We start from the raw sequence: 144,179 nt of genomic DNA, 5'->3' as shown, positions 1-144,179 counted from the left end.
ACTTTTAATAACCCTAATAAATTTGGATTTCATCAAAACCACGTTTCTTGTCATCCTGGATGGCCAGCAGGATGGGAACCAGGAGGGGCAAGCACCTGTGGGAAATGATGCAGCTGACATTCTTCCCAGGTACATCAATTATCATTAAAGAGCGATAAGGATGCCAGAATGGACTGTGTTAGCACCTGATGCGGAGGCCCTCGCGATTAAGATTGGATCCATTAATTGTAACGACTGTACTTTTGTGATCCCGCAGGTAGCGCACAAACTAATTCATAGCTTTGGCAATCATGGGGGCCTTTGTTCATTAAGGAGTCTGATTTATTTCATATAAAAGAAGATGCCCAAAGTCCAACTAAGAAAGGGTCATTCAATCATCTTCTTCCAGACAGTCAGAGGCATGGGTGAAGCATGTATGTCTCTGGACTCTGGATCACCTTGTGGGGGCAGATGAAGCTTGGCCACAGGGCTGTGTGCATCTAGTGTGCAGCCTCTGGGTCTGAGGAAGAGTGCCTGCATGGAGAGAGTCATTTTAAAATAAAGTGGTTTTTTTTCTAAAAGTTTATTTTTATTTTATATGTAATGGATATTTTGTCTGCATGTATGTCTGTGTGCCATATCCATGCAGTGTCCTAGGAGGCCAGAAAAGGGTATCAAGTCTTCTAGAACTGGAATTACAAATGACTGTGAGTCACTATACTATGGGAGCTGGGAACTGAACCCAGGTCCTCTGGAAGAGCAGCAAATGTCCTTAACTTGAGCCGTCACTCTGGAACTAAAATAGAGTTATTTAATGGTATTTTGTTTTCCCCTGACTATTTTGGATAGCAGTCATTCAGATTCATTGCCTTTGACACAGGGCCCTGGGCACCGGTGGGAGATACAGGAATTAGCCTCCCATTGGGCTACCAGACTCCTAATATAGCTCACCACCCTTGGGTGCTGACCCTGTTGTAGGTCAGGAGGACGTGTTGAGTAGGAACAGGGTCCTCTGTGAAGATAAGAGGACAACTTACCTTTGTTTTGCTTTTCTTAAGATGATTTTTATATAGCTTTGGCACTCGCTGTAGACCAGGCTGGCCTCAAACTCACAGAGATCCACCTGCCTTCACCCCTCAGGTGCTAGGATTAAAGGTGTGTGCCACCACCACCCAGGACAGCTTTTATAGGGAATCACATCTCTCCTTCCACCGCCATGTGGTCCTGGGGATCAGACTCATGGCATTAGACTTGGCAGCAAGTGTTTTTACTCATTGAGCTATCTCATTTTTTATTCTCTCTGGGACCCCAGCCCATGGAATGGTGATGTTCATGTGTGTGTGTGGGGGGGGGGGTCTTTCTCCCTCAGTAAAGTCTCTCTAGAAACACCTGGTAGACATGCCTAGAGGCGTGTTTCCTAGATGGGTCTAAATCTAGTCAGGTTATCAGTGAAGATTTATCATTCCGCCCTCATAAGGGTGTTACAAGAGTTTTGTTGTTGTTGTTGTTTAAATAGGGACCGGTGGCATATACCTTTAATCCCAGCACTCAGAAGTCAGAGGCAGGTGGATCTCTGTGAGTTGGAGGCCAGCTTGGTCTACAGAGCGAGTTCCAGGACAGCCAGAGCTACATAGAGAAACCTGGTCTTGAAAAGCCAAAAGAAAAGAAAAAGAAAAAAGAAAAAAGAAAAACAAAAGAATTGTTCAGTGCTGGTGAGATGGTTCAGCAGGTAAAGGCACTTGCCTCAAAAGCCTGGAGACCTGAATTCAATCCCTGGAATCCACATACAAGCAGAGGGAAAGGTTGGCTCCACAACGTTCTCCTCTGGCCTCCACACACGCCCCTCTCACCACACACACAGCAATAACAAATAAATAGATTTGTTGTAAGAATTTACATTAAGGGACTGGAAAGATGGCTGGGCAATTAAGAACACTGGCTGCTCTTGCAGAGGATCCAGGTTTGGTTCCCAGGACAAACTTGGTGGCTCACAATAATCTGCAATTCCCCAGTTCCAAGGGATCTGATGTCCTCTTCTGGCCTCCTTGGGCACCAGACACACATGTGGTACATCCACTCAGGCAAACACTCATGCACATAATTGGACAAATCTAAAACAATTAAAAGCTATTATTATCGATTAGGTCACAGTGTGTGTTGGTCTGTAACACCCCTTTAGGCTGAGTAGTGAGTGTGTCTTAGTTCCGTGGTGTCAGCCCGTTCCCAGGCGTGTCATTCTTCTGTGTCACACTGTACTCTATGATGCGTGTGTGGCGATTTGAATAAGAATGGCCCCCACAGGCTCATACATTTGTGTTTTGGGTGGGCTGTTTAGGATCAGGAGACGTGGCCTTGGAGGAGGTGAGTATGTGTGGGGTGGACCTTGAAGACCCCAGCGACACCCTCCTCCACCAAGGCCACACCTTGTGGGTGGTGCTATCCCTTTACAGGTGGTTCTGAATTATAAAGGAGGCTGGAGCATACATAACCTGCCTGTGGGCAGCAAGCACATCCTCCGTGGATCCTGTTGTTTTTCTTTAGCTATGAGATGAGTTCCTTGGTTTAAGTGGGATTTTTTTTCCCTGGGTCAAAGGTAGCCTGTCTTTAGGTTCCTGCCTTGATTTTCTTCAATGACAGACTGTGACCCAGAGCTGTAAGCTAAAATAAGCCCATTTCTCCTTGTGCTGGTCAGGTTTGGTCAACTTGATGCAAACAAACTTATCTGAGAAGGGGAGCCTTGCTCAAGAAATTGACTCCAGCAGATTGCCTGAAAGCAAGTTTGTGTGGCATTTTTTTAAAGATTTATTTATTTATTTATTTATTTATTTATTTATTTATTTATTTATTATGTATACAACATTCTGCCTCCATGTATGCCCGCACGCCAGAAGAGGGTGCCAGATCTCATTATAGGTGGTTGTGAGCCACCATGTGGTTGCTGGGAATTGAACTCAGGACCTCTGGAAGAGCAGCCAGTGCTCTTAATCACTGAGCCATCTCTCCAGCCCCTGTGTGGCACTTTTTTTTTTATGATTGATGTGGAACAGCTTAATCCACTGCGGGTGGTGCCATCCCTGTGCAGGTGGTACTGGGAGGTGTAAGAAAAAAAAACCAGAGCAAATCAAGAGGAGAAAGCTTGTAAGCAGCACTTCTCCATGACTTTTGCTTTAGCTCCCGACTCGAGTACCACTGAACCTTTGCTTTATTGGGACGATGGAGACTGGTGAGCGAGAGCTGAGAAATTAGTGATGGAAGAAGAGACCAGCATCACTGAGGTCTGCTGGGAGTATTTCCCAGAACCACAGGCTGACAGCTGAACCTGGTAATGTGAAAGAGATTCCCAAGTGGTACTGGTTTTGAAAGCATGGAGGGGGTCATGGGGAACAGCTGAATCTTGGCACCATGTGGCAGGGTCAGGCTCCCTGAAGATAGCCCAGAATAGACTACTGGTGAAGGGGCAGCCCAGGAGCAATGGAAACCCTGGCATAAGGGAGACACTGGCACCGTGGGATGAGCAGCAAGGAGTGTGACTTGGAACTAGCCTCAGCCCAAGAAACGGGCTGTGTATGTGCTATGGAGGGCAGAGTCAGAAGCGGAGCTGCCCAAGCCATTTGGAGCCCAGGAGACTAAGAGTCCATGACATCAGAGGATGAGCTATTTACACTTCTGGACTTGGGCTTTGCTTTTATTTTGTTATGATTATGCCCTGTTCTTCACTCTTAGAGAAAGAAGTAACTTGGTTTTTTTTTTTTATATTACAGGAACCCACAATTAAAAGACTTTGAATATTTTAAAGAGACTTTGAAATTTTAAGTACTGAGGGTTTTTTTTTAGAGATTGTGGAACTTTTATTCATATTTTACATAGTGATATTAATATTGACACAGGATCTTCATGATAAACAAGAAAAGGAAAGCTATGGCTTAACCGTACTGTGTTGGTGTGTCAAGTTGACAAGTAAGTGACCAATTTTCCTGGTTGGGTTTTTGTCAACTCAACACAAGATAGTCATTTGAAAAAAGAAAATGCCTCCATCAGATTGGCTTATAGGCAAGTCTTCGGGGCATTGTCTTGATTAATACGGGTGACTCTGGATGACATAAGAACTCTGTCTGGGTAAACCATGGGGAGCAAACCAGTAAGTCAGACTTCTTCATGAGCTCTGCCTCAGTCCTTCCTCCAGTTTCCTGCCCTGACCTCCCTTCATGATTAACTACAGCTGTAAACTGAAATCAACCCTTTCCTCCCCACGCTGATTTTGGTTGTGGTGTTGATCACGGCAGGAGAACCTAACTAAGACACTCACTTGAGTTGCTTTTAAACAGATTGTTTTTATCACAGCAACAGAAACAAACTAAAGCACTGCCTCTGAAATGTTTTAAATGAAGCACACATTTGTAGTGCACACCCATGTGGCAGAGGAAGGAGTTATCTGATGTCTGGTGGCTTCTAAAAGCTAGAATAGACAAGCAAACATTCTCCTTGAGCCTACAGAGGAAAAGCTGAGACACCTTAGTCTTAGCTCCTGAGCGCTATGACCCCCACCACCACATTGTTTTCTTATTTATTTTTAAAGTTTAGTTTGTGTGTTTACATGGTATGTGTATACATATATGTGGTGGTCAAAGGACAGCTTGCAAGAGTTGGGCCTCTCTTTCCACTGTATTCATCTCAGGGATCAAACGCAGATTATTAGGGCTCCTGACAGGCACCTTTACCTGCTGAGCCATCTCACCAGCCCCGTTTTTCTTCCTTTCTTAAGATTTATTTTTCAATTTCCCAGAAAATTAGGAAACAAGACCCAGCAATACCACTTTTGGGTATATACCCAAAGGATGCTCAATCATACCACAAGGACATGTGCTCAGCTATGTTCATAGCAGCATTGTTTGTCACAGCCAGAACCTGGAAACAACCTAGATGCCCCTTGACAGAAGAATGGATAAGGAAAATTTGGTACAATGGAGTATTACACAGCAGAAAAAAAATTGATGACATCTTGAAATTTGTGGGCAAATGGATGGATCTAGAAAACATATTGAGTGAAGTAACCCAGACCCAGAAAGGCAAACATCATATGTACTCACTCATAGGTGGCTTTTAGATATAAAGCAAAAAAAAAAAAAAAACAGCCTACAATTCACAATCCCAGAGAACATAGACAAAGAGGACCGTAAGAGAGACATACATGGATCTAATCTACATGGGAAATAGAATAAGACAAGATCTGCTGAGCAAATTGGGAGCATGGGGACCATAGGGAGGGTAAAAGGTGAGGGGAGAGGAAGGAAGGGGAGTGGAGAAAAATATATGGCTCAATAAAAAGAATTTTTAAAAAAGAAAAAAAATGCCTCAGAATCTATTTAAGATGTTATTAACTTTTGTATATGAATTTTATAAGTGACACATTTATGTTATTGTCAACAGTAAAACAGTGTTTGTATATAAAAGAGATTTATTTTTATTTTATGTGTATGCATTTTTCACCTTTATGTATGTATGTATGTATGTATGTATGTATGTATGTATACCACACGCATGCCTGGTGACTGTGGAGGCCAGAAGAGGGCATCATATCCCTCAAATTGGAGTTACAGATGGTTGTGAACCATAATGTGAGCATTGTAAACTGAACCTGTGTCCTCTGCAAGAACAGCAAGTACTCTTAACCACTGAGCCATTTCTCCAGACCCATCATCCATCAGCCCTGTTTTCTTGATAACAGCCATTTTGAGAAGGGTTTAGAGGTGGGGATATACTCTCAAAGCAGCTTTAATTTGAATTTCTTTGGTGGATAAGGATATTGAACATTTTTTCAAATCTTTATTAGCTATTTGTATTTCTTTTTTATTGTAAAGGGGGGGGGTACTTGTTTGTCCCGGCCACCCAGCTAGCTTACATCTGAAATAACCACACAGCCACTGTATTAATTAAAACACTGCTTGGCCATTAGCTCTAACTTCTTATTGGCTAACTCTTACATATTAGTTTAACCCATCTTCATTAATTTGTGTATTGCCATGTGGCTGTGGCTTATTGGAGATTCTAACCAGCGTCCATCTCAGGCAGAGAATCCATGGCTTCTCTGACTCTGCCCTTCTTCCTTCCAGCATTCAGTTCTGTTTTCTCCACCTACCTAAGTTCCACCCTATCAACTAAGCCAAGGCAGTTTCTTTATTCATTAACCAATGAAAACAACACACAAACAGAAGAAACTCCTACACAACTTCTTACTTGTTTTTTGTTTGTTTGTTTGTTTGTTTGGGGTTTTTCGTTTTTTGAGTTCTCAGAACAGCAGCCTGATATGTCTGATGGGTCCCACATGGAGCTAGAGACCTGGCACTTTCTGCGTGACACCAACCTCCAAAATGACAACTGAGACAATTATCAAAATTAGAATCAGCCTGGCACAGTAGCACATGCCTGTAGCTGCAGCTCTTGGGAGGCAGAATCAAGAGGATCAGGAGTGGAATGTCATCTTCAGCTCATAGTGAGCTGAGGCCACCCTGAACTTCATGAGACTCCATGTCATGTTGCTGCTAGCGTAGGCCTAGAATTTGGTGACAGGTAGGGACCATCCAGGCCTGTTGGGAGCAGTGAGACCCCAGATCCTGAATTTCTTGTAATCCCCTGATCTGAGTGCCTACAGCTGCTCTGAGCACAAGACCTTCAGGAGTTCCTGATGGCAGAAGAGTGGTTTCTGGTGGGTTTGGCTGGGGTATAGCTATCTCTATATAATCTGCCTCCTGAACACAATAAAGGGGGCATTCTTGGGGAATTCAAGGATGACCCGTGTCGTTGTCTCTCTGTCTGTATGTGTTTGTGTTTTTTAACCTCCTGCCCCTTGCCCGAAGCTTGGTAACTGGGTAATAGCGCACAGAGTGCAGACACGGGGCGCGGTGCGGCACAGGCCCTTCCCCTCCAGCCTGCATAGACAGGCTGCAATATTTTCTAAGAAGAAAGGGGTTTTGATGTGGGATTCCCCTCTGTATACTGTGAATACCATTGGCTAAATAAAGAAGCTGCTTTGGGCCTATTGCAGTGCAGAGCTAGCCAAGAATACACCAGAGTCACTGGCCGACCAGTGTTACAATTAATATAGTTCGGTGATTATTTCGGGTCTGGGCAGCTGGGAAACGAATGAGCAGTCTCCAACAACAGGGTTTGCTCCTCAGTCCCAGACACTCTGAACAGATCTTCCCAGCATGCAGCACTCTGCTGTGCAAAGCAGGAGGTCAGACTCTCAGGAGCTAAGGCTGAGGGGTCCCAGCTTCCCCTCTGCAGACTCAAAGAGAATGTTTGTCCATTCTAGCTTGAGACAGGGTTTCTCTGTGTAGTCTTGGAGGTCCTGTAACTCACTCTGTAGACCAGGTTGGCCTCAAGCTCACAGGGATAAGCCTATCTCTGCTTCCTGAGTGCTGAGATTAAGGGCATGTCTCACTACTACCTAGATAGATTTCTTTTTCTTTTTTAAAAAGATTATTTATTTATTATGTATGTAGTATTCTACCTGTATGCCAGAATAGGGCACCAGAACTCATTATAGATAGTTGTGAGCCACCATGTGGTCGCTGGGAATTGAACTCAGGACCTCTGGAAGAGCATCTCTTAACCTCTGAGCATCTTTCCAGCACCCCAGCTGGATTTCTTCTTTTAAGAACCATCTATTCAGTGAATTTATTAGTTGGATGACTTCATGTTTGAATTTTGCAGTTCTTTATACAGTCTGCATGTTAATCCCCTCTCTGATGTGGAGTTTGCAAAGGTTTTCTCCCACTCTGTAGACTGTCTTTTTACTATGGTGGTCGTCTCCTTTGCTGTGCAGAATGGTTTTGATTTTATGGAATCTCACTTCTCAATTCTAGAGACTGTGGCCTCTGCTGCTGCTGTATTTTTCATAAGGTTCTTACCTACACCTGTATCTTGAAGTGTCTCTCCTCAGTTTTCCTCTAGCAATTTGAATGTTTCAGATCTTCTATTAAGATCCTTAATGTATTTTGAATTGATTTTTGTGCAGACTGGGAGATTTGGATCTAGTGTCATTTTTCTACATGTAGATACTCCATTTCCCCAACACCATTTGTTGTACAGACTGCCTTTTTTTCTAATGTATGGATTTTTTTGGGGGGGGGGTGTTCTGCTTTTGTCTGAGACAGGGTCTCTCTAGTACTAAGTCCTGCCTCTCCTGAATTCACTAAGCAGATCAGGCTGTCCCTGAACTCACAGAGATCTACCTGCCTCTGTGTGCCACCATCCCAATTCCAGTGCATGCGTTTGGCAGCTTTGTCAACTTTAAGTGGCTCTAGCTGTGTGGCTTGTTTCTAGTATCCTATTTTGTCCCATCAGCCACCATGCGGTATCTGGGTCAGTACCATGTTGTTTTTGTTACTTTGGCTCTAATATGATTTGAGAGGAGGTACTCTGATACCTCCAGCATTGCTCTTACTGCTTATGATGGATGCTTTGGGTATTTGGGTCTTTTGTGTTCCCATATGAATTTTAGGACTTTCCCATAGTTCTGTGAGGAATATCACTGGGATTGTAATAGGGATTGTATTGAAAATATAGATCACTTTTGGTTTGCTATGAGCAGGGGAGGGCTTTCCATCTTCTGGTGTCTCCATCCATTTCCTTTCTCAGTATGTTGAAGTTCTCGGTATTGAAGTTCTATTTCCCTGGCAAGGTTAATTCCTGGATATTTTATTTCTTTTCAAAGATATCATGAGTGGGAGTTCCCTGATTTCTTTCCTGGCAAGAGCACTATTAATATCCAAAAGACTGATGATTCTGTGTGCCGATTTTGTAGTCTACTTTATTAAGTGCACACTGAAGCTGAGCGTTTCTTTTTTATTTTCTTTTATTTTTTAGAGACAGAGTTACTCTGTATAACAGCATTGGTTGTCCTGGAGCTCACTCTGTAGACCAGGCTGGCCTCAAACTCACAGAGATCCATGTGCCTTTGCCTCCCAAGTTCTGGGATTAAAGACATGTACCACCACTGTTCAGATAAGGGTTTCTTAAATAACTTTTATATCTGAGACCATATCGTTGGGAGCTGGAGAGATGGGTCAGGAGTTAAGAGCACTGGCTGCTTTTCCAGAGGATCCAGGTTCAATTCCTAAAATCCACATGGTGACTCATAATCATTAGGGCCCCATCAGGTATATCAGGCTGCTCTTCCAGGAACTGTAACATGGGACTTGGATTGTGTGAAATAATGGTCAGCACTCGGTCATGCTAGCTTGATCAGAACATAAAAGAATGCCAAGGGAAGCCGCTCCTGTGAGTACATGAGTTGGTGGATTCTGGCTCTGAGCACACGGCCTGCAGTGTCTGTCAGGGAGGGGAGACCTGCTCCAACAGAAGGTGTGCTACACTGGAAGTCCACCTATCCGGTGGGTAGAGAGGGTGACAGCCAGGTGGGCATCTACTTTGCACATCTCTTCTCTGGGTGTGAAGACAATGCTGCAGCCTGTCTCAGGGCTGAGCTGCAGGCTGAACCTGTCTTGATTTCATCTCATCTACAGGGCTGAGTGTTTTATTGGTCTTCGTGAAAGGCATGATTTATGCTTTAAGACTGCTGGAAAGGCTCAAGCTTTTAAAAATAATTTCTGAAAATGAATTTCTTTTTTAGGGTCAGTGACATGATTGCGGCGCTCAGGAGGACTCGTGGTCCTGCTGATGACCAGGTGTCTTCGTCTGCCTTCAAGATTCATGTCTTCTTTCGCATCTTGAAAATGTACACGCCTCTTCTGATTTTATGCATTGGTGCCCTAGTCCCCACTTCCCTCCGAGCTGCTCATCTCTAGCAGGTTGGCAATAGATATTTGCTGATGCAATTACAAGGACCTAGAAATATCTCACCAAGATGAACATGGGGGTTCACACCTGTAATCACAGCCCCTCAGGAAGCCAAGCAGGATGTATTTGAGGTGGGAGGGGGCTCATAATCTTGACTGTGTCTTAATGACCAACCTCTTGCTGTGTTACCTGCCATACCAGTGCTGGGTGCATGGTTCCTCACAGTGACTGGTGTTGGAGAGGAGAGTCTTCCTTGCTGTTTCTCTCATCTGTCCCATCCCTCATCCCCAAACACTCTCTTCATAGCTGGGAAGCATTGAGGATGCTCAGGAGGCAGGTTGGTATTTCAAAGCAGGTGTGTGGAGCCAGCCATGAACTAACAAGCAGAGATCCTAAATTGTCTTGTATGAATTAGACCCTACATTAAGGGATGTACTTTTCCACAGAACTGCTTCATCAATAAACAAAGAAAGGATTGATTAAAATCATGAACCAGAGTCTCTCCTTATCTCCATGGTAAGAGCCAACAGGATCTTGGGATGATCAGTGAACCAGGCAGATGACACCACCTTGGTAGCATTCAAAATGGAGCCTGAACCTTACCCCTCTGACTTCTCACACCTGTCACCAGTACAACATGTGTTCGACAAAGGAGCTGCTCTCTTCAAAAACAACTCATTAGAAAGAGTTGCTGTACAGTACGTTGCTGTAGTTAATAATGATACGTCAAAATTGTTTAGCAATGGGGCTAGAGAGACAGCTCACCACTTAAGAGCATGTACTGCTCTTACAGAGGGCCTGAATTTGGCTCCCAGCACCAATGTCTACAATATGTGGGATTTAGAGTTAAGTGTGTATGGAAAGGGGTGGTGGAAAGGGGGACATGAGGTGTAAGAAAAACTACAAAAGGACAAGCGAGAAAAATAGGATAATAGAATTCACGTAAAGTGGAACCAGAATTTGAGAAAGGGAACCAGCAAGCATAGGGCAGAAGGGTGGGGCAGCCATGTGGGAGAGGGGGATAAGAACAAAGGAGACTACTGTATAGGTAAAAGTCATAACAAAATAAATAAGTTTGCCTGCTAGCCTAAAAATTTAATCAAAGAGAAAAGTTATTATTTAGGAAAAAATATTAAGTGATGTGACTGTTTCTACTCACTTCCAGATTGACAACTAAGAGGAGAATCTGGGATACTGGACCTAGGCCAGATGCCCTCCACAAAGAGGACCACTACCAGACCTAAAAGCAGAGTGGACCCAGAACTCTAGCCAGCAGCAGGGGGCTTGTAACATAAGAAAGAAACCAGAGACTGCAGTGGGTAGAGGAGTAGCCAGGGCTCCCAGCCCTGAAGAGTCGGGGGTGGGGAGTAGGGGGTTGGAGGGAAGATGATTCTATGAGCACAAGAGAGACATCAGGATATTGCTGTGTGGGAGAAGGGTGGGAACCTCCACTGCCTGTGTGATTGTTTCTGCTTCTTTTTGCCCATATGTTCTCATCTATAAATTGAGGGCCTGGGTAGGACCCCCGGTCATCAATCTTTGTTCTGTTCAGCACCGATATGTGTGTCTGTCTTTGTAGCTCAGTAGCAGATCAAAGCAATCACATTTCATCAGGAAAACTGCGATCACAAACTTGCTGAGGGAGATGAACCCCAGATGGGTGAGGAGACTTGTGTCTGGTGACAGGTGGCAGCAAGTTTATTATTGCACTGCTTTCTGTGTAGAGGAGACCGTAAACCTAGATTCCAGGGTGTGATTAGGTTGCCATTTAAAACTATTAACTGTCAATATTACATAAAGATGTACTTATACAGTATTGTATTTTCAAGTCAGAGCTCATGTTCTTTTTAAAAAAGTTTTATTTTTATGGGGCTGGAGAGATGACTCTAGAGTTAAAAGCACTGGCTTCTCTTCCAGAGGACCCGGATTCAGTTCCCAGAATCCACAGTTGACTCACAGCCATCTGTAACTCCAGTTCCTGAGGCTCCAACACGTTCTTCTGGCCTCCACGGCACCAGGCATGGTACACAGACATACATGCAGACAGAATACTCATGCACATAAAATAAACCTAAAAGCTATTTAAAGATTCATATTTACTCATATTTACCATTCTCTCTCTCTCTCTCTCTCTCTCTCTCTCTCTCTCTCTCTCTTTCTCTCTCTCTCTCTCTGTGTGTATGCAATGTGTTCACAGTTGCTTGAGAAGTTCAGAAGGTGTTGGATCCCTTGAAGCTGGAGTTACAGGTGGTTGTGAACTACCCAAAATGGGTCCTCTACAAGAGCCCCAACTGTTCTTCACCTCCAAACCGTTTCTCTAGCCCCCAGGACTCATGCAAAGGCACAATCTACAAGTTCAAGAGGAAAGAGCCAGAGAAACTGCTGTAGTTCAGCTTTGGGAAGCTCCAGGAATTAAGGCCTAGTCCCTAGGGCCCCACTTTTGGAAGGCAAGGTGGGCCTGGTGGAAGGAAATGAGGTCATTTGAGTATGCCTTCAATTAGACCAGGGAAACCCAGACGCTGCTGTCTGGCTTGTGATGTGAGCGCTCGCCCGTTGGGGGTGGTCTTACCCCTGGGCAGATGGTCCTGATGGATACGAGGAAGCAAGCAGGGCAAACCACAAGGACAAGCTAGTGACAGTGTTCCCCCATGCTCTCTGCTTCAGTTCCTGCCTTCAGATTCCTGCATGACTTCCCCTGATGACGAATGGACTGTAATCTGTAAACCAAACAATCCATTCCTTCCCAGGTTGCTTTTGCAGCAGGGAAGTAGAGTCGGACACTGCAGGTACTGGCAATCCATCTCAGGCCCTCCCACTTGACCTGGAAACATTTTTCCAGCTGAGCTATCTGCCCGCTCACATCTTGGTGTTTGGGAGGAGGGGACAAGGGCTGGAGGTTAGTTTGAGACAGGGTTTCATGAAGAAGCATGGGCTGACCTTGAACACATTGTGTAGTTAAGGATGATTTTGAACTTCTAATCCCCTTATCTCCTCCTGCCAAGAAGTGGAATTACAATTATTATTGCCCCTCCACTCTTGGCATTTTTAATTTTTATTATTTTTGTTATTACTTGGTTATGGTTATTCATTAAAACATTGTCATGGGCCAGGTGGCTGTGGCACATAACTGTGATCCCAGCACTCGGGAGGCAGAGGCAGGTGGATCTCTGCCAGTTCAAGGCCAGCCTGCTCTATAGAACTAGCTCCAGAAACAGCCAGGGCTACACAGAGAAACCTTTCCTCGAAAAACCAAAAAAGAAAAAAAGGGAATTTTGCCGGAACATTTTAATTGTATTTGACTTGTAAGAACTGAGAGGTGGGACTCCAGCGATGCTCTTCTGCTGACATCTGCAGCAGCATCACTCACGGTATTGGAAACCTGGCAGGAGGTAACTCGTGTGTATCAGCAGATGACCGGACAGGCAGAGTGGCATGCCCGCACATAGCGAAATGATTCAGGGTGAAGAGGAAAGGGGACTCTGAAACACACAGCCACACAGGTGAGTTCTGGAAACACGATGAGGGAAATAAGGCAGCCATTTATTAAATAAAGCAGAAATAAGGGTCAAATTCTGCGTGATTACACATTCATAGGATACCCAGGGTGGTCAAGTTTAAAGACTGGAAGTTTCTGTCACTGGTGAGAGGGAGACTGGGGAGTTCGTGTTTGGCAGGGAGCTACAGTTTGGGAAGAGAAAACTGTCCTGGAGACGTATGATGGGGACGGGCGTACGGCAATGTAACTATACCCAATGCTGCTTCTGAGCTGCGCAGGAAAAATGGCGAAAATGCAGCCAGGTGTGGTGGTGGTGGTGTGCTTGTTGCCCCAGCTGCCTGGGAGGCTGGCACAAGATCACTTCGAGGCCAGCAAGAGTGGTGTTTGTACTGGAACCTCACTGGGGCAGTACTCCACTGGTCTGGATCTCATTTTCCTTTTCTTGCTGGGCTTACAGCTTCTCCAGGATGTGTTCAGTTCTCTGGGCTGTTCGAGGACAACTCCATGGAGGAACTGGCACCTTAGCCTCTCTAGGTCTCCCAAGAAAGATTGCACTTATCCATTTGAAAATTAAGGGAAGCCAGAAGGCAAAAGCCGTAATCAAGGCACCGAACCAGGAGTGGTTGCTCGTTGGGGGGGGGGGGGGCGGCTGCTCTTGCTGTGTGGGCATCAACCTTACTTTTAGCCAAATCAGCATATCACGGCACATCAATATTGCTAATTTTAATTGTAATGATTTGGTAGCTTGCTTTATCTTCAATTTGCAAATTATTTGACTTTTAGGTTTGCAAGGGGCCTTTAAACGCCAGTTTATACGGAACTTCATATTTATGAAAATGTGTCCCTTACCACTGGGTGGTGGAGGCACAGACCTTTAATCCCAACACTCAGGAGGCAGAGGCAGGTGGATCTCTATGATTTTAAGGCCAGCCTGATCTAGAGTAAAAGTTCCAGGACAGACTCCAAAACTACAGAGAGACTGTGTTTCAAAGAGAGAGAGAGAGACAGAGAGAGACAGAGAGAGAGATAGAGAGACAGAGAGAGAGAGGGAGGGAGAGAGAGAGAGAGAGAGAAGAGAGAATAGAGGGCTGGAGAGATGGTTCAGCAGTTAAGAGCACTGACTGTTCTGATCTTCCAGAGGATCTGGATTCAATTCCAGAACCCACATGGCAGCTCACAACTGTCTGTAACTTCAGTTCCAGGGAATCCAACACCCATGGCAAATACCAATGCATTTAAAATAAAAAATAATCTTAAAAAAGAAGAAAAGTAAAAAACAAAAGGGATATTTAAAAAAAAAAAAGTGTCCTTACAATAGCAAATCAACAGGGAGCAAAGAGGAATTCTCCCTTTCCGTGTGATCTAGTGGGCAATGCGGCTGTGTCCCCAGGTTCTCCAGGCTGTGTCCTCACTGTGAAGAGCTAGGGAGGAATCAATCCATAATCTGTGGCAAGGGTCCCCTAGTTTCTTAGGATTCATTAAGCCCCAGGCAGCAGTATGTGGCCTTTCCCAGGCCCTTGGGACGGGTTTGCAATGCGCTCATGATCCTGTGGGAAGAGGCAATGCAAGGAGACATCTGGACCTTCTTGCCGATCTGAACGTCCTCACTTTCTCCCTTCCTGAGACCACAGCTGCCGTGTTACAGACGTGAGGAGCAGGTGAGGACAGGAGGGAACACGGAGTGCAGCCTTTGTGGAGTGGGTCTTTCTGCTGTACGGGCCAAACCCACAAGTCAGTGGCATAAAGAAACAAGAATTTGAGAAAACTGATAGGGCTGGCTGGTCACTGCTCCATCAGCTTCAGCTGGGGGCTCTCAGACCCTGTGCTGGGCTCCTCAGAAAGCCCATCTACCTCCTGCTGGGTGATCCCTGTGGGGGGCTAGGATTTAATCCCAGCACTGGGGAGGCAGAGACCAGTGGATCCCTGGAAATTCGAGGCCAGCCTGGTCTACAGAGGGAGTTCCAGGACAGCTAGGGCTGCTACACAGAGAATCCCTGTCTTGAAAAAAATTAATAATAATAATAATAATAATAATAATAATAATAATAATAAAATAAAAAATTTCTCTGGCACAGATTTTACTCTGAGCTCCTACCTAGGATAGTGGTCTCAGCCACCCTAATGCTGGAGTGGTGACTCACAGTCATAGAATCATCTGATACTCAGGATATCTGATATGTGACGTCAAAGGGGTCTCGACTGGCAGGTTGAGCATGGAAGCCCCGTTGCTCACTGCCACCTGACCTAATCTTGGCATCCCCTTGGAAGTGATTATCCCTTATCTCCTCTCAGAGTACTGCCCACAGAAGCAGGTCCAAGTGTCTTATTGGAGAATCTCAACCACTTCTCAGTGGAGACAAAGTTCTGCAAGAAAGTATCAGACTGTAAAACTTCCCATGCCTACTTTGAGGAGGAAATGGTGTATTGGGTAGCTCACAAAATCTTTGTTAGGGAGAGAAAGAATACTACTGTTTGTACTGATAAAGGATTTTCCTTTCTTTTTAAAATACACCTCTTTTTTATTGTTGTTTTTTGAGACAGGGTTTCTTTGTATAGCCCTGGTCCTGGAATTCACTTTATAGACCAGGCTGGCCTTGAACTTACAAAGATCCACTTGCCTCTGCTTCCTGATTGCTATGATTAAGGGCATGCACCACTACTGCCTGGCTTATTTTTAATGACTTATTTTTGTGTGCATTTGGTGTTTTGCCCTCATGTATATCTGTCTAAGGGTGTCAGATCCCCTAGAACTGGAGTTACAGAGAGTTGTGAGCTGCCATGCGGGTGCTGGAAAACCATGTCATTTGGAAAAGCTGTCAGTGTTATTAACTGCTGAGACATCTCTCCAGCCCAAGGATTTTCTTCCTGTCCTTCCCTCCCTATTGTCTGTCTCAGACAAGGTTTCATGTAGCCCAGGCTAGCCTCAGACTCATTCTATATCATAGGTGAACTTAAACTTCTGATCCTTCTGCACCTACTTCCTGAGAGTTGGGATTACAGGCCTGCATCACTACACTTAGTCTGTATGATTTGGGGGTTAGAGTACAAAGCTTTGTGCTGGGTAAACACTGTACCAACTGAGCCCGAGCCTCAGCCCTGGTAAATGATTTTTTTCACTTCACCATATGAGCCAAAAATGCAATTAATAAATAATGTAGTTGATCCTTAGTTAGGGAGTGGAAAGAAAATGTGTGATGACAGCCAGGCCTGGGATGTGGGGTGTAATATGTCTCAGTGTGAGGACAGTCAGGGTTGGATGTGGGATGTACTATGTATCAGTGTGAGAACAGTCGGGGCTGGGATGTGGGGTGTAATATGTCTCAGTGTGAGGACAGCCGGGGCTGGGATGTGGGGTTTAATATGTCTCACTGTCTCTCTCTAACCCTTCATAGATTGTTAAAGCAATTGAATGAGACAATAAGAGGGAAAGTATTGAGTATTTTTTAAGATGTGAAGTTCTATCCAAATGATGACGATTGTCCAACTCAGTATTTTAAAAGTCAAAACCAAACTGGGAATGCCAATTATACAAGTCCAGATGATGTCTCCGGGCTGGTCCTCATGCTGAGGGTGATAGGCAGAGTGGCCTTGATGCTTCTGCAGGAAAGGGTAAGATGCAGCCAGAGATGTTGGTGCTTTGTTTTCATGTTGGGGATATGGCACATCAGAACTTTCTATTTTATCGTTTTAATCATTGTGTATCTAAAGTATTTCATTATAAATTGAAAAAAGAAAATCAATCCTCTCCCTAGCTTTCCAGATAGTTTATTAATGGCATTTAGCAGTGAGAATTCCATTAGGATTCCTTCCTACTGACTGAGAAGTTTCTAGGGTGTTGGTGCTGTTAGTTAGGGCTTATCTTCCCTGCCTAAGCAGTCAGTCTGCGGTTCAACATTCACAGTGGGTTCATATAGGCCTGCGTGGGTCTCTGACACTCACAGTGGGTTCATATAGGCCTGTGTGGGTCTCTGACACTCACAGTGGGTTCATATAGGCCTGCGTGGGTCTCTGACACTCACAGTGGGTTCATATAGGCCTGCGTGGGTCTCTGACACTCACAGTGGGTTCATATAGGCCTGCGTGGGTCTCTGACACTCACAGTGGGTTCATATAGGCCTGCGTGGGTCTCTGACACTCACAGTGGGTTCATATAGGCCTGCGTGGGTCTCTGACACTCACAGTGGGTTCATATAGGCCTGCGTGGGTCTCTGACACTCACAGTGGGTTCATATAGGCCTGCGTGGGTCTCTGACTCTCACAGTGGGTTCATATAGGCCTGCGTGGGTCTCTGACACTCACAGTGGGTTCATATAGGCCTGCGTGGGTCTCTGACACTCACAGTGGGTTCATATAGGCCTGCATGGGTCTCTGACACTCACAGTGGGTTCATATAGGCCTGCGTGGGTCTCTGACACTCACAGTGGGTTCATATAGGCCTGCGTGGGTCTCTGACACTCACAGTGGGTTCATATAGGCCTGTGTGGGTCTCTGACACTCACAGTGGTTTCATATAGGCCTGTGTGGGTCTCTGACACTCACAGTGGGTTCATATAGGCCTGTGTGGGTCTCTAGGTGTGGGATGATTGTTTTCTCCTTCCAGACCTCAAAGGCTTTATTTCCTTATCTTCCCATGGTTGTGTGTTTATAGTGACTATGAGACAAATTTTGGCAAAAGTCCAAAAGCAAAAACTTGGCAAACTGCTTCTAGTCAAAGCATCCCAGTAGCTCTCAGACCACAGTGTTCTTTTTTTTTTTTTTTGGTTTTTCGAAACAGGGTTTCTCTGTGGCTTTGGAGCCTGTCCTGGAACTAGCTCTTGTAGTCCAGGCTGGTCTCGAACTCACAGAGATCCTCCTGCCTCTGCCTCCCGAGTGCTGGGATTAAAGGCATGCGCCACCATTGCCCGGCCAGACCACAGTGTTCTTGTCCCTATGTGGAGAGTGGGTGCCTGTGAAGGTGGTAGAGTCCCCAGATCCAGGCAGCTGGAGTTCCTGTGCCCATGCAACGGTCAACTGGCATAGTCATCCAGCCTCATAGCAGGCTCCGTGTGAAGTCCAGAAAAGCTGTCATGATTCTGAGTAGCCTTAGTTTGTACCTAGACTTGACTTAGTGGGTCCTAACAGTTTCCTGTCGCACAACCCCCAGAATCACCTCCTGGCTCTCAGGTTCTCACGCACTGCATATTCTCCAGGGCAAGGAACCCAGCGAGGAAGCACACAGATCTGGCAATCTGCATGATATTGATTGAACACTACTTCTGCTCCTTAGATACAGGTTCTTAAACTGAATCCCCACTTTAGGAAAGCACTAAGCCTCATCCTTGGGGGTGTTAGAAAGTCTGTGGGCATGTTTTTTGTTTGTTTGTTTGTTTGTTTTTTTTTTTTTTGGTTTTTCGAGACAGGGTTTCTCTGTAGCTTTGGAGCCTGTCCTGGAACTAGCTCTTGTAGACCAGGCTGGCCTCGAACTCACAGAGATCCGCCTGCCTCTGCCTCCCGAGTGCTGGGATTAAAGGCGTGTGCCACCGCCGCCCGGCGTGGGCATGTTTTAAATATCTACCAGATCTACATACTTAAGATTTAACTGTTAGGAATATTCTTAAGATGAGCCTCTCCGCCAATGAAAATAATTCCAATCAGACCAAATTAGACCGAATCAATGCCCATGTTTACTTCAGTGCCCGCCCCCCCCCCCCGTGGCCAGGAAAGCATGGCAGGGCAGGGGGGGGCACACAAAACCAAAAACCACATGTTCTTTTTCTTGGCGGCAGCCTAAATAGCCTGTGGGAGTGGTCCTGACCCTCCCTGGGGAGGGGTCAGCGTTTGGGGGGCTTTTTCTGAGGTGGAGTCCAGACCAAGGCAACTCCCAGGAGGAGGGGCTTGAGATGGAGCTTTCTGTTCCATTGGTGCCCCAAGGATGAATGCCAGGGGTTGGGGTGACTCTTCCAATCATCCCTGACTCCTTGGATATAGGGGTGTCAGAGGGCTGGGGTCTCACTTTCAGTCAAACTTTAACTATACACACAAACTGTCAACATTAAACTGGCCTCCTTATCAAACTAGAAACAGGTTATCATCTTGGGTAACACTCAAAGGGCAGGACCCAGGGGCACCTGGTGCATTCACAGTGGTGCCTGAGGCTTGAATCTCAATTGGGAAAATGCCTCCAGAAGATCAGACTGTAGTCAGACATGCCTGTAGGTCATTCTTCTAATTAGTGATTGATGGAGAAAGGCCCAGCCCATTGTGGTTGGTGCCATTGCTAGGCTGGTGGTCCTGGATTCTATTAGAAAGCAGGCTGAGCACTGGGTGGTGGTGGCACATGCCTTTAAACCCAGCACTTAGGAGGCAGAAGCAGGCGGATCTCTGTGAGTATGAGGCCAGTCTGGTCTACAGAGCTAGTTCCAGGACAGGTAGAGCTGTCTTGAAAACCCTGTCTTGAAAAGAAAAAAAAAGAAAAAGAAAGAAAGAAAGAAAAGAAACAAAGAAAGAAAGAAAGAAAAAGAAAAAAGAAACAAAGAAAAAAAAAAGGAAAAGAAAGCAGGTTGAGCAAGCCATAACGGGGAAGCCAGTAAGCTGCACCTCTCCATGGCCTCTGTGTCTTGAGTTCCTGCCCTGACTTCCTGCAGTGATGGAAATAGAAACCAAATCAACCCTTTCCTCCTCAGCTTGCTTTTCGTCATGGTGTTTCATCACAGCAGTAGTACCCGACTAAGGTTGCTGACTAAGACAACTCCAAGTCTTTCATGCTGTAGTATCCTCAGTCTTTCTTTTCTGGCTTTAGTGCTCTAACCAGTGGGCTATCATGACCCTGATGGGTCCCCTCTTCTCTCAGACTCAGTTCCTAGACTATTATTAACACCACCCCTGGGCCAGACTCCCCCATAGGGGTCTCACTTTCTGAGCAGCATGTCACATTCCTTCCTAAGAAACCCCAATGAGAAGCAGTTTGGCCCCTCCCTCTGCTTCCTTCAACCCAGCCCATTGCCGCATTGCCCTGTGCGGTTATGGTCTCTGGAAACAGTAAACAACACCCTCTTGTCACTCACTGTCTGAGTCACTAATCTACTTGCCCTTGAGTCAAATCTCAAAGAGCGTGGTGCCTGGCTCTGTTCACCTCATGGTGCCTAACCAGGGCCTCAGGAGGCCTGGACCGATGAGACCTTGCCCAGTCACCATTGGCCCACCACATTACCTGGATGCCCACCGCATGCATGACCTGGACACACACAAAACACTTTCCCCAAAGTCTTGGATATTTCTAGATTTCTTCAGCTCGTGGCTCTTTTAGCTCCCACTGCTGCCTCTTCCTTGGCTCTTACATGAACTCCTTGTATCAGAAGAGATTTACTGCCCTAACTCTTCTGTATCTCAATTTAATGAAAATGTTAAGGATACTTTGATGGTCTTATGCCAGTGTAATTTTAAATAAAATGTCCTCACTCTTTGGCAGACTCTGCCACCCAATGTTTAACTATCAGAAAGTACTTAAGTGAAGTGCTATTTTCAATATTGTCTAAAGACAATCAGTATGTTTTATCGCATCCCCTTCCCGAGTAAACAAAAAAAATTTCATGGGCATCTTTGAGGCAAAGCCTCATCTTCACCACCAGAAATTGAACCCAGGTTTCTGGTGGGTTCACAGGGCTGCACACTGAGGGAAATGCTGGACTCTGGAGCTCCAGAGGAATTGGCCCCAGTCCTGAGTGCTGCGCTTCCAAGCTAGGAAACCTCTTGCTTGACTTTCTTTCCAAGCTTTGGTTCTTTGTAAAAGGTGGTGGTCCTCTTTACCACCTAGGATGGCCATCAGGGAGAAGCAAGTGAGAGTCTGTAACATTAGTGGAGCCTCGCAGGACTCCAGAGCTCCTGCGGTGGCTTCGCTGCCTTGCAGTTGTTTATATACTCCAGTACCTAATTACTTCTGGGTGACTTGAGTGGACGCCGGTGCACAGCTTCTCAGAGTGCTATGTGCTCTAAGTTTAATGCAGTGCCTTGCTCCTTGTTGGTCCTGTACTCAAAGATGGTGAGACAGTATCGGGCACTGGTGCTCGGGTTATCTATTCCCACGTATGGAATGGCTGCCAAACACACTCGTAATTGGCTAGTCTCTTTAAATGATTAAAATGATGTTGAAGACAATGCAGAAAAATAGTATCAGTAGATGTGGTAGTTTGAATGAGATGTCCCCATATTCTAAAGCGTTTGAATACTTGGTCACCAGTTGGTGGTGCTGTTTGGTTAAGCTTAGGAGGTGTGGCCTTGCTGGAAGAAGTCTGTCACTGGGGGGTTGACATTGAAGTTTCAAAAGCCATGCAACATTCTTAGTTTGACTTGTCTTTCTGTTTCCTGCTTTCAATTTAAGATGTGAGCTCTCAGTTCACCATGCTTGCCTGCTGCCACTCTTCTCTACCACGATAGCCATGACTCCTAATCCTTTCCAAACACAGCTCTCCACTGCAGACCGGGCATTTAAATATATGAACCTATGGAGGGCAATCTTGTTCAAACCACTGCATTCCACTCCATAGTCTTATGGCCGTATCTGTAATTATTCAGCCACAGATAAGGCTGCACTTCCGGGTTCTAAAGACAAGCCCGTGCAGATGGACCCTCAGGCATGGAGATGCCTGAATGTTAAAGGGCCCCGTGTGACCCATGCACACGCATGCATGGTTCTATCCACGTATGACTCAGCTAAACCTTTGCAGGGCAAACTCCAAGTCCTATAGTTCCATCTTTGTCCAATGTCAAAGAGCTTAGATGGCGCTTCCCTTCCAGCTTTGCTGACTGTGACACACTTCTCTCCCTTGGGCTGGTCCCACTCTTTGCAGTTCTCCTTGGCAGATATCCCATGACTCTGAACGGCATCCTGGAATCTCCAGTAAAATCTATTCTTTACGTTTAGCAATTTGCACGCGGGCCTCTCAGGTCTTCTCACTCTCTGGGGGCCTTTGTGCCAGGGACTGCCCTGCCACACATTGCCTGGCCTCAGAAGCTCTCCTGAACCACTGAGCAAGATTCCACAACCCCTTTATTTGTGTACCATTCATGACTTTGAAGCCAGAACCTCATGAATGACACTGCCAAGTTCAACCACCAGTTTGGGGGAACCCTGCCACCCTTGAATCACGTTTGTATCGGCTTTGATTTGTCGCCTGATGTTGCTTTTTAGGAGCGGAACATTCCCTAGCCCTTTTCATTTTACAAGCTGGAAGCTTAGCTGGGTGGGGTCTTGTCCAGAGGGCACCCTTCTCTTTATTCCAAAGTAGACCAGGCCTCACCTTAATCTCCAGATCTCTTTCAGCAAAGGCTTGGGCTCCAACATTAAATTTCCTGTTCTTGGTACATTTTGTATTTTTTTATTTCTTTTTTTTGTAAATATTTTCCTTTATTATTTTGTTTTATGGGTATTTTGCTTCTTATGTCTGTGTACCACATTCAACCAGTGCCCACAGAGGCCAGAAGAGGGCACTGGATGGATCCACTGGAACTGGAGTTACAGATGGTTGTGAGTCAACATGTGGGTCCTGGAAATCGAACCCTGGTTCTCTGGAAGAGCAGCCAGTGCTCTTAACTACTTACTGTACCATCTATCCAGCCCCTTGTGTTTGAAACCTTCTCCACTAAAGAAATTAATCCATTATTAGCCTCTGCAATTTTTTCTCTTTTCTTTTTTTCTTTTTCTTTTTGCTTTGGAGCCTGTCCTGGAACTCACTCTTGTAGACCAGGCTGGCCTTGAACTCACAGAGATCTGCTTGCCTATGCCTCCTGAGTGAGGGGATTAAAGGTCTGCGGCCACCACCACCCAACTTCCTCCAGCAAATTTCTTAAGCCAGGGAAAGAATGGAGCCAGACTCTGTCAAAATCTCACAGGAATGGTCTCTAGCCCTGTTGCTGCTGTTAAATCCTTTCCTGTCTCTGGAGTCTTTTGAGCTGGGCCTCGTCAGCCCTCTTAGCTAACAGTGCTTCCATCTTCCAAGTTCCTACTGAGATGGCCCATTAAGCTCAATTGCTTTCCTAGTCCAAAGTCTCAAAATCTTCCCTAGTCACCCCCCTGTCTTGCCCCTCCCCCCTAAATACACAGGTCTGGCATGGCAATGTCCCACTTGGGGCACTAACTTGTATTAGGTACTTTCTATTGCTGTGATAAAACACTATGACCAAGGAAACATAAAAATTAGACTTAAGGTTCCAGAAGGTAAGAGTCTAATAGGGTTGAGTGAAGGCATGGGAGCAGGTGGCTGGAGCAATGGTTGGGAGCTCACCTGCCACAGGGAATGGCATGGATCTTTCAAAATCTCAAAGCCAGCCAACAGCGACACAGCTCTTAGGACCAAACTTCCTAATCCTTCCCAACAGTTCCACAAACTTGGGACCAAGCCTTTAAATACACAAACCTATGGAGGTCATTCTCATTCAAACCACTTAATGGCTGCTTGTGGGATTTTGATGCCTCCAGGGGACAGGTGATTGGGCACAACTTGACTGGCTGTGCTATAGTAATTTCCTCAGAGTTGAAACGTTGCACCAGGGAAAGAGGTTCTTAAGGCTCAGAAATTTCTAAATCCAGGAGTTGGCTGGGCGACACACTCTCATGCTATTTCCCATGGTTTTCCAAACCAGTTTCAATGAAGACGTCTCTCCATTGTTCTTTTCTTTTCTTTTTTTTTTTTCGAGACAGGGTTTCCCTGTAGTTTCTAGAGCCTGTCCTGGAACTAGCTCTTGTAGACCAGGCTGGTCTCGAACTCACAGAGATCCGCCTGCCTCTGCCTCCCGAGTGCTGGGATTAAAGGCGTGCGCCACCACCGCCCGGCCATTGTTTTTTTCTTGTGGGCTTTCAGCAGTGTGGGCTGAGCTGGGACTATGAGGGATGAAGCAGCAGAAAGCTGTGGTGACAAAGACCACGATGACAGCTAATAAAATGTGGTGAACTCCACAACAGCATGGCAGCTGATGACCCCACAGCTGTCCTCAACGCATAAGCTTGATCCCACTTGGAACCAAATGTGGGTCCAATACTATCCATTGCTGCCTGGGAGCCTGAACTCAGCTGATGGTGGTTCTGCCATGGCTGCCCACGCTTGAGTGATCCTGACAACCCCTACCTTGTTCCTGAGCAACAGTGGGAGTCTCAGCTGGCACCCAGCCTCCCAAGTGCAGAGGAGCATATGTTCAACCGTACCGACAGAGGCCGCCTGGTTGTAGAAGATGTCGGTTAAGGGAGCAGCTGAACTGTTGGACAGGAGCCCGAGCAGCGAGCCCATTAAAGAAAGCAGAAAGGCTGGAAGAAAAACCTGTAGGCTCAGTCACTGAAAAGATCCAAGAAAACTGTCGAGTTTTTAGACCAAGGGTCTCAGTCTCCCACCTCTAGCCAAGGGTCCCATCCCGGAGGCCGCTGCAGGAACACTAGAGGGCTCCACTTGCTGCTGCCACTGTGTGACTTACTGCCACAGTTCACTGCTGTCTGCAACAGGAGGAAATGAAAGCTTCTAGAAACTAGCTCTTGAAGAGCTTCTCCTTGGCTCTCTAGGACTTCCATCGAGAGGAGCGAAAGGAACCTAACCAGCTGATTCATGGCAGTGAATGCACGCAGTACTTCTCTCTGTGTCTGACTTACTTCACTTCGTGTGGTGCCCTCCATGTTGCTGCAAATAGAAGGATTTTTTAAAGGTTGAATGGTGCAGGTGATGGTGATACACACTTCTAATCCTAGCACTCAGGAGACAGAGGCAGAGGCAGGCATATCTTTGAGTTCCAGGCCAGCCTGATCTACAGAGCTAGGGTTACACAGAGAAACCCTGTCTCAAAAAAAAAAAAAAAAAAAAAAAAAAAAAGAAGAAAAGAAAAACAAAATAGTTTAATTTTATCTTATTTCTCTCATCTACTGATGAACATTAATTTTTTTCCCCGTAGTTTGTAAAGCACTGCAATGAACACAGGAGTGTTCCTTTTTAAAAAGATTTGAGCAAGAAGATTGTGCAGAAGTAAGGTGATGCTATATATACTTTCAAAGCCCACCTCTAGGGAGATGCTTCCTCCACCAAGGCCCCCACCTCCTAAAACTCTGCAGACAATGCAACCAACTGGGTGCACAACTGGTGCTAGCCGGTTTGACACAGTTTGACACAGACACACGAGCAGGCAAAACACTCAGGTGAACACTAGCTGGCCTCTGAGAGACATTTCTCATTCAAAGTACCCAGTCTCACAGACTTCCAAACATCATAAAAAAGTTGGGGCTTTTGCTCTGTGACAGGTTCCGTTTTTAATTTTATTTTGTTTTGAGACAAGGTCTCTCTGTAACCCTGGGTTGTCTTGGAATTCACTTTGTAGATCAGACTGGCCTCGAACTCATAGAGACCGTCTGAGTGTTAGGATTAAAGTTGTGCACTCCTACACCTGGTTTGTGATAGGTCCCTTATCTAGCATGAATCAGGCCCTAAATTCAATCCTCAAAAAGCCCACAGTAGTTTAAATTGTGTTATTTAAATTGGGGTGAGAAATGCAATAGTCTGTATTGATAGAATTTAGGACCCTAAACCAGTCGTGGGAAAGAAGGTATTGCTGTAGAAACTGACCTACAGGAGAGTCAGGGTTGATACTGAAGGTACAACCAGCTGCAGAGACGAAGGGCAAAAGCAGATCCAGAGAATGAACAGTGGTTTCAAGTTCAGACGAGGAAGCAGGTGGACCAGCAGACAGCAGTTGAGGAGGCTGCACCTACAATGGAGGGCTGAGCCAAACTGAACTCCAGGGATAACTGGGCGTCTCTGCCTGTTGGTCTTTGACCCGCACCAGGAGTCAGACTCGCAGACCTGCGCCATCACAGGGCTAGGTGTCCACTTTGTGGGGTCCAGGTGAGGGAGTTATACATTTTCTGCAGTCTGGCATGGGGGGTAAGTTTTTAGGCCTGGTTTCTCTGTATGAGCTTAAAGCCCCTACAGTCTTAGTTCACCCCCATAAGTTTATAAGATGATATTTTTTCTACTCCCAGGAATAACTCATTTATCAGTCCGTGCTACACGAGAGGTGGCCAGGCAGATGGCGGGGCTTGTGCCTTCACCCAGGCTACAGTCATCCTCCACCCTCAATCTGGAGTCAAAAACTGCTTGTAAAAAGGCACAACTGAGAAACAAAGCCAAACCCACTTTTACACAATATGGAGTAATCAGAGGAGGGTACAACCTGATATCAGGAAAGCGATTATGATTTGGATACTGGGAAAGGTCATCCCTGGCATCTGTAATCCAGAGAGCCCCAAGGAACAGGTGGTGTGATTCAGCCTGGGCTGGGGGCTAGGGGCTGATACAGCCCTCTTCCTCCCACCCCACCCCCACCCCTACCCATGAATCAGGAGCTCCAAGATGTGGATGACAGGATGGTGACAGGAGATGGTTTCCTGGCTTGAGAGCTAAGCGGACCTACCCTCCTTCACCCTATTGTCAGACCCGTAGGAACTGGAGAATGCTGGCCCACAGAAGTGAGCAGATCTTTCATCAGTCCTGTTCAAATGCTAATCTCTCCTGGAAACGCCCTCACAGACACAACCAAAAATAATGTTTTACTAGCCATCTGGACATCCCTTAGTTCTGGACACATAAAATAAACCATCCCCATAGTCTACACACACCACATCTGCCTTGCAGGATAGTGGCTATTATTTTAGGCTGCATTTAAAATTTGTTATTTTGAGTCCCTTATACACATCCACAGACAGTTGCAGGAATATTGCTTGCTACAGAATCGGAGGACCTGAGTGGAAAAAGTTTTTGTTTGTTTGGTTTTAGTTTTTCAAGACAGGGTTTCTCTGTGTATCTCCAGATGTCCTGGAACTCACTCTGTAGACCAGGCTGGCCTTAAACCCACGGAGATCCTCCTTCCTTTGCTTCCCTGATTGCTGGGATTAAAGGTTTGTGCCACCATCGCCTGACTGAGTGGAATGAGTTTTAGTCTCAGTTCTGGGGAGGACGAGTAAGGAGGCAATCAGACTAGTTCCAGGCTGTGAGAAATCCTGTCTCAAAGGACAAGGTCTAAGTGCCTGACAAACAACAGCCATGCTTGTCCTAGGCACACACACACACACACACACACACACACCATTCATGCCTGTGCACATGCACAGACACAAAAACGTTACACATGTGTTTCGGAAATCAGGTTTGGAAATCTAGTTTCTGACTGTGATTACATTTTAAATTAGCATGGCCCAATATCCAAATCAGAGTGACATCGTGTTTATATAGTTATTGATTGCTTTCTGTACAATTGATGTATAATCTCCTCAGGCTGTGGTTCCTGAATTCATAAGGCTGAGTCCTCAGTTCCCCACTGGAAGTCTGAATGCATGGATAGTATTGAACCGTAAACATATTGTGTTTTCCCCATATATACATGATAGGCTTGCACCTTTTCCTTGGAAGACAGCGCTTGACAACTTCACACGCCCAAAGATACTATGAAAACTGATACAGTAACAAAGATGATGACTGTCTAATGGGAGGGTAGCAAATACAATGTGTATATTAGATGGGGGCGTCATTCAGATTCTAGGAGACAGCACAATTTCATCCCATCATTTAGGTAGGTGCACAATTCAAAACTTGTGAGTTGTTTATATCTGGAATTTTTCATTTAATATTTTAAAATCATAACTGAGTGTAGGTAACTGAAAAGATGGACAAGGGAGAGATGTGTGTTTAATGTATCCCACTTATTATTTTGAACATAAACCCTATGATATTACCACCACAAACAAGATAACAACACATGCAATGCCTTCCCCAAATAGGTGTGGATCACCATGTCACATACGTATTTTTGTGCAACCACCATCACATCTAAAGATTTTCCTGACACCAGAGACCATTGAGTTCTCTTCTGCCCTGTCCCCAACTCTCTCACCATGGCTCTGTTCTAAATGGAATCTCAGTACCAGAGTGACCTTTGGGGATTGGTGTTTTTGGTCAGTGTGACATCCTGTCCTCAAAGGCCATCCAAGGTATTGTGCAATAGTTACTTTCTTTCTGATGTTTTGGTTGTTCCCAGATTTGGGCAATTACAAAGCGGCTGAATGTGCCATATTCAGATGTGGTTTATGTCATAGCCCTCCTTAGGCTTGGACAAATACATAAGGGAGTAGTTGCTGGCTCATGTGGTAAGACTGTGTTTACATCTTTGAGAAATCACCGAAGCATTTTTGCAGGCAGTTCTGTGTTCATTCTGTGTTCTCAACAGAAGGAGAGATCTGTTTCCATGGTTTCCTTACGGTATGTGGTGGTGTGAGTCTTCATCTGGTTAATAGGAGTGTGTATCTATAGGATTCTGACCTATTTCTTCCCATGGCCTTTTAGTCATTATGTATTTATTCAAACACTATTTGGGGCCCTGTTACTTAGTGCTGTTGCCAGTATAGCATTAAGCTTGCAAGATGGTTTAGACAGAAAAGTGCTTGCCATTAAGCTTGATGACTAAACTCAACCAACTTCTTGAACCCTTGTAGCAGTAGAGAACAGACTCTTGCAAGCTGTCCCTTGACTTTCATGTATGTGTACACACGGACGGGGTGGGAAGGAAGTTAGAGCTGGTGAGATGGTGCAGCAGGTGAAAGGTAAAGGCACTTGCCACCAAGAGTGACTGAGTTTCATTCCTGGCGCCCATACGGTGGATGTAGAGAATCAGCATTGTCAACCCGTGCCCCGACCTCCACATGAACACCACGGGTGTCTGCCTCTCCCCTCCATGGACACTAAATACATGAAGATGTAATACTTTATTTTTTAATTTAAAAAGGGCTTGCCTATCGTGGTGTGCACACCTTTAATCCCAGCACATGGAAGGCAGTGGAAGGAGGATTTCTGTGAGTTCCAGGCCAGCCAGGGCTGTACAGTGAGACCTTATTTCAAAAACAAACCATAAATAAATAAACTAGACATGGCTCATCAAATATGAGCACTTGCTGCAGAGGACCTGAGTTCAGTTACCAGCACCCACATGGGAACTCCTGTTCCATGAGAGCCAATGCCCTCTTCTGGCACCAGGCACACATGTGGTACACAGACACTCTTGCAGGCAAAATACTCATACATATAACATAAATCTTTTGAAGAAAAAAATCCAAAAAGATAACATTCTCAATCATGTGTGCATGGTATATGTATTATATGAGATATATTTATATTGTGTATATTCTATATATTTATGTCATGCATACACAATACACATAGCTTACATTTGTATGCACACAGAACATATACTATATAATATACATACTATCATACAGTACAAATGTGGATATGATATATATTTCATATATGCCATGGCATGTATTTATGTATTTGTATATGTTTATCAAACCCCATGTATGTGCATATTGTTTTATGCATATGTACATGTACATGATATATATTTATGGAGCTTTGTGACATGTATGTATATATTTATGTTGTATATGATGTAGATTCATCTATATTGTTCTGTGTAGTTACGTTTGTGCATATGTAAGTCTATGTTTTTATACATGTGAATGCATATATTAGATATACGTTCATGTATATAAATGTATGAATGTTAGGGTATTTTGTGTGTTGTGTATGTATCTATATGATGACTTATACATGCATTTACGTATACTAGGTATTCATATTGTGTGATATATATAGTATGTTGGTGTGTAATTTTTTCCTCGTTATGTTGGTGTATATTTGTGTATCTGTATGAGACTATATCTTAAGCATACTTACGTGTATACTAACTATATATTCATGTATTATGTAGTGTGGTATAATTTGTGTTGGTGTGCATTTTACTTTTGTTCTTTTACTTTTTTTGGGGTTTTTTTTGTTTTTTTTTTTTTTTCGCGACAGGGTTTCTCTGTGTAGCTTTGGAGTCTGTCCTGGAACTCTCTCTGTAGACCAGGCTGGTTTTGAACTCACAAAGATCCTCCTGCCTCTGCCTCCCGAGTGCTGGGATTAAAGGCGTGCGTCACCACCACCCGCTCTTTTGTTATGTCATATATTATTCGTCTCTGAGTTATGGTGCAGATTTTCAGCGTTAGTAACTTATTCCCGCACACCTAGATGGAAGGCGCGTGTGGCCTCCTTCTCCCGGCTTTCAGTCTCCGGAACGTGCGCGACCCCGTTGTTGTCGCTTGGGGGCTCGGCTGACGGCGGGACGCACGCACGGAAGGGTGGTGCACCCCGCGGAGCCGCGCACGCAGGCGAGCCCGGGGGCTGCCGGGAGGAGCGCCGTACTATTGATGGCTAGCGCCGGCGCTCACGCTCGCAGGGGCTGCCGGGAGGAGCGCCGCGCTATCGATGACTGGGCCGCGCACGTTCCCGGGGCCGCGCGCGCAGTGCAGGCGGTCACCATCTTGTTTCCGACGGCAACGCGGTGCAGGCGCGAGTCGGGGCGCCCCTCGCTCGGCGGTGGCGCGCCGTGGAGGAAGCAGCGCGGACAGGCCGGCCTCTAGCGTCGCCGCGCTCGCGCCCGCGGGCAGGGCGGAGAGCGCAGAGCCGCAGGCGGGGCGGCGCGGGACAGCGAGGCCGCGACCCTGCCGGGCCCCGCCCAGCCCGCCGGGCCCGCCCCCGGCCGCTCCGCCGCCTGCCGTGCCGCGCAGATGGGATAGGCGGCGAAGATGTTCAGCTTCGAAGGCGACTTCAAGACGAGGCCCAAGGTGTCTCTCGGGGGCGCGAGCAGGAAGGTGAGGCGGTGCGATCTCAGGTGTTAACCGAACCCGGGCTGGAGGCGAACGCCGGCCTGTCAGCACCCGGGCGATGGTGCTCGGCCGGCCGCCGCGGAGCGAGCTCGGGCTGGGCGCTGCTGGGGCGCTGTCCTGACAGGTCCCGAGGAGCGCTGCCGAGCCGTGGAGAGAGCGACCGGGTGGGTCATTCATCGCGACCTCTCCGCGCCGGGTCAGGGGCCGCAGGTTTGACCTGGAAATACACGTGCACCGGCAGTCTCTGGCCTGGGCGTTACACGGTTAGCTGTCCAGCTGTGCGACACAAGGTCGTTGTCCCCCACTCCTTCCTTTAAAAAAGAACTCTTACGAACTGTAAACGTGACATACCCGCTCATCACAAGCTTAGAGTGTGCCGTTCTCTGGAACAGCCAGGGAAGGCTCCCTCGTGCCTCTGAAGTGTATGTGTGTGTGTGTGTGATGGTGGTGGTGGGGGGGCGGCAAGTAGGACAAGGTCTTCGGAGCAGGCATCTTGATTTAGCCTGTCCCACTCAGGGCTTTCCAGAGTTGTATCTGTTTGAGACCTGGGGCCGGGTCGCATCTGGATGTCTGGTGAAGGCGGAATGACACTGCCTAGCATTCTGGTCGGTCTGAAGGAGGAGAGCAGCCGACCGTAGGCTGAATCTGGAACCCAGACAGAATTCCCTAGAGTTCAGTTAAGAGAATTTTTTTTAATTTTAAGCAAGTTTTTAAAGTTTTATTAAAAAAAGAAATATGTGTATGTTTGCTGTCATATATGTATGTGCACCACAGGCTTGCTTAGTTCCAGCAGAGGTCAGAAGAGGGCTTCGGATCCCCCGGAACTAGAGTTAAGGACAATTGTGAGCCGCCATGTAGGTACTAGGAACCAAATCCAGGTCCTCTACGAGTGCAGCAAGTGATCGTAACTGCCCAGCCATCTCCCTAGCTCCTTAATGTAAATTCCTTCCAAAATTTATTATTATTATTGTGTATGAGCAGTGTGCTGGACCATTGCTCCAGCCCCAGCTCAAAGGATTTTTATGTGGACACACCCATACATAAAGGATCACCCCTTATTTCTGATAAAGACTATTCCTGGCATTTCTATCCGTAGTCGTTCTTATCGAAGGTGACTGCTTTTCTGTCTTGTGTTAACCACCCACAGGCCATCCCCCCACCCCCCCAAGTGTTTCTCTCTGTAATAGTTCTAGTTGTCCTAGAATTAACTCTTATAGACCATGCTAGCCCTAAACTCACAGAGATCCACCTGCCTCTGTGCCACCCCTCCTCCTGGGATTAAAGGCGTGTGCCACCACTGCCCAGCTACCACAGGTCAGTTTTAACTGTTGTTGAACTTGGTGCAAATGAGGTCAGATGAAATGGGTGCAGCTTGACCAGCCTTGCCTCTTCAGCTAGGCATTGTTGTGTTTTGTTTGTTTGGTTTTTTTGAGACAGGGTTTCACTGTTTTAACTCTGGCTGCCCTGGAACTCACTTTGTAGACCAGGTTGGCCTCAAACTCAGAGATCAACCTGCCTCGGCCTCCTTGAATGCTGGGATTAAAGGCAGTAACCACCACTGGCTAGGAATGTTTTTGATAGATTCTCCCATCCCATTGTGTCCCCTTTGGTCCAGGAAAACACAGTTAACTCATTCTGGTTTTCATGTGTGCTTTTTGTATGTGCCTTGGTGAATAGTGCTGGTGAGCTGAGTCATACCTTATGCATGTTTTCTGCTGGTGTGCATTGCCTGTTTGTTTCCTTAGCTATGTGCCCACTATCCTGCCCCCAACAGAGTCTGAGGGCACCAGTGGCTCATATCCTTACCAACATGTGGTATTGAGAGTCTTTGGAATTTTGGCATTCTGTTAGGTTTACTTTCTTCATGTTAAAATTTTATTTGCAGTCTTCCCCTACTTGTGCTTAGTGGAAAATTGGATTTTTTTTTTTAATTGAATAGGTCTTTTCCTTTTTAAAAAGTTAAATGAATATTTTTATGTTTATTATCTGTGAAGGGTTTATGCTGGAAAAGTCCAAGACTTGATGAGTCTTGTTGGGGGGGTAAGACTTATACCTTGAAAAGTTAAAGAGTGGTGTACTAATGACTGGTTTTTATTTCCCTCAGGCTGATAAGAGAAATGCAGAATTGGTTGGCTTGGTCTAGAAAGGTGGGAAGAAATAAGAGGAATTTGAAGGGATAATTGAAAAGGTTTGAAGTAGTTATTTGCTAGGTTCCACTGCTTCAATTCTACCATCTACATATATTTTGTTATATTTGTAACCCTGAGTGGCCTGAGACTCACTGGATAGCCCAGGTAGGCTTCAAGCTTAAGTACAATCCTCCTGCCTCTGCCTTCCAAGTGCTGGAATTCTCAATAGTAATGTAGCAATACACCCAGCTATGAGTCAGTGTTCTGAAATCAGGATACATCCTGATGGCACAGTTTATTTGGCAGCTCTGTGTGTGTTTGTGTGTGTGTTTGTCTGTGTGTGTGTGTGTGTGTGTGTGTGTGTAGACTATCTTAGTAGTCATTTGATTGCTAGTATACTGAAACTAGTGCAAAAAAGCGAGCAAACTATGAGAGGCATGATGATATTTCATAGAATGTATAAGCCAAAAACTGACCTAACTTTCCATGTTACCAGTACCAAGATAGTTTAGCTCAGCCATCCTTGAGATGCATTCTTGATCTGTATATAGGTTCTGTCCATTTGTTTCATTCTAGCCAGCCAGTGGTCATGTATGACTTCCTGGTTGACTGCCTTGATCTCCATTCCTGCTGGAGAGGAAATCTGCTTGACTGGGTCATGAGTTCCATTTGTAAGCTGAGTTCCAACTTCTGAGGAACAAGGAGAGGGAATCTTTCAGCACAGATTATTCTGGGTGTGTGGCCAAGCTAGAAGATTTACAGAATAGGGCTTGAGAAACAAATGCTGAAGTTAAGGTGGGGTTCAGGCATGTGTGGAACCAGAGGAATTCTGGATAGACATATAGGTATGGGGGATGTCAGTGAACTGATGGCTTAGTTGCTGACTCAACTTTGGACAGGAAGGATTACAGATACACCTGTACACCTTGAAGATCTAAGGAGACTGATATCTGAGGAGTGGGTCAGAGGTGCTGAATGGTGCCTCCAGATAACACCATAGTCTAGATTTGGAACTGGAAAACTGGTGACTGGAGAGTGTGCCCCTTATGGTAGCAGGAGCTGAAGTCAAGACTTGCAATTTGATGAGAAATGGAGGGAGTGGTGCAGTGCCTCTCTGTAAAAGACCAGAAGATTGGATGACAGGAAAAAAGTATTTGAAGCCTAAGGAAGATTTGGGTGATAGGGCATTTTGGCCAAGTTTTACAGAATGGGACAAAGCAAGGAGAGCGGAGACAGGGTGTAAAAATACAGGGGAAAGCCTGGAAAAACCAAATGTATAGAGTTTGGAACTACTTCCGGATTGAAGGTGAGGATAGACGTAGATTTAAAAGAGTTGTAATTAAGAGGAATGACTTTAACATTACCTTTGCAAGTTTAACATCACCTTTGTGGTTTTCCATAGCTACTTAATCTAATAGTGGCAATAAAATTATAATCACTTCAGTGTTTGTTCATTGCTTTATCCTTTAGAGCAGCTTGAGATTACAGACAGTGGAGCAGGTGGTAGAGTTCCTATATCTTGATGAGTTTTTTCCTGTATAGTACTGTTAACTAAAGTCCACAGTACTCTTGACAAATGACTAGAATAATGATCTAACCCTAACCAAGCATCGTACAGACTAGTTCCCATTGCCTTTGAACCCCATTGTTCTTTGCCTAGCCACTGCCCTCACTCTCCTTACCTCTAAAAACGTCTGATCTTTTTCTGTCTACATAGTAATGTTGCGTTTTCCAGAATGTCAGTGTTGGAATTATATAAAACACAGTCTTTCAGAATGACTTCTTTCACTTTTATATGTTTTAAGGTTCCCCCATATCTTTTCATGCCCTGCTAGCCTTATTTATTTGATTGTTTATCTATCTATCTATTTATTTATGGGTTTTCAAGATAGGGTTTCTCAGTGAAACAGTCCTGTCCATCCTGGAGCTCACTCTGAATATCAGGCTGGCCTCAAACTCACAGAAATCCACTTACCTCTGCCTCCCAAGTGCATTAAAGTCATGCACCACCACCTGACTTTTAATTTTTAAATTATATTTATTTTATGTGTATATGCATTTGTTGGTATGAGTGCCATAGCACTCCTGTGGAGGTTAGAGAATATCTTAGGCAAGTCAGATCTTTTCTTCCACTGTGTAGGTCCCACGGATCAAACTCAGGGTGTTAAGTTTGGCTATAGTATCTTTACCCCCTGAGTCATCCCACCAGCCTGCATTTTATTTTGTGTTAATTAATGGTTTTATATATATATATATATATATATATATATATATATATATATATGTTTTAAAGAGTGGTTTGAGGTTTATAGAAAAATGGGTGAAAACATAAAGTTTTTAAATATTCCTTCTCACTTCTTACTATTTACTGTAGTTTTGTTTCTGTTATTTTATTATTGTTATTAAATATTTTCTGTGGTTTGAGTTTTGCATGTTGTCTTGTTTTGTTTGTTTTTTGGGTTTTTTTTTTTTTTTTTTTTGGTTTTTCGAGACAGGGTTTCTCTGCAGCTTTAGAGCCTGTCCTGGAGCTAGCTCTTGTAGACCAGGCTGGTCTCGAACTCACAGAGATCCACCTGCCTCTGCCTCCTGAGTGCTGGGATTAAAGGCGTGCGCCACCACCGCCCGGCTTGGTTTTTTTTTTTTTTTTTTTTTTTAAGACAAACTCTTCCTATGCAGCCTAGGCTCACCTAAAACTTGCAGCAATTCTTTAAGCTGCTCATGTGAACCACCCCACCGGTTCTTGCACTTAGCAATCTGCTTGTCTTTTGTGGCTTGATAACTCTTCTATTTAATATTATTTCATGGTATGTACCAGTTTGTCTTACTCAGCTGTGTTATATAATGACTCATGACTGCTTTCAAATTTTGGGCAGTTATCAATAAAGTCACTGTAAACATTTGTGTGTATATAAGTTTTGAATTGGGGTAAATACCAATAAGTACCTTTTTTATTCTTACTGTTTTTTACAACATTGGGGACCAAACCCAGAGCTTTGAGCATGGTAGACTGTTCGACTGAGCCTTATCTCCAGTCCCTGGTTTTTTGAAACAGGTTCTGATATATAGCCCAAGTGGACCTTAAACTCCTGATTCTTCTATGCTGAAATTATAAGCAAGTGCTAGGATTGTTTACGTGTGCATCACTACACCTGGCTGCCATCTGTATGTTTTTGTTGTTGTTGTCAGGAGGCAGAGGCAGGTCAAATCTCTGTGAGTTCAAGGCCATCCTGGTCAACAGAGCGAGTTCCAGGATAGCCAGGGCTGTTACATAAAGAAACCCAGTGTTGAAAAACCAATATATTTGTTTTTGTTTTTGTTTTCTTGAGTGTATATATTCTGAACATTAACTCTTCGTCAGATATTTCTTTCTGTCTGTACGCTGTTGCCTTTTTTGTTGATGGTTTTTTTTGCTGTACAGAATTGTCTTATTTTATAATTTTATTTATTTATTTTGGGTGTATGTGTAGGGTTGTGTAGCAATGTCCTAAATAAAATATTACTGTACTAGAGGGAGAGTCAGTGAGACAAGGAAAATAAACAACTCACAACTCTGAAACCTGTTAAGAGTCACTGGGTTCCTTCCTGTTTAAGGAGATTGTTCAATTTGTTGTGTGGTCTCCATGTCCTGCAGAAAGCTCCAGGGATGCCAGTTTTGTGAGGGTCCACGATGGGATGAGGTTTTTAGTGATGCAGTTGTCTTTGAACTGTCCATACTCTGTAAGTAATCCAGTAAACTAATTGGTTCATCAAGTTAGACTTTGGTGAAATTGTTTCTTTGGTCTGTTGTTGGTGCCCAGTCTGCAGTGAATAGACATTTATTCAGTCTCTCCAAGAAAAGTTCCACAATGGAGTGTATATTTACGGGATAGTTGTGTATACCACAGTGGATGTGTTGAAGTTAAAAGGTATCTATCTACCTTAGTTTGAGGCAGGGTCTCTATTGTTTTTGCTGCCAGGCTGTGTATTCTAGCCCCCTTGTTATGTACAGCCTGTCCACTATTTTTTTAAAGACTTGAAATTTTTTTAAAGGATTTATTTATTATGTATACACTGTTCTGCCTGTATATGTTCCTTAGGTCAGAAGAGGGCACCAGATCTCATTAATGGTGCTTGTGAGCCACCATGTGGGTGCTGGGAATTGAATTCAGGACCTTTGGAAGAGCAGTCAGTGCTTTTAATCTCTGAGCCAACTCTCCAGCCCTTTAAAATAATTTTTATGTGTATAAGTGTTTTCCTAGATGTATATTGTATGTGCATTATGTATGTGCTTCATGACTGGAGGTTAGAAGATTTTAGGTACTATGGCACTGGAGTTCTGGATGGTAATGAAGAAGGTACTGAGAACAAGAACCAAACTTGGGCTCTGGTGTGGGACAATGGTTTATATTCTGTCAATTATATTTAAATAAACACTGATTGGCCAGTAGCCAGGCGGGAAGTATAGGCAGGACAACCAGGCAGGAAGTAGAAGCGGGGCAACAAGATTAGGAGAATTCTGGGAAGAGGACACAGTTCTTTTCCTGCCACAGAAAAAGCAAGATGTGACCACCCCACTGAATAAGGTACCAAGCCACGTGGCTAACACAGATAAGAATAATGGGCTACTATAAGTTATAGGAGTTAATAAGAAGCCTGAGCTAATGGGTCAATCAGTTTATGACTAATGTAGACCTCTGTGTGATTTTCTCTGGGACTAAATGGCTAGGGGACCTGGTGGAACAGAAAACTCAGTCAACAGAGCCCTCTTTGAGAACAAGTGCTTTTATTTTATTTATTTAAAAAATTTTTGAGACAAGCTTTCTCTGTAGTCCTGCCTATCCTGGAACACACTCTGTAGACCCTGCTGGCCTGGAACTTACAGAGATCCGCCTGCCAAGAAAGGTGCTCTTAATCACTGAGTATCTTTCCAGTCCCAGTATTTTTTTCTTGTAAGGACTATTGTTTCTTTTTGTATTTTTAATTTTTATTTATTTCCTTATATGTATGTTTTGCTTGAAATGTATGTTTGTGCATCATGTGCGTGCTTAGTGCCTGCAGAGCCAGAAGAGGGCATTGGATCTCCTAGTAGTAGGGGAGCCTCAGGGTATTTTCTTTGGAGGATGCTTGCTTCTGTTTCCTTGTATATTACACTAGACAATTGTTGCCCTCAGTTGTCCTTTCTGCAGGATTCTCTTTCATTGACTCTTCTGTGAAGCAGAGCTGTTAGTGTCTAGAGGAAGCAATTAAATAGAACCCATCATAAACCAGATTGCTTGAGCCCTGGTCTGTTCACAGTCCAGTATGGCACAGAAGTATGCAGCCTCCTTGCTGTGAACTCTGCTGTCTGGACCTGTGGTTGGATGCTCAGAACATGAGAAAGGGGCATTAGGCTCTAAATTTGTCTGGTTTTCTTTCTTTCTTTTTTGGTTTATCGAGACAGGGTTTCTCTGTAGCTTCGGGGCCTGTCCTGAAACTAGCTCTTGTAGACCAGGCTGGCCTCGAACTCACAGAGATCCGCCTGCCTCTGCCTCCCGAGTGCTGGGATTAAAGGTGTGCGCCACCACCGCCCGGCCTAAATATGTTTTTTTTATGATTTAGCTTCAACACTAATTAATTCTTTTAGTCATGCTAGTAAGCTCTAGTGACTGGCAAATAGTTTGGTGCCTGTGTCATCTTTGTATTGTGAAACCGTTTACTACAAAGGATGAAACTGTCAAAAGTACCCTGGAAACTGGTCTAGTTTAGCTGTGTGCTTTTTAATTTTTTTTAAATTTTTTTAATTAATTAATTAATTAATTTTTTGAAGCAGTCTCACTGTGTAACCTTGGCTGATCTGGAATTCATTACTTACCAGGCTTTCCTCTGTCTCCCATGTGCTGGATCTAAAGACATGCATTGCCATGCCTGGCATGTTGATACAATTTTTACATTTTATTTTATGTGACAGAATGTTTTGCTTGTGTATATTTGTTTACCACATGTGTGCCTGGTACCCAGAAGAGAATGTCAGATCCTCTGAAGTTGGAGTTATGGATTATTGTGAGTAGTTGTGTGGGTGCTAAGAATTGAACCAGGGTCTTCTGGAAGAGTAGCCAGAACTCTTAATCACTGAGACTTTTCTCTAGTCCCTGAAACTATAATTCTTGATAATGAGGAAACCATACTATTGTGAGCTTTCCTTGTTTTAAACATTTATAGGGCTAAGGAGATGGCTCAGGGAGTGGTATGTAAAATACCTGCTGCACAAGTGTGAAAACCTGAGTTTGGATCCCCAGAAACAGTGTAAAAATTGGGGGTGATGGTACATGTGTGGAGAACATGGGCCTATAGCTGTAAGGTGCTCAGCAATTGGGATGTCCATACAAGATTTGTCTTTTGAATAAGTTCAGTTTATTTGCACAAATATTCCTTATGCTGTTATGCTAATATAAAAGTTAAACAGACATCTCATCAAGTAGGGACAATTGTTTGGGCAGAAATACTATAGGGTCCCACTGGGGAATCTTTTCTGGCGAGGGTTCTTCAGACACTTGCAGGCTTGACCCATTTCCTCTGTAGAGTTCTTCAGCTGTAGCAAGCCGGGAGGGTGGCACTGGTAGATGTTCTTTGTGGGTCTAGCCACAGCACCAGAAGTTCAATGGTCACTGAGGCCAGCACCACTGAGAGTCTCAAGTTCTCTTGCTGATGGGTATCAGTACAGAGGCTAGAGAAACTGTGTCTCAGGAGTAAGTCTAGAGACCATTAACCAAGTCACAGGAAATGGCCTTTAAGTTGTGTTCTTATAGCATGCCTGTAACTAGCCCTAATAATGGGGGGAGAAGGGACAGATGAATCCACAGGACTTGTTGGCTAGCCAGTCTATCAAAGCAGGGAGCTCTGTGTTCAGTGAGAAGACCTGTCACAGAAAGAAAGAAAGGGGGAGAGAGAGGGAGGGAGGGAGGGAGGGGAAAAGAAAAGATAGAGGTAGAGGAAGATACCCAAAGTTGATCTGGTCGAATAGGTGCATGCACAGGAGAGTGTATTTGCATGCATGTTCACAAACATATAACCTATACATATTTCCAATTTCTAATTAAAAGTGTGTGAGTGTTTACAAGTTATGGTATTTGTGTGAGTTTCAGAGGACATCTTTTGGGAAGTGGTTCTGTTGGGAATGAAGATAAAACAAATTCAAGAGAGTAGTGAAGGCTGGGTAAGGTGGTGCTTGACAGCACTTGGGAGGTAGAGGCAAGAGTATTTCTGTGAGTAAAAATAATAAATAGCAGGCAGATCTGTGAACTTGGGGTCATCTTGGTGTACAGAGGACAGTCAGAGTTACACACAGAAACCTTGTTTTGAAAAAAACCTAATAAATAAATGAGTTCATTAAAAATTTTAAAAGCAAGAAAATAACTAGCTTACATGGGTAATAATTCAAACAGTGGGAAATAAAATTGTCTACTTATCTTTTCACTCTCCTCCTCTTCCCTCCCAGCTATTTCTTTATTTTAGACTTTGTTAGCAGAGGTTGCTTGTTCATTTGTTCGTTCCCGACCACTCAGTCTCAAAACAATCACATAAACTATCTTAATTGTAATACTGTTTTGCCAATAGCTTAAGCATATTTCTAGCTAGCTCTTACATCTTAAATTAACCCATTTCCATCATTTAATATTTTGCAACGAGGCTCGTGATTTACTAGTAAGGTTCCCCAGGCATCTGTCTCCTTTGGCAGCTACATGGCATCTCTCTAACTCTGCCTTCTTTCCTCCTGTATCTGCTTGGAATTCCCATCTTATTTAATTCTGCCCTGCCAGTAGGCCAAATTAGCTTTATCCATTAACCAGTAGTTCACAACATACAGAGGAGAATCCCACATCAAGATTTGACTTGTAGACTTTCCACAGCCTTCCAGTGCTGTCCTCTGCGTTTAATCATGTAGGTTTCCACATTCCTCTACTTGTTTACTGCAGTCTGAAGCTCCTTGAGCCCCTCTGTCTGTCTCTTCTCCCTAATTCAACTGGGAGAATGGCAAGGTCCACTTCATTCTTCTGAGTGGCTCTGGGATTGACTGCAGTGAATATTCCCACTGCTGATGTTTTAAATGCTCATTAAAGTTGCTTTCAACATTGATTAGTTTAGGTCCTGCGTGTGTGTGTGTGTGTGTGTTTTAATTATTGACTAGTCTGAAACTTGCTGTATATAGACCCAGATTGTCTGAAATTTGTAGCCACCCTCCTGTCACAGCTTTTTAAATGCTGACATTATAGGTATGTACTACAGACCTTGCAGAATTTTCCCCTTCTCTCTAATTCAAATAATACTTAAGGAATATCCTTGTGACTGTCATTACTGTATGTAGACTAAATTCCTGGAAGTGAAACTTCTAAGTATGTAGTTTTGAATTTAATAGGTATTTCTAAGTTATGAAACTGAGGAAGTTATGTCAGAGCCTCTTCTTTCTATCTGCCCTGTACATTGCATTAGTTAACTTTCTATATCCTAAACACATGTTAGAAATAAGTTCAGTATCGTAAAGAAAGAGACCAACAGACTGGAGAGCTGGCTTGGGAGTTAGGAGGTCATGCCTTCAATTCCCGGCAACCACATGGTGACTCACAACCATCTATAATGAAATCTGGTGCCCTCTTCTGGTGTGTAGGTGAACACACAGAAGACTGTATACTTGATAAATCAATCTTAGAAGAAAGAGACCACCATTCCAACTGAAGTATCTGGATGAAACAGACTTAACTCCTGATCAAGGTGTGCTCTGGGAAAGCAGACATACACCGAGGCAGGAAGTGCATTTGATATCTATACTAAGGAAGGTGGTGATTGTCTTTTCCTAGATGGCTGAAGTTGGACCTCACTATTTTATTCAGTTGGCTAGTCTGAAAAGAATTGGTGCATAGGAAATGGAAGAAGGGGGAAGGAGTCATTGCTCCTAAGAGAAAAGAATTATTGCTTCGGGCCATCAAATTTCTAGAATGGAACAGTGGTGGGAGTAATCAGGTTTTATTGGGTGGGAGGATTAAAATATTTGCAAGTCTTATAAGGCAGTGGAGACAAAAAGATCTTAATTCCTTGTCCTACCTACAAGTTTTATAGTATTAGAAAAGACTCTTTTTTTCTTTATAAGTTTTCATTCTTCCATAAAATAAAGTTGAAGTACTTGTGCTTGAAAGATTTATTTTCACTGGGCAGTGTAGTTTACACCTTTATCTCAGCACACGGCAGGCAGAGGCAGGCAGATCTCTATGAGTTTGAGGCCAGCCTGGTCTACAGAGTGAGTTCTAGAACAGGGTTGTTACACAGAGAAACCCTGTCTCAAATCTGGGTCTATATTTGGTGCATGTACTTTTGCTGATTTTTCCCTTTGGCTTTTGCTTTTCATATTATTTCTTTTTTAGATTTATTTATTTATTATGTATACAGTGTTCTGCAGGCCAGAAGGCGGCACCAGATGTGGTTATAGATGGTTATGAGCCACCATGTGGTTGCTGGGAATTGATCTCAGGGCCTCTGGAAGAGCAGCCAGTGCTCCTAACTGCTGAGCCATCTCTAGCCCCTTCTTATTATTTCCAAGTGCTATAACAAGTCATGTTTGTGCTTTTACAATTATTTGTTTCCACTTTGTCTCTTGTCTTGAATCTTGGTTATGGCTTGCTTTCTAAAAAACTGAATTCTGTGATCAAATTTATCATTCAAAGCTAAGCTTTGCAGATGTTTTAGAGAATGTCATCCTCCACATTGAGATTTTTAACACCTAGTAGTGGTGGTTTGGCGATGCAGCCACAGGATGGAACTGCATATTACTTTGTGGATTCTGATCGCAATTTTTGTCTGCTGTGTTACAGACTGGTTCATTTTCAGCAGCATAGTGAAATTGCACTTTTACTAGAATGAGTCACTTTGGAAATTAGGGTCATGCCTGTGCTTTTTATTTCTGTTGACTGCTGAACCTGATACCAGTTAGTTATTAAAGGAAAATAGAACTTTTTAAAGTCTGAAGGTGAAGATGGTTGTGTATCTCTCACATTTCTGACTCTTTGGAGGCATCTTTTTAGTCTGTGTTGTAAACTTGTTATCTTCAAAGGAAAAACATAAGTCAACAAGTAGATTAAGCTTTTTGAGCAATTTTTTGTTTTTATTTTTTTAATGTAGTGACTGAGAAAATGAACTTGTCCTGTTATGTACCCCAATTCCAGTGGAAGCCACCCTCATAGGTTTTATCTTGCAGCCATTTCAGGACTTCAGTTGGATTCCATTGAGCTGTAAAGGTTATGGATGCAGAATTGCTAAGGGTAGCTGCTCCCTGAGTTAGGGTTGGAAGTGATAACTAGTGACAAAGCAAATAAGACAGCCAACAAGAGTCTTCCTCTCTGATGACACATTGTAGTCTACTCTAGACAGGACCAGATTGCATAGACCCTGTTCTCTAAGGCAGACAGTTGATCTGGTCTCTGAGAGGAAGCAGCCTGTGATAGGTTGGATCAATGGCTTCTTTACTGAATAACCAAGGCTTCGAAGACTTTTCTAATCCCTAAAGTAGAGGAATCTATTGTTGACGCATGACCAAAGCATGCTGTGTGTTGGCTAAACAAGATGGCATGCTCTGGCATGCTCTAGTATTGGAAAGTATCCAAAATCAAATCTGCTTCCTTCTGTAGGCAGCATTCCTGATCTTGATGTGCAGGAGGAACATTTTATCAGTGTCAGCACATGGAGTGTCCACCCTGGTTAGATGCAGCTCCAGACTTGTGAAGGCAGGCACCTGCTTTTCTTTCACACTGGAAGATGTCAGAGCCCTTCTTTGTCCAGGATTTCTAAAGCGTAGGGTTTGTCTGATATGTATTGTTTTTGTTTGTTTTAGTTTTATTCTTAATCCTTCTATCTCCCAAGTGCTGGTATATTACAGTCTTTATTTTTTAAAAATTATTTAGGAACTGGAGTGGGGCTTAACAGCTTAGTTGGTAAAGTGCTTCTCATGTAAGAATGAGAGCCTGAATTTAATCCTTAGTAATGGTGGCAATGAAAGAACTTAATCCTAGTGCTGGGGAAGTAGATACTGGAGGATCCCTGGGACCCGCTGGCCAGACAGTTTAGTCAAATCAAGGAGCTCCAGGTCCTAATGGGAGACCTTTAATCTACAGAGGCAGATAGATTGTTGTGAATTCAAGGCAACCCTGGTCTACACAGTGAGACCCTATCTCAAAACAAAACAAGAAAACAAGCAAACAAACAGAAACCCCAATGTGGACAGCTTCTTCCGAATGATATTTCATATCCCAGCACTCAGTAATCAGAGGCAGGTGGACCTCTGTGAGTTCGAAGCCAGGTTGGTCTACAGAGCGAGTTCTAGGACAGCTAGAGATATATAGAGAAGCCTTGTTTTGAACTCCCCCAAATAATAATAATAATTTTTAAATTATTTTTGCAAAACGTAGCGATGTGTGCCTTTGATCCCAGCACTCAGGAGGCAGAAGCAAGCGTATCTCTGAGATTGAGGTCAGCCAGAGCTACATAGAGAGAAACCCTTCCTCAAAAAGCAAGCAAGCAAACAACAAACAAATAAATAAATAAAGGTTGCTTTTGATTGTAATGGAGTTTGAACTGGAGACTTCATACAAGTTAGAAAGGCTAAGATATCTCCAGCTGTCCCCACCAAACTTTTAACTTTTTTTTTTGATGATCTCATTAACTAACCCAGACTGCCCTTGAGATTACCCTCCTAAATAGCTGGGATTATGGGCCTTTGTCTGGTTTAAAATGTAATCCTAAAGGTAATTTATTTTGTTCATATATTTATCACAAGTGTTACACATTTTCCACCATAGAGATGTAAAGGTCTTTTCTTCAAATAAATGCATGTACTTGGTCTTTGGTAAGATTATCAGAATAGTCACATTGTGTCCTCTGTGTTGTTCTGAGCTGGAGTTGATGGCTCCTGAGGTTTTATTTCTGTAATGTTTCTCTGATTCCTGGGTTGGTGTTTACAAGGTTTCTTCATTGTGATTTGTCATCGTTCCCTTGGTAATTATGATATGAGATTGAGGCCAGGGAAATGCTTATTCTTAAACTTTGGGCTACTGGTATTAGCCTGTTTCAGTGGGTTTTATCTGCAGTAGTTACTGCCTGATGCATAAGACTGTTCTGTCTATTGATTAGTTGTAGTGAGGATGAGTTTTTTTTGTTTGTGTGTTTTTTTTTTTTTTTGAGACAGGGTTTCTCTGTGTCACCCTGGCTATCCTAGAACTCGCTCTGTAGACCAGCCTGGCTTCAAACTCACAGAGACCCACCTGTCTCTGCTGGAATTAAAGGCATGTGCCACCACCACCTGGCAAAGACGAGATTTTTCCCCGCTGTATTTATTCAGTTATTTTTGTAAGTATGGTGTCGTGGAGATAGACCTGGTCCAATGGATTAAACATAGTATCTATTGTTATTGCATAGTGTTTCTTGAATCATGAGAGAATGTTGGAAACCAAAGCTGGTAGACAGGATCAAGACAAAAAATCAAGACAACCTGTTAAGGATGAGTGTTGGTGGAGGGCAATAAATGCTTGTGTGGGATACTGAGTGGGCTTTGGAAACAGGTGAACTCCACTAATAGGAAGCTTGTGTAGTTAATGTTGTACCTGTGTTAGTTTCTTGTTGATATTCTGGTTGCGTAGGGAAGTCAAGAAGGGGTATACAGACAAGGGAAAGTCAATTTGAAAAAGGACAATTTTAAATTAGAGATATTATTTTTGTAGCTTTTTTTTGTCTAAAGAGTTTAAAAGGCCAGTTTCAAGAACAACTTTCAGTGACAATGGGGAATCCTTTAATAAGTTTAAAGCTAATTGTGTGACCTTTGGATATGTGTTAGATAAAGGCACCCACTCAACTATTTATTTATTATGTATACAGTGTTCTGCCTGCATGTGTGACTACAGGCCAGAAGAGGGCACCAGATCTAATTGTAGATGATTGTGAGCCATTATGTGTTTTCTGGGGTTGGTTGTGGGCTACCATGTGGTTGCTGGGAATTGAACTCAGGACCTCTGGAAGAACAGCCAGTGCTCATAACCTCTGAACTATCTCTCCAGTCCCTAGATAAAGGCTTTTATTGGAAGATTTCCATGACAAAGCTATAGGTTTTCTTCAGCTTTGCATATTGTTGGAGAAGTTTGATTCTATATATTATGTGCTTTGTGTCAGTGTATATGCTGTATTTCACCAATTTTCGTTTGTACATGTGATTCTTCATATGTCAGAAAAAGCTGGGAGTATTAAGTAGATCTTTGGGAATCCCTTTGGGCTAAAACATTCTGTAATCTTTGTATGATAATGTTTTTAGGTTTGGAATTATAATCCTTATCTTGTCTCTTTTTGGATTTAGGAAGAAAAGGCTTCTCTTTTACATCGCACTCAGGAAGAAAGACGGAAGAGAGAGGTAATGGTTTTGACTAGTCTGTAGATTACTCATTACAAACCCTTTTCTGCAGCATTTTTTTAAAAAAACTTTGTTCGATAAATGCATGCATGTATGTTATGTGAGTTTTAACTTTTGCAGTGGTTTTGGATTGTGTTAAATTTTACAGTAAGCTTTTCATTGTGGAACCACTGTAGGAAAAGATAAAATGGGCTTAAAGGTTGAGTTCTGGCTGGAGAAGACTATGGGGTTTTGGTTGCCTTTTTTGTTTATAAGAAGGTTTCCAGGGCCGGGCGGTGGTGGCGCACGCCTTTAATCCCAGCACTCGGGAGGCAGAGGCATGTGGATCTCTGAGTTCGAGGCCAGCCTGGTCTACAAGAGCTAGTTCCAGGACAGGCTCTAGAAACTACGGGGAAACCCTGTCTCGAAAAAAAAAAAAAAAAAAAAAAAAAAAGAAGGTTTCCAGAAGATCTAGAAAGACTTAATGTACAATGTTCATATTTTTCCATATAAGGAGAAAACTCAACTTTAAGGTAGTTGTTAACACAAGTTTATAAAAAAAGATAAAAGGAGCTAATGCCATTCTGGTTTTTTGTTTTTTGTTTTCATTTTTTAATGCCTGTTTCCAGCCAGCCTAGCTATGCCAAGCTGGTTTCAAACTCTATTTTCCTGCCTCGTGGATTATTGGAATTGCAGTTGTATGTTATTGTATCTTATTTTGATGTTACATCTTTTGGGGATAATTAACTTCAAACAACTTTAATGGTTAATTATAACATACTATAAGACCTTGCTTTTCTAGATATATGTTTTGGGTCTTGTTATTTTACTTGTTTGTTTATTATTTGTATCTTTGAAACAGAGTCTCTTTATATAATCCTGGCATGGGTCTTGTTATTTCTGGGTAGCCCAGCTATCCTAGAACTTGCTCTGTAGACCAGGCTGGCCTGAAACTCCTAGTTCTGCCTGTCTACACCATCTCCCTGGGTCTTGTTATTTCAGCAACTCATTCCTGCAGTTAATAGATGTCTGGGAGCTTGTGGTTTGTCAGGTACTGTTGTGTTTGCTGGATACAGATAGCAAACAGTTAGTAAACAAGACCTTGCTCTGTGTGATGAGTCCTGGATGACAGTCAAAGACTAAGATGGTATTGAGAGCTGTTAAGACAGTAGAATCATGGCTGCTCACTGAGAAGGTTAAGATGGATGGGCACTGGAGAAAAGGGCAGAGTGGGTGATACTGAAAAACTAGAGGTTGATGTTGTTCAGGATCCTCTGCCTAGGGAATGGTACCACCCACATGGAATGGGTCTTTCTACATCAGTTAACAAGACAATTCCCCACAACATATGCACAGGCCTACATGTTCTATTTAATTCACCATTAAGACTCTTCCAAGGAGATTCTAGTTGTGTCACGTTGACAGTTAAAATTAACTAGCTCATGAACTAATGACATTTATGGTCAACTAAATTACTAGAACTGATTTAGCCTAAAATTTTAGGAAAATGCCTATACTTTAAAGCCATTCTCTGTGCATTCCTGGTAAGGGGACATAGCAATAGCAGAAATTAATTTCCATCCTCATCACTTTTGACATTTTTGGCTAGGACATTGAGCTGTGAGGACTGTCCTCACAGTAGCATTTATTCTCTCCAGTTAAGACAGATCACCAGTTGCGTAGCTAAAGTAGCACTCACTTGAGATTCAAATGCTCAGTCAGTAAAGTTGTTTACTTGGTGTTCTTCACTGTCTGAGGAAGTTCTATAGTGTATCCATTTCTTTGTGTTTATTTTTTCATATATCTATGATGGGATTGCAAAATGGTTGTAACCATTTTAGAAAACATTGTCATAGAAATGTTAATTCACTCCTAAGTTTATACTCAAGAAATGCAAACCTATCTCCTTCAAAAAAGGTGGACATAAGTTTTTATAGCAGGATTGTTCATAATAGCCCACAATGGAAACAGGACAATTGCCAACCAGATGATATACAGTGAAACAGATAGGAGATATGTATATGATGAAATGTTATTTGGCCATAAAAGGGAATGATGAACTAACACATACTACAGTGTGTATGAAGCTTGAAAACACTGTGTCAAATGAAAAAGGTCTGAGAGAAGACAGATTGAGTGATTCCATTGTATCAACTGCTCAGGCTAGGAAAATCCATTGAGAAAAGTGTATGAGTAACGACTTGGAGGACCAGGCAAGGAATGAAGGGTGCCTCCTAAAATAGGTAAGGGGTTGTAGGCAGGGACTGCTCATTTGTTTCCTGGCCGTTCAGACCCAAATAATCACACAGAAACTGTATTAATTAAAACACTGCTCAGCCTATTAGCTCAGGCTTCTTATTAACTAACTCTTACATCTTAAATTAACCCATTCCTATTATTTATATTTTATCACAAGGCTTGTGGTTTACCGGTAAGGTTCCAGGGGTGTCTGTCTCTTTTGGCAGCTACATGGCATCTCACTGACTCCGCCTTCGTTCCTCTCCTCTGTCTCTGCTTGGAATTCTTGCCTTGTTCTAGTCTTCCCTGTCATAGGCCCAAGCACTTGTTTATTCATTAACCAATAAAAACAACACATATATAGAAAGACTTCCCACATCAAGGGGTTTCTTTTGGGGGATGATAAAATGCTCTCAAATAAGATGATGGCACATGCCTTTAATCCTAGCACTAAGAATGCAGGGGCTGGAGGATCTCTTAATTCAAGGCCAGCCTGGTCTACAGGGTTCCAGAACAGCCAGAACTACAGAGAGAAACCCGTCTCGAAAAACAAAAAAGAAAAAGAAAAATAGAAAAGATGGTGGTAATGGCTACGAAACTCTCACACATTAGAAATATGTTCAGTGATGGGATTGGAATGACAGCTCATTGTTTAAGAACACATAGTACTCTTGCAGAGTTCAATTCCAGTAGGCATGTTAAGTGACACAACCACTTGTAACCATAGCTCCAAGGGATCCAATGCTTCTGGCCTCCCAGGGCACCTGCACTTACGTGCTTATACCCACACATAGGTACAGACAGTAATTTAATAAAAATGCTGCTTATGGTGGCACACACCTTTAATCCTAGCACTGGGGAGGCAAAGGCAGGAGGATCTCTGTGAGTTTGAGGACATAGAGACCCTGTCTCAAACAACAGCAAAACCAATAATAATAAAATGAATTATTAAAAACAAAAATAATAATAAAATGAATTATTAAAATATGTTTGTAACTGGAAGTCTTTCTTCTGTCCCATCCAGTCTCTCTCAACTGGTTTCTCTCCCGACCACCGGTTTTTGTGACTGCTTGCAAAATAATCATTTAGAGGCTTAATATTAATTATAATTGTTTGGCTGATGGCTCAAGCTTCTTGCTGACTAGCTCTGCATATAAACTAACACGTTTCTGTTATGCTGTATTTTATCATGAGGCTCGTGACTTGTTACCTCACATCTTTCTTGCGTCCCTTTAACTCCATCTTCTTTCTTCCATATCTCTGGACTTTCCGCCTAGCTATATTCTGCCCTGGCATAAGCCAGAGCAGCTTCTTTATTAACTAGTGGTAATAAAACATTTATAGCATACAGAGGGACATCGCATATCATATATTCATTAAAAGGATGAATTTTATGAACTAATTATAAAAATAAATTAGTAAATGTCATTTTCACCAGTTCTAACTGATTGTTCCTTCTTTCCTTCCTCCATTATTCAGGAAGAAAGACGAAGATTGAAAAATGCAATAATAATCCAGTCATTTATTCGAGGCTATAGAGACAGAAAACAACAAGTAAGTTTGTTTTTAAAGTTGAGATGTTGGCACTTTGTGGCTAATGCTGACAGCCTGAGTTCAATTTCAACAACTCACATGATAGGAGACAACTAACTCTTCAACCTTCACGTAACATGTCATCTATCACCTAAGCATACCCATACACATACACAAAATAAATAAATATAATGTAAAAATTAAGAGAAATGAACCATGGCTGGAGAGATGACCCAGAGGTTAAAAGCACTGGCTACTCTTCCAGAGGTTCTGAGTTCAATTCCCAGCAACCACACGGTGACTTACTGCTCTCTATAATGGGATCTGGTATCCTCTTCTGGCTGCAGCCATACATGCAGGCAGAACACTGTATATATAATAAATAAATAGATAAATCTTTTTTAAAAAGAAGCAAAACATATGAATGTATACAACCATATTATTAAGAAAAAAAAAAGGAAAAAATGAGCCGGGCGGTGGTGGCGCACACCTTTAATCCCAGCACTCGGGAGGCAGAGGCAGGCGGATCTCTGAGTTCGAGGCCAGCCTGGTCTACAAGAGCTAGTTCCAGGACAGGCTCTAGAAACTACAGGGAAACCCTGTCTCGAAAAACCAAAAAGGAAAAAATGAACCAGGTGTGGTGTACACTTCTAGTGTCAGCATTAGCGAGGCAGAGGCAGGTAGATCTCGGTGCGATCAAAGCTGTCTTGGCATACATAGAGAGATCCTGTCTGAAATAAAAGAAGAAAAATAAAGATTTATTTGAGAGGAAGTAAAACTGAGAGGGAAATAGAAGGCTGTATGAGAAGTTATTTTAGATATAGTATTGTTTGTATAAGTAATATCTGTCTGAAATGAATTTATCATGACTGCTTTATAAAATTTAGTGTTAATAAATAGTATTTTTTCTAATAAATAATTGTATTTGTTTTACTTAAAAGATTTATAAATAGATGAACTTGGGGAAATTTTAAGTTTAAGACAAGTGGTAATTACAAAGAAGAAAGGTGTGGGTGGTTCTGTTAGTAGACATTTTGGGTCTTCACTGCATTCCAAGTTAGGAATTTTCATTCATGGCTTATTTTTTAATCTTTAACTGGTGGTCCAGTAATCATTTCTTAGTTGTTGGTCACCATACCTATAAAACACCCATTGCTAATTTCCATTGTGACAACTATGGAGCAGTATGTTGACACATGACTTCCTTTGCTTACAGTATTCCATCCAAAGAAGTGCATTTGACCGATGTGCTGACTCAGCTCAGCCTGGTGGCACCTTCTGCCTTGCCGATGGTCCCAACCTTACCCTCTTAGTAAGGCAGCTTCTCTTCTTTTACAAACAGAGTGAAGACTCCAAACGTTTGGTGAGTATAGACATATTTTCACTTAGTTCTGTGTACCTATTTTCCATCTCCTTTTGGTGGGAGGGGCGTGTGGAAGTGGTGAGTGTCTGAGGAAGCCAGATAACTCCTCCTCGAGTCTATACTTTTTTTTTTGTTTTTTTTAAATCCAGCTGTAATAGGTAACCTTTGTGTTGATGTATTTTACTTTTCAAAGTCAAGATACATTTTAATTGATTTCTCTATTATGGTATTTTAAGTGTTAAAAGGATATTGTAGACATTCGTCAGTCAGTGTGGCCCATTTTCCTCTGTACGTCAGCCTTGTCTTTGTGCAGCTGCTGTGAGGTGTGTACCCTCACTATTGATTATGTGCATATATAGTAATACTTTACTTCAAATATAGGGTCTCTTTAAAAATGTAATCTCTAAAATATTGTAGGTTTTTTGTTACTGCTAATGAGGGATAGAGGACATTGTTTCGGGGAACAGTGGTTTTTTTTCTTTTTTTTTGGTTTTTTTGAGATAGGGTTTCTTAGTGTAACCTTGGCTGTTAATGGAACTAGCTCTGTAGATCAGGCTGGCCTTGAACTCACAGATATCACCTTCCTTTGCTTTACGAGTGCTGGGATTAAAGGCATATGCCACCAACGCCTGGCATGAACTATTCTTAAAAAGTGGAACATGTAGTTAGGTATGATGGTTCATACTTGAAATTCCAGCCCTTGGGTGATGAAAGGATCAGGAGTTCAAGGCCAACCTGGACCACATTAAACACTGTTGCAAAAAAAAAAAGAAAAGAAAAGCTGGGCAGTGGTGGCACACACATTTAATCCCAGCACTGAGGTGGAGGCAGGCAGATCTCTGTGAGTTCAAGGCCAGCCTGGTCTACAGAGCCAGTTCTAGGACTGGCTCCATAACTACTGAGAAATCCTGTCTCAAAAAAACTAGAAAAAAACAACCAAACAAAAAAGCCCCCCCAAAAGACCCCTTGTGTTTCATCTTCCCCAGGAAATATTATGAGGCTTTCATATAATTGTTAGATTAGATATTTTTATTTATTTGTAATTGAAATTTCCAGATCACATTAAAAGGGGATATACAGTGAAAACTGTATGCTAGATAGAGCCCCACATGGAGCAAGTACAAGGCAAAGGGGGCTGCTTTGCTATTTATCTAGAGCTTGGCTGTAGTCCTAGCTTTGCAGCCGAACTTGAGCTATGCTGGGGCATGAAAGAACTTTGTATAATTGAAGCTGATCAAAAGTGGTACAGCAGGGACTGGAGAGATGGCTTCATGTTTGAGAGCACTAAATATTCTTCCAGAGAACCTGAATTCAAATCCAAACACCCATGTGCTTACAAACGTCTTTAACTCTAGTCCCAGGGGATCCAAGGGCACCAGGCACCCATGTGATGTACAGACAGACATGCAGGCAGAAGACCCATACATATAAAATAAATTAAAAAAACCAAAGGGGGTTGGGCACAGTAGTTAATCTGCTCACCATTCTGGACTTTGCTTCTGGGCAGCTGTCTGGAATCCTTTCTGAAGTCCAGGAGAAGAGGAGTAAAGGCACAGTAGCAGACCATTTAACTTGCCTCTCAACAGACTGCCTTTGCCTTAGGGCTCCCTATTCCTGGATATGGAAAGATCTCTAAGGAGCAGAAAACATGTAGGTGTTGTCTCTCTCCAGAGCTCCTTGGTGTGAGAGCTCATCTGTAATCTGGTTCTAAAGAGGCATACACAGAAGTGCTTCAGAAGCTGGATGTGAAACCTTAGAGTGAAGAGGAGTCTTTGACCCAGCCCCAGGCGCATGCAAAACAAATAGTTCATGTGCAGATTGTAAAATCCTAAGTAGAGCAAAATGTCGTCAAACACAGTTCATATTTAAAAGGGGGGGGGAGCTTAGGGTCTGGCTATTAAGTCTTAACCAATGACCTATTGGTTAAGAGCATTGGCCACTCTTCCAAAGCACCTGAGTTAATTCTCAGCACCCACATATCACAACTGTCTATTATTGTCCAGTTCCGGGAACCTGACACCCATGGCAAAAACACAAATGCACATAAAATAAAAATAAATATTTTTTAAACCTGCAATTTAAAAAAAAGAAAAGTGAGTTAAAACCAGATGTGATGGTGAATGCCTGTGATCCCAGCACTAGAGATTGTGGCAAGTTCTGACTATCTGAGCTATAAGTGAGACTCTTTCTCAAAAATAAATAAGGAAGTTCAGAAGAGATCGTGAATATTTTCAATTCACTAACAAAAGTACAAGAACAGTTTTCCTGTGACAAAGTCACCTAATTAGTTCCCCAATTCCCACTTGGAAACAAGCAGGATGCCACCTTGGATAATTTTTTTAGTGGTACTAAATTCAGACTTAAACATTTATGCCTATAATCTCCCCTTTATTTATATTTTTCTCTCTCTCTCTCTCTCTCTCCTTTTTCCCCCTCCCCCTTCTCTCTTTCTTTCTCTTTTTTTCCAAGACAGGGTCTATAGCCCTGGCTGTCCTGGAACTTGATCTGTACTGTAGACTAGCCTGGCCTTGAACTCCCTGAGAACCATCTGCCCCTGCTTACCAAGCATTGAGATTAAAGGTGTGCACCACAACCACAGCACAAATATATGTTTTACTGTGACTTTAATATGGTCCTATGCCAAGAGAGTAATGTGCTATGACTGCACTTTTTTCCTGTATGTAGCTTACTTTTTAACTTTCCTTAAATTAATATTTGCCTTTTTATTGTTTTTGTTTCTTTGGTTTTTGAGACAGGATTTCTCTGTGTAGCTTTGGAGCCTGCCCTGGAACTTGCTCTGTAGACCAGGCTAACTTTGAGCTCACAGAGATCCACTTGCCTCTGCCTCCTGAGTCCTGGGATTAAAGCTTGCCACACTTTTTAATTAATTGGTTTTCTTTGAATCTCTTACTCTCTTCCACCTGGCAACAGTTCTATGCTCCATTCTTGGCACAACTTTTCATAAAACCAGGCTGTCCCTGTCTTCATGCATTTCTTCCTAGCACTCTCTAGGCCTGCTGTTATTCTGGGAAAGCCTTTGGTTTGCTTTTTCTGATTTCTCTGTCTTTTCTTTTTTTTTTTTTTTTTTTTTTATGTTACTGATACTCATTCATCCTTGGTTGACACTTAAGATATATAAGGGCAGTGTGGGGCTCTGGAGGTAGAGCTCAGTGATAGAGTGCCTACCTCAAGTGTGTAAGACCATCCTGTCGTAGGGTTTCTGTTGTTTTGATGAAACTTGAAAAACATCTTGAAAGGAGAGAATTTATTTCAGTTATATTTCCATATCACAGTTCATCATTAAAGGAAGTCAGGTCAGGCATTCAAATAGGGCAGGAACCTGGAGACAGGAGCTGATGCAGAGACCATGAAGAGGTACTGTTAATTGGCTTGCTTTTATGATTTGCTGAGAAATCCCGGACCAATAGCCCCCACAATAGTCTGGGCCATCCCACATCAATCACTAATTAAGAAAATTCCCTATAGGCTTCCCTGCAGGACCTTTTGGAAGCATTTTCTCAATTGAGGTTACTCCCAGATCACTAGCTTGTGTCAAGTTGACATAAAAACTAGCCAGCATTACAGAAGCAAACACAAACGAAAAAGCAAAATAGTTTTAAATATTTTCTCATCTGTCTTTAGTAAATAACAAATATTAAGCAAATCAGATATTTAATGAGTTCAATTTTTTCAGTAATAATGGCACATCTATCACTTGTCAAATCCAGGGGATGGCAAAATGACTTAGCATGTTAAAGGTACTTGTGCCCAAGCCTGATGACCTGAGTTGAATTCCTAGAACCAATATTGTGGAAGGAAAAAACTGACTCCTGTAGGTCACTCTAAACTGTAAACACATCATGCCATGGTATATGCTCATGTACATATGTACACATAAAACATAAATAAAAATTAAATGGAAAAATTTTAGAAAAGATTGTCAAATGAAGAACCGAAGCTAATTCAGAAAGTGTTAAAAATAGTATAATACTCTTAACTAGTTTGAGATTTTTTGTTTGTTTTTGTTTTTTGGGTTTTTTTGTTGTTGTTGTTTTTTGAGACAGGGTTTCCCTGTAGTTTCTAGAGCCTGTCCTGGAACTAGCTCTTGTAGACCAGGCTGGCCTCGAACTCAGAGATCCGCCTGCCTCTGCCTCCCGAGTGCTGGGATTAAAGGCGTGCGCCACCACCACCCAGCCTATTTTGAGATTTTTTAAAATTCACTTCAAATACCTGGTTAATAAAGTAAAACTTTATTCTTGGAGTTCCTACAACTGTCCTCTAGCTTTTTATCATTATACTTTTTGTATGTCTTATTTTTATTTGTTAATAGGAGCCACAAAATTTAAGATAAGCCGTGTGTTAGGTAGTTTGAAAGGTTTATTTCGTGTTGGTTCCCATGAAAATGGATAGGGTGGTTCCAGATCAGAGTGATCCACTTTCAGGCAGTGTTAAATAGGTTTTACAACCAGAAAACAGAATATGAATCTGTTTCATAAAAATACAGTGGAGGAAATAGAAGACAGTTCTTGTCAGGTGTTGAGGTTTCAGCGTCATTTAGAATCTGCCACATGCATATGGTTTACAATCAAGCCTTGTGAACACAAGGGACAGAATCTGACATTCCGCTTTCCTGAACTCACAGGTTAGTCATCTTTGTTTCCAAAGGAGTGATTGTCCTTGGACTGGGAGCCATGTTATTGCCTTCCTGTGAAGAGTGTATGGGAGAAATTTCTCTTTAGTAAATCTCTGTGTGTAATATAAAAATAAAAATAAAAAACTCTTAGATAGTGCATGGAGTTAGGGAAAGGAAACAGAAAGGATGTTGAAGGAGACTGCAGCTCTGCATACAAGAAGGGCAAAGAATTGTTCATGCAACTTGAGGGAAGTACTACATTCCCTGTGTGGTGTTCTGGTGGATTGCTTCCTTTTGCTTATGACTTGTTGTTTCAAGTAGAATGAGCTTTATATATTCTTTGTTTAGAGACTAATGTAATGTATATTAACATTGATGTTATTAAGATGGAGATATACAAGTCTTCCTAAGAAAATTCTGAGTTAAAACCTTACTCTTTATCAAGTTTTGATTAAAGTGTAGAAACCATGTAAAGACATTTTTTAGTATTATCTAAATAATCAAGCAAATTTTATGGGTTATTTTTATGTTTTACTCTTACAGATATGGCTATATCAAAACTTAATTAAGCACAGCTCTCTGTTTGTAAAGCAATTGGATGGATCAGAGAGACTGACATGCTTATTTCAAATAAAGAGGTTGATGAGTCTTTGTTGCAGGTAAGTTTTGTCATAGTTGGAAACTTAAAAAAATGTGTGAGATATCTTTAGAGTTTAAGTGGTTTGGGAAGCAGCTTTGTTTCGTTTTATTGGTTTCCTTTTTTTTAATGTGTATGGATGTTTTTGCTGTGTATGGCTATGTGCCATGTGCATGCCTGGTGCACAAAGAGACCAGAAAAGGGTGTCAGATCCTCTGGAAGTGGACTTACAGAGTTGAGCCACCTTATTGGTGCTTGGAACTGAACCTCAGTCCTCTGGTAGAGGAACCAGCACTCTTAACCACTGAGCCATCTCTCTAGCCTCATGATTTTCTCATTTTTATTTTTTTTTAAAATATGATTTGTTTTTTTAGCCCAGGCTGACCTTGAATCCAAAGCAGTCTTCCTGCCTTGGCCTCTCAAGTGCTATAGTAAAATATAGATACCTTTGTAGGAAGACATAGATGTTAGTTAGTACTGGGGGAGGCATTAAAAAGGGAAAAAGAGAATATGAGGTACCTAGTCAGAAAGTCTTTGTAATGAGGTCATTTGGAGGTAGGGATGGTTCTTGATGTGCTAGGTCAGAACTAGCCTGTGGGGGAGAGCCAGTGCAGATTTTTAAGCATCTTGGCTTTATGTGAGCAAGTGGGGAGCCAAAGGAAAGTTTTGATCAAGGTCACACAGCCTGAATTTTCTTCTAAAATTTTCAACATAAAAGAATTTAAAAAATAAAATAAAGCCACACCAGGTGCCTGTTGCCTGTTGTCTTGAGTCAGCAGTTCTTTTTTTGTTTGCTTGTTTGGTGTTTTTTTTTTTTTTTTTTTTTTTTGAGACTGACTACGTAGACCAGGCTGGCCTTTGATTAATTACGGTGTGCACCATCACACCTAGCATGGAATGATTTAACTGCAGTCAACCAGTTGAATGTTTTGCTGAACCATTGTAATTTCTGTCTCGTGGTGTCACTCTATTCCCCAGATACTCCCATATCCAGTTCTAGAAAGAAGGGTCCTTCTACAAACCCCAGTATCATGATCACTTTGAACATGATTAAGATTGATGTTGCCTGAATCCAGAGAGTCCAAGCACCTAGGTTGACAGGCCCAGTGTAGCATTGGGTGAAATGCTCAGTCAGTTCTCGAAGGTTCTTGAGACAGAATCTGCAATGATAGAGTACACTGATTCTGTATCCAGAACTATACCCTCCAGTGTATACTTTGAGGATGTGTTGGAAATGACTGGAGAGTAGTGATAGCTGAATCTGATGGGTACGGGCTACAGGTTAGTCATTCTAGGCAGCAGTGAAGCCTGGGGCTTTGATGAAGGTTTGTTCAAGGAACATGTGAGTGAAGGGTTTTAGAGACTATGGGAACTTTAACCTAGATAGGACTCAATGACTTGTGTGAAAGATAATAAAAGACTGGCCCTTGGGGAGCTGCTGAAAAGAGCAGAAGGAACCAGCTGATTAAAACTGAGGTGGAGCGGAGGGATAGGTCAGAATGAATACTTTCATCTAAGCCTCAATGAGGTTAAAGCCAGATTCTCAGATGAGAATGGGTCAGGTCTTAATGTCTCAATGTGAGGCTGTCTGGATGCTGTAGCTGACTCAGATCTGCTTTCTCTTCCTGATTGAAATCTTTGCTTTGTACAACCTGCTTAGTGTTTGGTAGGACCTATGACTCTGCCAAGTAAAGAAGCAGCCTGTATGAGCTGGGCACTATCTCAGTTATTCATTTTCCCCCTCAGCAATACCCTTGGTCTGATGCAGCAGTGAAATATGGAGTAGCAGAAGCATCCATAGAGAGAAATAGATGAGGAACAGATTGAGAATAGTATTGGGGAAAAAATCATACCTGGTCTTTTGAGGAGTTAGCCTTGATGGTATAGAAGGAAGACTTTCCAAATTAAGAGAAAAGAATATGATATAGTTCCAGGGTCATGACATGTAGCCTTGGAGAGGTAAAAAAGAACAGTTTATCTATTACTGTCAAGAGGCAAATAGTGAGAAAATAAGTAACAGATGTGAGCCCATCTTTGAAAACAGAACCTCTCTCTGAATTGGATCAGCACACACTTGAAAATATTACCAGTATTAGAGAAGTAGAAATCCATGTTGTGATGCATACTCATAGACTCAGAGTTGCTGGATTCTAATGCTTCCTACCAAGTGCTATGTGGTGCAGCTAGGACTCCCTCTCACAGTGTCAGTGGGAACCTGGTGGCTTCGTGTGCAGTTTAGATTTGGGATCCAGTAGTTCTGTACGTAGAAAATACCCAGAAGAGATGAGTCATAGTATACACTGTAGTTTGTCATTAAGCATTCTACCAGCTTTCCTCTGAGACACAATTTCCCAACCCCAGATGTAACATTTTCACTTGGGGAGACAATAGTTCAGTGTGCTCAAGGATTGAAGTTTGCAGGTGTATTATGCGATAAGCCTCAGAGAGACAGTGAACAGAACCAGTACACTGAGCACACTGTACATCTTCTTTTGCATAAAAAAAACCAAGAAGTACAGCCTTATCCACAGATACAGAGACAAGTGGTAGAATGGAACATGAGAAGAGGATTGACTAGATACACCTAAGATCAGCTTCCTTTTCGAGGTTATATGTGTCTTTCAAGTATGGGATATAGAACAGTGTATAACAATGCCTATGCCAAGTCAGTTTTAAGAAGACATGGAGGAACTGGAGAGATGGTTCAATGGTTAAGAGTGCTTGCTGCTTTTGCAGAGGACTGGAGTTCAGTTCCTAGTACACAGCTACCTGTAACTATATTTCCAAGGGATCTCACACCCTTCTCTGGCTTCCCACAGGCACCTGCACTCATGTGCACATACACACATAGTCACACACATATACATGTTAAGATTTTTTTAGGGCTAAAGAGATGTCTCAGAGGTTAAGAGCATTGGCTGCTCTTCCAGAGGTCCTAAGTTCAATTCCTAGCAATGACATGGTGACTCACAACCACCTACAATGAAATATGGTATTCTTTTGGTGTCCAGGCAGAACATTGTATACATAATAAATAAATCTTAAAAATTTTTGAGTCCTAGAGCCTTTTTTAAATTTTTTTATTTGTTGAGACTAGGTCTCCATCTATAGCCCCAACTGGCCTGGAACTCACACAAATTTGCCTGCCTCTGCGTCTTCCTCCACCTTCTGAATGGTAGGATTGTAGGCCTGTGACACTACACTTGGCTGGAGGCCATTTTTAAATCAGACTGTGATAATTAAGATTCCTTTTGTCTGTAGTTCTCCTCCTAGCAGGCGGGGAGGCTTCAGTCAGGATAATGCTGGACCAAAGAGAGCGTGCTGTTCTGTACTGTTGGGAACCTGCAGGTCTGGACAGACCTGATGTCACTGGTTGCAATGGCACTTTTTCCAGAAAGCTTTACCCAGGTGAAAATGTAACTTCTCTTTCAACAATCCACGGGCTATGGTTTTCTGTCACTGTTTGTAATATTTGTTTGTCCTCTGCTGTCTCTCCCCCTGAGATGGAATATTTTTCATGTCTACCTGCTAAAGGGATACTGTTGACACATGATAAAAGACTCAGGAACTCTGAACATTGTTGCTTGAGCAGTAGTGCAGTGACTCACATGCTCGTCACAGAAACTGGCAGCCCTGACTTTCTAGAAAGTATGTGGATCTGTTTTACAGGTTGCTGCAAAACTGTAGTGATGACAGTTTGAATGTTGCACTTCCAATGCGAATGCTTGAGGTGTTTTCATCTGAGAATACATACTTGCCTGTTTTACAAGATTCTAGCTATGTGGTGTCGGTGATTGAACAAATTTTGCACCACATGGTTCACAATGGTAAGTGGGGCAAACCTGTGGAGGTGGGCATTGTTGTGGAGGCATGCATTGTCTTGTGTGCTGTTGAAGGATGGTACTGCTCTGAACAACACACTATGATCTTCAGAACAGAAGCTGTGCGTGTGTGTGCCTTCTGGGAGAGTGACACAGCCACTGGGTCCTAGCATTGGTCCCAACCTCTGGAAATGCAGAAGTCTTTTTAGTGTCTGTACCTAATTATTCTTTGTCTTATAAAAAATAAGTTCCTCTGGTTAATCATAAAAGGAGCTGGTTTAAGGCCGGGTGTGGTGGTACGTGCCTTTAATCCCAGCGCTTGAGAGTTAGAGGACAGGCAGGTTTCTGTGAGTTTGAAGCCAGCCTAGTATGCAAAGAGTTCCAGGACAATCGGGACTGTTAAACAAACCCTGTCTTGGAAAAACAAAAAATGTTGGTTGTTCTTGAAAGTTATAAATTACTATTACTACAAAGTGTTAATAACTGATTTTATTGAAGTATTAACCTATATAGATGAGCTGATATAGATTAAAACCAAAAAATTATGGTCTCATTCATTTTTACTGTTTGTAGAGCTTAGTAAGTGTAAATACCCCTAACTTGCTTTGTTAAAAATCTCAGAAAACTACTGACTTAGTGAAAATCACAGTGATGAAATTTATTGAGTTTGATTTTCTAAGAAATAGATTCATGATGGCATTGAACTTGAATGAACTTGTATACTGTATATATCCAGTTCAGGCTAAGCATTTGATGATAATTTTCTTTTTCCTGTTTTCTAAAACTATTAGGAAGATAATCATGAGCTGCATCTCCTTTGAAATGTTTCTAAAAATGAAAGGTGATTGAAAATCTCCCATCAAGGGGGCTGGAGAGATGGCTCACTGGTTAAGGGCTCCGTCTAATCTTCCAGAGACCTGGGTTCAATTCCTAGCACCCACATGGCAGCTCATTGCTGCCTGCGACTCCAGATTCAGGGGATCCCACACCTTCACACAGACATACATGCAGGCAAAATATGAATACATATAAAATAAATGAATAATTTTTTTAAATCTTCCATTAAAACTGCTGCTTTTGTTGTGTGCAGTGGTGTGGCTGCTTTTCACTTGTTTTAGTGAATTATTTTGTGGTGTTACTCTGTCCAGATTGTGGTCTTTAAGTAGGTTGTTGTTTCTTCTAAAAGAAACCTGGGAGCTCCTACAGACAAGCAGGTCTTGGTCAGGCTAGCTGGGTAGCATGAAGGTCTTAAGGATACTGTAGACTGAAGGACATTAACTGTCTGAATCCATGACTTCATTATAACACTAAGGGAACCCACAACATTAATTCCATTCTGAGGTGTTTGGAGTGTGATCAGAAGGTCACATTATGGATCTTACTGGGATTATAGGATTATGAGTCAAGCATGTTGATTAAATAATACCAGACAGTTGGCGGCTTGATTACTTAGTAGCTATTTGTGATATTAAGAAGTACTAATTCTTGAGGCCAGCCTGATCTACAAAGTGAATTCCAAGACAGCCAGTGCTCTTACACAGAGAAACCCTGTCTTGGGGCGGGGAGGGGGGAAAGGTACTAATTCATTTTTAGCTATGATAATGGTCCTCTTAAAATATTTTGCAAGTCCATGGTGGCGCACACCTGTAATCCCAGAACTCAATAGGCAGGCAGATCTCTTGAGTTCAAGGCCAGCCTGGTCTACAAATCAAGTTCCAGGCCAGCCAGAGCTGTTATACAAAGAAACCCTATCTTGAAAAAAAATTAATCTTTTCATGATATACTGAAGTAATTATGTCTTTGGTTTGCTTCTGAATGAATAGGTAATGGTGTGTCAATACCGGCATTGTAGGCATTGTTGATGCTAACTAAGCAGTAGATATGAGAGTCTATGTGCCATTCAGGTCTTAGCAAAATCAATGTAGCTGGATGTGGTGACTCACCTGTTATCATAGCACTTGGGAGACTGAGGAAGGAGGATTCCTATGAGTTTGGTGCCAGACTGAACTACAGAGTGAGACTCTAACCCCTTTTCATCTATATAACTTTGTAAAACATTTAAAAATGGATGATGGCGGGGCTGGAGAGATGGCTCAGCGGTTAAGAGCATTGCCTGCTCTTCCAAAGGTCCTGAATTCAGTTCCCAGCAACCACATGGTGGCTCACAACCATCTGTAATGAGATCTGGTGCCCTCTTCTGGCCTGCAGGCAGACACAATACTTTATACATAATAAATAAATATTTTAAAAAATTGGCGATGGCAATTGAGATACCTCAGTGAGTAAAGACACTTTCTGCCAGAAACTTGAACTGAGTTCAATTCCTGGGTTCATCAATGTAGAAGAGAACAGATTCCTCCAAATTGTCCTCTGAGGCTTCCCAAAAATAAATATATTTTAAAAATTTTAAGGCATTTCTCTATTGTAATGAAAAGGGGCACTAAATATAAATGTGTTTTCCCTGTTTTTTTTTTTTTAGGGTATTATAGATCTCTCTACTTGTTGATTAATAGCAAACTTCCATCAAGTATTGAATATTCCGATTTATCGCGAGTTCCTATAGCAAAAATTTTGCTGGAGAATATCCTAAAACCATTGCACTTTACATACAGCTCCTGTCCTGAAGGTGCAAGGTGGGTGAGTGAAGATTGGGCAGTCACATGTTTTCTTTATTAGTATGTCATGGTTCATGGGGAAGTGTGCAGTGTACTTTTCTCTGGCTCGCCTGTGCCTAACATAAATTTGTAATTCTGATGATCTGGCTATTTATTTCCTGCTCTTTAGTACCCATCATGAAAAAAATACATTAATAGAAAAGATATAAAATCAAGTTCTAGTCTCTACTTTGGAATATAGATTATTTACTTAGGAAAACTTTTGGGGAAGTGATTTTAATCTGTGATTTGATGGGTAAGATATTTTGATTCTCTAAATCCCTTTTCCTTTTCAGACATCAAGTTTTCTCAGCCTTCACAGAGGAGTTTCTGGCAGCACCTTTTACTGATCAAATTTTTCATTTCGTCATTCCGGCGTTAGCAGATGCACAAACCGTCTTCCCTTATGAGCCCTTTCTGAATGCATTATTGTTACTAGAGAGTCGAAATTCAAAACGGAGTAGTGGAGTGCCATGGCTCTTCTATTTTGTTTTAACTGTTGGCGAGAACTATTTGGGTATGAAATGCAAGGTGTACTTTTCCTAGCTCCTGTATAGATAGTTGAACAGATGAGTCAGGAGAAGACTGCAGTAACATTTTATTATGAATTTCACAAATTGTTAGAAATCTTGAAGTCCAGGCTGTTTTCCTCATTCCTATTTTTTGATCAAAAAGCAAGATATAAGCTTTCCCAACTCTTAGCATTTAGTTCCAACTAAATTGAAGAGAGGGTCAGATTCCACAAGTTGAAGGCTTAATCCCTTGAAACTGCCTGCACTTCAGACCCTGTTGCATAAAATGGGTTGTTATCTTTGCTTCTGACCAAGTTACAAAATTGGGGTTCCTGAAACCCTTTCCTTGAGCCTGATAGTTTACTAGAGTCTGAGAAGCATGTTGACTGTTATAATCATTACAGCTGAGCAACCAGTAGTGTTGAGGTCTGTGGGGAGGTTATGGGGGCTTGAACACTTATCTGGTATGTTCAAGGGCTCAGAACCTTGTTCCAGTTTCAGTAGCCCTTTTCCTGATCACCTTTCTTTAGAAGCTGGGGTTGGGTTTAAAGTAAAAACCCTAGCCTGCTTATCACTTTACCTGTCCAGGTATTAGCACACCTTTAGGCTGTTTAGCCTTCAGTAACCTTAAGCAAAAACTCAGTGGGTGTGGCCAGAAGGGGCTTACAGGAGTGACCAAAGACTTTGCTGGTCTTATGTTCCCTGAAACAAAGACCAAATTCATTGCATAGTGTGCGGCAGTTTGGATTTAATTAAAACAGTAGGGCCTGTTTAGAAGTACCTCTCTGAATGAAGAAAGTGATGCCCAAATGTCTGAAGTAACTCTTAGTAACTCATGTGCTGATTATTTTTCAAAGGAGCACTGTCTGAGGATGGCCTGCTGATTTATCTACGAGTGCTCCAGACCTTCCTTTCTCAGCTACCTGCTTCACCCACTGGTACAGGCTGCCCTGATTCCACCAGTGACTCTGAGGATGATAATGAGGAGACTGACCAACCTACCAGCCCTGTAAGCAACCATACTAGAAGTATTCTTCTAGCTACTCAACTTTAGTTCTACAGCCAGGAAAGTATACAGGCCCTGTTAAGCTAAACTGGTCAGTCTTGTCCCCTGTCTACTCTTATTTCTACAGCTACTCCCAATTCCAGAATCAACTTGAGTGTCTCAGATTGCCAAAGGAAATAAAAGAAGTAAATGCCACACTTGCAGCTCAAGCAGCTTCCTTAGCACTGTATGACCAACATCAGCTCTCTCTGAGGGAGGCTGGGGAAGTAAAGTTATATACACTCTGCTTCCTATCTACGTTAAGATGTGGTGTAGGCTTTGTTACAGGATGCTCTTCCTTCCTGTGAGCAGAGGCTGATTTAGGAACAAAAGCGTGTATAAACCCCCTTCCTGACTGTTTTATTGCTGTTTCCATCTATGGAAAATGTTACTTCATTTTAAGTCATTCCCTCCCCATAGTACATAATGGTTTTAGGGGATCTCTTACAGTTTTATGCTTCGATTCCACTTTTCTTTCTCCTATCCTGGAGATTATTATTTCTTCTTTAGGTTGAGAATTAATTATCAAGTTATAAATAAACCAAGAACCACTTATTTCTGGGCCAGATCTTTTGTTCTAGTTTTTTTTTTTTCTTATATGTGTATAGGTTGTTTTGCAAGCATGTCTGTCTGTCTGCCAAATGCATGCAGTACCCTCAGAAGTCAGAAGAGGGTGTTATATCCCCTGGAGACTAGAGATATTTATGAGCCACCTTGTGGGTGCTGGCAATTTAACCCAAGTCCTCTGAAAAAGCAGCCCGTATTTTTAACAATGGAATCATCTCTCCAGTCCCCCTTTTAAGACTTTTTAAAGACAAGATCTCGTGTAACACCTCTAGCTGAGCTAGAACTCACTGTATAGCCCAGGCTGACCTTGCACTAAAGCCATCCTTATGCCTCTGCCTCCTAAGTGCTGGGATGACTGGTGTGGGCTGCCACATATAACTCTTTGGGGGTAGGCACAAGGTTTCACTGTCTAGCCCTGGTTGGCTCCAAACTCATAGAGATTCTCCTGATTCTGCCTCCTGGGTGCTAGGATTAAAGGTATGTACCATAATATACCTGCTAAACCTGTATTTTAAATTTTATTTATTTTGTAGGGTTGGGGATTAAACTCCTGGCTTTGAGTATGCTAGATAAGTGCTCTACCTCTGAGCTGCTTCCCTAGTCCACCTGACTTCTTAATTCTTAAGAATTTAAGTATATTTTGTTGGCTCATAAGAATTATATGATGAGCTTGGCAGTGGTGGCACATGCTTTTGATCCCAGCACTCAGGAAGCCAGAGGCAGGCGAATCTCTTGAGTTCAAGGCAGCCCAGGTCTACAGAGTTAAGTTTCAGGATAGCCAGGCTACACAGAGAAACCCTGTCCCCAAACAAACAAACAAATTACATGATGGGGTGGGTCTGGTGGAGTATACCTTTAATCTTTTCACTTGGGAGCCTGAGGCAAGCAGATCTCTGAATTTGAGACCAGCCTGGACTACAAGAACCAGTTCCAAGATAGCCAGAGTTACACAGAGAAACCGTATCGAGAGAGAGAGAGAGAGAGAGAGAGAGAGAGAGAGAGAGAGAGAGAGAGAGAGAGAGAGAGAGAGGCATTGGCAATGGAACTAAGGAACTTAGGATGTAGTTTAGTGGTACACTATTCTCTTGCCTAGCATGCTCCAGGCCCTGGGTTTCATTCCTGATAGCATCCCCTCTGCAGGGGAGAGGGAGAAAAAAATAAAACCACCCTGAAATAGGGATAGATAGGCTATCCTTATTTACAGGGGTAATAAGTTAGGACAATTTGTCACTAATCTTATTGGGTCAGATCCGATATGTTCATGGTTATATTATTACCTTTTCTTTCCTCTGATACTTAATTAGGTAGAACTTAATGTGATTGTAGGAGACCTCTCCAAGGTCAAAGTTGCTCTATAAGCCAAGTGCCATGACTTACTACTATAATCATGGAAAGTAGAAGCAGGAGGATCTCAAGTTTAAGATCACCTTGAGCTAGCTACCTAGTGAGTTTGAGGGCAGGATGAGCTATGTAGGAAGACCATGTCTCAAACCCTCCCCGCCAAAAACGTTTACCCTCAACTCTTTTTGACTTTCTGATTTCAGTATAGTGTTTTCACTTATGTATAGTAGATTGCAAAATTTTGTGTATCAAAACCAGCAACACTACCATTGTGTTCTCAAGGTTCAAGTTTAATGGATGGGATTTAAGACTTTTACTCTAAAGGATTGTTGGATTTGGTGAATTACTATAAGTTTTCAGATAATTGACAGTGCTGCCACAGTCACTCTCATGTATGTTTTTGTGTGCACATATGTCGGAAAAAGCATATATCTTTAGTCAATACTGTAAATTAGTAAACCACATGACATAGGTTTTATTCAATAAATTAAACCTAGTGAAGTTATCAAACACCAAATTTATTTTGTATTTTGCATATTCTTTAAATTTTTTTATTGTCTCATAATCTAAAGTAGACATTTCACTAGATGATAGTTTTACTTGGTGTCTCAGTACAACTCAGATCAATGATATATGGAATGAATTTTTCTTAAGATATAAATGCTAAAATATATGCTGAATTGTAGGCAGAACTTGAGAATTCAGTAGTTGGTGTCCTGCTGTGGTGAACAGAGTGGATGCCTGGTGGTGACTGTCCTTGAGGGGTTAGATTGCCTCGGGGTATGTTAGAAAATACTGGGAGGTAATGGAATGTGGCTGATAGGTAAGACTTTGTGTTTTCTCCAGAAAGGTGTAAAGTGATAGGTGACTGCTGGGTAAGTTCTAGCAGCACTCCACTCACTCAGATTCACTCTGTTGTATGTAGGAGGATGGCAGGGTCTCAGCCCCATACATCACTGAAGAATGTCTGAGAAAGCTGGATACGAAGCAGCAGACCAACACCCTGTTGAACCTGGTGTGGAGGGACTCAGCCAGTGAGGAGGTCTTCACGAGGATGGCTTCCATCTGCCACACACTGATGGTGCAGCACCGTATGATGGTGCCCAAAGTCAGGCAGGTCTCTTGGGGTCGATGTGCACAGGTGGGGGAGTGTGCTTTCTCCCTATGAATCATGAAATGTGAATTGTGACCTCTTTGTCTGTTTTCTGATAAAAGAGGACAAAGGATACTGGACTCACCATACCCTTCATAAAAATGAGAGACTTCTTTTTCTTTATGGAACCATTTATTATTGTATATCCTTCCTGGTCCTGAGTGTGGTATAGTAGCAAATTTCTTCAGCTAGCTTCGCTTGCAATAGTGTCTTACATATCAGTGTTTAGGCCTCAACATACATTTTTAGAAAGCTGTGTGTCAGTATGCTGAATTTCTTTTTAGGCTTTCTTCATGGTGTATTTTAGCCATGTTTCCTGTGCAAATTACTATAGTCAGTAAAAACACATGCATGCATACATACATACATACATACATACATACATACATACATAGAAATGTAAACTGTGAAAGAAATTTTTAAATGGGCTGTGATGGTGCACATCTTTAATCCTAACACTTAGGAGGCAGAGGCAGGCGGATCTCTATGTTAGAGGCCAGCCTGGTCTACAGAGCCAAGTTCCAGGACAACCTAGGGCACACACAGAAACCTGTCAAGAAAAGAAAAGGAAAGAGAAAGGAAACTTTTGGTTGGGATAAAGCAAAATATGTAAGTTTTTAAATGTAGCCTGTCACTTGGGCTCTCTGCTGTAATGAGCCGTTCACTCCTTGTAGTCAATTGCAGTAGAGCAGGTGTGAGACACAAAGGTGCCTCACCTTGATTGGGGCACATGATCAATAACAGGAAGTATTTTAGTCATGTTTCTTTCACAGTTTACATTTGTATGTATGTATGTATGTATGTATGTGTTTTTACTGATTATATTACATACCTTGCTTTGGATGGTAATTTTTGAACATGAGCATTGCTGCCTTGGTTGTGCTTAATATCAAAGGTGTTTAAGGACAAGAGTGAATAATGTCCAGTGCAGTTTTAGCATGGACCATGAGCCTTACAGTCTTTCTAAGCATTTAAGAACATCCTATCACAGCTGCTTTACCATCAAGAAAAGAAGAAACATACATGAATTTGTTCTTGCTATTTGTTCTTGGTTAATACATTTTAAGAAATACTTAAGCTAAAAAGAAAAGAATAAAGCAACTTTCTGTGTTGGCTCAATTTTATGAGTACAGCCCTGTTTTCTCTGAGCAACTATCCAGGACTTTTTATTTTATTTATGTTTTAAATATAGTAAATTTTTAAATTTAGGCTGTTTTGGGTTTTTTTTTTTTTGAGTATTTTCTATTTTCAAAGCTGAGATTGGTAGGTTTAGTTTCTCTTTAGTGTTGGCTCTCAGGATTATAAAGGGTGTGGTAGTCCGTTTTGTACTGATAGAGATTTCTGAGACAAGCATGGGTATGAAGAAAAGACAGAGAACGCTATATGTAAGGACACAATTCTGCATAAAGAAGGAGAAAAGGAGGATAGTGTATTATTCTGTGGTTGTATAAGGAGATTGGCTGCATGTACAGTTAGCTAGCTGGAATGATCCAGAGGTGGGGAGAACTCTTTCAACTGATGCTTTATGTTTAGTTTGTTATCGGGTCACCTAATTTTCTTTGAACTAGTAACTTGGTTACAAACTTCTTTTTGAGACTAGGTCTTGCTCTTTTAAATGAGATCCTTAGGGAGGGCCTACAAAGCTTTGGACAGCTTTCTGGCAGCCATATTCATTGGTTATAAGCCAGACCATGGGTCATGTCTTGTCCTTTCATACTTTAGGGGAAATGGTTATGCTGGTAACTAGAGTTTGTGTTAGGTTGTGGATTAACTATTATATAATGTGTGCATGCCTTATAAGTATTTCTATAATGCTTTAAAGAAAACAGTAAAGGCATAATGAGACAAATTTTGTTTGCCTGTGATTTTGTGTCCTTTAAGTTATGTTGTCAGAATATATCAATAGATTAAGTAAACTTTGCTTGAAAATCTGCATTCTGTTTATGAGTGAAGATTATATAAAACTAATAACTTGTTAAACATTTTAACAACTCTGTTGGATTCTTATCTAGTTTAAGCTAATTTCATGTAGTTTATTGTTAAACACAATAGAAATAGGACTGTCTTTTCAAGATTAGCACTATATTAATGTATTATGAGTTTTTGAAAACTAAGTATTCTTTAAACATTTGTAAGAATTCTCAAGGCATAATTTATTGCTGATGTGGTAGCACATGCATATAGTGCTAGCACTGGAGAGGTAGAGGCAGGAGGATCAAGAATTCAAGATCATCTTTGGCTGTATGAGACTCTGCTTTCAATATAAAAAGAAAGGGAAAGGACATATGTAAATTTGGAAGAGATGCGCACCAGAATCATTTTAGAATCCCATCCCTTTTAAAGTTTTCATTTAGTAGTGTTAAGGAATGGTAAAGGATGGCAGCATCCTGAGTGGTGAAAACCACTTCTCAACTAAAACAGGTTTATGTGCTGGAGCTAGATGTGTGTTTTGACTTGTTTGAGTCAGTGTCTTTTTATGCACCTCCTCGATTTTTTTTTTTAATTATGTGGGGAGCAGTGCCCATGGAGGCCAGAAAAAGGTCAGGGGACCTGGAGTTAGAAGTGGTTGTAGCCACCAGTGTAGCTGCCAGGATCTGCACTTAAGTCCTCTGCAAGTGCTGAGCCATATTTCCAGCCCTTAGGGTTTTGTTCTCCACACAGGCTTTCAGGTTCCCATGTAGCCCAGGTTGGCCTGGGACTTATAATAATACTATTTTCTCAGTTTCCCAAGTACTCACATGTGAGCTGCCACATTTATCTGGGAAAGTGTGATTTTAGAGTCTACTCTTAAAAAAAGAAAACCAGTTAGTTTTACAGGGAAATGTCTGCTCAAAGTGGTTATAGTTTTGGAATTGAATTGTCAGTTTAACACAGCTGTGTATTTAAAGATTTTCTTCACTGGTCAGTGGTGGTGCACACCTTTAATCCCAGCACTCCAGAGGCAGAGGCAGGCAGATCTCTGTGAATTTGGGCCAGCCTGGTCTACAGATCAAATTACAGAACAGCCAGGACTGTTTCACAGAAAAACCTGTCTTGAAAAAAGATTCTGTTCTATACTTCTAGTTTATCTATGGAGGTTCTCAGCTTATTCAAGGTGAACTAAGTTTTAAATTTTTTTATTACCTCTGAGGATGTTTGGGATTTATTTTTAATCTTGCATATCTCAGAAGCAAACTGTTACATCTTATTTTAATACTTCTTTGCCAAGAAGTGATACCTTCAGCAGCAAAATGCAAAGTGTGGCATTTCTACCTACATGCTAGAAGGATTGCTTATGTCTTGCTATGTTTCTAAAACCTATGAGGCTACCCACAGAGGGTCTCAAGACGGCAGGAATGTCTTGGGTATGAGCCATGTCTCCAAAGTGTTCAGAAGCACTGGCCTGAGTGTATAAAATTGTTGCTGTTCCCTAATTAACTTAAAGGGTTGTTGCAGTGAATAAAGTATGAGTGCTTTTAATCTATCTCAGTACATGGCAAGAACAAGTCACTTCTTTACCGCTTGGAAATAGAGCCCCAAACTAAATTACCTTTAGTAATTTAATTAAAAGGTCTAATAATTTGTTTTATTATTGCCCATTGAATAAATACAAATATATCAAATTCAGCCTTAAATATAACTTGAACTATGTAGCCTTTAAAATGATATTTTATAGCTGGGCATGGTGGCACACACCTTTAAGGCAGATCTCTGAGTTTGAGGCCAGCCTGACCTACAAAGCGAGTTCCAGGAAAGCCAGGGCTACACAGAGAAACCCTGTCTTGGTGGGGAAAAAAAATAGATGTTTCAGAAAGATATTATTCTTCATAGAAATCTTAGTAGAACTACCATAAGATGATGTTTTAGAAGACCATCCAGTATAAATTAGACACAAGGGTATATAATCGAGAAGGATTACTAGCTGTGGTTATTAGATATTTTATTAGATTATTGGTATATTAGATATTACTAGATATTTTCTGAATGGGTGAAGTGAAATACTGCTTTATCCTTGTTCTGTTTTGATTTGTTCTTTTCAGAAAAAGCTCAAAAAAGACATGCATTTTGAAAGCATATAAAATTACTATAGTTTTTAAGTTTAATTTCTTGATTGACAAGAACTAAAATAAGCAAATAGGGCCTATTAGGATGTTTTCATGTGAAAAGTTTGTGGGTTTTTTCTTTTGTTTACTTATTATTTGGGAGAAGTGGCATTTGTATACCATGGACTGCTTGTGGGAGACGGAAGACAGAAAACCTTTAGCAAAGAGTCCAATCTCTCCTTCCACCATGTGGGTCCTGGGGTTGGCAAGTTCTTTTACCTACTGAGCCATCTCATTAGCCGTATAAGGAATGGCACTCTTATATACATATACACAGATAAAAAGTTGAGCATGTGATAACTACTTTAAACATCTCAGATACAAGGTGTGTATTATTTCCTAATATAGCTCTAATTTTCTACAGTATGATTTTTTTTCTTCCTTTTTTGGAGGTATTACTGTAGCTCAGGCTGACTTAGAACTCATTGTGGTATCAACTTGATGGCAAGCCTTCTGCCCCAGTGTTAGGATTATATATGAGCCACCAAACCCAACCTCTTTTTTAAAATAGTCTTTTTCTAGTCTTTTGAAGTAGCCTTTTGTGGATAATAATGCCAGCAGACAGTATGGTTAAAGTTAGCCTACTTTGTCTCATTGTTGTGTTTCTTTTCTTTCTTTTTTTTTTTCAAATTTTTGTTTTGTTTTGAGACAGGTTCTCCCAATATGTAGCCCTAGCTGACCTAGAACTGTCTGTGTAGACCAGGCTCCTCAACTTTACAGAGACCTATTTGTTTCTGCCTATCAGGTTCTGGAATTAAAGGCATGTACTGCCATGTCTGGCAACATACACATTTTTAATATTTTTCATTGCTTCCAGAGGGTTCTTTAGAAGTTCCCATTGTAATTTTGAGTCTCACCCAGTCGTGTTTCAATGTGGAATTTCAGTGTTGATACCACTTCATCATGAACCTTTGACAGACATTTTTATAAGTTTATACTTTTGAGATGGGCAGGAGTTCCCTTTCTGATACAAGCAGATTGTAAAAGGCAGTTTGCAAAATAATCTTTTTATTATATTATTATTAATTATTAATATTTTGCTGATGTATATTGGTGTTTTATTTGCACCCCAGAAGAGGATGTCGGATCCTATGGGACTATAGTTACAGATGATTGTGAGCCACTATGTGAGTACTGGGAATTGAACCCAAGTCCTCTGGAAGACCAGCCAGTGCTCTTAACTGTTGAGTCATCCCTCCAGCCTGCAATATAATCTTAATAGAGCCTTGCCAGTTCAAGATTTTATGATTGCCCTGTGTGGGTGCCCAGGCTTGAAATCCTGATTCTCAGGCAGCTAATATGGGAGATCATGAGTTCTTAATCCCAGGCTAGGCTACACTGTTGAACACACGAAAAATGATTTCAGGATTCTGTGTAAATGTCATACTTTTCCCTGGTTTTTTGTTTGTTTGTTTTTTGGGGTGGGGAGGGGATCTCATGTAATCCAGGGTGGCTGCAGACTTGGCTGTATAGACCAGACTGACCTCAGCCTGAAAGATCCACCTGCCTCTACATCCAGGTTGCTGGGATTTAAAGTGTGTAACATTTCACTACTAATTTTTTAAATAAAATTTTATTTTTAATTCTATATGTGCAGTGTATATGATATAGTACATGTACCACAGTGGAGTGTGGGTGCCAGAGGACAATTCTGTGGAGAAACTTTGTTTTTCCTTCTACCACAAACTGACTTGTATGCTAGTTATTTGGATTCTTTGCCCCTTGCTTTGTATATTAGGCTCAGTGAATGACGGGAACAGAGATGCCACATAAAGGACATGTGATTGCTATGTTGATATTTAAGATATACAGTATTCTCTTGTGGTGGCACTGCCTTTAAATTTTTATCTCACAATCATTTCTAATGTATCTCTTCCATTGTGAAAATTGTTTAGTTGTATTTGCTTAATTAGTTGTTGTTTTCCTACTTTGTCTTAAAATGTGTTTACTAAATCACATCCCTGTCCTTTTTTTTTTTTTTTTTTCCCGAGACAGGGTTTCTCTGCAGCTTTTTTAGAGCCTGTCCTGGAACTAGCTCTTGTAGACCAGGCTGGCCTCGAACTCACAGAGATCCGCCTGCCTCTGCCTCCCAAGTGCTGGGATTAAAGGCATGCGCTACCACCGCCCGGCCTAAATCACATCCCTGTCTTACAGACATGTTTTCCCATCAACATTAGCCTATATTTTTGTTGGTTTCATCTCACATACAGATATTTGATTTTTTTTTTTTTTTAGGTTTAAATTCTGTTTTTTGTTTCTGACCCAAGGTCTCAGGCTGGTCTTGAACATGTTATGTAGCCAAGACTAGCCTTAAACACTTGGTCTTCCTTCTTCTGTCTCCTAACTGCTGGGATAAAAGTATATGCCACCACACTAAGCACATTTAAATTAATATTATTGTATTTTAGTAAACCTTATTGTGGGTAGGGCAACCTAAACTTAAGTGAAAGCAGCCATGAATTCTCAGTACTGATGGATCTGGGACTCAGTCTCAGGACAGTGAGAGTAGGTGAGAGCCAGGCTTTCCTGCAGCTAGGGCACATGTTTTCGTTTGCTTGTTTTCAGTTTCTTTACCACGGGGCCCATGTCAGATGTGAGCTTTTGTGGTATTAATGTAAGTGTTCTAAATTGTGTATTGTCTTCACTGCATGGTTGTGTAGCTTTATTTATTTATTTATTTTGTTTTGTTGTTTATTTTCGACTTGGAAATTTGTGGTTTGTTCAGAGAAATCTATGTAGTGTAGCTTTGATTTTTTAAGTTACGATTTGAATGAATAATTTCTTTTCCTCTTTTTCTGTTTCTCTTCAGGCTTCTCTACAGTTTAGCCTTTAATGCCAGATTTTTGCGGCACCTTTGGTTTCTCATCTCTTCAATGACAACACAGATGATCACAGGGTATGTGCTGCACGGGCTACAGATTCAGCCTGAGGGCATGGGAAGTGGCGGCTTAAAGAAAGGGTTGCACGGGTATTTAAATTACTGCTTATACTTGTTCTATCCTTTTTGAAAATTTTATTCTGAATGGCCTCAGTTTCACTCAAACACAGAAAAATTAGTGCCTAATTTTACAGTTAACTTATTTGTAAGCTTCATTAGCGTGTTGGCTTTATCTGAAGAGAAATTTGTTTTGAAAATCTCGGACATTGGGACTTTTCTCTTTGAAAACTTTGTTTCATTTTATATGTGGGGTGTTTGTTTTACCTGCATGTATATCTGTGTACTACATGTCTTGTTGATGCCTGTGGAGATCAGAAGAGGCGTCAAATCCCTTGAGACTGTACTGGTGGTTATTAGCTGCCGTGGGGGTGCTGAGAATTGAACCCCAGTCCTCTGGAAGAGCAGCCAGTGCTCTAAACTATTGAACATCTCTCCAATCCCTGCTCTGCTCCTTTTGTTTGTTTGTATAAAGCAAAAAACTTAACCGCGTTGTAACTGTAACCTGGAGCTGACAGTCCTGGCTCAGCTTCTGGAGTACCAAGAGTACGGGTGTGCACCGTCTCATCCGGAAAACCTCTATCAGTGGTAGGAAAACTTCCATCCGTTTATATCATTATTCTGAATTACTTGGATCTTAATGATTCTTACATGAATAAGAGTTTTTCTCAGCCCACTGTGGTTGGTGACACTCATGAAGGCTGAATGGTTCAATCAACAGAGGTTAGAGACACCTAGATTAGATTCATACTTAGAAATTTTAAAATAAAAGGTTTTGGTGCATTTTAATCCTTCTGACATGACCTTGACTTAAACAATAGTTTACTTAGGGCAAGAGGAGATTGGAGATCATTAGGACACAGGAAATTACCACTGACCTGTAAGTAACTCAGCTTAGCAACAGAGATACTGCTATGGTCTGCCTGATAATTGCCTGTTTGTTTATGACATTTGTCTTTTGGTGAGGAAATGGAGTCACGATGTGTGAAAGAAAAATGATAATGTTAATTATATTAAATTATTAATACTACGTTACAATGTCTAAAGTTATAGAGAGTTTTTAAAAGCAATTTTTAAAGATAGTCGGGAATTTGGAGTTTCTTGTTATTTGTTTACTTTATTAAATAAATTCCAGAAACATAAACAATGTATTAGTATATTTGTACTTAATATGTCATCATACTACTTTTGGGAATAAAATGAAAAATGAAACATCTGGTTTTTCTGAAAATGACAGTGAATTTAGTGTGAGACTAGCCCAGTGGGGAGACTCAGGAGACGGTCTTATCGTCTCATCAGGTAACCAAGAGGGCCCGTGTCCAAATGCGATGCAGCCTGCACCTCACCCAGGCCAGCAAGTCTAGAAATGGGAGTGGATAGATGTGTGGGTGTTTTGTTTTGTTTTGTTTTTTGTTTGTTTGTTTGTTTGTTTTGTTTTTGTTTTTCGAGACAGGGTTTCTCTGCAGCTTTTTTAGAGCCTGTCCTGGAACTAGCTCTTGTAGACCAGGCTGGCCTCGAACTCACAGAGATCCGCCTGCCTCTGCCTCCCGAGTGCTGGGATTAAAGGCGTGTGACACCACCGCCCGGCTTGTTTTTTGTTTTTATGAGACAAGGTTTCTCTGTGTAGCCCTGGCTGTCCTGTAAATCATTCTGTAGTCTACCAGGCTAGCCTTAAACATACGGAGATCCACCTGCCTCTGCTTCCCAAGTGCTGGAATTAAAGGAATGCGCTGCCACCATGACACAACAAAAGGTTTGTTTTTATTCACGTGTGTTCTTTCCAGTATTTCCCGTTGAAATAAGAGACAGTTTAGTTTCTAACTTACTGAAGCTAAAGCAACCGACAGCCAGCAAACAGGCAACTTTACCAAAGGCTACTCTTCTTGTGGTCACTGCACTGTCCACAAAGGACTCTCAGGGCGTCCCTAGACAGGAGCCCATTCAACAGGAAAAGCTGAAAACTCTTCAATAGGGGGAGGGAGTACTCTCCACGGACAGGTGCACATACTTATTTCTGAGGGTTACTACAAATGGCAGGGATTCATTTGAAGTCTGTAATCAACCAGCTTTTGATGTCCTACTTGTCACATTAAATTATAGACTTTTTATTTCCTTCCATGTCTCTTAAGATTGATCTGATGTGAGAAGGATGTTTGAGTCTGTGTTTGTAATATTAAGAATGGCCTGTGTTTCTTTTGTCTCTGGCCTCAGAGTCCACTGGTGACTCTTCTTCCAAGTTCCATATTCCTTCATTCAAATGACAATGATTAACTTCTTTCGCTCACCTCATGGAATTAAGGAGAGAACAAATAAGTTAATGTTGGTTAACAGCCTTATTCGTCTGCCTGAGTGATGCTGCGGTGGCTTATGGTAATGTAAGGACCAAGATTCACAACAAGAGTGATTCTTGAGGGCTTGCTCAGCACTGCTTAAATGTAGGAAACAATGTATACTCAGCAACTGTTTAACACTTGCTGGACCTTGTTCCCTTAAATATTATATGCTTCTTGGTTTTAAGTGATTTTTGTGGCTCTTCTCTGGGCTAGCAGGCTAAAGGGTACTGACTATTATCTCTTCTAATCTCAACAAAATATATGGCAATGAATTAATTTTTTGTGTGTGTTTATTGGAATTTTTAAAGATTTATTTATTTATTATGTATACAGTGTTCTGCCTGCATGTCTGCTTGCAGGCCAGAAGAGAGCACCAGGTTTCATTAGGGAGGTTGTGAGCCACCATGTGGTTGCTGGGAATTGAACTTAGGACCTCTGGAAGTCAGCCAGTGCTTTTAACCTCTCTCTATCCCCTTTTGGAGCCATCTCTCCAGCCCCTGTTGGAAAAAATTTTGTGGATGGCCTGGTGGCACAGTAAGACTCTCAGGAAGTGGAGCTAGGTTCTATTCTCGTGTGACTGGGCAGAGGAAGAAACCACTATTGTACCTGCTTAAGTCAGCTCTCAGCTTTCCTGGTTTTGGTAGTATAACAGGACAGTATGTATGTCTGTATGGATACATGCCCAAGGAGGCTGGAAGAGGACATCAGATCCCCTGTGACTAGAGTTAACAGATTGTTGTGACCTGCATAGAGTTTCTGTTCTCATTTTAGACCCTCCCTGAAGGCAGTACCATGCAGATTCAGAGTCCCATCTTCAACTGCCTCACTCACCAAGACACATACACACCCCACTCCCAGTAAGAACTAAAAGGCTTCTACTTTGCCGCCATACATGTGTGGTATTGGCTTCTTGGTCTTCACCCCTGCTCCTGTCTCCAAAATGCAACTTTTGGGAGCACACAACTTTGACCCCAGCACTCAGGAGACAGAGGTAGGGGGATCTGAGTGAGTTTGAGGCCAGCCTAGTCTACAAAGTGAGTTCAAGTACAGTCAGGGCTAAGAAAGAAAGGAAGGAGGGAGGGAGGGAGGGAGGAAGAAAGGAAATTAATTTTGTGGAAAAAAATCCACAGAGAGGCAAAAAAGTATAATGTATACTCAAGAAGGTGTAATATGACTCACAAGTCTCCATTGCAGAAGGGATGCTTTCTTGTTTTGAAAGAACTAGCATGTGTTCCATATGACAGACTTCCATTAGAAAGAAAGGAACAGATCACAGCTTGTAATAGGTAATAGAGACACAAATTTTTCTACAAAACCATCAATATAGCAGGCAGGGGAGCCACTTATAAACATGGACAAGAGGAACAAGGCACTGAGAGGAGTGGAAGCTGTGATTCCTGAAGGTTCTAATTTGTTTTCAATGTAGAACTGTTATCAGGGGGCTAGGTAAAATGTTCTGTGCTGCCACAAACATTGACATTTGTTAAATGGAAGCCTGGGGAGAGGGGACAGTTTTCCATGCAGGAGCCAAATCTTCATCTAAAACTGTCCAGTACTTTGGCCTGGGACTATGTCCACTCTCAGTAGCTGCCTAGACTTGTGGGTGGCAGGAACAGGGACCCATCAAACAGGTTGATCTGATGGACTCTTGTCTTTTCTGGTGCCTGTTATTAACTTGTGTTGTCTCAGGAAGGGACCTTTCCTTCCTTGTAAGTAGTTTTATCATTGATGTAAATTTATTTTCACTGAATATATTTATCTGATATCTTAATTCCTAAGATAAAACTTACCTTAAAATAGCCATTTTATTCTCCTTTCCCCTACTTTAGGTCTATGGTGCCATTGCTTCAGGTGATATCAAGGGGTTCTCCCATGTCTTTTGAAGATTCTAGTCGAATTATCCCCCTCTTTTACCTCTTCAGCTCCTTGTTCAGTCATTCGCTGATTTCCATACACGACAATGAGTTTTTTGGTGATCCCATAGAAGGTAAGAATTTTGAAAAATGGGTTTGCTGCTTGTGTCAGGGCCTGTTACTTTGAAAGAGGCTCTTTTTCCCCCTTGCTGTGTATATTGATTTAAAAAAAAAAAAACCTGGTAGAAAATTGGGTTGTTTCAGTTGTAGGTCAGAGACAATCATCCATGATGCCTTTCACTCTGGAGGAGCTAATCCTGCTGTCTCGCTGCCTTCGGGATGCCTGCTTGGGGATCATCAAGCTAGCATATCCGGAAACAAAGCCAGAAGTTCGGGAAGAGTATGTCACTGCATTTCAGAGTATTGGGGTCACTACTAATTCTGAAATGCAACAGTGCATACAAATGGAGCAGAAGCGATGGGTTCAGTTGTTCAAGGTATGTGACGTGGGAGAATGCATCTAGCACAGACTTGTGTCTGCTTGGTTCCTTTCAGAAGAATAGAAATGTAGAGGTTGATTTTAGGCATATTTTTTAATTTAATATAGTTTTATGCTTTAATAAATTAAATAATTTAATTTTCACACCTGAACATGGTATGAGGGTGTCACATCTCCTGGAACTTGAGAAACTGACTGTTGTGAGCTGCCATGTGGGTGCTGGGAATTGAACCTGGCTCCTAGAAGAACAACTGAGCCATCTATCTCTCCAGCCCCGCTTAAGGCATAATTTTAATTTTCAAAACTTTTAAAGAAAAAACATGTTTTTATTTTATATCTGTTTTGTTTTAAGACCTTGCTTTTGGGCTGGTGAAGGCTTTCTGCCAAGCCTGGAGACATGAGCTGAGGCTGAACCACACACAGTAAAAAGAAGGAGCTGACTCCTAAACATTGTCTTCTACCTTTCACATAAGTGCTACTGCACAGGATGAGAAGTAAAGGGGAGGGCAGGACGGAAGGGGAAGAGGGAGGGAAAACTGGTTGGTGTGTAAAATAAATGAAAAAATGTTATTTAAATAAAATTCAATTAAAAAATGGGAAAAAAGATGAAAAGTTAAAACCTTGCTTTTACACAGTTAATACATGAGTAAAATGTCTTAAGACTATTTGACAGGTTGAAGTAGTAATAAAAAATTTTAAATGTTTCCATTTTATTTTTCATTAACAGATCTTTTTTGGTGGTAAAAAATATTTTTTAATCCTTTGTAAAATGGAGTCATAAAGGTAGAATTGGTCTTTGTTTTTTAAGCATGCTGTGTATTTATTACTGTAGTATATGTTCATGTCTAACCATGGAGAAAAAGAAGTTATGGGGTACCATGGCTGGCATGCTGGCAGGAGACCACTACTGACTTGGGATGGAAAAAAAAAAAAGAGCAGAAAAAAAGTGCTTGACTCTGACCCCCATGCAATTTCTGCTGCAAACACATCTAGTCAGCTAAAATTGCTCGTTAAAGGAGTGAGAGCAGAAGAAATGCATCTTCCAAATTGAATGCTAGATTTACAGGCCGTTAATGCCAGCGACCTCTCGCACACTAATGTTCCATGAGAGTCATCAGCTGTCCCTTCAGGTCTTTTATCACTGCTTTTGTCAAGCTATCTATTTAATTGAAAGAAGTTAATTGAATGAAAATGATCAACTAAGCTTGTATTAATATTGCTAATGGAACTTTCTTCTTGGCCATGTTTGGAGAAAGATGTCAAGCTAGACTTTAGGAAAGACCCATTAATGCTTGCACTTAACCTGATGGGCTAATTAGGGACTGCTTATTCATCCTACAAGTCCATGAGAGTCTCTCTGCAGCCCATTCTGCCTGATTTTACAACACATTTCACTTAGAAGCATAAGCATTAGCAGTAGTGAAAGTAACTGATAATGTTTTGATTGTGTGAATACAGAGCTAATGCATCATTGAATTCATAATTTGTACAGATTGATGTAATACATGTTTGCACAATTAATTTTAATCACCTCTCTCTGCATTTATAAGTAAACTTTAAAAGTTGCCTTCTGAGCCCTTCCTTGAAGATGGGCTATTTTGCAACCTCTTCTAGGTTACAAATAAGCTAGCTCACCTACTTCAGAGTTGAAATGCTTGTGTGACCATTCGTGGATTTGGGCCATATGGTAGTGTGTATGTTTTCTTGTCTATATGTAATTAAGCTCTGGGATCTTTGCTAGTAACACTTCCCTTCTGTGGAACACTGGGTTTTTTGTGTACACTAGAAGATAACTTCACTGTTTTACAGTTACTACTGGGTATTTTATAACTTCATATGTCAGTCTTATCTTTGGGGCTTAGGAGTATCTGAATTTAATAATGCTCCATGAGATATTTTACACTCTGACCATATTTTGTTTTGCATAAACATTAAATAAAATTTTGTGAAGCCAAGTGCAATAATGAATGTTAGTAATTAATCCCAGATCTCAAGTTGCCAAGGCAGACTGATTGTAAGCACAGGGCCAGCCTGGGCTATATTGATTTCAAGATAAATTAAGCAAGACCCTGTCTCAAACACTCTCCTCTGAAATTTAGGTCAACATTCACTTTGTGTGTACTTTGACCTAACCCTGTGAAAAGAAATGAAATCCTGTTTTAGATAGCCTTGTTACCTTGCTACCATATTTAATAGGACTTATCAAAAGCAGTGTGTCAGGGAGGCAGACACATCTGTGTGCATTGCCACATAGAGAGCAGAGAGTGCTGTGGTAGATGATGATTCTTGCTCTCTTGATGTATGTATAAGTGAAAGAGAGAGTGAACCCAGGGCTTTGTACATGCTAGGTATGCATTCTACCACTGAACTACATTCAGAATCTTAATAGTTTGCTTTCTTTTTGATACAGGATTGGTTTAGGTTTGAAATTGTGTTTTAATAAAGACCTTGGCCTTAAATAGAATTGTTTAAAGGACATGTCCGCAATCTATTTTATACTACTTGCTATGAGTTGAGTCCTTGAAATTATACAAACCAGTATGGCTCATGAGTGATCAACTGCTATTAACTCTTGTAGGAGAAAATGACCTTTATATCAAATAACAGAAACAATAAGGAGCAGTCACTTTTTCCTAAAAGCAAGCATTGCCTGTCCATATAATAATGATTCTGTGTGGGAGATGTTAAATGTTGTCTCTGTACAGAGCCAGCCATGTTTTTCTGAAAGTACCAAAATGTCAGCACTATTTCTGTGTATTGCAGTTCCAAATTAGAGTTGAAATATTGTGATAAAACCAACCAAAGGAAGTGAAAGAATTTGCTATTGATTTCTGGCTTTCTGTTGACTGACGGAATTGCAAGCAAGTGCTGAGACGAGGCTTTGTCCTCCAGTGTAAGCATTTTCATTTTTCAGTCACAGATGACCCTCTTGAATTAATTTGTGTGAGAGGCTCTGTTGTCTGGTCACAGAACATAGAAGTTAAGTGCTTAGAGACATCTTTACTTGTCACTGTAGGAATTGAGATTGGTTCCTAAGTTCTGCATCAACAGTGTTAAAGCAGATCATGCATTTATCAACTTTATAAACTTCTTTTTGAAGTGTAATTTATGGCTATAATCACTTTAACCCTCTGAAGAGGTGGTAAATCCTGCTTGATGTGCCTTATCAAAGGCAATGTGTCAGGGAGGTAGGTACACAATATGTGCTGCCACATAGAGAGCAGAGGGTGTTGTGGGAGATGATTCTTGCTATCTTGATTGTCAGTTTGTATTTTCCACTTGAAAGGGAAAAAATGTGTTGAGTGTGCTAGTGAACCTGGTACATCCCAGCACTCAGGAGTGAAGGCTGAGTTGCTCACAGGACATAGAAAAACAAAGCTGAAACTTGGTTAATAGCTTCCTTTCTGCTGACTAGCCCTCATACTGTAGACCCAGTCAAAAGTTCATGTCTAGGGAAGTCTTACGCCATCGTGTAGAAGTTACAGTTGCTCTTTGCTAACCGAACATGACATACCTATCATGTTACCATCTAAATATATGCCTATAGAGTAGTTCTGCTATCAGCTTTGGTCAGAAAAGCTTATCTTTACAATGATCAGCAATTACTGCAGAGATTCATAACTGACTAAATTACTAAGAGTAAATGACCCATAAAATGGGACATCCATATTTGTCTTAGTGTTTCTGTTGCTGTGAAGAGACACTATGGCATCTCTTATAAAGAAAACCATTTTATTGGGGTCTGGCTTACAGTTCAGAGGTTTAATCAGTCCATTATCATTATGGCAAGAAGCATGGCAGCATGCAAGCAGACATGGTGCTGGAGAAGTAGCTAAGAGCTCTATCATTGGATCTGAAGGCAGTAGGAAAAGGGAGTGACACCAGGCCTGACTTGAGCATCTGAATTCTCCAAGCCTGCCCCCAGTGACACACTTCCAATAAGCCCACATCTCCTAATGGTGCCATTCCCTGTGGGTCTATTTTCATTCAATTCACTACAATATCCGAGGCTGTGGACCATAATAGATGAATTGGCAGAAAGAATACATGAATTAGAGAAAGGGAGTAGGTGTAGAATGCTGACTTTCAGGCATGACACGGCTGCTGCATTCTTGAACTCACAGCAGCTTTGCTTGTCTTTACAGTATTAGGTCCTCAGTAGCCTCTCATTGAGATTCAAGGAGCTCCTGAGATAAGATTTAAGATGTGCAGTTCATGAAAGAGGGAGAGAATTTTTCTTCAATAATATAGCCACTGGTAAGGTGTTCATGATTCTATAAACAAACTCACCTGTGCTCCTATTAACAATTATAACAAATCTTACTGGGATGCTCACACAAGAAGACATGAAAGGAGGAATGAGGAAAAGGCGTGGCGGGGTGGGTACTGAGTCGATGAATGTGCTTGATTGGGAGGCAGAGGCAGGAGAATCTGTGAGTTCAAGGACAGACTCCAAAACTACACAGAGAAACCCTGTCTTTAAAAGAAAACAAAACAAAAAAGCCCCACAGTTTTATGTAAAATTAATGCATATTAATTTCAAAAAAACATTATGAAGATGTGGCTTAGAAGTAAGTAAAATGTTTGCCTAGCATAGGCAAGCCCTTGGGTTCTGCCCCAATCACTAAAGAAAAAAGACAGACAAAACAACAACCCAAATTTTTAACAAAATAAATGGATACAAATGCAGTGTCCTAGCTGCAGTCCTGATGTGCATTTTTCACCAGGAGTCCCGGAGTGGTGTTGCATTTTGTAAAACTGGGCCTGTCATTGAGGGTTGGCTGGATGTTTGTTTATTGGTTTTGTTTTGTTTTTTAACTTTTGGTGACTAATTGAAGTGAATATAAGTTAGCAATTTTTTTTTTCTTTCAGGCATCTAACAAAGTTGTTTCAAAATACAGCTTTCTGTATTTTGTGATAGCTGAGGGCTGTGTACAGGGGTCACTTGTAAGGCAGCTCACACCTAACGTTCCAAGCCTTCACCATTGATTCCGTAAGCAACCCAGTGCTGGCTGCCCTGTACTAGGGAATGGAAGATGAACTCAGGCTAGGCCCTGGCATTATCATTGTGTAGTGAAGGCTTGAGGTAGACTCATTGTCTTCTTTCCATTCCCTGTAGGAGAACCTCTTCTGTCTGGTAATGCTTCTGTAGCTGCCTGCCACTAGTTTTCTCACACTCCTTTGAATATGTTCTTCACTTGAAATCAAAATCTTTAAAAAGTTTTGTATTTATCACATTGCGCATTTACCCCCTTCAGTACCTAGAAGTGTTTTACTGCTGAGTGTCCTTTGTATAGAGCTTCTTAAAGAATCATCCACAGCCAGGCCAGGTGGCACACACCTGTGAATTTCTGGCACCAGGCAAGACTACAAGTTTGTGGCCACCTGGGCTACCAAGGAAGTTAAGGTTCTTCTAGGCAACTTACAGAGACCCTATCTCAAAATGTACAAAGAACCAGGTGGTCGTGGTGCACACCTTTAATTCCAGCGCCCTGGAAACATCTACAATACAGTGTTAGCAGCTTTTATGAATACAGTGTTATACTTGCTTGCTATGTTAAATGCTGTCCCTTATCCTAGATCAATGACTTACATTAAATGCTCAGAAATAAAATCATTCAGTACTTGGAAATGTACACAGTTATTATACATGCTCTATTATATTCACATGTAACGTAGTAACTAAACTTTGCTTCTTTGCTTTTGTTTCTTGTGAACCACATTGGTTCTCAAATCCTTCAGACTCATCTCTCTAACAGTTCAAAGTGGCAGTTTGTCTGGCTCCCCTTAAACCAGTGATAGACTGGGGTGTTGAATGATGGCGTGCCTATGTGTGTATACTTTTCACTCTCCAAGAATATCCCCATAGCTGGGCGGTGGTGGCGCACGCCTTTAATCCCAGCACTCGGGAGGCAGAGGCAGGCGGATCTCTGTGAGTTCGAGGCCAGCCTGGTCTACAAGAGCTAGTTCCAGGACAGGCTCTAAAAAAGCTGCAGAGAAACCCTGTCTCGAAAAACAAAAAAAAAAAAAAGAAAGAAAGAAAGAAAGAAAGAAAGAAAGAAAGAAAGAAAGAAAGAAAGAAAAAAGAATATCCCCATATGCTGGAGAGGCAGGGAACCACAAGGTCAAATCTGTAGACTCACTTTGGGCAGATTTTTATAACCTTTGTTCAGAGTTAGCCGAGATGAGTACACCTGTGACTTCGTTACAACGTATACCTAAGAGTCTTGGAGTCTTTATGTTTGGATAGTTATCCAGAAATTTTGCTTGATTAACAGAAAGAAAAAACATCTTTTGAATTTTAATCGAGCATCTGATAATCCAGTTCAAAGCCTTTCTTCAGTTAGCCTTACCTTCATCATATTTAGTAAACTTACATGCTTCCTTGCTTTCTTTTATCAGTTTTTCGAGACATAGTTTCTCTGTGTAGCCCTGGCTGTTCTAGAACTTGCTCTGTAGACCAGGCTGGCCTTTAACTCACTTGAGATCCAGCTGCCTCTGCCTCCCAAGTGCTGGAATTAAAGGTGTGCACCACCACAACCAGCTCCTGATGGCTGTTTTTAAGAGTATCCCAACAACAACAGTAACAAAAATCCGAACAAAAAGTGGGGTATTTCAACATCTTCTGTGCTTCCCCCACAGTCCCACTAGCACTGCAGTGCTAATGAAGAGGGTGTCACCCAGAATAAAAATTCTTAAGGACATGTCACACCAGTTGTCTCCACAGCATTCTGAGAATTGACAGCATTGGTGTCTGTGTAACAGATGAGAGAATCTGAGAGAATTGTCAAGGTTGTAGAAAGGATTGAAATTAGCAGCAGCCGGGCAGTGGTGACACACTCCTTTAATCCCAGCACTTGGGAGGCAGAGGCAGGTGGATCTCTGTGAGTTTGAGGCCAGCTTGGTCTGTAGAGTAAGTTCTAGGATTGGCTTCATAGCTACTGAAAAACCCTGTCTCAAAGAACCAAAACAAAAAACAGCAAAAAAAAAAAAAAACCTCCCAAAATAGGCAGTACGTGTTCTTTAAAGATGGGGTCACAGTTAGAAATGCGTAATATACAGGCTGCCTCAGTCCTTGCTGTATTACAGCCTTCCAGGACCCTATTGTACCGAAAAGCCATCCTTGGCTGAAGTGTTATGACTTAGCTCATCTGCTCCTTTTTATTCTGACTCCAAGTTGGTGTTCTTCTTGTCACATATCCTGTAGTCCCTCAAACTGTAAACTGAAACCCACTCCCTTTGTTCTGCTGGTGCAGTGTGTGGTGGGGGAGGGGGGGTGGTACAGCTTTGGCTGTCCTGGAACTCACTCTGTAGATGAGGCTCTCCTCAAACTCACAGAGCACCTGCCTCTGCTTCCCGAGTGCTGGGATTAAAAGGGACACACCACCACCATCTGGCATGTACTTTCTAGTGGCTACCTATGCAGACTTAGCCTTCCTTTTTGCTAAAGGTTGCATTGCACTTGGATGTTTCATCAGTGAATGTGGACAGAAGCAATATGAAAACGAATCCAGTCATATTTTCATGGTTTCATAAAATTTATATATTTTTTTAAGTCTCAGAAGAAAAGTAGTTTATATAGAGGAAAAATATTGTTTGACAATTAAGAGTATTTAACACTAGTTGTGACAGATAAAAATACAGATTTTCTGGTTCATTTGAATTTCAGCTAAATCACAAATATTTTTAAAAAGATAAGTTTGAGCTGGGCGGTGATGGTGCTCGCCTATATCGTAGCTCTCAGGAGGCAGAGGCAGGTGGATCTCTGAGCTCAAAGCTAGTGTGGTCTAGAGAACAAGTTGTAGGACAGGCTCCAAAACTACACAGAAACCGGTCTTGAAAAAACAAAAAAAAAGCAAAGAAAAAAGTTAAATTTGCCTTCTAAAATTTTGAACAAACTTATTCTACTTACATTTTTCTCCCAAGAGTTTATTTTTAAGTATATGTGAGTGTCTGGGGGTATGTGCACATGAGTGCATGTTACAAGAGAAGTAGAGAAGGTGTTAAATCCCTTGCAACTGGAATAACAGGCAGCGGTGAATCATCTCACAAGTGTGGATGGTAGAGACTGAACTCAGGTCTCTGAAAGAGCAGTATGCAGTCTTAACTGCTGGGCTCTCTCTCCAACCCTCCTCCCCCCCTTCTTATATTTTTAAAAAGGTTGTTTCATATTTATATGAAATTGGCACTAGAAGATTTTATAGATGACATATAACATGTATTTATTGGCAGGAGGGGTGTGCATGTACAATGTGTGCAAGCTTATGTATGAAGGTTATTATATAACCTGTGGGAGTTGGTTCTCTCTATCATGTTGTTCCTAGGGATTTAAACTCAGTTGTCAGTATTGGTAATTAGCATCTCTACTCACTGAACAGTTTTGCCAGCTTTAGTATAGAGAGTAGGTCTTTTTAAGATAGTACTGCTAGATTTCTTTAATCCTATCTAATAACTTTTGATCCAAGACTAGTTACTGAAAACTACTAGATCCCTAGGTAATTTGTTAGGCTCTCTTCCCAAGGAGCTCGTGACATAGCAAAAACAGAGCTGTTGCTCCAAGAACGTACAAAGAACATTCATAGCTGTGACGTTACAGTTGGGCAGCACGGCCAGCTTGGAAATTATACAAAGATGAAAGACTGAGGAACAGACAAGGTGTGTGGGGAAAATAGAGATTTAGAGTGCTATTTGACCCACATCCCTTGTTGGTATTTTTCAGAAAAACTAGGGGAAAAAATACCGAATAATGGGACATGCGCTTCGTTACAGCCTAGGTAAGCTATTGCACTGCCAGAGTTGTGTCTTAAAAGTTATTGCCAAGAGGTGGCCCACACCTTTAATCCCAGCACTCAGGAGGCAGAGGCAGGGCAGATCTCTGTGAGTTCGAGGCCAGCCTGGTCTACAGATTGAGTTCCAAAACAGGCAAGGCTACACAGAGAAACCCTGTCTCAAGAAAAAAAATTCTAGTCAAGTTAAGAGCACTTGTTCCTCTTGCAAAGGGCCCAGGTTCAGTTCCTAGGACCCACATGGTGGCTCACAACCACCTAGAACTGGTGCTCTCTTTTGACCTCCAAGGGCACTAGGTACACTCGTGGTGCACATACATACATGCAGGCAAAACACTTATAAAATAAATCTAAAGGGGATGCTATTAAAGAAAAAAATTTCAAACAAAGTGTGGTGATGCATACCCGTAATCACTGGCACTTGGGAATTAGAAGCAGGAGGATTTGGAATTTAAGAGGATTTTAGACATAGCTGTATGAGAACTTTTTTGCGAAAAGAAAAAAAATAATTTTACCCACTTCATGGTGTTTTTTTGGGGGGGGAGGGTAAAAATGTGTATATGTGCGTGCATGTGATGTGTATAGGTACCCCTAGAGACCAGAAGAGGGTCTAGATCCTCTGGAACTAGAATTACAAGTTTTGTTTGTGAGCCACCCGATCTGAGTGCTGTGAACTAAACTTGGGATTCTTTCTCCTCTTTTTCTTTTTTTCTGATGTGTGATGTATGTGCCCAAGACAGGGTGGGCACATGCCACGGCATACATGTGGAGGTCCATAGAACAACTTTGGGGAGTTGGTTCTTTTTTTTAAATATTTATTTATTTATTATATAGTACTCTGGTATGTATGTCTACACACCAGAAAAGGGCACCAAATCCCATTATAGATAGTTGTGAGCCACCATGTGGTTGCTGGGAATTGAACTCAGAACCTCTAGGAAGAACAGCCAGCGTTCTTAACCTCTGAGCCACCTCTCCAGCCCCAAACCTGGTATTCTTTACAAGAGAAGGAAGTTGTTCTTAATAACTGAGACATCTCGGCTGAGTGGTGGCAGCGCACGCCTTTAATCCCAGCATTTGAGAGGTAGAGGCAGGCAGATCTCTGTGAGTTCTCTAACAGCCTGGTCTACAGAGTGAGTTCCAGGACAGCTTGGACTGCTTCACTTAGAAGTCTTGTCTTGAAACTCCCCAAAATAATAATAATAATAACAGTTTAGCCATCTCTTCAGTCCCCTAACCTCCTATTTAAAGACCACTTTGTGTGTGCACTTGTGTTGCTTTTCTGTTTCTGTTGGTAGACAACTAGTTTATTCCTCTAGCATGTTCTTGTGGTCCCTAAAGGAAACTTTTTGTAAGCTGGAAAAATCCACATTCATTTTATCAGATAGAAAAGTGCCTATGTCTTCTGCCATCTGGTTGGCGGTGCTGCCTGCTCTGTGAGGTGTTAGTCACTGAGTAGTTCGTATGACACTGCCTTTCTTCTTCTTCAGGTTATCACCAACCTAGTGAAAATGCTGAAGTCTAGAGACACAAGGAGAAATTTCTGTCCTCCAAACCACTGGCTGTCAGAACAAGAGGATATCAAAGCAGATAAAGTTAGTGAAAAATCTCCTTAATTGTTTTCATTAAAAATAGTTTCTCACCTTTTGTATTTCTGGGGAGAGTAAGTCTTTTAAAATTGTTTAACTCTTCATTTAACTTCTGAGTGTCTGCAATGCCAACTCTTGGTCAGAGGGCAAGATAAGTAGCAATAGCCTTGGCCTAGACAGCATCCTAATTATTTTTATCTGATTGGGTTTTTGTTTTGTTTCATCTTGTTTTTTGCCTCAGGTTAGACTGAAGCCCAATATTTGTCTATTAGAATTGAAATCAATTTTGCTTTTAGTAGTACTACCAATAAAAGAATTTTCATTAATTAAAAAATATGGGCTTTAGGCTATCTGAGGGGCCAATATAATAGAATATTATGAAGATTTGAACCTAAAGCAGACTAAATCTTCCAGACCATCAGAACGAGAGTATATAACAGAGGGCATCAGGTGGTCCCAGAGAAATTCACCACTAATGCATTTTAGAATCTTTGGGGGTGGGGGTGGAATAGGGATGCGGGTACAATAAGAAGCCAACACAGGAATGTGGCAGGACAGTGGGGGTATGACTGGATCCTTGGTGAAAAGCCATCTTCAAGTTGAACCTGAGGCCTCCAGCCCTGCCCACTGGCAGAGTCTGCAAATGGGCAGATCTTGCAAAGTGAACAGCTCCAGGCCCAGGTAGGTGACTCTAAGGAACTTTTCCTGCCAACACAAAAAGTCTTTCACACAGTTGCAGTTCTATATTTGAGGTGTGGTGACCTGTCACAGTAGAGGTTGCTGGAGTGTGAAGACAAGTAGGGATTCCTGAGAGCCCCTCTTCCCAGACATAGACACTGTCCTGGGAACTCTGAGCAACACTGAAAATACCACATGGACTGGTCTGGTATAGTAACTCCACAAAATCACAATAGCACTCAAAAGAAAAAGACCTTCATCCATCAGTTTTATAGAGTATGAAGAAACCATTTAATTGTTTTGAAGACTTTTCTGAAAAGAAAAAAGTAGTAAACATTTGACCTGCTTCTCTAGGGCTATCTAGATAGCATTGATGCCTTCCTGCTATATGTCTTCCAGATAATGGGTGTCTTATCTTGTGGGTTCTAGGAAAGTGTAACCTGCCACCATACATATTGGGCTAGTGCTCTAAGCCTTTCTAAATAGTGAGCATGATCCAGATTATAAGCAGAAATTTGAATCTTCATTATAATAAAATTACAAAGACCAAAACTAAGGGATGAAAAAATTACAGATTAAAGCAAAACTTAAGAGAACTTCCTCTACTTATCTTACTTTAATACTAATTCATCCAAATTAATTGGGAAAGAAAAATTTTTTAGAGGAAGTAGGTAAGTTTAATAATTACTGGTTTTTTAAGTGATATGCTTTGTTTTGTAATTATATCATTGTTAATTTACTCTGCCCAGACTCTCACCAATTCACTTTAAAGTATCTGAGGCTAGAATATGAAGACATGAAAGGCACCCTACCCTGGACAGGAATAGACAGCCAGCTCTTTAAGGAATTGTAGGTTCAAATGCCATCAGATAGTATACTAAGGCCGAAGAAAATGCTGACAGCAATTGGTTCCCACAGGTCACCCAGCTCTATGTACCGGCATCTAGACATGTGTGGCGGTTCCGGAGGATGGGCAGGATTGGCCCACTGCAGTCCACCCTGGAGGGTAAGTTCTCCTCAGTTGGAACTGCTTTTCACAAGGGCAAATACTCTGCAACATTCAGTCCTTTACTGTTAGCTCTGTGTTTTTTTTTTTTTTTTGGCTGAGCACCACACACAGCATTTCATCCAATAACAGTTAGCTTGTGTACCCTGGCAAACAGGTAGAAAATGATCGTTACCTCAACTTTTCTGAAAGGTGGAACTGCAGGGCAAGCAGCATGAGACAGTAAGGTTCTATATATCATAGCTGTTTCTTTTGATCACTTCTGCACATTGAGTAGTTATGCCATTCAAAACCTTTGACTTGATTATTTTGTCAGTCTTTGGTGGTTATGAGTGTAGCTGCTATTATCAGTGTATAAGTGTTTGTTTGAAGATAAATACTGGAAGACCCTAAGTCACTGCAAACATGTGTTTAACTTTATAAAAGACTGCAAAACTGTGTTTTGAAGTAGCTATGGAACCTTGCATTCACCACAGATGTATGATTTATACACTGCTACTTTGTATCCCAGCCAGTCCGTGGGATTGTCATGTTTTGTTTTGGTTGATTGATTTTTACTTCTTTGACAGAGTCTCACTATGTAGCCTTACCAGGTGTAGCGATCTCCCAAATCCTGGGATTAAAGGTGTGCTTCACTATGTCTTCCTGGGATTTTATGGATGTAACATGGCCATTTCAATAATGAATAGTAGCTATGGTTGCGTGGCCCTTCAACAGCTTCACAACTTCTGAGGAGCTGTTAGCACTTTATGTTTGTAAGGAAGTGGGAGTAATTTTCTTTATTTTTTTTTTTAAAAAAAATTTATTTATTTATTTAGCCTGCATGCCTTCATACACACACCAGAAGAGGGCACCAGATATCATTATAGATGGTTATGAGCTACCATGTGGTTGCTGGGAACCGAACTCAGGACTTCTGAAAGAGCAGCCAGTGCTCTTAACCTCTCTCCAGCCCGGGAGTCATTTTCTTTAGTAATATAGCCCCATGTTCCAGTATTAACTCCCTTCCCATATTCTTTTTTCCTTTTCTTTCTGTTTTTTTGTTTTTTGAGACAGGGTTTCTCTGCGTAACAGTCCTGGCTGCCCTGGAACTTACTTTGTAGACCAGGCTGTCCTTGAACTCACTAAAATTCACCTGCCTCTGCCTCCAAGTGCTAGGATTAAAGGCGTGCGTCACCACTGCCCAGCTCCTGGATTCTTACAAGCAGTTCTAGTTAAACTCAGTAGATCACAGAAAAGATGAGAGTTGGGAGATTAGTTGTGAGGAAAGTGGTCAGCAAGAATAGGAGGAGAAGAGGATCATGGGCTATGAATATGATCAGCATAAATTGTGTGAAATTGTCAAAGCTTTTTTGTTTGTTTTTCTTTTTCAAAACAGAGTTTCTGTATAGCTTTGGGACCTGTTCTGGAACTCACTCTTGTAGACCAGGCTAGCCTCAAACTCGCAGAAATCCGCCTGCTTCTGCCTCCCGAATAGTGGGATTAAAGGTGTGCGCTCACTCCATGAGTGCTGGCTGTGTTTATAGAATGAACAGACAGCTGAAGATAGTTGTCCACTCTGTGCTTGACTCACTCACCTGGCTAGAATGACCTCAGAGATTTCAGATTGGGCATGGAGGGTGTGTTTATGGATCTAGAAATAGATGGGATCACTGGGTTATTTTAGATTCTTAAAATGATCTTATAAATCCTGATTTAATAGCTGGCAGTGAATGGAAAGAAAATACAAATGGACTAATGAGTTTTAACAAATGTGTTACAGTGGGTCTGGAGTCCCCACCCTTGTCTGTGTCTGAGGAACGACAGCTTGCCATTTTGACAGAACTGCCTTTTGTGGTTCCATTTGAGGAGCGAGTGAAGGTATGCTATTCTGACCCTATGATGTTAACATAATTAAAAACACCTCAAGAAAAAAAAACTCCAATTTCATACTTAAAATCTAACCAGCTACTCTCTATATAAGCTGAAGACATGCTTTCCCTTATAGTTAGTTGAGCAGCGTATTAGACTAGAGATTTCTGATAGTGAGGCCTATGGAAGATTGTTTAAAGTGTATATGTTGTTACTAAAAATGCCAAATTTTTTTGTAAAGGTTCTTTGTGTACCTTCATTAAAAAGTTACTATGACCATCACTGCCTTGAAAAATGGAAAAATACTTTAGCTCCTTTCCAGATGATTTTGACACATGTTTAAAATATTGTAGACCAGGCTGGCCTCGAACTCACAGAGATTCGCCTGCCTCTGCCTCCCAAGGCTGGGATTAAAGGCATGCACCACCACCTCCCGGCACGGACTTTTTTTATATTAGAAATCTTCTAGAAATTGCTAGGTCCTTCTCTCAGGTACTGGCCTTGATATTTTTCAGGCCTACTTTCTTTGGGGTAAACAAAAATGGACTGACCAACCTAGAGGCTCTGGGTCAGTGGTCTCAGCCTCCTTACTACTGTGACCTTTAATACAGTTCCTCGTGCTGTGGTGACCACCAACCTTAAAATTATTTCATTGCTACTTATAACTGTAATAACTTGCTACTGTTATGAATCGTGATGTAAATATTTCTTTGAAGACAGGTTTGCCTAAGGGATCATGAGTACATGGGTTGAGAACCACTGCTCTAGGTGTTCATAAAAATGCTGGCATAACATAGTACCAAACTCCTGAGCTCCCTCTACTGGTATTTCACCATCATAGGCATTTGAATTTTATTCTTGGAGAAAATATTCTAAGATTAGCTTACTGCTTTAAGAGCTTTTTTCCCTCTTAAATAATATTTTAAATGGGGTGTGTGTGTATGTGTGTGTGTGTGTGTGTGTGTGTGTGTGTGTGTGTGTGTGTGTGTGTGTTCTATAGAGTTCATCCTGAGGCTGAAGACCAACTTTTAGGAGTCTGTTACCTTCTGTCATTCAGGTCCCTGATCAAACTCAGGTCTTAACTCTTGACAGAAAGTGCCTTACCCACTGGGTCATCTCAGAACCCCTACCTGCCTGAATTTTTAAGAAAGTACTTAATAAATGAAGACATACTGTGACATGGATCTTTCAAAACACTGTAAATGCAGGGGAAATAGCTTAGAAATACTTAAATATTCGTTTCTTGAAAAAATGTTCGCTACCTTGTATAAAAAACCTGATGTCAGAAGTTATAGAGATATAAAGTTAAAACATTTAACAGTTTGTTTTTAGGTTGTTTATTCTTTTAACAAGTCTGTTGTTTCTAATAACCTTAACAACTTTACCTTTTTGTTAGATTTTTCAAAGGTTGATTTATGCAGATAAACAAGAAGTTCAAGGAGATGGTCCATTTCTGGATGGGATCAATGTCACAATAAGAAGAAATTATATTTATGAAGATGCTTATGACAAACTTTCTCCAGAAAATGGTATATATACATATAGTGCTCTGTGTGTGCCTATATTTCTTAAGGGGGAAATAGGGAGTTAGTGTAGAAAATAATAATTGTTGCTGGGTATTTAATCCTAGTACCCGGGAGACACAGGAAGGTGGATCTTTCTGAGTTTGAGGTCACTCTGGTCTGCACATTGAGTTCCAGGACAGTCAGGAGTATATAGTGAGACCCTCTCTTAAAAATAAATAAACAAAATAAAATAAACAGTTCTGTTAAGCCTGGTGCTGGGTATGATGATACATGCCTTTAACCTAGCAATAGGGCCAGGGCTGCATAGGAATGGATATACACAAACACACAAGTGTGAAACTGTATTAAATTTAAATTAATTAATATGAATTTATTAACTGTATTAAATTTAATACAGCTTCTGTGTGGTTATTTCAGGAGTCAAGTTTGATTTATAGTTGATGTTAATAAATGGCATTAAAAAGATCCGTATGCTTTTAACTTTTTCCCCCTTAGGCCAGGTCTCTCTACATAGCCCTGGTTGTCCTGGAATTCACTATGTAGAGCAGGCTGGCCTCCAAATCACAGAGATCCACCTGCCTCTGCCTCCTGAGTGCTGGGATTAAAAGCATGTGCCACCACTTTCCAGCTTGTTGTTTAGACATTTTGATGTGGAGAAAGGAGGTTCCTGAAACCTAACAAATAATTTTTATTTGTTTTGTGATTTTTGAAACAAGGTCTCTTTATGTAGCCCTGGCTATCTTGAAACTTTATGTAGATCAGGCCGTCCTTCAACTCGCTGAGATTATTCAACCTCCACCTCCTGAGTTCTTGAATTAAAGACGTGTATCAGCATACCCAGTAACAGATATTTTTTAATTTAAAAAAAAATACCCTTTCAACACAGAAGCAGTGATATGAAATTTAGTTCTTTTGAAAAGAGAGGAAGCACTTGTCATTTCAGAGTATTAAATCCTCTTGTAGGACAGAAACATCCTTAGCAAAACTTACAGTTTCCTCTGTCACAAGCCAGTTCACTCCTAAATCAATTTCTCAGGACACTGTTGCCTTAAACTTGATGAAGTGCATGTTTGAGCTGTCAGAGTCATAAGCATACTTGGTTTTTACACAGCTGCCTGGAATATACTATGTCCTGTGGTGACCGAGTCCCAGCAAGGTGGACGGTGAAAGACTCAACTCATTCTTAGACTGAAAGCAGGGAGTAAAAGGGTCTCCATTTTTCACTCGCATGTCTAGGAGTCAGGATATGGGTGTAGAAAATAAAAAGCTGTGTATATATTTCCACCACAGATTGATGAAACTGGGTAGTTAGTACAAAGGATATCAGTAGTTTGCTTCCTTCCTCAGATGTTTTTCTAGTTCGCTGTGAGTCTTTGTATATAGTAAGTCTGTAACTCTAGAAAACTGGTTTGGGTCGTTTCAGATGAAGACAGTATCTTTAGCTTGTAGTCAGGCTTGTCTTTGATTGGAATTACTTTGTGGATCATTTCAGTGACAACATTTAGGACTACTCACTACTATCCATTACTCTGGTTGCCCCAAACCTCTCTCTTTATCAAGTCTTTTTCTCCTGCCCAACCTAGTTCAATTGCCTAACTTCCATTTTCAGAGATGGTGGGTTGTTCTTACTTAGAATCTTTCTCCCACTAACTGGTCCACTAACCAGCCATCTCCTGTGTGATATATCCGTGGGAAAAGGCTTTCCATGCCTTGGGAAAGTTCCCATCAGGGTTTTTTTGTTTTGGTTTGGCTTTTGGTTTTTCAAGACAGGGTTCCTCTGTAGCTTTGGAGCCTGTCCTGGAACTGGCTCTTATAGATTGTTTTGTTTTGTTTTAAAAATTTGTTCATTTATTATGAATATAATGTTCTGCCTGCATGTTTCCCTGCAGACCAGAGGAGTGTGTCAGATCTCATTATAGATGGTTGTGAGCTACCATGTAGGTACTGGGAATAGAACTCAGGACCTCTGGAAGAGCATCCAGTGCTCTTAACAGCTGAGCCATTCTCCAGCCCCAAGTTTCCATCAGTTTTATTGGCTGCTAATGTTTTTAATGGGACCTTCTACATAAAAATTGGTATTTCTAGGTTATGTTTATTTTGTTTATTTGCATTTTAAGCAACTTTGATGTCGTTGTCTCTTTAGTATTACCGCTTTATTGAACCATAAGTGTTAAATGTCCCTGATTGATAATCTCAATGCCTTTACATAATGCTTCCTGTAATACTGCTTATTTTATTGCCTTTTTTTTTTTTTTTTTTTTTTTTAACAGAACCGGATTTGAAAAAACGGATTCGTGTGCACTTGCTTAATGCCCATGGCCTGGATGAAGCTGGCATTGATGGTGGTGGTATTTTCAGAGAATTTTTAAATGAACTACTGAAATCCGGATTTAACCCCAACCAGGGGTTCTTTAAAACTACTAATGAAGGGCTTCTATACCCCAACCCAGCTGCTCAGATGCTTGTGGGAGATTCTTTTGCAAGGCATTACTATTTCCTTGGCAGAATGCTTGGAAAGGTAATCTATATAAAAATAAGGCTCAAAACAAAAGATGTCTGTCATTCCACTGTTTTTGTTGTGGTCTAAATTTCATTGATTATTATTATTCAAAATTGTTAAAAATCATTTTGGTGATCCCTAGCTAATACTTATTTATATAGCAACTACAGTTCATCATCATATATTGCATGGGCAGTAGTTAGACTTAAAAAAATAGTATAGTACAAAAACAGAAAGTACTATAAAACTTTGCACATAGAGGTTTTATAATAGCTACCTATATTTATTTTCATTTGATTTCTGTGTGTGTGCGTGGCCATAGTTTGACACTGGTGTCTTCCTCAGTTGCTCCCTATCTTCCTTATTCTTTGAATTAGGGTCTCTCACTGAACCTAGCGCTAGTTCATTCACTTAACTGACCCTCAAGCCTCACCTTTCCCCATCTCCCCAGCACTGGATGCATGCTGACTGTTTGTGGTTTTGTTACTGTGTGTGCTAGGAATGAAACTCCTCCTGTTTACAATGGCAAGCACTTTACCTATTTAGCCATCACTCTAGCCCCAAAGGACCTATTTTAAATTTGTTTAATGTAGTTTAGACCTGTTAAATAAAAGGGGAGTATGGAATGAATGCAACCTTAAGGTTTAATGGTAAAATGTGCAGTCTTCCCTCTAAGTCAGATACAAGACTTGACGCTGAGAGATCAGCATTGTAATTGCTCCCCGTAAGTAACCAACAAATGTATTTGTTATATTTACTGGTTACTAATGTTTTTAAATGTAGAACTCTTGCATAAAGCATATATTTCTAGATTATGTTTATTTTTTGCTTACTTGAATTTTAAGTAAAAATGTTGGTTACTACTAATTATGGAAGAATGTATCTAGCAGACTGTTCCAGTCAAATCAGGAGCTGAAATTCATATCCATTGTGTCCTAAATGAGTGTGTATTTGAGCTTTAATTTGATCCCAAGGGACATGCAGTTTTGGAGTGGAAAGCATAGTGCATCTGAGATATGTCCAATAGCAAATATGTCTCTGCTATCAGGCTTAATATTTTTATCAAGATTTATTTTTATTTTTAATTATGTGGAGGTGTGTGAATATGTGTGAGTGCAGGTGCCCTCAGAGGCCAGAGGCATTGGATCCATCTGAAGCTGGACTTACAGGTGATTGAGAGCTGATTGACATGGGGACTGTGAACTGAACTCAGGTTCTCTGGAAAAAAACGGCATGCTGCTCTTTATCACTGAGCCGTCTCTGCCTTCTGGCTCTTAACTACCCAGTTCGCATTAGTATGATATAATAAGGGAAGATTTTATACCACCTCTGACTCATTTTGAATCCTTGTAGCTTGAGGACAAAAGATAGATACAAAGTACCCAGCCAGTTGTGGCAGGGCAGGTGAGGACTCAACACAGCTGAGGAAGGAGGTGGTTCATCTGCCCTCTCTTCTGGCCCACTTTCAGTTTAAGTTATGCCCCCAGGTCTTTTCCCTTTTTTGGAGACAGGGTCTCACTACATAGCCCTGGTGTCGTGAAGCTTACTATGTAGACCAGACTTGGCTTCAAACTCAGAGAGATCCATCTGCTTCTACCTCTTGGGTGCTGGGATTAAAGGCATTAAGCACCACACCTAGCCTGAGTTAGGGGTTTTAAAGTATAGAAGAAAGATGTAGCATATTTGGTAATATAAAGTAACATTGTAGTGTATACGCAGCATACTCACTAATGACTCTTATTACCAACCCTGATGACCTGAGTTTGATCTCTGTATTCAACATGGTAAAAGAAGAAAACCACCTTTCATATATACACTATGATGTGTGCCTCCTCCCTAAAAAAATAAGTGTAATAAAGGGTATGTGTGTAAAATTCCAGTATCTTTAGCTTTCAGACAAATTTTTAAAAAAAAAAAAAAAAATGAGATTCCATCTCTCCCCAGTTAGAATAACTACTATTAAAAGACAGAGGCAGGCATGGTGGCTCGTGACTATAATCCCATTATTTGGAATGCAGGATAATTACTTTAAGTTTCATACTAGCCTGAAACTATGGGTAGGTGAAATGCTAATGAGAGAAGGAGAAAAAGAATTTTGATCCTTCGGGTGGTGGTGGTGCATGCCTTTAATCCCGGCTCTCGGGAGCCAGAGACAGACAGGCAGGTCTCTGAATTCGAGGCCAGCCTGGTCTACAAGAGCTAGTTCCAGGACAGACACCAAAACCATACAGAGAAACCCTGTCTTGAAAGAAAAAGAGAAAAGGAAGAATTTTGATGCACAGTTAGTGCGGATGTATATATAGACTCTAGCATAGTTCCTCAAAGAACAAGTAGAGAGCCCTCAGATCTGGAAACTGAATCTTATAAGGTCTGATGTATTTCCAGAGAAAATGAAGTCAGCATATCAAGTCCTTGTTCTATATTCACTGTTACTGATCATAATAGCTAAGATATGAAATTTACTTAGGTGCTCAGCAGTGGAAGATATAAAGAAATAGTATATGTACATGATGGAATAATATTCAGTTGTAAAGAATAAAGCCTTGGTATTTGCAGCAAAATAAATGGAATACTTTTAATCCCAATATTTGGGAGGCAGAATCACTTGGATCTCTGTGAGTTCAAGGCCAGCTTAGTTTATAGAGCTAGTTCCAGGACAGCCAGGGCTACACAAAGAAACCCTATCTCATTAAAAAGGGGGGGGGGGAGGGAATTCAACGACATTGTATTAAGTGAAGTAGTTGAGACACAGAAAGACAAGTACCACATGTACACCCTGGTATGTGAAAGCTAAACTTAAGCTGTCCTGAAAATAGAATGATAATTTATAGAAGTTGGGGAGAAAGGGGGGTAGATAAGATAGGCTGGATTTGATCAGTGAGCACCGTGGGCGTGTGTAGTACAAATTCTAATTGGTCTTAATAATAAAAACCTGGAGTCAAATATTAGGAAGTGAAAGCTGAAAGATCAGAGAAACAGAGTAGCCAGCCACTAGAGCTCTTACCTCTGAAATCTCCGGAGCAGAAAGAGACCAGACTCCTGTCGGTCTCTTGTCTATCTGTCCCTCCCTCCTTCACTCCCTCCCTTCATTCCTTTCCCCCTCCATCCTCCCCCATTCTATCCTCCCATCCCTATCCCGTCTTATATTCCTCTCTCCACCCAGCCATATCACTTCCTGTCTTCACCTTCCTAGTGCTGAATTAAAGGTGTGAGCCACCACTGCTCTTGTTTTCTCTTAGACTGGATCAAACTCATGTAGCCCAGGGTGGGCTTAAACTCACATTGATCCATGTGCTTCTGCCTCCCAAGTACTGGAATTAAAGGTATGTACTACCACTGCCTGACCTCTATGGCTAACTAGTGGCTTTGCTCTGAACTCTGATCTTCAGGCAAGCTTTATTTGTTAGATCACAAACAAGATACCACCACAGACATGTGTAGAAATGTTCACACTGAACCTCATTTATCTTAGTATAAATATCAGAGTGTAATGGCACATGCTTTAATTTCAGTACCTAGGAGGCTAAGGTAAGAAGATTGTGAGTTCAGGGCCAACCTTAGCAAGATCTTGTCTCAGAAAGCAGGGACTGGGCACATAACTCAGTGTTCGAGTATGTGTACACATTGTTTAAACCCTAAGACTGCAGAATAAAAATAGAAGTAAATTGATTAAATTATTTTGTTTAAACTAGCTCCTTGAGAATAGTGGTTGATTTAGTTCCACAGAGTTTTCTGCATGGGAATTCCTAAGGGATTTCTAAAATACCTGTTTACCATCTGATTGTAAGTGGTTAACTTTGCATCAGCATGTCTGCATCCAAATGAATGCACCCATACAGCACTAATAGTGTGCACCTGAACATTAAATCTGCAAGAGAAGAAAACTTGCTATTGATTGATTATGGTATTTATTGGGTCATAATATATTTAAATTTTCTTAATGCATATGTTAGTGATTGTTTACTGTGATAAAGTGCACAGAGGTCTTCAGAGCAGCTTTGCACAGGAAGAATTACCTCCCGTCACTGGTCACTTCTCAGTTAAAAGTTCCATTAGCAGATGGTTCCTGCCTGGGCTGTGGGTCGCGGCTGCACTTTGTTGCCTGTAAATCAGACTCTAGACAGGGATAAGTAAACAGCCTGGGATGTGGTCGTGTCATGTTGGACTTTTTTACAGACAGAAGCACCTTAGTCCATTTAAGCCAATTAAGTTCAGAATATTTATTGGAACAAATCCTTTATCGTATTTGAGTTCTACTTGAAATTTTTCTCCTTGATTCAGAATATTGATTTAATTGGAACAGAATGCCTATAAATCAGATTATTTGGTAATACCGTGGTCATATATTTGAAAATTTTAATTAGCAGATTGTATAACTTCAGCATGCTTTATAATTGTGTATTTTGGTAGAGTAAGTATGCAGTTAATGTATCATAAAGTGTGATATTGACAGTTAGCAGTTGATCTTGACCTTTCTGGAAGCTAAAAGAACTTATTCTTATATGTCATTAGTGTCCCTTTAGAAAATGCTCTCTGGGTTTAAATCTGTGAAGTTTGAGGTGAACATTAGTACCCTTGCTTGCCTCATCCTTCACATGACATAGCTCCTCTCCTCTGCAGTCATCTTTTAGCCCTAAGCTTATTAGTACATGGTGTCCCCTGCCTCACCCCTTGCCGTCAGACCAAAGGCTCTTGTCTTTTTTAGACTTGTTTTCTTGACAGTAGCACAGGCTTCCTAAAACTGAGACAGAGCCTTTTACACAAATACTCATTTAAATTTAGTGACCATGCCAGATATGGTTGTACACACCTTTAACCCAAGAACTGGGGGGTGGGGGCAGAGGCAGGAGGATTTCTGTGAGTTTAAGGCTAATCTGGTCTACATAAGCAAGTTCCAGAACAGCCAGAACTAAATAGTGAAAAAGACCCTCTCTGATAAACAACAACTTAGTGACCATGACTAGATATGCATGTGTGTTTTGTTCTTAAAGAAGATCATCTTAGAAAGGCAATGATAAGTAGATGAGCCCAATCTCTGGGGTGCATGAGACCAGGTAAGGAAGTCCTGATCTTGATTGCATGACCTGAAGTGTCTTTGATTTGTTTGTTTGTTTGTTTTGTTGTTGTTGTTTTGTTTTTTAAAACAGGGTTTCTCTGTAGCTTTAGAGCCTCTCCTGGAACTAGCTCTTGTAGACCAGGTTAGCCTCGAACTCGCAAAGATCCGCCTGCTTCTTCCTCCTAAGTGCGTGTGCCACCGCCTCCCAGCTAACTTTGATGTTTTAAGTAGGTAGAACAATAGGAAGGCTCCATAGATTGGTGACAGTGGAATCTTAACCCTGGTAGTGTAGAGCTGAAAAGGAGTTATGTACAAGGGCATTGTTGCTGAATCAGGGTAAAAGGAAGAGGATAGTGTTGCAGGAGACTGTCCAGACTTGAAATAACCACACAGAAACTGTATTAATTAAGTCATTGCTTGGCCTATTAGCTCTAGCTTCTTATTGGCTAGCTCTTACATCTTAATTTAACCCACATGGCTGTGGCTTACCAGCAAGGTTCTACCCAGCATCTGTCTCTGGCAGCTACGTGGCTTCTCCTTGACTCCGCCTACTTTTCCCAGCATTTAGTTTAGTTTTCTCCACCTACCTCTATTCTGCCCTGCCAGACCCAAGACAGATTCTTTATTAACCAATGGAATTCACAGCATACAGGGGACATCCCACATCAGGATGGAAAGGAGGCTGCGTAGTTTGTTCTGAGAACAGAAAGATGGAAGTGGTATTGGCTAAGCTAGGGAACGTTGGGTAAGGATGACCAGTTATTTGGTTTAGATACCTGAGACATGCCTAGGTACCTGTGTTAGACACTGTATTCAAGAACAAGGTCTGGCCAGGAGGTGGCGGCGCACACCTTTAATCCCAGCACTTGAGAGGTAGAGGCAGGCAGATCTCTGTGAGTTTGAGGCCAGCCTGGTCTATGGAACTAGTTCTAGGACTGTTAAACAGAAGCCCAGTCTCAAAAAAGCAGAAAGAGAGAGAGGGAGAGGGAGAGGGAGGGAGGGAGGGAGGGAGAGGGAGGGGGGAGAGGGGGAGAGAGAGAGAGAGAGAGAGAGAGAGAGAGAGAGAGAGAGAGAGAGAGAGAGAGAGAGAGAGAGAGAGAGAAACAAGGTCTGGACTGATGGAGCTTGGGAGCCAAGTTCCAGGGAGCAGCAGAATTCTACAAAGGAAAGAAAAAACAAGGAGAGTACAATGTCTCAGAAGCCTAGTAAAGACTGTCTCAAGGGAAAAGAAGTATAATTGCTATGCAGTGTTACTGATGGGCCAAATAACATTAGAACCAGAGAGGTGACCTTATTATTTATCAGTGTGGACATCACTTTGGAGTGGAAGCAAAGCCTCAGCAGATGGTCAAGGACAGTAGCATCACTGCAGCTAAGGTACATTCTGTGCTCTGCACCTGTGACTGTCATCTGGGACCTGCTATGGCCATTTGAACTGACAAGCAGTGAAATGAAGGACATTTTCCTTAGCAGTAGACAAGCAAACTGCTGCTTTAACTCTCAGCCTGAAGCACAGACCTGCTGCTTTGAGTAAAGAGTGTTCTCTGCAGGATCCATTGGGATGTGTTTGGTTCGGGTGGAGCTAAGGGGTATTTGGGAGCATGGCTAGAAGAAGGGCAGCGAGAGTGCTAATGATTCTTGGTACTTCTCTCAGAAGTGTTCACATGTACAAGCAGAAAGACCTCAGTGAAGTCATAGGTGGTATGCTTCAAAGGGTACTGAGATGAATGAATAGAGCCTGTGTGTGAAGGAGGCTGATACTCTCCAAAGGTGACCCAGGTATAGCAGTTTTACCTGGAACTTGATAGAAATCTATGTGTCCCTTGGGCTAGTTAGCTGCCAAGCCTGTAAACTGTATATTTGCCAGTCTCACAGCATTTGCTAGGCCGACCCTGAGAGTAACTCTCTAGAGAAACATGGGTTGCCAGTTGACTGAGGTCTGAGTTAGAGTGAGCCAGAGTGACCACTAACTAGAAGGGGGCAAAATCAGGTGAGCTGGGCCAGATGTGGCATCCCCTATAACCCAAGCACTTGAGAGGTATTGGCAGGAGAGAATTGGGAGTTCAAGGCAACCTGAGCTATTTGAGACCCTATGTCAAGAAACTAAAGAAAACAAAATGATGAACTAGGTGCAAACAAATTAAAAATGCAGACAATGATTACGGGAGCCCATCTTAAAGTCTGGACTGTTCAGAAAGGAAATCAGACTGGAGAGATGGTTCAGCAGTTAAGAGCATGTACTGCTCTTGCAGAGGATCTGTGTTTGGTTCCCAGCACCCGTATGTTGGCTCATAACTGTCTGTAACTCCAGTTCTAGGGGATCTGACTCCTTCTGACCCCTAAGAGCACTGGGCACGCATGTGGTACACACATTCAGTCAAAACAATTACACACATTAAAAAATAAGGCAGGAAGCCGGGCGGTGGTGGCGCACGCCTTTAATCCCAGCACTCGGGAGGCAGAGGCAGGCGGATCTCTGTGAGTTCGAGACCAGCCTGGTCTACAAGAGCTAGTTCCAGGACAGGCTCCAAAGCCACAGAGAAACCCTGTCTCGAAAAACCAAAAAAAAAAAAAAAAAAAGCAGGAAGGAAATCAGTCTGTGAGTTGTGAGTAGGAAAAGAAGAGAAAGACAGTGAAAGGGAGAAAGGGAGAAAAGGCCAAAGTTAGGGTGAGATAGGGAGTCGGACAGAAATTAGCATAGACTGTCAAACCCAGAGGGTGAAGAGGATCTGAGTGAGGGCCAGTGCATACAGAATAGACTTAAAGACCAGGTGGCCATGCTAAACTAGTGAAGGTGGCAAGAACTAAGTAGCTAGAATGTTAGATAATGGCCATCTGGGTCACTGATGCCACCAAAGGTTGTCACAAGGCTGTTGGAGTATAAAGCTTTTGCTTTTTTATATTATCCTTGTTATTGTTGTTATGTACATGCAGTGTGAAGGTGAGCATGTGCCACAATGCACTTTTGCAGGTCAGAGGCCAACTGTGAAAGAATTCTTTCCACTATGGGTTTTAAAATGGGTCTTAGTTTCACAGGTTTGCATGGCATTGACTTTTACCTGCTGAGCCTAGAAGTGAAAATCTTGTATTAAAGAAGCCCTGACAGGGGCTGGAGAGATGGCTCAGCGGTTAAGAGCATTGCCTGCTATACCAAAGGTCCTGAGTTCAATTCTCAGCAACCACATGGTGGCTCACAACCATCTGTAATGAGGTCTGGTGCCCTCTTCTGGCCTGCAGGCATACACACAGACAGAATATTGTATACATAATAATAAATAAATATTTGAAGAAAAAAGAAAATCTACAAGTTTAAAAAAAAAAGAAGAAGAAGGCCTGACAGTGCTGGCAAGGTGTCATGGACCTGGCCCAGTGCAGATATCACAAGAAGAATGTGTGCTCTGTAAGCACAGGTAACTCTGTGGGCTTAAAAGCTACAGGAATTACCTGTGACTGAAAACCAAAGATTCTAAATGAGTTTTGGGTTTTTTTCTTTTCTTTGTTTTGTTTTGGTTTGGTTTTTCGAGACAGGGTTTCTCTGTGGCTTTGGAGCCTGTCCTGGAACTAGCTCTTGTAGACCAGGCTGGTCTCGAACTCACAGAGATCCGCCTGCCTCTGCCTCCCGAGTGCTAGGATTAAAGGCGTGCGCCACCACCGCCCGGCTGTTTTGTTTTGTTTTTTTGAGACGGTTTCTTTCTGTAGCTTGGCTGTGCTGGAACTCTCTCTTTAGACCAGACTGACTGCAGAGATCCACCTGCCTCTGTCTCTTGAGTGCTGGAATCAAAGGCTTGTGCAGCCATTGCAGCTTAAATGAGTCTTGATGACATACACATTTGTAGGTGACCTGAAAGGGTCAAGAAAGGGCATGTGGTTTTACAAACAAACTCATAGGAGTAGCCCTGTCTGTAAAATGTTGCCTGACATAGTTGGCAACTAATAAGTTTTAAGTGGATGATACTATTGATTCTACTTGGGCCCCTATAGCCAAGACTTGGTGTGTGTCCTGTAGAGTAGGAGCTTACACTCCAGATCCTCATGGGTCAGTCCAGTTCTTCATTCCAGAGCTCAGCTCTAGAGTACTACTCTGCATGGACATACTTAGCTCAGAGCTCTGTTTGTTTTTCAAACTGTGTGGTTAGCCTGACTGGAAATAATTAAAATATTTGCTTACTCATTTAGGATGGCTTTAAAGCAAGACATCATCTCCTATAGTTTTTAGATTAAGTTATAAATGTTCACTTTAGAACTACCTGAAGATTGATAGAGATGCATTTGAAAAGCATTATTTTTTTATTGATTCTTAATGTAGTAAATTACCAAAGTTATTTGGCAGCAAACAGAAGTGGCCTATGCTGTGGCTCACATTTCTTCTCCTGATAGAGCCACAATTTGCATTAATTACATTGAGACTGCACTCACTTATATTAAAAGGCTTCTACTATAATTAATCCTTTTCATTTCAAACCGTTTTGGCACCATTTCTGGCTATAAACACTCATAAAGGACAGATAGCTGGAAAACACAGCACAGGGTTTTCTGTATACCTCTTTTTCTCCTGTGACAGGTAGTTATTGATACGTTTCTAGGAACAAGTATGGTGCAGTGGGCTAGAAAATGCTAAGTGGGTTATTTTGCATAAAAAATAGACAGTTTTAGAGTTATATAACTAACCTGTATTTAGAAAATACCTTGATTTATGCTTACATTTGTATCTCAGTTGCATACATTATGGAAATTTAATTTATAATCCATTTAGCTGATGCAGTCATAGTTTTCAGTGCTATCATTTATTAGTGCTTGTATATTAAATGCTTTAAAGGTTTAAACCTGCCTTATGTAAAAAATTATACCTATACATTTACATTTTATGAGTCACAGTGGGATTTCTGCTTAAAATTCAGGTAGCCCTGATACATTTAACGAATTTCTCTGGTTTATTGTTACTAATGCAGAAATGGCAAACAATGACCTTCCATATTGAACATCCAGTGATTTACACTCCAGCTTACTTTCAAAGTCCACTGTGTAAATGAGGGCTTTTTCTCAACACCTGGGATCAATCATGCAGCTTTATACAGAATGCTCTCCTTGGCTTTGAACTCATGTTTCATTTAGAAGTAATGGTGTTTATAAGTACTCCAGGTTAATAGTATTAACCGTTTTTTTTTTTGTTGTTGTTGTTATTGTTGTTGTTGTTGGTTGGTTGGTTGGAGTTTTTTGTTTGCTTTTCTTTTTTTATTGCTGTTGGGGGCTTTGTGTTTGAGACAGGATCTCACTATGTAGCTCTGGCTGTCCTGGATCTCACTACATAGGCCAAATTGGCCTTGAACTCTCAAAGATTTTGTTGTGGTTTGTTTGTTTTCACCTTTTTTGGTTTGGTTGGGTTGGGTTTTTGATTTTTCGAGACGGGGGTTTCTCTGTAGCTTTGGAGCCTGTCCTGGAACTAGCTCTTGTAGACCGGGCTGGCCTTGAACTCAGAGATCCAGCCCACCACTTCCAGTGTATTAACCATTTTTAGCTTGAGTGAACTATGACCTTTTGGAACAACTTCTTTAATATCAGTGGATACTGTGTGAGTGGTTGCAGTTTTATTATTCATTCTCTCATTTCGTACTATGTTGTCAACTTTTAAAAAGTTGATTGGGAAATGATTCATCTTCAGATTGGCTGTAAATCACAGGGACATGCATCTTGTTTTTCCTAGCTAAGGCTGACAAGGTTTTTCTAGTGGGTAACCTGGAAAGAAGCATTTTAGAGTGTCTGATAGTAGTTTTTTGAAGCAAAACACCAGTGCCATGCAAAATGCTTACTTTGGGGTAGAGATCCTCAACTATTTTCTAGTATCCTTCAGTCCTCTGACCCAGGTGAGTTTTCAAATTGTGATCCTTCTCCAAGATCTGCATACTCTGTATCTAGGCTTTCCACTACTTGTTTGAGAGCTAGTGACATCATAGAGCACAGTATGAAACAGTGAATGAGTACTGTGGCTACTTGGAACTAAGAGTGGGTGAAGAGTGATTCACCTCCTAATGTCTTACTGTTGGGTCTCATATGAAGTGTATGATGTAGCTGGCAATGCCCCCTTGCCTGGAGCCCTGGGTAAGGGGTTACTGTAGAGTGTAATTGCCCATGGAGGAGATTTATTTTTTTATTTGAACATTACCTGAACATGCAACTGCCCTGGAAGGTGGGGAAGGAGCACAGACTCACCATGAACATTGATCTCTAGGTTAGACATATCCCAATAGAAAAAACACTTGTGAAGGAACTCAGATTTCTGTGCTCTTTAGAAGTCAGTTTCTTAGCATGTTAGATCTTGGGGAAATGAGTTGGTCATGGCCTGCTCAATGTGATGCCTGTGTTTACAAGAGTGTTTAAGAACAGCAACCAAGCTGTTTACTAGAAAACTTGACAAAGATTGGTTACAGTTTCCAAGTTTGTCTGTCAGAATAAGACACCAATAATATGGGGGTGGTTGGTTTTCACGTGCTTTTGTGTGTGCTCATCTGCCATGGTGCGCATGTAGATGTAAAGGTAAAAGTTCTTTCATTCTACAATGTGGTCCCAAAGATCAGGCTTGGCAGGAAGAGCTTTCACCCCCTGCGCTACCTTGCCATTGACTCCAATTTTTTTTTTAATCTCACCACACATTTTTGAGTCTTTATTGCATTTTACAACTGTGGCCATTGGAATATTTACCTTGTGGCATGAATCTTTGACCTGATGTTGGAAACTTTACTTTCCATCTCTGCCAGGAAATCTCTAGAGATCTACATACTAACTCACTAACAGTAATTAATCCAGTAGTTGTCAGCTTCTAGCCACAGTGAGATGATCCATGGCCTCAACCACCAGGGCCAAAATTAGGAAGCTGGCAGTACTGACAGGTGGGAGCATGAGAGCCAGCAGGAGTCTTTACACATCACTGGTAGAAGAAAAGTACTATCATTTTTAGAACTTTTTGGATAATATCTTCCTTGTGCCAGCTACCTCTATGCTGTTCTGCTCCTAAATAAATGTTCACAAAAGTTCAGAAATGACAACACCACGCATACCAGGTAAATAGGTAACTCTATCACACCTCAGTAAAAAGCTAATGTGTGCTGTCTTACAAGATACCTTATAAGAGTGGTGAAACTTACTGTTAAGAGAGCAGACTAAGGGTAGATCTGTAGAGGGGTTCCCTTAAGTTACTCAGGTATAACCAAGTAAGAAATTTATCAAGTGGTCATGCAAGGTTTGTCTGTCAGTTATACTGCTGTGCAAATAATTTCAAAAAAAAAATGTTAGCGTTAAAGATAGGAATGATCTGCCATAAAGACATATTTCTTCTCTTTTTTCTTTTTAAGGGGTGTGTATGTGTATATGTGTATCTGTGTGAGCATATGCCATGTGTATTCAAGAGCTCATAGAGATCAAAAGAATACATTAGATCTTCTGGAGCCATAGTTACAGGAGCCATCTGATGTGGGTGCTGGGCATCGAACTCAGGTCCTCTGGAAGAACAGCAGTCTTCTGAACTACAGTTAGTAGAGTGTGAGCAGCTGCAGCTGATATGTCCAGATCTATAATCTACAGAGAGCTGTGTTCAAGCTTCAGTGCACCCTGTCTGTGAATGTGGTCAAGTTAAGACATGAAACCGTGCTGAATTAGAAGAGGTCCCAAAGTCCAATGACCAGTGTCTTTCAAAGATAAATGAAAGATGTGACACAAAGAAGACACAGTGAAGACCAGCAGGTGCAGAGGCAGGAAGGAGAGGGGTGCAGCTGAAACCGTAGATTATGGTAAGGGTGTTCTGAGCTGCCCAGAACTTGAAGGATCCATCTGTAGTGTTGTGAGACAGTACTCTGGTGTGTTTGAGTTTCCTGTTTGTGTTCATTTGCTGCCTAATACTGATACAAACCCTAAAGCGCTCATTTCTGACTCTGTGGAAAACATTTGCTTACCTATTATGGCATAAAGGACTTGGCCATAACTTTAGAAGTCCCATTTGGTATTAGCACTCTGTGGTTTCAGCCCTGGCCTAGCACATGGTAAATGCATTGGCCTCACTTATGATTGTCTCATTATCATGGAGACAGAGTATACTACTCAGGACTCTTTCACTGTTGAATCAAACTGTTTGGGTTATAGGAAGCATGAGGATAATATTGAATGTTAGTAATCCCTGTCTGCCCTCTGGTCTGTCTGAAGGCTCTGTATGAAAACATGTTGGTGGAGCTACCATTTGCTGGGTTTTTCCTGTCTAAGCTACTGGGAACCAGTGCAGATGTGGACATTCACCATCTGGCCTCATTGGACCCCGAAGTCTATAAGAACCTGCTTTTCCTCAAGAGCTACGAGGAGGATGTTGAAGAGCTGGGACTGAACTTTACCGTTGTGAACAATGACCTGGGGGAAGCACAGGTGAGCTGGGGCTCATTTTATTCTTTCAGTGGGAAGATGTTCTTCATACCTCTGTCACCATGGCAGTATTCTTAATTGGAAAAGATTTTGGGGGTGGGCTTGGCAGCCACAGCAGCTCAAGCCTTCCATTTGACTCCTATTCTCAACATCTTCTTAGGGATAGCTTGCTCTGCCGGGCAGTCCTTCCCTCTCTGAATTAGAACCTCGTAGCTGTGCTGCAGCTGGGGCTTCTCTCATTCCCATCCTGGGGAGTGACTGCCAAACCTCCTTCCCTCACATCTGCCTGCTCACTCCGGCTGCTTTCATCCTATTTGCAAAAAGAACAAAAATTTTAAAAAAGCCTGTATTAGAGTCAGACTAGGTTTGGATGTTGTTTTTGGTTTGTTGGGCTTTTGTTATTTGGAGTGTGTGCACTTCGTGTACATGGTTTTTTTGTTTGTTGGTTTTTTGGTTTTGGTTTTTTGAGGCAGGGTTTCTCTGTAGCTTTGGAGCTTGTCTTGGAACTAGCTCCTGTAGACCAGGCTGGCCTTGAACTCACAGAGATCCACCTGCCTCTGCAGTGTTGGGATTAAAGGCGTGCTCCACCACCGCCCAGCTCATATGTATTTTTGTGAGACAGAGTTTCACTAAGTAGGTGAAGCTGACTGATCTTCAACCCACAGGTCTGCCTACTTCTATCTCCTAAGTGCTAGGATTAAAGACATGTGCCTAACCCAAAATCACTTTTTCTTTTCTTTTCTCTTTTTTTTATTTTGTTTTGTTTTGTTGTTTTTGTTTGTTTGTTTGTTTTTGTATGGGAGGGTCTGGTGAGATGGTGAGACAGGGTCTCGACCTGCTTCTGTCTCTAATGCTTGGATTGAAGTCATAAACTACCACATCCACCTCCAAACTAGTTTTTTTGTTTGTTGTGTAGTTTCTTGAGACAGGGCTTATCTGTGTAGCCCTAGCCCTGGCTGTCCTGGAACTCATGCTATAGACCAGACACAAACTCACTGTGTAGCTCTGGGTATCCTGGAAGTCATTACATAGACCAGGCTGGCCTTAACTCAGATCTACCTGCCTTTGCCTCCCAAATGCTGGGATTAAAGGCATAAGCTGCCACCACCTGACATCCAAACTAGTTTTCTTGATACCAGCTTTATCATTATGTAAGTCATATTTTATGAAATTCACCCTCTTGAAGTAAGTAGATTCTGAGTTGGTAGGCATCACGATAGCCAATTGCAGAATATATTTGTCCTAGGAAGAAAAACAGTTGTTTTCTGCCCAAACTTGGCACAACAGCATACTATCCTGTCTTTTGTAGTATGTGTTAAGTGTTCCCTAAACATAGAAAACTCCTTAAAATGCTTACAATACTGATTAGTAATTCTAGCACCTGAGAGACTAAGACAACAGACTAACAGATTCTAAGCTAGATTGGTCTATATCCAGAATTTGTCTCAACAAAGAGCAGAAAACATACGTCATCCTCATAAGTGGATCATTATTAGCCACCAAACAAAATGTGAGCTAAGGAAGCACAAATTATAAGCTGTGAAGTATTAACAAGCATGACTTAAAAGTTACAGGTAGAGCCGGGCGGTGGTGGCGCATGCCTTTAATCCCAGCACTCAGGAGGCAGAGGCAGGCGGATCTCTGTGAGTTCGAGGCCAGCCTGGTCTACAAGAGCTAGTTCCAGGACAGGCTCTAAAAAAGCTGCAGAGAAACCCTGTCTCGAAAAACCAAAAAAAAAAGAAAAAAGAAAAAAAAAGTTACAGGTAGAAAAGCTGGAGCTAGAACCCAGGCATGTGCTAGGCAGGCACTGTGCCTCCAGACAGCCTTGTTAGTCCTTGATGTACAGCAGTAATCTTTTTCTGAGTTCAATAATTGGGTTATTAAGTACTTTAAAGTTTGTTCTTCTTGTTTGTTTTTTTGAGACAGGAATGATCTCAGTATGTAGCTCTTGACTATTCTGGAACTCACGATGTAGACCAAACTGGCCTCAGTCTCACAGAGATCCACCTGCCTCTATCTCCCAAGTGCTGGGATCAAAGGCGTGTGCTACCACACCTAGCAATTTTTTTTTAATTTACATTGTTACTTGTTTCTGACGTTGATTATTCAAATGTCATCAGTGTATGAAATACAAGTATGTATTCACATAGTAAAGTAACTGTAGAGAAAAAGTCCCTGTGTATTTCAAACATCTAGAAGAAAGGAATTCAGTTGCTTTTATCATTGAAAAAATGATGTGAGCCAGGCAGTGACGGCGCACACCTTTGATCCCAGCACTCAGGAGGCAGAGACAGGCGAATCTGAGTTTGAGGCCAGCATGGTCTACAGAACAAGTTCCAGGAGAGGCTCCAAAAACCACAAAGGAACCCTGTCTCAAAACAAAACAAAAAACTTGTGGCTATGTGTTTAGCTTGACTTTAATATGCAGCAAACATCATGACATCACATTACATAGGAACCCATAAATGCATACTTTTTGTTTTTAATGTATCAAATGAAAAATAAATTTAGGGGGTTGGGGAGAAATTTCAGTTCATAAAATGCTTGCTGCTCAATTATGAGGACCCCATTGCCCACGTAGAAAGCCAAGTGTTGTAACCTGGAAACATCCTGGGTGTGTTCCGTGCCTAGGTTCCAGAATTCACCAATCAGTCTTACCTAGGGAATACATTGTAATCCTAGCACAGAGGGCGGGATTGACTGGAAGGTGAGGTTTGTACCATCATAAGAATGTTTTCTTTGTACGGCCAGTATGTATGCTACTGTTGCCCTGTATCTTGGCAGCATGATCTCTTAGTTAAGGTTTCTGTTACTATGGTAAAACACTGACCAAAAACAACTTGGGGAAAGTGTTTATTCGTCCTGCAATTTATAGTCTGTCTTCTGGGGAAGTCAGAGCAGGAACTCAGAAAGAACCCAAAGGCGGGAACTGATGCAGTGGCAATAGAGGAATGCTGCTTACTGGGTGGCTTCTTGTGGTGTGCCCAGCCTGCTTTCTTATAGAACCCAGGACCACAAGTCCAGGGATGACCCTACCCACAATGGTCTGCACCCTCTCACATCAACTACTGTAAGAAAATACCTATAGGCCAGTCTGATGGGAAACATTTTCTCAATTGAGGTTCCTTCTTTCCAAATGACTCTATCCTATGTCAAGTTGATTTAAAAAAAAAAAAAAACTAGTCGGCACACTTGATTAGTACTGTGAGGTGTTCCCTGAGGCAGCTCCTGGTGGCATAGAATTTTCCACTGATTTAAGAAGTGATAAATACTGATGTAGGAATTGCTATACCAAAGATCTCATGAGAAGAATACAGAAGTACCAATCTAAGGGACTTCTGCAGAAGTGCTTAGAAGCAGAAAACCCTCTGTGGGCCATGTGCCACTACTCTTCCTCTTTAAGGTAGCAGCAGTTCTGTTCCTAGAGTATTTCCTTAGTGTGAACAATCTGCCTGTTCTTAGTCTAAAAATGAACTTAAAGTTTAGATGCTAATTTATGTGTGTTTACTGGAGGAAAACACCAAGGGTGTAACCAGACCATAAGTAATCATGAATAGTGGGAGTAGAATCATGAAACCTTGATTGGTGTCCTCGATTTTCTTGGCTATATGACCTTAGACAAGTCACAGGGCCTCCCTGGATGTGGGAGCAGCTGTGGTGGTATCACAGTTGACCCTCAGAAGTCCCAGAGGAAAATGCCTCCAAGGAGAGCTTCCTTGTGGTACCTTTTCATTGCACTGCTGGGGGTGGAACCCAGAGTCTCCTGATGCTGGTCATTTCCTCTACCACTAAACTATGCCCACAACCTTCTGTCCAGTCCTCAAAGGGTGCCTTAATGTTTCTATCAAACCTAGAATTGTGGCGCATTTGGGTGACTTTTAAATAAACATAGATGTTTAGATTTAGTCTGAGGGCAGATTTTAAATTAAAGGTAGTATCACCACTTTATTAAGTTACTAGAAATGTCACTGTTGTCTTACTAGGCAAGATAATTGGTGGTCTTGGAAGTCCATTTAACTGAAAACTTGATTGTTTCTTTGTCTTCACATCATACAATCACATCATCATCTATTACCTTCCTTAATCCATTTAAAGGAGGCAATGTTTTTATATATGGTAATATAATAGCCAGCCTCAGGAGGCCTGGTTAACAGATGAACTGTCAGCTGAATATAGGAGAGGAATTAAGGTAATGAACAGTCCTCACTCAGCCTAGAGACAATGGCTTGAAAGCCCATTGTAAGATTTGATGGGTCCCAAACTGAAAAAGCAAATTAGTAAGAAAGATTGAATGTCTAAAATGTGAGATACTGCAGGAAGGAATCAGTCAAGTTTAACACTCAAGTTTAAAGCTGCATAACTTTCATAAAATGGCAATTAGACCACCCTGCCCTCCAGTACCAGATACAGATTGATTTAAGTAAAGTTCTTCACCTCACATTGAAATACCTTTATAAAAAGTGGTAAACTTGGGAGTATAAAAGCCACTACTCAGCTCATAGTATGTTCTTGTTATGCTGGAGATTTAATGGAGCCATGAACAAAAGTAAAGCTGGAGTGGTGGTGTTGCCAGCAGTTCTGTGATCTACACTACAAGCACCCGCAGCCAGAACTTGCCTCCTGCTTTCCCAGACACCCATCCCATTCAGACTGTCGTTCTTAGTTCACTAGCAGTGGATGTTAGTGTGGATACACAAAAAATGATTCTGCTCTTTTATTGTGTGTCTCCACCCTCTCACTGCCAGTATGTGGCCCAGGATAGCTTTGAATTAGCTGTTTGCCTTTGCTTTACAAGTGCTGGGGTTACAAGTGTGCAGCCCTACCCTTGATTATTGTATGTTCTTTATTCACAGAATAGGTAACCTCCACTAACCCCAGAAATGTATTTCTTTTACATTGTTATAAACAAGGCATTTCAGAGCATGCTCTTGTAGCTGATGGTACCGCATCTCTGGTGACCTGTGGTGGTCTTTTCTGTATGTGAAAGTTTACACAGTCATAGCACCTACTGCTGAGGCAAGGACTCACTGCAAGGTGAGAGCTACATTTTCACTGCACTACTTTCATACTGATCCTGCCGTGACAATTACAGAGCTATTCTTCAGATTCATTCTAAACTTAGAAACACAATGTAACTGCATTAGGATGGGGAGGGTTTGTTTTTTTCTTTATATTTTGGTTTGTTTTGAATTTTGTTTTTACAGTTTTCTCTGTGTAACTCAGTATAGACCAGGAAACTTCCTGCCTCAGCCTTCCTAGTAATGAAATTAAAGGCATTTCAATATATTTTATTCCTTCCCCCTTCAAAAATAATTTACCACTGTCCTTAAACATTTTACAGTAGAGACAATATTCTGAAAATGTAAAACGAAGTATGATGACTTTTTATTCTCCAGAATGAGTACCTTGTCTCTGGGACTCAAATCACCCTCTGATTCATAAGTTTGCCCTTAATGGCTCTGCTTCTTTAAAATGAAGTGTGATTCCTTAGTGCTGAGAGATGCAGGACGCTTAATGGAGGAAAGCCTGAAAGTGCTGCCTCTGGTCATGGCTGTCCTGTGAGCTCATGCTGCTGTTGTGTGCTGGATTCTTGTCATGCTGTCCTGTGAGCTCATGCTGCTGTTGTGTGCTGGATTCTTGTCATGCTGTCCTGTGAGCTCATGCTGCTGTTGTGTGCTGGATTCTGGTCATGGCTGTCCTGTGAGCTCATGCTGCTGTTGTGTGCTGGATTCTGGTCATGGCTGTCCTGTGAGCTCATGCTGCTGTTGTGTGCTGGATTCTTGTTTTCCTGTTGTCACACCTCTAGAACCCTGTGCTTTATGTTCACAGGTGGTTGAACTAAAGTTTGGTGGGAAAGATATCCCAGTAACTGGGGCCAACCGCATTGCCTACATCCACCTGGTGGCTGACTACCGGCTGAACAAGCAGATTCGACCACACTGCCTAGCTTTCCGCCAGGGCCTGGCCAACGTTGTGAGCCTAGAGTGGCTCCGAATGTTTGACCAGCAGGAAATTCAGGTGCCATAGCTACTACTATCAAAGACCATTGCCTCAGGAAATAAGACTCTTTCTGAAAAATCTCCCTTTGGGTTTACAATTTAACCTTTTTCCCCCAGGTATTAATTTCTGGTGCACAAGTTCCCGTAAGTCTGGAGGACCTAAAATCCTTTACAAACTATTCAGGTATGTGGCACCACGTTTAGGTGTACCTTCCCCAGAGGTCAGCTGTCACCACAGTCTCTTACATGGGTTGTGTACTGTGAGACACAGGACACTGCTCCATTCCTGTCTGTCCACCTTACTGTTAAGAGCTCTTCTCAGTCATTTGCAGGGCTACCAGCAAGTCCAAGTATGAACTTTTTCTAATTTTTATAGTGTTCTGTACCTTGTGTATTCTCTTCTTCATAACCTGCCTTCTTTTACTTATAGACATTTGGTTGCTTCCATTCTTGTTTTTAAAGGAGGTGTCATGGTGGTACATGCCTTTAATCTTAACAGTTAGGAGCCATAAGCAGATGGATCTCTGTGAGCTCTAGGCCAGCCTAGTCTATATAGTGAGTTCCCAGACAGCCAGGGCTATATAGAGAGACCTTGTCTCAAAAGTAACAACAGTAAAAGGGGTGGTAGACTAGCATAGCACTCTATAGTTAAATGTGCTTAATATGTATGAACCTCTGACTTCAAGCTCCAGCACAGAAATAATTAATTGAATGAAAAAATACAACAGTATTAACAATTCCATTATCAAAAGACAAACAGTAAAGACTGGAAAATTAGAATCAGAGATTAGCAAGTGGTAAGACCACTTTCTGCCCAGGCATGAGAATCTGAATTCACATTCCATGTACTCACATTTAAAAAAAAAAAAAAAAACAAGGTGTGCTGGGATTAAAGGAGTGTGCCTTTAGGGGTGGTGGTGAGGTTAGTTTTTATGTAATCTATTTTAATTGATTTATGTTGCATGTGATGGTACATACCGTTAATCCCAGAATTTATGGGGTAGAGGCAGGGTGGTTGTCTGAGTTTGAGGCCAGCCTAGAGTACACATAATGACTTTCAGGCTAACTAGAGCTCCACACTAGGACCCTGTCTCAAAAGGGAAGTTGATAATATACAGATGGTTGGGAATGCCAGAAGATGGAGAATTCAGAGCCGACCTGGGCAACTTAGCAAGACCCTATCTTAATATCAAGAAAACAATAAAAAAGCAATTATCTCAGTGGTTCGGTGCTTGCTTGCAGGTTTCCCAAGATTCTAGGTTCAACCTCCACTTTGAAGAGTGTGGAGGAGACTGATTAGCAAGATTATATTCTGGGTTAATAAATCAGATGGGAGCCGGGAGGTGGTGGCTCATGCCTGTAATCCCAGCATTTAGGAGGCAGAGGCAGGCAGATCTCAGTGAGTTCGAGGCCAGCCTGATCTACAAAGCGAGTTCCAGGACAGCCAGGACTGTTACACAGAGAAACCCTGTCTCAAAAAACCAAAATAAAACAAAATCATTAAGATGGGTTTCTGAATACAAAAACAACTCAGCAAAACATGGGCTTCTATACACAAGAATTGATCATTCTGCTGGGCGTGGTAGAGCACACCTTTAATCCCAGCACTCAAGAGGCAAAAGTAGATGGATCTCTGTGAGTTTGAGGCCATCCTAGTCTACAAAGTGAATTCTAGGATAGCCAGGGCTGTTACACAAGAAACCCTGTCTCTTGACTGGAGAATGTGTAGGAGGTCCGTTGCTTTCATTGGCAGAATAAAGAAACTGCCTTGACCTTTTGATAGGGCAGACTTAGATAGGCGAAGTAGACAGAACTGAATGCTGGGAGGAGGAAGACAGAGAGAGCCGCCATGAAGTCACCAGATCAGAGATGCTGAATCTTTCCTGGTAAGCCACAACCTTGTGGTGATACACAGATTAATGGAAATGGGTTAGATCAGGATGTGAGAGTTGGCCAAGAAGAGGCTAGATATAATGGACCAGGCAGTAACTAAATTAATACAATTTCTTTGTGGTTATTTCGGGGGTTAAGGTAGCCAGGCTGCAGGACTCAGCCCACTCCTCCATACTACAGGAGAAATAGCTCAGTAATTAAGAGCACTGACTGCCCTTCCAGAAGTCCTGAATTCAATTCCCAGCAACCACATGGTGGCTCACAACCATCTGTAATGGGATCTGATTTCTTCTTCTGGTATGGATGAAAACAAAGCACTCATATGCATAAAATTTTTTAAAAAAGGAAAAAGAAGTGGGGGAGAAGGAGAAGAAGAAGAAAAAAGAAAACAATCCTGTGTGGAGAAAAAAGGAATTGATCATTCCACTGACTGCATCAAAAATTATAGACTACAAATGGATCCAGTAATGTAAATATAAGGCATATATAATGAAAACTGCAAAAAGAGTTGTAAGAAATTAAAGGAGATCTAGCAGGGCAGTAGAGGTACACCTTTAACCCCAACACTCAGAAGGCAAGGGTAGGTGGATCTCTAAATTGAGTTCAAGGCCAGCCTGGTCTACTGAGTTAGAAACTCTCAAAATGAAGCAATTAGAAAAGGAAAGAAAGGAAAAAGGAAATTCAAGGAGAACTAAGTAAACAGAGAAACTATTTTCTTTGATTAGAAAACTTATATTATTAAAATGGTAATCATCTCCAAGTTGATCTATTAATTCAATCTAATTGTGTGGTTTTATGTGTCTGTTTTGCTTCCAATGTATGTCTGTGCATCACATGTTTGCCTGGTGCTCACAGAAGCCAGAAGCATCCGATTCCCTGGAGCTGTTTGGCTGGAGAGATGGCTTAGTAGTTAAGAATACTGGCTGCTCTTTCAGATGACATGGGTTCATTTCCCAGCACCTGCATGGTAGCTCACAACTATACTCTAGTTCCAGGATTCCCCCTTCTGCTATCGATGTATAATGTGTGCACGTGATGTACATACATACATACATACATACATACATACATACATACATACATACATATAATAAATATACAAATGGGGGGGCTGGAGAGATGGCTCAGATGTTAACAGCACTGGCTGTTCTTCCAGAGGTCCTGAGTTCAATTCCCAGCAACTACATGGTGTCTCACAACCATCTGTAATGAGATCTGGTTCCCTCTTCTGGCATGCAAGTATACATGCAGGCAGAAGACTTTCCATATAATAAATAAAGTTTAAAAATAGATATGAAAATGTAACTTTTAAATTAAGAAAAGAAACCCAGCTGGTTGGGGTGGCATACACCAGTAGGATTTGCTGTGTTCAAGGCAAATTTGAGCTACAAAGTGAGACTCTGTATCAAAAATAGAAATTAGCAGGTGGAATTGGAAGAAAAAGGAAAGGAGAGAGAAGGAAAAACCCAATTCAGGTTACTGTGTTCTGTTAAATGGCGTTTTGTATAGCCATCTGTGAAGGTAGGTAGAGACAGAGGTCAGAGATGGCTGTAGGATCTTTGTGAGAAAATGGAAATGTTCTAAATCTAGTTTATGTTATTCACTTAAATGTATGTTTATTTATGTGTGTGCATTTGTTTCTTCTGTAGTTGTTGCTTTAAACCCAAACTCTGAACTTACATTAAAGCAAGTAATGCCAAAAGTCATAGTGTCTGCACTCTCAAGTCATGTCTTTAAGAAAATGCCATTGGAGACCAGCCTGGTCTACAAGAGCTAGTTCCAGGACAGGCTCCAAAGCCACAGAGAAACCCTGTCTCGAAAAACCAAAAAAAAAAAAAAAAGAAAGAAAAAGAAAATGCCATTGGGGCTGGAAAGATGGCTCAGAGGTTAAGAGCACTGGCTGCTCTTCCAGAGGTCCTGAGTTCAATTCCCAGCAACCACATGGTGGCTCACAACCATCTGTACTGAGATCTGACGCCCTCCTCTGGCGTGTGGGCATAAATCAAGACAGAATGCTGTATACATAATAAATAAATAAATCTTTAAAAAAAAAAAAAAAGGGAAAAAATGCCATTGTTCTGACCTTTCTTTGCCAAGAACTTGCCCTGGGTTGTTTGACCTTCCTTGACTTGCACTGAGAGCTTATACCTTCAAGGATCCCAGCTATTCCAGTAAATAGATTTAAATAGTACCATAGTCATTTTGGTGCCAATTAATGCACTTAAGATACCTTATTGATGTTATTTCTGTAGTGGATTAACAATCAGGGGAAAATATATAGCAATTATTTTAGTTTTAGAAAGCACTTAATGAGATTAAAAACTAAAAGTAGCAGATAGTACATTTTAGAATTGTGTCTAATCACAGGCAGGGCTGGTTGTCAGCTGTACTCTGAACCTTATTATCAGAAGAAGAGGCAATAAAATTATGAAGACATGGAGATCACATTGGCTAAATGCCTAGCTCTCTGAGAAATAAGATGTGTCTACCGTTTTAGATGTGTGGCCAAGTGTCAGTTCCTACCCAGGAAGGAGTTGTTGGTTTCTAGCATTCGTTAGGCATCATCTCATGTTCTCATCATGCTTATTCTGACTCACAGTTGCCCTGTCATGGTTGCTCACGTCTGCCCTCCACCAAGAACCAGAGGCACGTGTCTTAGTTTGGGTCTCTATTGCTGTGAAGAGACGCCATGACCATGGCAACTCATAAAGGAAACATTTCATTAGGTGGCTGTCTCACAGTTTCAGAGCTTTAGTCCATTGTCAGCATGGCAGGGAGCATGGCAGCGTGCTGGTGGACACACTGCTGGCTGCATATTGACCTGCCAGGAACAGGAAGTCGACTGATACACTGGGCGGTATTCCAAACATAGGAAACCTCAAAGTCTTCCCCCACAGTAATACACTTCCTCCAACAAAGTGACACCTCCTAATAGTACCACTTCCTGCAAGATTATGGGAGCCAATTACATTCAGACTACTGCAGCAAGTATCGTCCAGTTTGGTTCTTAGTAAACCCACTCTCGTCTCTGAAAGTTCCCTCAAAACATGGGTGTCATACTTCCAAATTTGTTGCTTTTGCATTGATTTTATTTTTAATGCATAATGTGCTCATTTTGTCATAGGGGGTTATTCTGCTGATCATCCTGTCATTAAAATCTTTTGGAGAGTTGTAGAAGGTTTCACTGATGAAGAAAAGCGCAAGTTACTCAAGTTTGTAACAAGTTGCTCTCGCCCGCCTCTCCTGGGGTTTAAGGTATGCATCTTTCATGCTATTTATTTTAAACCATACAGGCCTGGCCACTCTATGTTTGTTGTCTCTTGTCCTATTGTAAGTACTAAGTGCTGTGATAATTGTACTTAGGATTGTATCTAGAGAGCCTGTATTCAGATAGGCTGCCTGCAGTTGAAATCATCAGCCTCAGGTCATGATGATCCTTTTCCACTCTCAGTTGAAGAATATACAGCCTAAACGTTGGTAATGGTTATTACTATCACTTGCTTTACATTATTCTAGCCTCATTTGATTACTTCTGAAAATTAGTATTAATCTCACATAACTTGGCCTACCTGTTGTATTTAGTAATTAAAGGTTTGGGGGGTTTGGGGAAGTAGTTCAATTAATTAGTAAATACTAGCCATGCAAGCAGGAGGGGCTAAATTCATTACATAGTATCTACCAGGCAAGGTGTTACATGCCTTTAATCCCAGCACTCAGATTGACTAGGACTTTGATATGAGTTCCAAGGTAGTCAGAGCCGGTGAGAACTTGCTATCTCCAAAACAAAACAGATAACCAGTATTCAAATGCTGGGCTTATAATCCCAGCACTAGAAAAGTAGAGACGGGGGAGCCTGCTGGCCAGCCAGTCAAGATGAATTAGCAAGCTTGAAGTTCAGTGAAAGACCTCCCTCAAAACATGAGTGAAGGGCCAGCATGATAACTTAGCTGGTAAAGTCACTTTCCCTGCCTATTTGTCTGCTTCAGTCTAATCCTGGTTCAGTACTGTGCTTTGGTGATGCCAGCACTCCCACAGTACATTGGGAATTGGAGACTGGAAGCTCCCAGGTAACTAACCTTGGTATGCAATGCAGCAGAAATAAGGCATTCTGCTTTGAAAGAAGGAGAGAATATATTCCTTAAAGTTGTTCTCTACCCTTAGTATACACTGTACTATACACACACATTTTATTTATATATATTAGGCGGGGGGCAGTCAAGGAAGTCACGCAACCTATTGCATCTGTATACATACTCATACCCACCCACACAACATATCACACACAAAAAAAGGTTGCTTGAGAGACATTTAGTGATATTTCCTATATTCATTATAAAATAATATGAAGCAGCACACATACTTAAGGACTATACATAGTGGAGCCAGCAGGGCTTGTTAAGATACTTCACTGATAAAAGGCACTTGTGCTCAGTCCCCAAAACCTGAGTGATAGAAGGAAAAGCTCCTGAAGGTTATCCTCTGACCACACCCTTGCTTATACACGTATATCATGCAAATACACACAACAGATAAGTGTATTAAAAATTTTAGATGGACAAAGTGGTGTACACCCTGAACAGAGCACTTGGAAGGCAGAGAGGCAGGTGGATATCTAAGATTTCCGAGCCAGCTAGTGTGTGTACATACACATATGGAACCAGCATGATTATCCAGTGATTAAACTACTGCTAAGCCTAGTGGACTGAGTTCAATCAATCCCCAGGATCCCTGTGGGTGGGTGAGGGAGTGAGTGAGAGATTGATTGATTGGTTGATTTTTAAAAAATAATATACTTGGAGCTGGAGTACTGACTGCTCTTGCAGAAGTCTTGAGTTCAGTTCCCAGCAACCACAGGGTGGCTCACAACCATCTATAATGAGATCTGGCTCCCTTTTCTGCCATGCAAGCACACATGCAGAGCACTGTATACATAATAAATAAGTAAATCTTTAAATATTAATATACTTAATAAACAAAAGAGAGACCCCAATTTCAAACAAAGTTGAAGGCAAGGACTAACACCCAAGGTTGTTCTCTACCCCCGTACATGTGCTGTGGCAAAATTGGAAAAGACTTTCTTTGCCCACTTTAACCACTGACATGACCATGTTTGCTCTATAGTTTTGAGTCATTTCAAAGCAGGTTAGGGGCATTTCTTTTTCCCTCTTATTGGATATTTTACTTCATATTTCCCTAAAATGGATATTCCTGTAAATCACCACAATTCATTGATCAGCAATAGAGGAATTTACCCATGATGTATTAACACCATGGTTTAGTCTGGCTGTTCAATCTATAACTCTAGCAACCTTGGAGAGCTTGTTATAAATAGACATTTGTATGCCCTTGGGACCAGCTACCTTATACTGCTGTGTGGAGCTAGGCAGCCATGTTTTTAACCTCTTCCAGGTGTCTAAGGCTTGGTGAAGTGATGCCACTTGTCCCTTGTAGAATTTGTCTTCTAGGTAAGGATCTAGTGCAATGCCACACAGGGCATGCACGGGCATGATTTTTTTGTTTTGTTTTGTTTTGTTTTATGGCTCTGTAGTTCAGGCTACCCTTGAACTCAATATTTAACCCAGGCTGGCCTCAAACTCTTCAGTTCTGCTGCTTTGGTCTCTTGAGTGCTGGGATTTGGGGCCTATGTTACCTTACCAGGTTAGGTATGTTCTTTCGTTTCCTTCCATCTGTGTGTTCTGGACAGTTTGGGTAGGTCTAAGCAGATTCTTTGACAGTGTTTTGGGTGTCATTTCAAGTAGTGTGCTCAGGATAAATGACAACATTGGTTATGATGACCCAACCTGGAATAAGGCCAAGGGTCATCTGGTAATGGACACCATGAACTGAAGATATTCAGAAATTTAAAAGAAACAAATTACTGTAGTATGAATCAGAACGTGTGAGCATTGACATCTTGCTGTGACTTCTACCACATGAAATACCCTTAAAGGCAGAGCTCTAAAGATCGATGTAGGGCTGAAGGCAGAAGGAAAAACTCATTGAGGGTATGGACATGTTCCAAACACGAATAGTGGGGATAGTGGCACAAATGTAGCAATTTTCTAGATTACTGAATTATAAATTTAAAGACTAAATTCTAAAGTAGGCAGATTGCAGTTTTTAAACCGTTTTTTAAAAATGGACAGTGGGCTGCGCAGTGTTGCACATGCCTTTAATCCCAGCATTTGGAAGGCAGACACGGCTTGTCTACGAAGCAAGTTCTAGGATAGCTAGGACTGTTACACAGAGAAACCCTATCTCAAAAAACAAAACAGTCGGTTAGTAAAACATCTCAGTTAGTACTCAGATAAAGATTGGAGGAAGATCTGCACAACTGCCAGAAGCTCATTTTTCACAGGAAGCAGCTGTCTGTGCTGCTGGGTTTGGGGACAGTAATGAGAAAGATCTGTTCAGCTGGGCAGTGGTGGCGCACACTTTTAATCCCACCACCTGAGAGGCAGAAGCAGGTGTATCTCTGAGTTGAAGGCCAGCCTGGTCTACATGTTTCAGGACAGCCAGGACTACACAGAGAAACCCTGTCTCAAAACAAAAGAAAAAAAAAGAAGGCCGGGCGGTGGTGGCGCACGCCTTTAATCCCAGCACTCGGGAGGCAGAGGCAGGCGGATCTCTGTGAGTTCGAGGCCAGCCTGGTCTACAAGAGCTAGTTCCAGGACAGGCTCTAAAAAAGCTGCAGAGAAACCCTGTCTCGAAAAACCAAAAAAAAAAAAAAAAGAAGGAAGGAACATCAAATAAGTAGGCCAGTAATCATGAGTCTTCCAAGTTACTGAAACAAGGTAAAGAACCAGTTATATTGACAGAAATAGAGAGTAAAGATAATGTCAGATGAGCTGGAGAGATGTTCAGCAGTTAAGAGCACTGGCACTCTTGGGACTCAGGTTCAGTTCCCAGCACTATGACAGCTTACAACCATCTGTGTAATACCAGTTCCAACGGATCTTCTAGCCTCTGCAGGTACCAGGCAGTGTGGTACACAAACATAATGCAGGCAGGACACCCACACACCTAAATTAAAATAAGTCTTTTAAAAAATAACAAGACTGAATGCTAGCATGATCTACAAAGTGAGTTCTAGAACAACCTAGTTACACACAGAACCATATCTTAAAAAGCAACAACTACAAAAAAAGTTGTCAAAATCATGAAAGAGAAAATATAAAAACAAGAGAAGCATGAACTCTTCAGTAAAGAATGTACTAAGGCTGAATTCACCTATGAAAGAAAAAGCTATATGTTAATGCTTTTCTGTAATCCAGTACTTTGTGAGGCTGAGGCAGGAAGGTTAGTGGGTCCAAGCAATCCCATAGTACATAGCAAGATCCTCTCTTCCAGAAAAGAATTCCATATTAGTTTTTACAGTTGTCATGTCAGACATCAGAGTTTAAAAAGCATGTTGACCTTGTGAATTCTCAGAGGTGTCTCTGAGTGCTCCAGAGCAGACAGACACAGAGAGGGAGGACGGGCGTAGATCTTTTGTGCTGCAGATAGCAAGAAACTCACAGAATACCTCTGCGCCCAGTATTGGGGAAGAACAGCATCTGCTAAAGCTAATTAGAACTTAATATATTTAATAAGTAGGATTGTTGCAGAAAAAAGAAATCATTAAATGCTGTAGAAAAATTGTTAAGTTACCATCAGGCCACACAGTAAATTCATTTTTTTTTTCCTCTCTGAATTAATGCAAATTCTCATTGTGTTGTATTTAATTATGTATAAAGTATTGCCCTTGACTCAGACTTTAGTAAAGGACTTCATTTTTTTACTTTTAAGACTCCCAAGTAGGAAACCCAATTAGCATTATGAAAGAAATAATAAAATAGGACATTTTCTTGGCAGTGCTGACACACATCTTTAATCCCAGCACCCAGGAGGCAGAAGCAGACAGATCTCTGAGTTTAAGACCAGCCTGGCTACTTAGTGAGTTCCAGGACAGCCAAGGCTACACAGAGAAACCCTGTCTCCAGAAACCAAAAGAAGGACAAGGGGAGGGAGGGAGGGGAGACATTGTGGACTGACTCAAAGTTCACAATGTCTCACTGTGAAGTGTATCTAGAGCTTGCTTTCCATTTACAAAGGTATTGCTGACCCAGCAAATATTTCTGTCTTGTTTGTGGTAGGTTTGTTCTGTTGGCGGGTTTTGGGGAGTTTTTTTTGTTTGTTTTTTCGAGACAGGGTTTCTTTTCTTTGTGTAGCCCTGACTGTCCTGGAACTCAATCTATAGAACAGGCTGACCTCGAACCCAAAAAGATCTGCCTGCATCTGCCTCCTGGGTCCTAGGAATTTTGTTGGTTTGGTTTGGTTTGGGGTTTTGTTTTTTGTGGGTTTTTGTTGTTTGTTTTTTGAAACAGGATTTCTCTGTGTAACAGTCCTAGCTGTCCTGGAACTTGCTCTGTAGACCAGGCTGGCCTCAAACTCATAGAGATTCACCTGCCTTTGCCTCCCAAGTGCTGGGATTAAAGGTGTGTCAGCACCAGTGAACAAATCTATGGTGTCTTTATTTTTACCCTCAAGTGTGTGAGAAACTGGCTGCCCTTGTGTACTCAGAACTGCATCCTTTGCTTCCTATTTATGAAAGATTCATAGTGGCACAATATGTTGTAATTAAGGATAAAACAAGAATGTTTTGTTCTTGAGACAGTATTGCTACTGTATTTCAGCCAGCTTCTGTTTCACTGAAACAGAACTTGAAGTTGTCCAGGCTGGCCTGGGATTTACAACAGACCTCTTGCCTCAGCCTCCCAAGTACTGGAATTTGCAGGTATACCACCCCACACTCATACCCCAATAAGGGTTTTAGTTCATCTAGGTCTTGTTTGTTTGAGATAGGGTCTCTTATTTTGTAGCTCAGCCTCCTAAGTGTTTGGACAAAGGACATGTACCACCACGCCTGGCCCTTTCCAGGTAGTGTTCTCACCCAGTTGAGGAAAACATAAAACACATGCTGAGTTCAAGAGGCACATGCAGCAGTCTGCTGAAGTGGCAGTTCCAGACAGCTAAGCAGCTGAGTGTGTCATGTCTTTTGCCGGTTCCTGCAGAGCCCTTATGTAAATTGTGTTCTTTGTTCTGCTGTAATGACTATAAGGTATCTAGTGTTTCTTACACTGTTGGATTTGGTTTTTCTTCTAACAAAATCTATGTTTTCAAGATAATAAATAGGAATCAGTGGTTAGGTAGAAGAATAAAAACATGTTTTTTTTCCCATTTGGGCCACTGTTACATCTTATTTTATTCACTGTCATAAGCTACTACTTTTATTCAGCATTATCTTGGGCTGGAGATATAGCTTACATGTAAGGCACTTGCTTAGCGTATGTTGTAATTTAGAAAAAGCAGCACCAGAGTGATGGAGGAGGGTCATCTGTCTATGTGTTACTTTTATTGGTTAATAAAGAAACTGCCTTGGCCTTTGATAAGCCAGCCCTTAGGTGGGTGGAGTAGACAGAACTGAATTTTGGAGAAAGAAGGCAGTGAGGCAGACGCCTCAGACAGACGCCATAGCTCTCCTCTCCGAAATGGAGATGGACACAGGTTAAGATCTTTCTCGGTAAGCCACCACCTTGTGGTGCTACACAGATTACTAAATATGGGTTAAAGCAAGATGTGAGAATGAGCCAATAAGAGGCTAAAACTAATGGGCCAAGCAGTGTTTAAAAGAATACAATTTTTGTGTTGTTATTTCGGGGCTAGCCAGGCAACCTGGAGCTGGGCGGCATGAATGCATCCCGCTGTTCCTTCTACACCAGAGAGAAACACACCATGCACAGAGCTCGGGTGGAAGGGTTTTTTATTGGGCGATAGTGAATGGGAAAGGAGGGGAGAAGGGAGACAGGCCTTTGGGGATAGGTGTAACAGGAGAAGAGAGAGCGAGATGGGGGGTTCGTAGGGTACTTTTAAAAGGGAACATAATGAATGTACACAGGAGGTTGTCTTAGTGACTGCAGCTGAGGACATATCCTGTCAGAACCCCAAGGTTAGGCCAGTACAGATGCCTGAAGATCTCTCTTGAGTTCTGTTCCAGCCTGATCTACAGAGTGAGTCCTGGACAGCCAGGGCTACAACACAGAGAAAACCTGTCTCAGAAAAGAAAAAGAAAATGCTCTACAGCAGTGATTTATTTTTTTTTTCAACCTTCCTAATGCTGTGACTTTTTAATACAGTTCCTCATATTGTGGTAACCCCCAATTATCAAGTCAATTTTGATGCTATTTCATAACTGTTATTTTGCTACTGTTGCGAATCATAATATAAATATTTGTGTTTTCCAGTGGTCTTAGGTGACCCCTTTGAAAGGGTCATGACCCAAAGAGTGAGAACATCTGATCTCATGGAGACTTTTTCCTCAACTAAGTTACTCTCTTATCTGATGACTCTAGCTTTGTGTCAGTTGACATAAAACTTAGCACAGAAAGCTAAAGTTTTTTCAGTACTGGGATGACAGGCAGCTTGAAATACTTTGAGTGGGCGTGGCTGTCTCTATATAATCTGCCCCTGAACACAATAAAGGGGGCATTCTTGGGGAATTCAAGGATGACCCGTGTTGCTGTCTTTCTGTCTGTCTGTGTTTGTGTATTTTAACCTCCCGCCCCTTGCCCGAATCTTGCGAACTGGGTGCCAGCGCACTGAACACAGACACGGGGGCACGGTGCGCGGCAATTGGAGGTTCCCACCTTCCACCGAGATATCGGCACATAGTGGCTCATACCCTTAATCCCAGCACTGAGCATTCAGGAGCAGGAGCAGGCACATCTCTGAGTTTGAGGCCTGGTCTATAGGGCAAGTTCAAGGACAGTAAGGTTTGTTACAGAAAGAAGCCCTGTCTTAAAAAATAAATAAATAAAATTAAACAACATAACATAAAGAAAGACAAAGGTTTAGGGAGGTGGCTCGGTAGCTAAGAGCCCATGCTGCTCTTGTTGAGGACCCACGTTAAGTTCCCAGTACCCCTGTTGAGCAGCTTACAACCACCTGTAACCTGAGCCTTAAGAGTATCCTAGCACCTCTGGTTTCTGGGTGTCGGCACTCATGCACAGACACACTTATATGTACACAAATATATTTAAAATCTTTTTTAAAAGGAAGAGTATTTTTGAGAAAGGTAGCTTCCAGAGCAACAGTACATCTCTGGCAGAACAAGACTCCGGTAGGCTCTAGGCAGTGCCAGAGCCCTCTAACCATGTCCTGTGCCCTGTCTTCCAGGAGCTGTACCCTGCATTTTGCATTCACAATGGAGGCTCGGACCTTGAGCGGCTACCTACAGCCAGCACCTGCATGAACCTGCTGAAGCTCCCAGAATTTTATGATGAAGCCCTGCTGCGAAGCAAGCTGCTTTATGCCATTGAGTGTGCTGCTGGCTTTGAGTTGAGCTGAGTTGAGCCCAGGGAACTTGATCTGACCCAGAGGCAACCATCACCTACCAGATCCCCGAGAGCACAGGCGGGACCCGCGGCTCTCCTCAGGCCTTCTTTCTTCTTTCCTCCCTCTCTGATTTTTTTTTTTTTTTTTTTTTTTAGATAATTTTATTGAGACAGTCACTTACATAGATGGACATTGCTTTTCACCTAACATAACCATTGTTATGTGCCATGTGGCTGGTTTAGTAAGTTCGCCAAGAAGAGCACAGGTGTTAGACTAGTGGCAATTCAGTAAAATTAACCAAAGATGAAGCTTTGGCCTTGCTGACCCAGTTCATATCCCCTTTGGGTCAGGCACCCGTATCTGCAGACGGAATCTGGGGCTGATACACAAAGTCCCAAGCCACTGCTTCTCATATGGTTGATTGTTTACAAGCCTAATTATAAGAAATGAAGGCATTTTTCCTGCTGCCTTTTCCCAAAGTAATTAGGTTTGGAAAATGGATAACGCTAGTATTATTTTATTTGTGCTTTTTAAGCCATGTCCCCCAGGTGGGACTCGCATGCTTATCTTCAGACTCCTACTGACCTGCATCATGAGGTTTGGACATGGCTGTGTGGGTGTGAGGTGGCTGCTGCCCTCATTGCTCTTTTCCTGTCTCTGCTTTGTACCTGGAGAGCTTTCCGGGGAGGTGGAGGAGGAGGGTCCCTGCACTTCCTGAGGTACTTTGTCACCTGCAGTGAGTTGGCGACTGGGGGATGTGAGCACTGCAGCTTTTATTAAAGTCATTTGAACCAAAGTGGCGGGCTGCGTCTCTCCGTGATCCACGCGCCCTCCTGGCCCGACAGTAATGCCCATTTTCTTGGGTATCTTGGGGGGAGTTGCCAGGCCTTAGTACCTCTGCTTCCTGCTGCTGTTTTGATAAGAAGACAGTGACCCTGGAGTGTGTCAGGGAAGAGCATCAGGCCAGGTGATTCTCACTTAGACACTTTATCAGGGTCCAACTTGTCTCCAGGTTACCACAACCTCTGCGAACAGGAAGCAGGGAAGCATCTAAGGAAGTCCGCATGCAAGGACCAACATGGAGCTGGTGAGGACTCCAAACCCCGCATCTCTGCCAAGTCCAGCATCTTTGTGCCTGGAGGCTCTTCGTGCTGTTGGGTTAGGTGACCAGAATTAGCAATATACTTTTAAATGTGGGAAAACTGAATGACACTTTTAAGACAATGACCATTATCAGACAAAATGTATAATTTCTTAATTTGAATAATAAAGTGTTTAAATGCTATTTGTAGTCTTGATACATAGGAAGAAATAGCGTTTGTCCTTGATCTTATTTTTTTGTTTGGGGGTGTTTATGTTTAATGTCCTATATCTTTTAATTAGTTAATTTGTGTATTAGTATTTTAGAAGTGAAGTATCTGATACTGGAGATAAATTGGCAGTTTACATATTTGTGTTTTTTCTATCAGCTCTTCTGAGCTTATTTATTTGTACGTCCTAATGGATGAATATTTACATTAAATCTTTTTCCCCAAGATCGTGTTGGAGTTCTACCCCAGGTCACTGGTCAATTATATTCTACTGTAGTAGACAGGTCACATATGTGTGCAATATAGAAGGCCACACAGCCTGTGGTCCCTTGCATTCCGCCAGCCCTGGAATACCCACTAAGAGTGGGGAGCTCAGGTACCAGTTCTCAGTGGGTCTTAAATTGCTGAGAAAAAAAGAAACCTTCCTAAAGTAAGATTCTTATGTCTTCATTGTTCTAGGTGTCTTTATGTTTTGTCTTATTTTGCTTACATTGGGTAACTTTTTTCTGAGACTTAAACATTGAGCTGGTCATTGGTTGTTACGGGTGTTTTTCATGGGCTGTTACATGCTCAGAGAACTTTGCTTTGGTATCTGTGGGCTCACTACATAAGTGTTCTCCCACCAGATCATAAGCACCAGGTGTGTGCTGTCAATAGGTGGGCACGGGTATGTGGAGTCACCCAGCGTGCGCTGTAGAACTGTGGTGCACTGAGATGCTGGCATTTGTGTGCGTGCTCAAGACTGCTTGTTGTAAGAGTTAATCCTTATAAAGTTTCCTGAAAACAGCATAAGCTTAAAATTTATAACTACTCAAATAGAAATTAAGAAAGCAGGGCGGTGGTGGTGGTGATTCCCAGCACTTGGGAGGCAGAGACGGGTGGATGTCTGTTAGTTCGAGTACAGGCTGGTCTACAAGCTGAGTTCCAGAACAACCAGAGCTGTTAAACAAAGAAGTCCTGTCTCAAAAAAAAAAAAAAAAAAAAAAAAGAGGAGAAGGAGGAGGAGGAAAAGAAAATGGAAAAAAAGTGTACTGCTCTTTGACTCACATCCCCCCAGCTACAAAGCCATCTGTTGTGCACGAGTGTCAGTACCTCCAGAGCATACTTATCACCCCCACCCCAAGGGCCACAGGCCTCCAGAACAAAGATCCTTCTGCTATCGGACAGCACTCACTGAACTTGAGTTGGCCTACCTGACTTCAAGTTTTGGTGTTGGATAGTAATCTAAACATACTGGGACCCAGGGGTCCAGTGCAAAAGATCAGTAAATACATGGAAGCCTCTGTGAACTTTATGTATAAATACCATATTCTGACTACTAACAGTGGTCTCATGCCCCTCTCATTAATTGTCTATTCCCACAGATACAGCAGTGTAGCTATCAGTCCAGTTAATAACTAGAGTGGCCCCTGCAGGTGGAGTAAAAGGTAGAGTTCGCTGCTCTAAGAGTCAGAGGTGTGCCACAGTGGAAGAGCACTTGTCTCGCATGAGTGAGAGCCTTAAAAACAGCAAAAACTAAAAGGCATTAAGTTTAGTGAAGACATGTTAAAAACTACAGTGAGGGTTTTTTAAATTTTATTAAGCTATTTCTTTTTCTCTCTTCCCTTCCTCCCACCTCCTGTTTGACTGCTTTGCCTTGCTCTAGGCCAAATGGACAATTCCAAGCTTGAGACCAAGTTTTCAGATCCCAGGTGCCACTTGCTTTGGTTTTCAGATGAAGTTTAAGGTAATACTTGGTAATACTTGGTGACCTGAATGGTGGCAACCTATAGGATTGCATATCTTAAGCCCAATAAAGGAGGCTTTATTTAGTGGAAGGATCTTTGCATATGTAGCTGAGATGAGATCATTCTGGATTGTAAATGGGTGAGAGGGCTAATTCTAGTGGATGCCTATCATCCTAAGAGATGCCAGGCATGGAGGTGCATGTCTGTCATGCCAGTTTATGGGAAGAAATGGAGGACAGCTATCTATCTCTCTCCCTCCTTCCCTCTCTCTATCTCTCCCATGTGCACATGCACACACAGACACTGACACATAGGCTATGGAGGCAGGCATGGGGCCATGTGGCCTCAAGGGATACAGTACCCACTAACAAATGTGGTTCACTAATAAAATGTGGACTCTTCACAGAAGCCACAGAGGGGGTGTATCCCATAGACACCCAGGCCTCCTATTTGTCTCTAAAAGTGTAAGAGGATAGCTTTCTTTTGAGACAGAGACTCTCATACATCTTAGGTTAACTTTGAACTCAATGTGGCTGAGGATGGCCTTGAACTCCTGTGCCTCTTTGCCTCCAGAATGTTCCAGACAGGTGCGCTACCAACCAACACACTATTTTTGCTATTATTGTCTGAGACAGAGTCTCTCCATGTAGTCCTGGCTTTCCCACAACTCATTCTGTAGACCAGGCTGGCCTTGAACTCACCAGAGATCAACCTGCCTCTATGTCCCAAGTGCTGGGATTAAAGGTGTGTGCCACATCACCTTCTATACTAATACTGTTATATTTATCTTCTTTTGTTGTGACACCACAGGAAGCTAGAAATGCCAGTGTGAACTCTGGTGAGACACCTTTCCCAAGCTTCAAAAAACAATGTCCTGGCCCTGCTGCCTGTGGGTCTCATGCTCTGAGCACTTGAACATGACATGCTCTCAGACCTCAATGCTGAGTGTATGGCCCTTTGCTGCTGGTGTTACTCCAGTAGGTTCTGGAACTTTAGGAGGTAAGGCTAATGTGTAGGAAGCAGGTTGCTGGAGGACTAACTCCAGGGGCTGTACCCAGTCCCTAAGCCCTTCCCTCTGCATTTTGTCTGCAATGCAGTGGACAGCCTCCTCTGCCACACTCCTGCCACCAGAATGTTCTATCCAAGGCCACGGGAATAAGCAACCATGGGCTAAGCCCGTTGAAACCGTCAGCCAAAACCCTTCCTTCCTACCTCAGTCTGAAAGGCATTTAAGTCTCACTCTGTTACCCAGTACAGGGTCCTTGCCTGCCCAAGTGCTGAGCGTGGCGCCGCCTGGGAGGCGTGGGCCCCTGCCACACTCCTACAGTGTATTTATTATGCCAGCATGCGTGTGGGCTCATTCTCAAGTACAAAATGGCAGCGACGCTTAAAAAGAGCATGTAGACTGTTTAAGTACAACTAAGGGGAATTTCAGGGACAGTGAGGTCATTGCAAATGTAATTGGTTAAGCAATCATCAGTTACATTAGTATATTTTGTTTGTTTTGTTTTTTCAAGACGGTTTCTCTGTGGAACAACCCTGGCTATCCTGGAACTTGCTCTGTAAACCAGGCTGGCCTCGAACTCAAAGATCAGCTTGCCTCTGCCTCTCGAGTGCTGGGATTAAAGGGGGCACTACCACCACATGGCTAGTATGTTTTTCGTTGACTTTGGACATATTTCAAAAGCTTGCGCAGGTCTGGATGTGACCCAGAAGAGGGGCTATAGAACTTGTCCTTGAGACATTGTGGGGAACAAGACTGCAGGGCTTGTTTCTGTTCTCTCCCTTGGCCCTGAATGTATTATTCATAAATGGCTCTTATTTGGGAGCAACACCTGTTTGTCCCTCTCAGAGAACTGAAACCTAAATTCCTTGTAACAGTGGGAGAGTTTAACCCCGTTGGTTTGGCTCCTATTTTTAAAGATTTTGGGCTATGGTCACTTGCCCCATGCATGTTGGTAGAGCATCATTGTAGAATATACAGCTCATCTCAGGAGAGGCAGCAAGGGGCGAGGACGGGATTCCCCCTAAGGACTTTCCCAGGGACTGCTTTCTTGAACTGGACCTCACCTCATTTTCCCCATTCTTGATAATCTTAGTAGTCCATCCAAGAATTAATCCACTCATGGGCCAGAGCCCTGCATCTAACTGGCTCCTGAAACATCCTCACACTCAGTTGTGTCCCACTGATCCAGTGTCCCGCTCAGGCTTCACCATCACAGCCTTCAGTTCCCAGGCCGTTAGTATGTCCTTTAAGCACCTTGATGACCCTGTTCCCTGCCATCTCCTGTCCACACCCTGTCCCAGGAATGCAAGAGGCAAAAGGGCTCCATGCTCTGCCTTTGCCCCCATCTGCCCTGGAAAGTCCTCTCCCCTCCCTTCCCCCTGAGAGGCAGGATTTTTCTGTGTAGCTTCTGGCTGTCCCGGAACTTGCTCTCTAGGCCAGGCTGGCCTTCAACTTAGAGATTCCCCTGCCTTTGCTTCCCAAGTGCTGGGACTAAAGGCATGTGCCACCACCACTCAACTTGAAATCCTCTTGATGTTTTCTGTCTCAACCAGAATTGAGGTGCACAATAGCACCAGGTGTGATCTTTTGTTTGAGACAAGGTCTCAATGCATCACCCTAGCAGTTCTAGAACTCACTATGTAAACTGGGCCCATGGGGGTAAGTTTCATTTCTGTGCCTGTTTAATACATTGCCGAGTTCTCAGCACCTAGAATAATAACTAGTACACGGAAGGTGCTCAGAAATATTTGGTGAGTGATGGATCTGCTCAATGAAGAAAAACTTTGCTGGACACTCTAAGTGGCTCAGGTGCTGAGTGCAGCCCTTCCCATCAGAGTTGGATCCCTGGATCTCACAAGGTAGCAGGAGAGAATCGGCTTCTGAGAATGTTCTCTAGCCATTCACGGCACCTGTGCACCTGCACACACACACAACTACACACCAAATTTAAAGAAAGGCTTTGCTGAGTTCGTTTCAAGTTAAGAGCCACGGGCATTCTTATTCTCACTGTTGGAGCTGGCCTGCACTGATGTGCTTGCCACAGGGCTCCTTCCTAAACCCTCTGCCGTTCGCAAGAGCTGTCTGAATGGAGAGGTTGTGCCACCACCTAGTGGCCGAGGTCAGTCAAGCTCAGACTCAAAAGGGAGCATGCACCACCTAGCGGTCAGTGAGAATCTGCACCTGAAAGGCACAGTACCCCTCTCCAAAAGAGGGGTGCTCTGGGTGGTGGTGGCTTAGCATGGCTAGGTGGTTCTAGGGCTGGGGGAGAATGACAAGGAATGACAGCATGTGAGGAAGTTCTGGCGTTTGGTAGTGACACATTTATATTGATTTGTGGGATAAGGAAAGGTGCATATGTGAAGGCCAAAGGGCAACTTACACAATCATCTCTCCTTCCGCCATGTGGGCTCCAGGGAGCCAACTCTGGTCTGCAGGTTTTAGAGCCAGCACCTTTAGCAGTGAGCCATCTCACCAGACCCTTAAATACTTTTTTATTTTAAGAAAGGGTCTTAGGACTGGAGAGATGGCTCAGTAGTTAAGAGCACTCACTGCTCTTCTGAAGGTTCCAAGTTCAGTTCCCAGTACCCACATGACAGCTCACAGCTGTCTGTTGCCATCTTCTGGTATACAGATGAACATGCAAACAAAGTACCACACACATGAAATAGATAAACAGAGAAGTCTTTAAAGACCGGGTCTTGTTATGTAGTCCTGGCTAACCTGGAACTCACTATTAGACCAGACTGGCCTCAAACTCAAAGACATACACACCTATCTCTGCTTCCCAAGTGCTGGTATTAAAGGCATGTGCTACCTTTAAAATGCATGGTAGCCCTTCAAAAATTTTTAATTTTATTTATTTATTTATTTATTTATTTATTTAGTGGGTGTGTGTGTGTAATGTGTGTACACACACTTGTGGAGGTCAAGAGACAGCTTTCAGGAGTTGGTTCTCTCCTTCCATCTTGTGGGTCCCAGGGATTGAACTCAGGTTGTCGGTCTTGGTGGCAAGACCCATATCACCAGCCATAATGTTTTTAAAGATTAATGTATTCTGATTTTGTATGTGTGTGTATGGGTGTTTTGTCTTTGGCTGTTTGGGACATGTATGCAATGCCCATGGAAGCCAGAAGGAGGCTTTAGATCCTCTGGAATTAGTGTTACAGATGGTTGGTAACTGCCATGTGGGTACTGGGAACCAAACTCAGGACCTTTGGAAGAGCATCAAGTGTACCAGATATGCCTATTAGACTCCTTGGAAATGGAGTTACAGATGGTTGTGAGCAATTATGTGGGCCCTGAGAATAGTACCCAGGTCCTTTACAAGAGCAACAAGTGCTCTCAATCCTTGAACCATCTCTCCAGACCCCCTCCAACCACAATGTAGTGTGTGTGTGTGTATGTGTGTGGGGGGGGGGGAAGGAGGAAGAGAATCATGCAGTGACCAGAGAGAATAGTCATGCAGTGCAGTGACCATGGAAGCCAGAAGTGGGCAGTGGTGGTGCACACCTTTAATCCTAGCATGTGAGAGGCAGAGGCAGGTGGATCTCTTGAGTTCAAGGCCAGCCTGGTTTACAGAGTGAGTTCCAGGACAGCCAAGGCTACACAGAGAAACCCTGTCTCAAAAAACAAAACAAAGCAACAACTAAGAAAGAGAGAAAGAAAAGAAAAAGGCATGTGCCACCACTGCACAGCTATGGGCTATGTGTATGGTTTTTAAAAGATGCTTCAAATGTCAGCATGGTGGTGCACACTCAGCAGTACTTGGGAAATAGAGGAAGGGAGGATCAGCAGAGCTCAAGGTCATCCTGAGGCCAGCCCAGGCTATGTGACAAAAAGGATACAAAGGTATTTTGGGGGTAAAGACGGAGCTAGAACCTGTAAGGGTGAGGGCAGTGCTATCCACAGCGCTGCACATCTAGCCAGAGCAATAGGAATGAAGCTTTTAGGGACTTCAACTCAGGCCCAACCAGCAATGCTGACAAGTTCCTCTATACCAGCTAGTCAGTGGGGCTGAGCTAAGTTTTGCTAGAGGTGTTTTAGTGCAGTCCCAAACATGAGGGCTAACTAACACAGAGGCACACAGGAGAAAGATCCCCATGGCAGCAGCATGTGTTTCCCAAGGAGCTTTGGGGAATAAGGGTACCCAAGTGTAGGCTCCTGAACACAGACAGAAAAGCTACTAATTGTCTTATCATTAGCCACACAGTCTTCTGATAATTCTCAGGTTATATCCCAGAAGGTTGCTAAGGAATCACTTCTCTTCTCCTCCTTCCCACCCCCATTTCTCTTCCCTCAACATGCCTGGGGTGGAATTATAATCTGTTAACAGAAGCCACTAGGTTTCTGGTGACAGCCCGAGAAACTTGCACTAGCATCCTAGCCCTTCTCTCCTCCTCCCCTACCCTACACTCCCTCCAGCTCACTGGCTTCCCTCCCCCAGCCCTGCTAGTCTCCCCTCTCATTGACCCTGGCCAGGTCCAGTCTGCTGCTTGTGTTCAGTTTCTCTTCTCTTGATTCTTCCAGATGCCTCTGGCTGTTCTCGCTCTCATATCTACAATAAACCCCTCCCCTTGGGGCTGGAGAGATGATTCAGCTGTTGAGAGCACTAGCTGATCTTGCAGAGGACCCAGGTTCAGTTCCCAGCACCCATAGAGTGGCTCACCACCCTATTACTATTACTACACCAGCTCCAGGTGTCTGATACCCTCTTCTGACCTCCATGGGCCTTTGCATGCACATAGCACGCGCGCGCGCATGCGCGCGCGCGCACACACACACACACACACACACACACACACACACTCAAAAAAAATCCCAACAACTTCCCTTTAACCATACCATGGAGTGGTCATGTTATCAGTTTTTACAGGTTCCAGAGGTCAAACTCAGGTTATCAGCCTTGGCAACAGGCGTATTTTTTCCCTGAGTCACCTTGTCTGCCCACAAGACTCTTCATAAGTTTAAGAACAACTGGAAATTTAAAAGGTGAAAGGTGAGTGATGGCAGACTCAGGATTGAGGCTGTGGTCCATACTGGGTGGGAAGACCATCTCACCCAGTGGGATCTTAGTGAAGTGAGGGTCAGGAAACAGCTAAAATCTCCATAACCAGAGATAAAGCCAAAGCTAGCTGGTAGTGGTGTACACCTTTAATCTTAAAAGGCAGAGGAAGGCAGAACTCTGTAAATTCGAGGCCAACCTAGTGTACAGAATGAGTTACAGGACAGCAAGGCTACACAGAGAAACCCTGTTTCAAAAAACAAGCAAACAAAAAAAGAATTAGAGATAAAACAGGCATGATGGTGCACATCTTTAATCCCAGTGCTCCTGAGGCAGAGGCAGGTGCGTCTCTCTGAGCTAGGGACCAGCTAAGACTACATTGAGAGACTGTCTCAAAAGAGAGAGAGGAGAATTAGCCATACTTGCCCCAGAGATACGAGGAAATAAAAAGAGGCCAGAGGGAGAAGGGAAGGCCAGCAGCAGCCCCACCTTGTATTTCTTCACCTGGTTCCAGACAAGGAGAACAAGGAAGCTGTGTCCTGGCAGAGTTCCTGGCAGTCTTAGTCTCCAGGGCCACGCTGCATGGCAGGAAAAGGAACTAGGTTGCCTGGAAGCCATGCAATAGCGCTGAGCTGCCCCTGACTCCAGACCTGTTCATCTTGTTTTGCTTTGTGTTTCCTCATTCTGAGTCTCCTCAGAAAATTTGGGGCTAGCATTCTTGGCCTCCCTTGTGTCTCTATACTAGAGCCCTCACACTTCCTTCCCAAGGCTCTTACCTGTCCTCTGCTCAAGGTGATGGGACAGGAGGAAGCCGGCCTCACAATCCCAGCCCATGGTCCTCACAGCTTATCACAATCAACCTTGCTGCTGCGACCTCCCATGTTCCTGGAGGCCACCAGAGGTAGCGCTGGGAATTTGGGTTCCTGCCCAGGCCAGAATTTCAGATAGACAGGGAGGATCCAAAGTATAAAAAACACCCCATGTGGGTTAAATATAGATTACATGTCCCTTGATTCCTTGAATGTGGGGTGACAGTGGTCAGCCTTTCAGGCTGCTACTCCTCCCAGGCTATTTGCTGTCCCTTTAAGACTAAGCTTCCTCATCAGCTCCCAGATTCCATCAGGCACAGGGCTTGCTCTGAAACCCCCAAGGGCTGTTGCTTGGCTTTCAGATCCTGAAAGGGTCAATGACAACAGACCCTACAGACACATGGATGGTATATGCTATGCACCAGCTGTTTACATTGGCCTTCTGTGTATGAGTTTTGACCAGCCTGATGGGTTGATGTTATTTCCACATTTGAATGTCATCCAGCAAATATTTATTAAGCCTAAGTCCCATGAGAGGCCATGTTCTAATGCAGAGCCTCTTCACAAGCTCAGGATTCCATCAGGGAAGTCAAGTGCAGCTCTGCCTCAATGAAGGAGACTGAGTAGGCACCCAAAGGGAGGAGATGGGCAAGCATAGGACTAGCCATGTGAAAGAAGAGAAAGATGAAGAGGAAGGTGGCTTAGTTAGGGTTTTATTGCTGTGAAGAGACATCATGACCACAGCATCTCTTACAAAGGAAAACTTTTTGGAGGGAAGAGGATTGATACAGGGTTATCTGAGTAGCCATTGCTGTCCAGGAACTCACTCTGTAGACCAGGCTGACTTCATTCTCAGAGATCTGCCTGCCTCTGCCTCCTGAGTACTGGGATTAAAGGTGTGCGCCACCACCTTCTGGCTTAAAGGAAAACATTTTTCAATTTAATTTATTTATTTCATATGTGTTAGTGTTTTGTCTACATGTATGTCTGTATGAGGGTGTTGGATCCACTGGAACTGGAGTTGCAGACAGGTGTGAGCTGCCATGTGGGTGCTGGGAATTGAATGCAGATCCCCTGGAAGAGCAGCCCTCTGAGCCATCTCTCCAGGCCAAAGGAAAACATTTAATTGGGGCTGTCTTACAATTCAGAGGTTTAGTCATTTGTCATGGCTGGAAGCATGTTGGCATGCAGGTAGACATGGTGCTAGACAGGTAAGCTGAGAGTTCTAGATCTGGGTCACAGGAAGCCAGAAGTGGCAGTGCCTCTAGGCCTTGCTTGGGCTTCTCAGCCGTCAAAGCCCACCCCTAGTGATGCACTTCCTCCAGTGAAGCCAGCCTACTCCAACAGAGCCACACTTCCTAATACTGCTGCTCCTTATGGACCAATGAGAGCCATTTTTATTCAGACTGTCACAGTGGCCTTGCAAAGGCCTCTGGGAATTATTCAGGGAGTCCTGAGAGCTGTCGAAAGGCTGGGAGGAGGGTAGAACTTCCTGGATCAGGCGTGCATTTACAGCGCAGGCTGGAAGAGGTGAGGGGTGCAGAGTGCCACCAGGAAGCGTGCATTCCAGGGCATGGAGGTCCTAGGCCAAGCTCTGGGTGTGACGGGAATGACTCAGGAAGTCCTGCCCCATGAGGCAGGGAACACTTGATTCAGGGTGGATAGATGAACAGAGCTGAGTAGCTAGCTTGTCAGGCTACTCCTACCTTCAAGGAATTCAAAGTAGTCAACAAAGGCAACTGCTCCCATGGCACCACACAGGGCCAACTCAGCTGCCAGCCCCACCCAGGCCAAATGGCCCAGTGCAGCCCTGCCACTGAATGCTCTCATGCAGGGAGGATCCAAGCGCTGTAAGCAGCAAAGGTCCTTCACTCTGAGGTAGCGCTCCTAACCCAGGGGATGACTTCTTGTGGTTGCCTGCCTAGGGCACTATAATCAGCCCACTTCTCACTCGCCTCTCTCTGGGGGATACTGGCCATGTCTGGAGACATGGCACCTGGTGAGCAGAAGGCAGGTGCCTGACAACAGCGCAAACGAAGATCTGTCAGCTTCAAGCCCCGCAGCCTCAGACCACCCCAAGCACGTTTGCTACGGGAGACACAGGATGGTGAATGGAGGACTCAGGATATCAAATGGAGAATGGAGGATGTGGAGGATGCAGCATGGAGGATGATGAATACAGGATCGGTGATGGAGGATGCAGGGCACAGGACATAGGATGGAAGGTGGAGGATGCAGGATACAAGAGGCAAGATGCAGGGTAGATGGAACAGGATGCAGGATTCAGGACACGAGGAAGCTGCAAGATGGAGGATGAAGAATTCGGGGTATAAGATGAAAGATAGAGAGGATGCAGGAAGGAGGACATAGCAAAGCAACAGGTAGCCCTACCTGCCCACAAGCTGCCACCATATAACAGCCTTGGGGTAAGAAATAAACAAAATGTCCCTGCTGACTAGGTCCACCCCTGAAAAGAGCAGTTCCCAGGCAGGACTGAGTCAGTCTGGGGAGCAGGGGCCTCCTGTGGAAGGTTGTGTGCCTGAGGGCAGCAGCACCTCCAGGCATTGTCCTGGAAAACCTCAGGGCTCCAGTCTGGGTGCCCTGCCCAGACCTGCTTTCCTGGAAACACCCAGATCCTCTCTGCGCGGTGAACTTACTTTTCCCCTGAAAGAACCTCTGTCTGAGAGCTGGCAGAGTCAGCTTGTTGCAGCTATCATGTAAATGACTGTACGACTAGGAGTATAGCCCAGAGCAGAGAAGGGCACTATCATCCGGAGCATCAGGAGAACTTTCTCAGGGTTATTTGGGGAATGTTAAGGGTGGCACCGGGTGGAGGCTGCTGCCCAGACCCAGTTTGTCCCAGAATAGTGGATGGGAGGAATTAGGGGCTCTCCAGCAATGTAGGTGGAGAAGCGTGGGTGGCAATGAGTCATAGGTAGGTAGAGCAGACAGGTCTGCCTGACTGTGCTGGGAGGCAGGCCTGTGGTTGAATGACCTTGGAAGCCAAACCTTCCTACCAGCCTGAAAGGGCTTCTCTCCTAGCTATTTCCTCACCTGTCGGGCGGTGTCTGAGAACATGCACACAGCACACTGCGTTCCTCATAGAAGGTCTATGCAGCTCGTCTGAAACACCTATGACCAGAGAAGGGCTGCACAGATGTCACCACCAGAGGCACAGGAGGATGGGGAAAGAGGACATACCACCCGGTATAGCTGGGACAGAGCCAGGCAAGTAGGAAAAGAGAAAGAGAGGATGTGACCACCATGGCCCCTGAGGAGCTAATAACAAGAGCCTTGACTTACTCTGAGCCAGGGATGCTATGGAGTGAGTAGGAGGTATTCTGCAATCCTCAGGACAGCCCTGTTGGTAGCAGGTACACGACTTCATTATATGGTCAATCCCTGCCCCTCATAGCCCAGAGGTAACATCTGGAAAGGTGACTGGGGAGAATGGAATGGAAACAGACTCCCAGGTCACCTAGTCTTGCTGGGAAGGACATTCTGTCAGGTCCAAAGGAAACTCCAATTCCCTGAATCCCCAAAAGCAGTCCAAATATCCAGAAATAGGCTCAACCTGGACTATAGGAAGATTTCTGGCAGGAATTATGAAGGTGGTTCCCCTCTACCTAAAGGAGTCATTTCCCTAACCTCTGGCTGAAGGAACATGTGGCCATCTGTGGTGCCTATTCGCATTTCAAAGCTCACACTGGCCTCCAGGCTTCTTCCTTATCACAAATACCTATTACACATTTCAAAGTCCACGCCCTTCTCACCTCCTCCCCTCCCCTAAACTCCCCCCCCCCCCTCACAGGCTTCCCTCGCCCCCCTAGCTGTGCATTCTCCTTGTAACCCCCCCTTCTCACTCTGAGCGCTCTCTCTTTCTGCTCCTCCCACTTCCATTAGATCTTCTCCTCAATTACCCTCTCTATTCTCTACGTCCTGCTATGCTCCCCTTTCTCATGGATAGCCTGGCCATGTTCAG

The 144,179-nt window shown here is 42.3% G+C and overlaps 1 protein-coding gene across 1 annotated transcript; it reads left to right on the top strand.

The window, feature by feature from the left end:
- The first annotated feature begins 30,819 nt into the window (after positions 1 to 30,819).
- On the top strand, positions 30,820 to 131,628 carry Ube3c (ubiquitin protein ligase E3C). Its single transcript, XM_038319301.1, has 23 exons — positions 30,820 to 30,968; positions 46,455 to 46,508; positions 50,205 to 50,279; positions 51,475 to 51,621; positions 56,798 to 56,913; positions 60,561 to 60,718; positions 63,192 to 63,345; positions 63,663 to 63,883; positions 64,736 to 64,887; positions 67,757 to 67,944; positions 74,876 to 74,962; positions 79,164 to 79,321; positions 79,452 to 79,684; positions 89,963 to 90,067; positions 91,658 to 91,745; positions 93,508 to 93,605; positions 94,993 to 95,125; positions 97,393 to 97,640; positions 110,869 to 111,081; positions 116,908 to 117,096; positions 117,195 to 117,261; positions 122,095 to 122,225; positions 130,185 to 131,628. The coding sequence occupies exons 1-23, from the start codon at positions 30,903 to 30,905 to the stop codon at positions 130,353 to 130,355; spliced, it is 3,252 nt and encodes a 1,083-aa protein (XP_038175229.1). The 5' UTR covers positions 30,820 to 30,902; the 3' UTR covers positions 130,356 to 131,628.
- Positions 131,629 to 144,179: the final 12,551 nt, after the last annotated feature.

The sequence above is a fragment of the Arvicola amphibius genome, chromosome 2 (genome assembly GCF_903992535.2).
Source record: "Arvicola amphibius chromosome 2, mArvAmp1.2, whole genome shotgun sequence".
In the NCBI taxonomy this organism is placed as follows: Eukaryota; Metazoa; Chordata; class Mammalia; order Rodentia; family Cricetidae; genus Arvicola; species Arvicola amphibius.
This window is presented reverse-complemented; position numbering and strand designations above follow the sequence as displayed.

What these genes read in the sequence shown, in the direction of transcription:
- Ube3c (XM_038319301.1), top strand. Translation starts at nt 30,903, where the DNA reads ATGTTCAGCTTCGAAGGCGACTTCAAGACGAGGCCCAAGGTGTCTCTC. An exon ending in CATTTGAGGAGCGAGTGAAG is followed by an intron (nt 93,606 to 94,992) that starts GTATGCTATTCT and finishes CCTTTTTGTTAG; the next exon opens with ATTTTTCAAAGGTTGATTTA. An exon ending in ATCCTTTACAAACTATTCAG is followed by an intron (nt 117,262 to 122,094) that starts GTATGTGGCACC and finishes ATTTTGTCATAG; the next exon opens with GGGGTTATTCTGCTGATCAT.